This window comes from Diadema setosum, chromosome 7, assembly GCF_964275005.1.
Source record: "Diadema setosum chromosome 7, eeDiaSeto1, whole genome shotgun sequence".
Taxonomy (NCBI): domain Eukaryota; kingdom Metazoa; phylum Echinodermata; class Echinoidea; order Diadematoida; family Diadematidae; genus Diadema; species Diadema setosum.
This window is the reverse complement of record NC_092691.1, coordinates 12,281,156-12,425,334: the sequence shown is the minus strand read 5'-3', so window position 1 is coordinate 12,425,334 and position 144,179 is coordinate 12,281,156. Positions and strand designations below refer to the sequence as shown.

At 38.8% G+C, this 144,179-nt stretch overlaps 2 protein-coding genes across 2 annotated transcripts; both read right to left on the bottom strand.

The window, feature by feature from the left end:
• Positions 1-4,066: 4,066 nt before the first annotated feature.
• Positions 4,067-5,499, bottom strand: LOC140231059 (putative nuclease HARBI1). Its single transcript, XM_072311212.1, has 2 exons — positions 5,219-5,499; positions 4,067-4,601 (listed from the first exon to the last, which is right to left on the bottom strand). The coding sequence occupies exons 1-2, from the start codon at positions 5,497-5,499 to the stop codon at positions 4,067-4,069; spliced, it is 816 nt and encodes a 271-aa protein (XP_072167313.1).
• Positions 5,500-43,228: 37,729 nt separating this feature from the next.
• LOC140231030 (G-protein coupled receptor 54-like) lies at positions 43,229-139,313 on the bottom strand. Its single transcript, XM_072311183.1, has 3 exons — positions 138,945-139,313; positions 44,780-44,915; positions 43,229-43,842 (listed from the first exon to the last, which is right to left on the bottom strand). The coding sequence occupies exons 1-3, from the start codon at positions 139,311-139,313 to the stop codon at positions 43,229-43,231; spliced, it is 1,119 nt and encodes a 372-aa protein (XP_072167284.1).
• Between the last annotated feature and the right edge of the window lie 4,866 nt (positions 139,314-144,179).

Here is a 144,179-nt window from a genome sequence, read left to right as displayed (position 1 = left end):
CTCTTTGGTTTGAAGGTAAGATTTAAACACCTTTTCAACTTTTCTTTGCCTTTTTTTTTTTGACGGGTATACCGCACCTTTTGGTCATGTACATTATCATCTATACGATGTATATATTTTTCAAGGTTTCATTTCATTCTCCATACAGCCGAGATTGCCGACAAGCTATACAAGCATTTTCGAAACATCAGGACTGACTACCAGAAGCTCAGTGAGAGGGAGGCTAAGGGCAAGTGCGATTCTGGTGCCTTCAAACCCTTCACCCCTCTCCAACTGTGGAAGCTGAAGAGATACGCGTTCCTCCAGCCGTTTTACCGTGGCAACATGAAGCTGACTTCTTCTAAGGTCCTGGGTTCGGTAAGCATTTTCAAGGATTGATCATTCGCCATACCTTATCTTTTTTTTTGCTTTTTCCGTCTTGCCGTGCAATCTTAGATAGATAGAGAGAGAGAGAGATAGATAGATATAGATTTATTTCATCAAAAGGAAAGTACATAGCAGCCATGAGGCTGAATTACGTGTTTTTGTTGAAAATGTGCACACAATACAATACAACACAATACAATAATTATTCACATAAAACAAATAAAAACTGAAACTCATTGCATGTACTACAAATACAATTTCTCTTTCAAAATAAAATTTACACATTAGTAATTACAACTGAAAATTAAATCAACTGATTCAGAATATAAAGGAGCACAAAAACCCACAGTTGTATGTGCATATATACATAATATACATCATCTGGTAATCATGATAATAACATACAACATTTCCGATCAAATGCAAAAAAAAAAAAGCTTTATGAATTAACAATATATTCATGTAAGTTTTGCTGAAAAAAAAAGTTTTGCACGTCAAGGAAAACGAAATACTAATTCTTGAAACTGCTTTAAAAAATAAAAAATAAGGCGGAGTCCGTAAAGTCAGACAGCAGTTTGTAAAATCTTCACCAAAGGAGAAAACAAAAAACAAAATAGGAGAAATTTCCTGCCATCATGGCACCACATCGTCCACCAATGACAAAAGACAAAGAACTGACACAAGACAAAGCCCATCGACACACTACAGTGTTGCCTTTTGGTTATGCAATCATTTTGCTGTATTTAAAGTGTATATTTATAATTATTTTGAGCCAGTTCTTGCATGTATATTATGCTTCATGTTCAGCAGCCAGAGACTTCAGATGACCAGACCTCAGACGTGGATACTTTGACCAGGCAGCATGACAGTGACTCGGCGCCCCCCTCCCCCAAGATGAAGCCATCCAAGAAGGCCAAGAAGGCCCCTGAGAAAGACAGGAACTTGACAGAAGTTCTTGTAAACCTAGTGACAGAGAGTAAGCAAGAACTAAAGGAATCCCAGGCTGCTGTATCTCAGGTGTGTACTTTGTGCAATATTTATTGCTCTCCAAAATAGTTTTGCATGCATACTACTATAGAGCTATTGTTACTTGTTTTTCATCACGTCTCATTACAAGACATTATTATGTGTATGTTGTTGTTGTTTCTTTGTGTGTGTGTGTGTGTGTGTGTGTGTGATTTAGGCAAGCTCCGCATCCCGACCAACGATCCCCGCCATAAACGAACGAGACGCATGGACGCAGTGGATGGCTAGCGTCCACCAAAACATCCCCAGACAAGTGTGGCAACAGTACCAGGCTGAAGCTTTTGCGCTGATCATAAAAGATATGGCGCCTTCTCCCGCACCTGCTCAGCAACAACAGCCTCACCAGGTCTACGTGCAGCAGTCCCAGCCCCAGAACTACACACCTCGGCAGTCCGTCCATCAGCAGTTCTACCCTGTGCAACAGCCACAGCAACAACAGTTCTACCCCCATGCACACCAGCCCGTCCCGCGGCCAGCAGCAGCGGCCAGTAAGTAAACTTCTACGTACCAAATCTGACACACAATTCCTGTTGTCATTTGTTAACTTTTCAATTTTGTTTTTCGTATTGCCAGATCTTTACTTCCACCCCTTTTCTCTCTGTTTGTTACAGACTCTACACCGTGTTCACTCGGCCCCTTCCGGCACGTGGCAGGATACTACGTCGAATGAGATCCTTCCGGGGGACATGGTCACCCTCCAAAGAGGTTCCACCTCCTCCCCGATGTCGTTGAACTTCAGCGGCATGGCTGGTGGCGGTCTTTCAGATCTCCTGGATAACAGCAGACAACAAATAGGAGACTACCAGACCATCATTATCATCGAGCAACTCAACACACCAAAGACCACGAAGCCCGAGGCGCAGGAGGACAGAGCTCTTAACTCCACTTCTGAGTAGCGAATATGGAACCTGTAACCCGTTTTGTAGTCAGATGGACTCTACAGTGTGTGAAAAAAAATCTTACTTTAGGGGTTTACTGCAGTATATTTTGATTTTCATAATTTTCAACCATGAAGAGTGCAATATTGGTTGTGAGGTAAGGAATACTCCTCTTCTTTCCTTCGGTGGTAACTAGTTGACTATGCCATGTATTACATAATTATGCCCTCCATAGTTCACCTTTTTGTACTGTAGTTTGGGACATTTCTTCTAATAAAGTCAGGTGGACTGTGGTTTGTATTTATTTTTGTAAGAAGTGTTGACTTTACTTTACATTTTTCTTCAGTCACATGGACTGTACTTTATGTTTGTTTGTTCAATAAGATGGACTTGTACTCCATGGTAATACTGCAGTAGTATTTTGTGGTCTTGTTTTGGCAGTCATATGGAACGTTTCCAAGCGATGGCATGATGTTTAAGATGAACAATAAACGTCTGGGCTGTTATGTTCACTAAGCATATGGTACGTGGAGTTATTCATTTGCTTGTGTTTTAGAAAAATCCGCAATAAATGGAAACAAAATATGCATAATGGCACCATTTAATTTCATTTCTTTTATTTATTCTCATTCAAACGAAAACACAGGTGTAGAAAACGTAACGTTAAAGAACAAAACATATCTTACAGATAAAATGACATGCACATTGTGAATATGTCAAAATACACACAATATGTTACGGTGTAGATGCACAATGTTTCAGAAAATAATTGAAAATATGGGAAAGTTAAAGAGTACGACTTGTAATATACGTTCCCTTCAAAGCAGCATTAAACAGAAAATGTTGGCTCCAGAGATACGTATACTGTACACATATCAACAAAACATCGGACATGAGTTAAAGACAACAGCCCTTAAAAAGGCCATGTTGTATAAGAATAAATAGGAAATAAAAAATCGCACATAAAGTAAGAAAAGACAGATATTTGAAATATTTTAGTCTTGAAGGAATTAAATACTTGTTTTTCTCACCATTGGTTTCTACTTCCCTCCTATTTGATTTCCCGTTACTTTCAATTTGTAACATAATTTTTTTTTTCTCTCTCTCTTTCGATTTTTGTTTTTACTGTGGATGAAAGTCTGTTTTGAAAAAATATAAGTCATAGAGAAATTCCTCTGTGAATATAACTTAATACTTTCAGACTTCATTCACTTGACACATCATTATGTTTTTCTCACCCGACAAATTATACAATACAATACAGAAATTCATCACACACTCACAAAGTGATATGATAACACGTTTGATGATAATGATTGGCCTAATAGTTTATCATCACAAAAGTCTACTTAAATCCAAGAATTCGAAGTTGCCAAGGAACACTTCCTGCATCAGAGTTGAAATACGCCTTGAAGGTTGAGCGTAGGGCTTGGCCGGCTGCGTTTACGCGTGGTACACGGGCTTGGTCCTCCACTTCCCTCATGACAGCATCTGTCCTTCAGGCCCCAGGCACCAGCTGGTTCTGATCATCTTCTTCGTCAGCTTCACATGGAGCAAGACCGTAACGGGCTTTCAGGAGATTGTGCAATGTAAGGCAGGCATTACTGATGGTCGTGGCTCGGTCGGGATCTACGTCCAGCGTTGTCAGCAGGCAACGGAAGCGCTTAGCCATGATGCCAAAAAGGTTCTCCACCACTCTCCTGGCCCTAGACGTCCTGTAGTTGCACACCATCTCCTCACGGTTGAGATAACGATGGGAGAAAGGCTTGAGCATGTACTCCCGAAGGGGAAACGCATCATCCCCCAGAAGAAAATACCCTGTATCCGTCGTCGTTGGGCAGGGGCTCGGGAGGCGGGAAGCCAATGGCACCACTAGTCAGAGAGCGGAGGAGCCCGGACCTGTTGAAAATACCGCAGTCGGACTGGGAACCAGGTGAACCGACGTCAGCCCAGAGAGCATTGTATTCCCTGTCGGAGAGTACCAGCATGACAATGCTGTAATAGCCCTTGTAGTTGTAGTATATACTACCACTATGGGCTGGCTTTCGGATGGCCACGTGCTTACCATCAAGCGCTCCGCAGGCATGGGGAAAGTTCCAGCGATCCTGGAAGACCTTGGCCTTGCGCCGCCACTCATCAGGGGTGGATTGGGTATCGAAAACTTCCTGCCTGTATTCTTCAACAATGGCCTGGCACACCTCGGGGATGAAAATAGAGATTGTATTGTGTGCCACCCGAAAGCTGAACCCTAGAGACCGAAAAGAGTTACCGGTGGCTAGGAAGCGCAGGGTGATTGCGAGCTTCAGGCCAGGCTGCAATGGAGCTCTGCCTCTACAAAAAGAGAAACAAAATGTGAAATGATAATAAGAAAAGGCACGTTTCACTCACGATCCACCAGTATTAATAAACACATTGATATGATATGGAATTTAATAGACACCAAGACTGACGAATTGAATTCCAAGGGCGCAACTTTTTTTTTCTTTAAGTACATTGTATGTTTGTACCAGGGAAAAGAATAAAGTGAAATAGGACTATAAATACATGATAATAATAACAGTTGTCAAGTATTGTAGGTCAGGTTCAGCAATATCTCTTGAGATTATGTTATAATACTTTTAGCAAAACTGATTTCTTTATCAGTTGAGTGAGTAAATACGGTAAAAAAAAAAGACGTGACAAATGTTGCCCCCGAACCTCTGTGTAAAATCTAGTGATACCTGTGTACTCTTTCATCTCTCACGTAAGCAAGGCTCGAGAGATAAATTTCATGGATTTAAATTATCTGCAGCGTAACATATTACTTAAGAATTCAGCTATTAATAATGCAGAAAAAGGTGATACGATTAAACAATATGACTTATCTAATTATTTAACTTTAAAGCTACATTTCATGATATTATCCGGAAACATGTTTCATTTGAACTTGAAATTCCTAAACTACTTACTTTGCACTCTTCTCAATCCGTGGACCAACTTGCCGTACCAGCTCGAAGAAAAGATCTGGCTCTACCCGCAGGAAGGACTTGAGGTCTGCAGGATTTTCTTTTCTGAGCTCCTCCATGAGCTGCTCGTACTGGCCATAAATTGGTCTCCGGGCAATCCACGGCCTCACCCACCATCTTCTCCTTCTTCTCCTTCGCAGGAACTCCTCACGTCTTTCTTCATCTGTCACCAGGGCGGCGAGAGCTGCGAGCACAAGATTATAATAGTAACGGGCGTGCGCCATCCTCTCCCTCAGCCGAGCAAGGTGCTGGACTTGTGGATCTCGTTGTTGAAGCAGTCACCGAGCGATGCCCCATCGGCAACTGGACGATCTCCCACCGGCCACCGGCCGATTTTACGAAATTGTTCGGCGACCGACGGGTGATAGATGGGTCATCTACCGTTGTCCCGTAGACGTACCGGCGGCCGCCCGCCGGTCTCTGCCGGAAATTTCTCACGAGCTATAACCTCTGCTTATTCATGTAGGACCTACCTATGTGATTTGTGATGTGATAATTATTCAATTGATTAATTAGTTAAGATAAAACTCGAGGCAAAAGATTTAAGAGTTAAACTACCAACTACCAAACTTCAGCTACGTATGTGAAACCACAGATAACTAGAAATTAGGAAATCAATCAAAAGGGAGGAAAACCCAAGATGGAACAAAAATTAGAATACATTAGAATTTTCCAAAATATCTTTGTTTGCTTCTATTATTTTACACTATTTTTCTATTCCTATTTAATTTCATATTTTCATTTCCCCATCTCTTGCTATTCATTACTTTTTCATTCAATAGGCAGTTAATAAAATAATGATAAGATAACCAAAGCATAATTATATAACTAAGTCTACAATTATCAACACACACTGTTTCATCTCAATTGCCCCATAGTGGTTGTCCCTGTCTTCCACGTCCCTCATGTTGGTTGCCGAGATGTTGAGATGCTGAGATGTTGGTGGGGTTTCCTTGCCTCTATCCCTCCCCCTGCTTTATCCACATTGCCCTGAATTCGCTTACCCATCTAGTCCCTGGTTTCCTTCAGCTGAACCGTTCAGTGCTTCTGCATGTCATTTTCATCTTTATTATTTTTAGTCCCTAAATCGCTCGACGGCGACCACTCGATTAGGTCAATGCCTAGGCGGTTGCCGATAGGACACCAACCGTATTTTGGGAAGCGAGTGAAAACTGGTCTGTCGCCGCTGAAATTTTAACTCCGCATTAAAACCTCAGCGGTGACCGACCGACCGATGCCCTAAGAATCAGTGGTGCCTGGTCGGTCACTGGTCTATCACCGGTCGATGTCCGACCCAAATTGGCTAAAAACTCGCCGACCGGTCGCCGAGCAGGCTGATTGTGGGGGTTGTGACCGTAGCCAAATAGAGGAGGAGTCATCGCTGCGATGCATAAACATATGTATAGTTTTCATCAGTTGAGTTAGTTACAGTTAGTTAGTTAGTTACAGAGACGAATTGGTACTCTAAGACTTCTTAACAGTCGGCTAGGATATCTTATACTCAACTAGTGAAGTGAGGAAGAAAGGGGACAAATCTTACATCTTGCCCATTTGTTTAGTGTCGATCTCGTGGCCTGTATGACGAATGCATGGGCTGTATGACTTGTAGGCAACATAACTCGTGGTCTGTATGACTTGTGGGTGTCGGTCTCGTAACGTGAAGCCATTCTCCGTCCCAGCAGATCTAAAGGGGCCTTCGCATTGACTCAATCGGCTACGGCTACCTAGCTTTTCGCTGTCAGTGCTGTCAGCATGTTAGAGTCTTGGAAGAAGGCTAAATCAAATGTACCAAAGAAGGCAATGCTTTTGTATTATTTGTTTATTTATTTTTTTTCAAGGCTTGACTCGCTGGCATTGACCAACAGAGGGAGAACACACGCGGATCATTATGGTTTCTAGGACCTTTCAAAGTAAAAGAAAGGATAGAATAGCAACAACAGCAACAACAACAGCAGCAGCAGCAGCAGCGGCAGGAAACTGCAACATAAAGACGATAAACGTATACAAACGTCATTTAGTCAGCAACTGACCTTTAATAACGTAAAGAGTAATATAGATCCTCCAAATGATCTTGGAATCACCAGAAATGATCACAATAAAATAAAAACATATCGTGTGTTGTTCGTTCTTTTGTATTGTAATGCACTTTTGATTTTATTAGGGATAATGACTCTGATAACCTCGCAAAACATGAAGCTCTTTTTTTTTTTCTCCGTAAGTGCCCTGGTAATACGCAGATTAATATTCATTCCGCTCCAAAATGCAACCCGAATGATGCCTCTAGGAATAGCACTCAGACATTTATGAAAACTAGAATGACCATTGTATGCTTACTTGACAAACAAAGTTGATTGTCGTTTTTCCCAACATGCACCATTTTACCATTAATGCATTGCAATCTATAAATCCATCGTCTGCTAAAACAAGAGTCTCATTTGGGAATACATCATGGCGGGTCAGGGTCGTATAGAAATCTAACCTGGTTACCTTTCTGTAGTGGACAAGCACCATTTTCTCTCATCTCAAAATCTTACCATAACACTTACATTTTGGAAAATGTGTAGACATTTCGTAGGTGACTGTAAGCCCCTTTAAAGGGGAAATCCAGTCCAAATATGAGTTAGTCTGATAAGAAAGAGTAAAATATTTCGAGTTCAACCGTAGAATTTTGATTGAAATCGGGTGAAAAATAAGGAAGTTATGACATTTTGAAGTTTCGCTCATTTTTCAGGAAACAATTCTTGAACGGTCAATATGAATATACAAATGGCAAAGTGAGCATGTCATCCCCTCACAACTTGCCATATAGTTTGTACATATAATTTTGAAATTTCCAGTTTTTCATTCAAATGCAATTATGCCCAGTGCTCAAATCCTGATATATTTAACTGATCACTATTCTGAAGTTATTCAACCAGGAATAACATAATGTTTTAGACTTCAGTGACAGAAACATTGAAACATTTTCGTGTTTTTTTTTTTTTTGTACACGATCAATGTAAAATTGTGAGGCTATGACATGGTCATGGCAATCACCTCACTCATTTGCATATTCATTTCCACTGCATGTACAAGATCTGTTTTGCAGAAATAAGCAAAACTTCAAAATTTCATAACTTCCTTATTTTTCATCCGATTTCAGTCAAATTTTTACTATTCAAGTCGTCAGATTTTACTCCTTTTTATCAGACTAACTTATTTTTGGACTTTAGCACTCAGCATTTAAACGGCAAAACACACACACAAAAAAATCCTAACTGCCAGACTTTTTATTATTATTATTATTTTTTTTTTGGTCAGCTCTTCGGGTAATAACGATGAACTTTGACTCGTGATTTGGTTTCGCCGACTGCCGAGGCACTGTTTAACGCTATGGTAGCTTAATTACAGATATTGTCAAAATTATTTGACCGAGTTATTTAATGATTTTCAAACACGCGGGATTTATTAAACTCATGTCACGAGATCTATGAATGAATTGTATCACTTCGCAAACGAAACTTAAGGATGGTAGTTCTACAACGTATTATTTATAGGTGATGTTGATTGTGGCGTTCTTTGAACTTTTCATTTTTTTTTCCCCAGATTTAAAGAAAAAAAAAGTGCAAATACTTCCCCTAAATAAATCCATAAAAAAAGTTTGGATATCTGAGTTTGATCAATCATTTCTCATTTTTTCTTAGAAATAATTTATTTGTGGTTAGTACCACACAAAGATTATTTAATTCTCTTTAAAATGATACCATACTTGTTATGATTATCGTATACATGGAGGTGCAGTGCTTACAAATATGAGGTAAAGTCAGAATTTAAAAGCTGCAAAATGGCCCAATTTTTGACGTCCCTAATGGAGTTTCCTCGTTTTGAGTGAGTTCCCCATTGTTTCTTTGGTGTTCATTTACTGTAACATCAGCATTTTTATGGAGTGAAACATGTATGCGTTCAACCAAACAGATAAACACACACACACACACACACACACACACACAAACACAAACGATCATGACTCAGACCATTTTATCTCACAGAACCTCGCCACATTACCCACGACAAAGACCTAAAGAAGTGAAATGGCGTGGTCTTGATTTTATTGGAGTTTCATCTTTATTTCGTCTTTATTTTGTCGTTATTTTGTCTTTACCTTATCTTTACTTTGTCTTTATAATGTCAATGAACATGATCGGGGCTCAGTATCTTGTGGACGACCCAAGTGCTTGTACCACCGCCTGGCACCGTGTCCTCATGCTGTTGATTAGCTTCGTGATTCGCTGCTGAGGAATGGCGTTCCACTCGTCAACCAGTGACTGACGGAGTCCTGCCAATGTCGTTGTATTTGTGACCCTCTTCCCCACAGCTCAGCCAAGCTGATCCCAAAGATGTTCTATGGGGTTGAGATCGCGGCTGCACGCAGGCCAGTCCATTTCTAGTGATGCCCTCTCTCTCCAGAAAGTTGGGCACAAGTCTCTCTCTACTGTGGTCTTGCGTTGTCATCTTGTTGAAGCATCTCAGCTTCAATTAGCCCTAGTATGGCGCGGGCTTTTTGTGAACATTGCTTACACGCGGCATGATGTACAACCATGAAACTTGATGAGCTATCAAACTTGTCTGGCATGGCACCACTGAAAGCTTGAATGTGAAGTTAAGATGTCTAGTTGGGAACAAAAAAAAAATAACACAAACAAACATGTTCTCTATTTTACTCTTCACGACCATTCTCATTCATAAGGACCGTTCTTATTCATTTTGCAACTTTTCAATGCAGACCTTATCAGACACTTTTGAGTACAGCCCTTTACTTGATAGCATAATCATAATAAGTAGGATATCATCTTAAAGAAAATTTAATAACCTTTCCATTGATATTAAGCATGTATTGTATAGTGCTTACAAACTGGAGAAATTTACAACTGAAGTCAGATTTCCAAACTTTTTTGAGGAGTTTAGTTTCAACCCGCTTTATGTTGTATCTCAGTTCTTTTTCTTACAAATGTCTATATATATATATATATATAGGAACGTGTGCATAAAGTCAAAGAGTTGAAAGGTTGGTCCGTCGGGTATTAGAGCTTGGGTCTGCCTGAACCCCTATGACGTCTCCGTGGCCGAGCGGTTAAGGCGTTGGCGTTCCATGCCAAAGACCCGGGTTCGAGTCCCGGCGGAGACCAATTTTTCAACTCTTGCGCTTTTCCGAAAAGGAGGAACAGTAAGAGGAATAATAATGTCAAAGCTACGCACCGATTTTCTCCTTCCTTTCTCATATCTCACGTATATATATATATATATATATATATATATATATATATATATAATCTTTACTTTTATCTGTATTGGTAAACAAACACACACACAAAAGAACATGTTAAGATATATCCCAAGTCCATGGTCTTATCTATTCCTGACACACGATAGGTAATGACACACTTAATACCAATGGTGAACAAGTTATAAAATAGTAATATGTATAGGGCTGTGAGTTGGCTCAGACGGTAGCACGTCTGCCTCACGATCCTAAGGACCCGGGTTCAAACCGAGTCTGGACTGGGGAATGTTGTGTGTAAACATACCGTCTCCTCTAGCAAGAGACAAAATACTCTGTTCCTCGGATAGGACATAAAATGGAGGTCCCGTGTATGAGAGAGCCACAGCTCATGCACGTAAAAGATCCCGCTTCATTCATTCATCGCAAAGAGCAGGGTGTTTAACCCGGTGAAGTGGTCCCACCTCACATCCAACTGGACCCCATGGAAGACCAGCCTAGCATAGCTGAATATGGGCTATCCAGCCATCTTCTCAGATGGAAATGAACAAACAAGCAAACGCCAAATTTTGGTGATTGACAGAACTATCAGACAACAATCTAATTAATCAATCATGAGAATAATTATGATATATGAATGTATATAATCATATATACATACAGTGTGTTATATTTCTCATGATCACAGTCTGCTTGAACCATCAACATGTTGTTCAATCTGATCAATATTGTTTCTATTCAACAATTATCTGTCAGGAAACAAGTTTTACTTCAGATGGGTTTATGTAACGTAGTTTTTTCTGGTGGTCCGAAAGACATACAGAGAGAGAGAGAGAGAGGGGGGGGGGGGGAGGGAGATATCTCCTATTGCCCTATAAAGACTGACAGGATATGCGTCTCGTCGATTCTTTTAAATAGTCTGATTATTAGCACGGTCTCATTAAACTCCCCCCAGAGAAAAATATCACAAAAAAGAAACAGTTTCGCGAAATTAACAAGTCGTTCGATACACAAATTGTCCAATTAAAACTCGTCCCCTCTTATGTTTAAGAATTTTGCCGGGTTTTAGACGTTTTCTGAAAAGCCACAGTACTATAAAACTGTATATTCTAACTCTCTTCTTTTTCCATCCATGTTGTCTTATGTTTCTTAGATTTCTTCATTTTCTTCTTGTCTGTCTTTATTAACCTTAACAGGTCCACACGTCAACGCAATCGCTAGGAAGGCGATAGGTAATTATCGATCGATACTCGGGCGATTGTATCTATCGCACTAAACTAGAGTGAGGGGAGGTTTCATTACTTAACCAGCGTCTGAGATCGATGTGATGTGTATATATACACTTGATATATTTGCGGCAAACAGTTTATACGAGGTCGGCTTTTCGAGAAAGAAATACTTGCAAACAAAACAAAGGAAAATAAAGAAAATAAACATGATGCATAGCGAAATAAAGTCAGAGTGATCCTTGGAAGGGTGAAACAAGGAGATAGTTTAAAAAACCCGAAAATCATTGAGAGGTGAATGTTAGTCAAGCCGCACCAAGGAGGTGTAAACATGCAAGCTCCCTCTCTCTCCCTCCACCCCCCCCCCCCCCTCTCTCTCTCTCTGAGATGAGTGTATCTAGACCTGAATTGAACTTAAACCAAAAGCTTGAGGTCTAGAATCGGTGAATTGATACATCGACAGAAACCAAGTAGCCCATGCTTTTTTAGATACGTGTAACTACCATTTAGTTCTGCGTGACGACACTATATGATTCGCTATCATTAGCGCGGGCGTATGAATGTATGTATGTGCTTGTATCAGCCACACAAAAGTCATATCTGTAATAGTGGAATTTTGAAGAATACGGATTATCACATGTAAATGCGGCAGGTTGCTATCACATAAATGTGAACGAAAGCATTTTTTTTTTGCAAGGAACCGTAATGATTCAAATCAAAGCGCACGATATGATAAAGATTGGCATGTCACAATGATACTGATGATAATGATAACATTTATATGAATAACGATAATGATCTTAATGATAATAACGGCGATGAAATTAATGATTACAAGGAAATAACAGTATTGAATACAATGCTGATTACAGTAACAATCTTTCAATATCGAAATGATGAGTGCACATATTTTTTCCTTTGTCATTCTTTTAAAGATTTAAAGGGGATGGCTAGTAACTGATCAGTGGGAATCAGTGGGAATGCTGGGGGATGATTGTTCCAATTCTTGTGGGATTCATTTAAAAGTACATTATATATCTATTGTTGTGTGAAAATTATTTGCTTCAGATCGGTCTCATATTCAAGTAATGCGCAGTTTAATGCCCCGTCACTGTACAGGCATGCTAACCTGTCGATAAAACGCACAAAAACATGCATCAAATTGCACCATTTACAACATCAAAATGCAAAAAGTTCTTACCGTGGCAGGGGGACACCCCCCTCCCACACCCTCCCCCCCCCCCCCCTCGCTCACTCCGCTCACTCGGGCTCGGTCGCTTCGCTCCCTCGCAGACTAACCGCCCCCCCCCCCCCCCAAGATGAAATCCTGGCTACGCCGTTGCATGGGGAGACTATGGGCGGTGAGTTGGCTCAGTCGGCAGCGCGTCTGCCTCACGATCCTGAGGGCCCGGGTTCGAACCCGAGTCTGGACTGAGCGTTGTTGTGTGTACACATACCGTCCCCTCTAGCAAGAGGCAAAACACTCTGTCCCTCGGATAGGACATAAAATGGAGGCCTCGTGTATGAGAGAGTCACAACTCATGCACGTAAAAGATCCCGCTTCATTCATTCATCGCAAAGAGCAGGATGTTTAACCCGGTGAAGTGGTCTCACCTCACATCCAACTGGACCCCATGGAAGACCAGCCTAGCATAGCTGAATATGGGCTATCCAGCCATCTTCTCAGATGGAAAGGAACAAACAAACAAACAAACGCCAAATTTTGGTGATTGACAGAACTATCAGACAACAATCCTAATTAATCAATCATGAGAATATGATATATGAATGTATATAATCATATATACATACAGTATATATATTTTTTTGTCATTCTTTTGTCTTTCTTTTTGTCATTCTTTTAAAGATTTAAAGGGGATGGCTAGTAACTGATCAGTGGGAATCAGTGGGAATGCTGGGGGATGATTGTTCCAATTCTTGTGGGATTCATTTAAAAGTACATTATATATCTATTGTTGTGTGAAAATTATTTGCTTCAGATCGGTCTCATATTCAAGGAATGTGCAGTTTAATGCCCCGTCACTGTACAGGCATGCTAATCTGGGAAACATTAAACTGCGCATTACTTTAATATGAGACCATTCTGAAGCAAACAATTTTCACACAACAATAGATATACAATGTACTCTTCAATGAATCCCACAAGGATTGGAACAATCATCCCCCAGCATTCCCACTGATTCCCACTGATCAGTTACTAGCCATCCCCTTAGATTGTATCACACTATTGCGGCAATAAGCTACTTGACAAAAAACTTATCAAAAGAACAAGAGAAACCGTAGCTTATTTTCAAAGATGAAGCTGGATTTAATTGAATCAATGATGTGCTTGCAATATGTGAAAATTGTTCATTGATTAACACGACCCTTGTTTTCTTAATTGAAATCCCATGTGAAACCCAACGCTGACTCACAGGCTGATAGCACAGAGAACCAGGTTCAATTTGATATAAACAGTTTTGCAGTAGAGAAAGACTGCAGCTTTTTCAAGAGAAGACAATTACTTAAAGTAATTATCGAAGATCGACCTGCTTCGTTGTGCTAATATTCTAATTTAGTAATAATTATAACATTTGAAGGGGGATGGATGTGGTTCAGGAATTAGCTAAGAAAGAGGTGTAAACCTCACAGTGTCGACTGCATTCGCCATATATTTCGCGAGTCTAAATTTTCGCGAATCGGGAATTCCCGACGATTTCGCGAGTGGTTGAATTCGCGATCGTGGAGTCCTGTACCGAACGGAGAAATGCACACGCGTACATCACATCCACATCGGGAGCAGAGTTAATATTTTCGCGTGTCTTTAATTTCGCGAATAGCACCTGACTCGCGAAATTCGCGAAAATAAAAACCTCGCGAAATTATGCAGGAAGAGAAAGGTGAGGGATGCTATTGGTAGGAAGGAGAAGGGCAGAGAAATACATGAATAATGATTTGGAGAGACAAAAAAAAAAAGATAGAGGTAGGCGAAAAAGAAGAAACAAGAAGTGGAAAGGGGTGAGAAGAACAAAAGCAAATGAGGAGAAAAAGTGTAAAGAAGGAGAAGACTGGAGGTAGAAGAGAAGCAAATGGAAGGAAAGATATCGAATGATAGAAACAAACCAGAAAAGGAGACAAAGAAAGAGGATTACCTTCTCCTCCTCCAATTCCTCTTTCTTTGTCTCCTTTTCTGATTTGTTTCTATCGACAGTGCTGGAGGAGAAAACACTAGAGAAGTTTAGCAAAAGAAGAGCAAAACCATGGAGGAATGAAGGAGAAGAAATGGGACACTAAAGGCAGCGGGAAGATGAGGATTATTTTCAGGAGTGAGTGAAGGAGGAAAGAAGAGTTTGGTTGTTTCAGCTTTACTTTACCCTCATGTCTTGCCGAAATGCGCGCGGTTAGCCATGTCACGGCGTTCAAGTGGATGAATTGATAGGTGCAAGACTTATTGATTCGCGTTGTTGAATCGCGGGGCTGCGATACTTTCCCGACTTAATTAAGTTGTATGGAACATTCCCCTATTTCGCTCAGGCGTAAGAAGGAGGAAAGAAAATAAAGGACAAAAGATAAGGAGGGCAAGGGCTGTTTAGAGAGGACCTTTTGTTTTAGGCTGAACTTTGACCTTTGCGAAAGAACCCTGCGTCTAGACATTGTCGATAGTACATTTTCCACATTTTCCCCTTATTTCAATTCGTGGGATGTAACCTACCCGCGTCTGCGAAAATCGACACACGGTTCCAAAGGGTTTCCTTTTGCTTGGGCTCTATTTTTGTTCTTTTTCTTGAGTAGAGGAAAAGTGGACGCGAGTATGCAAGAAAGCAAAGATCTGATGTAGGAGTTTTCAATTGCTTTAACAACACTGTCCCTCATGACATAATATTCAGAAAACATTGACGTTGTATATATTTTTTCGTAAATAAGAGAGAAAAACAATAGAGGAAACTGCCATCAGGAGAAGAGCTCGACTAGGACGAGGCCCCATTTTATACATTTGCACTACTTTACACTAACATTTAAATTCACGCTACCACACCGAACAAATTCCTGAGAAAAAGGCAAACGATGTTGTGGGACGATTTCTTGTTTACGTGTGTGCGCATGTTTACGCATGTTGGCGCATGTTGGTTTTAGGTGTGCGGTCTTAGATAGTTGAAGTCGCTGTATCTTTTTTTTTTTAACAGTTATGAAATACGTAGTAATACCAAGTCATGCAAATTACCGCTGTACATGTATATGTATGATATAGATATACAGGCGTATAGGCATTATAGGTCTATTTCATTATCATATTTATAAAATATTTATAAAATACACAGTAAGATAATCTATGTAGAGATCCTACACGTATGATATGATGAACATTTTGGCGATATCATCCGCATTAGAAAATTGATGCACATAATACCGTCTGATACATGCTTGTTACTGCGATGAAAGTTTGTTTCCAATAAGAATAGAAATAGCTGACGAAAACAAGTGTGGAAATGAAAAGCAAATGAAAAGAAATGTGTACAATATTTCTTCTAAAATTGCTTTATTCTATACAGTCTTCTCGCAAAGCAATAGTTGTTAGAATTATAAACTCAGCAAAAGCAAAAGAAAGACAAAAAGTAAACATTTTTTGAGTTCACAATTTTCATAGAAGATTTTTACTGAAAATCAGTGTATTGCATATCATATCAAAGGTAATTTAATTGGTTGTCAACGTGGTAGGTCAATATAACGAGAAACATTAGGCGTGATCGAGTGAGCACATTTGGTTGTTTTTTTTCCTCCAAGGCACAAAAGTAAAAGTTGCAAGAATTGACATATTGCCTTTTATTTGTAAATGCCCTTTTAGATGATAATGGTAACAAAAGACCAGTTTAGCATAATGAGAGACATGAATAAAATAGCAAAAAAATAAGTTTTCGTTCTCTCTATCTCTTTATAACCTCAAACAAAATCAAAGTGGGAAACTTAAGGGGGTAAAATAGGAATTTTCTGCCAACTCAATCTTCAATGACATAAGGAGTAAGGGTACAAAGATGATTAAATGAACAGAATATCTTTATTTCATTCATTCAGTTTAGTAATTGAAGAATTCATGAGACAAATTCAAGAACCAAATATAATATACAATTTTCCTAATTCGAAAAGTCAATTCAAAATCCTATCATGTTTGTTGATATTGCTTCTTCTCTCATTTCATTTGAATTTGAATTTGACAGAAAATTCTTTATTTTCCTCCATTATTTTTAGCCTTTATTGATCTTTGGGCTTTAAAGATGTTATAGAGATCATAGGTATATTTTTGCAACTGAATTCATGTTTTTTTTTTATTGTGTTAAATTTGTATTTTGTTCTTATTATTACATGGAAGAGCATTTACGCATGAATGACAACTTGTTTATTTTTACAATTTTTTACTTTTGTGCCTTGGAAGAGAAAATAAGGGTGCTCACTCATGCGTTTAAGGTTTTCCTTTTTATTGACTTACCAATTTGATAGCCAATTAAATAATCTTTTATACGGTATATAATACATTAACATGTAGCCTAAAACTCTATGAGACATATAAACTTAAAATAGCGTTTACTTTTTTTTTTGCTGAGTGTATAATATGTATTTTTTTTCACGATTGTCGATGTAGAAAAAAAAACAACAACAACCTGCAGATTTTTGCAGAAACAGCTACGTAGCTCGTGCGAACGATGATACACCATAGTACATGGGGATAATTGTATTAGTACGATCTCAAGTAGACAAGTTATTACATGTATAGCAAATATGAATGTTATTTCCATACTGTGTTATATAAGATAAAATCATTCGGCAGGAAGATGTAATGCTACATAATATCATTAGCCTTTTAATAACTCTACATGGACAGAGTTATTAGATGACTTCCCTTCACATGAATTTACTTTTCAAGAGTAAACAATCTCGATACCTGTATTCTTGTATAGCTATCATACAGTACAGCTCTCTCATATTACAACAAAAAAAAAAAAGCCAAACTACAACCACCGACTCTCCCAAATCCATTGGTATGCAAAACTAATGTTCGGTGCCTCTGTCTGTCCGACCACTTAAATCATAATGGTCTGACCTAATTGACCGGTCTAGAGACTTTCTCCGACGCGCACTGACATATTTGTTATACGGAACGCGACTCTAAGCACTGAACTTAGAGAGAATAGTCTCCTAAATAGGCCTCAGATGGTCCGGTTTAAGGGACTTATGCAACGTGAAATTGATTGTGTTTGGAAATGATGATCTGACCTCGATCTAACTGCAGGAAAGTGCAATGCCAATTTCCTTACTAAATTTCTTTCTATTTCCCCCTTCCGGTTATTACAAACTGACAGTATTCATTACCGTCTCTTCTATACTCTGCATGGTTTTCAGGAGTGTATTCTAACGACATATACCCTGATACCCTGACCATCCCCTCCATTTATATACGATAATTTCTTCAAACAAAACGAAACGAAATTTATCTCCGATTATAAGGAAAGGAAAGTTTACTAGTTAACCATGTATAGCAGTTCGAAGGATTTTAACATACTCAGAGAAAAACGAAACACGCACGCACGCACACACACACACACACACACAAGCACAACCGTTTTTTAAATAATTTTCATTTCTAATGCCATATGATACCAATGAAAATCTATACAATCACTTTGAATGCGTTGAACAAGTATATGGATTCTTTATATGCAAATAAAGTTATCATAATATTGGAATATAACTGGAAACATTTCACATGACTTTGATACTAAATTATTGCACACACACACGCACAAATGAGAGAAAGAACAGTGGTATATTGTCTCCCAGCCGAAAAAAAAAATGACTAAGGAACGCAGAGTGAAGCAATGACGTATTTGACAGACAGATTATGTAATATCGATTAACATCTATTGGTATAGGTATCATTATCAGTGTAATACAGTGTCTGCATATAGACACACAGAGAGATAGAAAAGAAATGATAGTTATATGTACACACACACACACACACATACACACACACACATTTTTACAAATATGTTCGTCTATTATCAAAAATGTATGATAGAATCTAAATAATCTTTCGACATCGTATTGCAGTATATGTCATCTTTCTACAATGAGAGGTTAATTTAGTAGTTCTTAAGCAAAGAGAATTTTCTTCTTTTTTGACAGCAAAGTTCTCAAGGTTTCTTTATCACTCAGTTTTTTCACCATTGTGAAAATCTGCACTATTCAGGTTAAGTGTCGATCTAACAGCGCCTGATGCAACCCATATCAGCCAGTTCTACCATTCTTGAGCACGCATTTGCCCCACCTGTCTGGTAACCATAGAAACGGTTGGAACAGTTCCGGAACCTGCTAACACTGTTCGCAACGAGCAAGAGTTATATTCGAAACCCGCCACAACCATTGGCTTCATACAATGTACGTGCATTGGGCATGTATACCATAGCATTTTAAAGTACAGGTCCCGAGCGGTTAAGCGATGCGATTAGTTCATCTTCCATTCTAAACTTGGTGTCCGGTGGTGAGACTAACACGCGTTTCCTCCCTTGTCTCATCGGACACTGATGCAATGGGGTCGAAGAGTAATTTGCCAGAGCGACCAGATCTTGTGGGAAAGGTTATGAGATTATACGATGTATTTTGGTAAACAAGGGAGGAAAAAAGAAGGTGGACTGGGAGAAGGAGGAGGAAGAGGATAGACGAAAGACTACCTTTAATAGCCATATCGGCAGATGAGAGTTTCAACAGAGCAGAGGAAAGAGTAGATATCGCGAAAATGTGCACAAACATAAGAAGAGACCAATATTCAGATGATTGATATAGCCCTTTATGTGACCATGCATCATCAAATCAACAAAAAAATTGTGTGAGGACTCACAGTAGGTGAAACGGGTCAACCTAATCAATTCCAAAGTTTCATATGTATTTTTTTCTGAAAGAACATTACTTCTTTTACATTGTTGTAAAATTTTGGATCATAAAAGAAATAGAAAATTGTGTTTTTAGCAGTTTTTCTGGAACACTTTTGTGATTAGGTGTGTATTAGATTCCCTTTTTATTTCTTAAAAATCCTTTACAAAAAAAAACGCAACCTTTTACACATTTTTTTTTTAAACTTTCAACTCTAATAACTTTTGAAAAGATAATGCTACTACTTTGTAAATTTCAATTAATCATGGATAGAATGTGTTGATAAAGCATGATTAATTCTAGCTTAATTTGATAATCCCTTAGTCGTTGTTGCTATGAAGTTTTACATCCTATTTTTGTCCCATTCATTGCGCAGAGTAAAGCTCCTCAAGATCAAGTGCTTGAATAGATTCTATACTTTAGAACCTCTTTTCTCGACACACACTTTTATAGAATGTGCGCTCTCTTCAGAATATTTAGATAGGTTATGAGAGTTCATTTGAATTAAGTTATATAATCAAAATCCATGTCTGGCGACTTTTTGTTGGTTTTGTTATGCAGAGTTACATAATTAAACGTATATTTTATATATGTATGAATAGAACTCCAGAAATGGGAATACATCATGCTGTCAAATCCAATAGTTTATTTGAATGGATTCGTTGCACCACCGACCGACAGTATATGGCTTAAAGGATATCATTTGTCGTTAATATTCGCAATTAGTCACTTGCCATCCGATTATGTCGAAAAGGCGATTTTCTTACGAGATACTTTCAGAACCAAATCTCCGGGGGAAAAAAAAAAACTCTAAAAAGGAAGAGAGAGAGAGAGAGAGAGAGAGAGAAAGCTGGAGATGGAAAGAGGTTTGTCGCTTCCTGCGCCAAACACTTTTTGCTTTTGTTATTGCCATCTACGGAGTGAGAATGTCTCACCCTGAGGACTGGGAATTCACCGAATATCGCCTGGTAAATCCCACCGGAGCTATCCTCACAGCGCTTTGATGCAATCATCAGCGAGTGCTGGAAGGCGGTGTATTCTATCTCCTTCAGTTTCGATGATGCTTTTTTCGGCATCACATTTTGTGAGAGTAACATTTCTCGACCGACCCCCACAAATGTAGAGCGAATGTTATCCCGACGTTCTTGCCTCATGTTGGACCTACAGAGGAGGTAAAGAGGCGTAGGTGTGATGGTGATGATGAGTGTGTGTGCGTGTATGTGTGTTTGTGTGTGCGTTGGGACGGGGATGAACTTTTTATTTTGATGAAAGACTTAATATATCTCATTCTAATAACCTCTATTAAAAAGAAAATGTGTTGAATCGTATATTCTTAGTATGTCGTACTGTTTAGACAATAATTTCTGAGGCCATTATCCTCTTCAATCGTGTTCTTATGATGATGGTCTCCTGTATTTCTGTTGTATCTAGAGTTGCTTAATTTGTCTTTTGAACGGCAGGTACACGGGATCCTATGTTTGCATATCATTATATGCTCGTTTTCATTTTGCATTGTGATAGAATAATGTTGGATATCTGAATAAATCATTCATCTGTTCCAACTGTCAGATTCAAATAATACTGTGCTCAATTAGTTCGTTCAATTGATTTTGTTCTACATTTCTGTATAAAAAAGAAATTCAGAAATCAAATCAAATCAAATCAAATCAAATCAAATCAAATCAAATCAAATCAAAATGTTTTTATTCGGTATCTTTACTGAAATGCGTATCACATTTTCTAGTTGTGTACTGGTGATAAGAGACACTGGTGATTGTTTCTTGGTCAGCCTTTCTCCTTTATAACGCTATACATTGTATGTTTCTTGACATGAGTCCATTTGGTGAATATAAATTACATTAACCTTTTTTTTAAAAAAAATCATTGTCACCCTCTGTACAAATTCATTAATTTGTAAGATCGCAACTGCTGGTCTGTATTTTAACAAACATGTCTGGAAAAGGGAACGAGTGGGAATCGAACCTATCATCTGCTGCTTTCTCGGCAGCGACACTAACAACCGGGCTTTCCCTGGTTGCGGACAGTTACACAATGAACTTGAGCAAAAACCAAGGCTCCCAAATTCCGCATCGTCAGTGTTTGATAATCCAAGGCGGACATGACTTACTGAATGAAAGAAAAAGAGAAGCAATGCAGAGTGTTATGTAATCATCAACAATTCCTTGCGTATCACTCAGACACAAAGGGAGGGAAAAAGAGATATAATTATTTTAGGTAAAGATTACAAAAGTAACAAGGAAGAAATCAAAATACTATCATGACAATTATTTGACCCACATTGTCAATTAAAACTAAAGGAGAACAAACCAAAACAAATTGTTTCATGACTTGTGCATGAAAATTCCTTTCCTTGTTAGCAATACGTTCGTTGTAGAAATTAAAAATGATGAAAACAAGCTACAAATGCATAGCACACAAACACTAACATTGCCAATGGTATGACCTCTGGTTAACATCATTATATTTTCGTCATAGGGGTGTCATTTCAAATTTAGAGGCATGTGAAGTAAAAAAAAAAAAGCATTCGAAGTGAAAGTAATAATAATAAAAAAAAAAAACACCTGGGCACTATGGACAAATCACAGTTTGTGACTTCTACCATTTCATTGATTTATTACTCCTATTTGCTTTTAACACGATGTTCTTTGATATGTTATACAGAATGATTTAATGAAAAAGTTCGTGCAAATGTAAATCTAATAGGGCTATGCTATGGAAATCTATAAAATAGGGCTATGCTATGGTTATGCTTAGTTACAAGATACGGTATGTGATACTTAGTAAACCGTCGCTGTCCAAAATGATAGAAAAACCTGCAGTCTTATCAACAATCTCGAATTGGGAAAATATAAAATTGTCTTTTATTTAAAAACATAAATTTCTCAATTCTGAAATATATCTAGATACTAATCACTGCTTAGATGTGATTACAAAGTTTCATTTCATGACAAAATCCACCCTCTTGGGGACTGATGGATGTTATTGCTTCACAATGAAGACAAACGATGATTTTTTTTTTTTTATTCAAAGCAGGATCATGGAAAACGTGGATGTCTTACACTCACAAAACACCTTTGAGTAAAGTTTGGGCGTGTAATAGCTACTTGCGAAATATATGAAACAAGTTGATTCTGATATATATGTATATATATATGTATATATACATAATGAGATTATGATTCTGATTCTGATACATATATATGATTCTGATATATATATATATATATATATATATATATATATATATATATATATATATATATATATATATATATATATATAGTAGTGGGGGCGCTGTGGCATAGTGGATAAGACTCTCGAATCCCGCCCAGTGCTTACGTCCTTGGACAAGATGATTTTACCCACCGTGTCCCTCTCGACCCAGGTGTATAAATGGGTACCTGGCAACGCTAGGGTAGTAGAGCAGTGGCAACACTGAAGACGCTACCTTGGGTTAATAAGACCTTATTATTATTATTATCATTATTATTATCATTATTATTATTATTATATACGTGTGTGTGTGTGTGGTATGTGTCTATGTGTTCTACTGTTCTCTGCTTTCCGTTCTATTCAATCTTCAAAGCACATCTAATTAGGGATATAAACACAGGTGTGAGACAAGATCACCAAATCAGCCCCTTGAGCTATGGCTCAGACTGCAAACGAATAACAAAGTTTCTAAACTATGAGATTGAGTCCAAAACGGACGTGTAATAGTCTCGCGTGAAAATGCCATTGAAGACAATACCAAACTTTAAACAGAAAAGAACTAAGCAGAATAAAACAAACCAAAACAATCGAATAGATAAAACCAAACTACGTGCATGAGCTTGCCCTTTTATGGCGTGGGAAGCAATGCTGAGGAGATATGCTCGCACGGATAATGCCTGTATGTCACCGTCGTGCCTTTGTCAGTGAACCTGTAACCAAGTCATATTAAGGGAGGCAGCTGAGGGCTTCTGGGGATAAATTGGGACATTATTGATGTCGGTGGAGGGATAATGATGATATATTACCTCAGTTTCACATGGGCCGATGGGTTGTATACCGTCAGATTCTTTGTTCTTCAAAGGCTGACTCACTGCTTTGTATGATGCACTGCAACTTTTGTATTTTACGTGCCGAGTTGCTATTCCAAAACTGGCTCCTAGGAAATTACGATGCCTTTGCTGCATTCCCATGACACTTTCACATTACCCATTACGTACATGAAATGCGATGAAAGAGTATGGTTGATCTATGAAGAAAAGCTTCGGCTTCAAAATTTGTTTTGGTTCCCTAGGATCATGCCTCAAAACACCATCTGGCATCTATGTCTATTTACATGAACAGTGTAATATAGTTCAGACGTTGAAATGATATGATTGTGTTATACTAGAGCATGATGAGCGTAAACTGTTGGTTATTCTTTCATGCGGGTACTTATCACTCAATCAATCAGATCCTAGCATGTGACATGCATGGCCCCAACTGTTAATATTAAACTTGTCTATCATGATCTTCGAAAATAATTACTCTTTCTTATTCAACCATTAAATATACTTCTCCTATACGTATTTTGTCAGTAGCTAATCAACACTGTTATTAGCGCTGTTACATAAAAATGAACATTATCTGTGTACAATGCCATGGAACCCTTCATTTTGTACAATCGTTCAAAGCATTTGTATTGCTTGAAATGAGCAAGTAGACCAAACACTCAGTGCTTTTTCTAACTTGTTCTTGATTATTCTTTATGTTGAGAAGACGTACTCTCGGCAAGTCGCAGTATATCACTTTTCTTTAATATCCTTCACCGATCCGCCCTAATATTTCCATCGTCTGTAACATGTCAAATTAGCTCAAAGGGACACCACGGAGATTACCTGTCAGGCTACTGAACTCTTCCCCAAGATTAACCAATTCCTATCCGTGTAAACAGCCCCAGGGCCATAGATGGCATTTCAGATTGTGGAGCATTAACATGATATCCGTTGCACTTTTTCTATCCATTCTTTCTTTCTTTCTTTCTGGTTTTATTTCTGTACGCTTGCAGAAATGGAAAAACACCTTTGCTTTGCAACTTCTCAGATAAATCGCCCGAACGGAGAAAGCTTTTACACGATTGCAGTACGAAGAGCTGCCCACGCCGTCGTTATCGACATAATGGAACTATGCCTTCGTCAACGCGCGTTCGCCCCTGGTGTATTTATTCTTGACAGTTTTCAACACAGTAGCCTTCATGCGCGTCTGGTCACTTCTTTTTTTCCACACTATCTTCTCGCGAATCCGTAATCTGATCAAACTTTCTGGGATGTCTGCAGCAGCGCCGTTTTCGCAGATTTATCTGACATTTCGTTCGTTCTGTCTCGTGTAAATTTGGGTTAAACTGTAACATCATATTTGTCGCTATCACATTTTGCACACTTTGAGAATCGGTGTCCCTCGCCGATGTACACAAGAGATAACAACCGGCAAGGATCTGTATTTTCCCTATAAGAAACTGTGATTTGTGTGCTTTGTGAATTCAAGAAGAAATTACACTCGAAATATATTTATGAGTATCGTAAGTACGGTCATAGGTATTATGATTAATATGTTGTGTAAGAATATAAAATATATGATTATCTGCACTGTGTTTACCTATGTATTTTCTCAGACATTAAGCGTACATCTTCCAAATTTGTAAACGTTTGAAAAATGCGACTGTAGCTCTCTTTCTATAATATCTATTTAATTCAACGATTTGGCGCTCTTCTTCAGGATCGGTTTTGCCATAACTTTAAGGAAGTTATGACATTTTAAAGTTTTGTTATTTTTGGGGAAGACAGTTCTTGAACAGTCAATATGAATATGCGAATAATAATGGCAGAGTTAGCATGTCATCCCCTCACGTCTTGCCATATAGTTTGTACACAAAATTTCGAAATTTCTAATTTTTCATTCAAACGCAATTATGCCCGAGGCTCAAATCCTCATATATCTAACTGATCACTATTCTGAAGTTATTCAATCAGGAATAACATCATGTTTCAGACTTTAATGACAGAAACATTGAATTTTCATCATCTTTTTTTTGTACACAATTAATGGAAAATTGTGAAGGTATGACATGGTTAGCTCACTCATTTATATACATTTGTATTCATATCCCTGTACAAGAATATTCTATTTGCTATTTATGAACGTCCGTTGCTATTGGATAATGAAAAGGGAAATCACGAGATTACTTATATCTACACCGGCAATGAGATGTAAACTGTTATTACGTCGATATCTACATCCTTATATGAGATACAAACATCCACCGATTGTTCTCGAGAACGGGATCCCACGTCAATGCAAATGGGCTGACATTGGTATAATGCATCATTCGGCGTCAGCTTTGACCGACTTACCGTTTCTAAACGAAGGATGCAGAACGCTATTAACCAACAAAATTAATAAACTTGGATTAGCTGTATTATGCCCGGTTCGTGAAAGGAATAAGCGGGGTTTCGTATGTCAATTGAATACGGCTTCGGAATTGTCCAATTAATCAACTATGATAAGCGTTTTTTCCCCTTTTTTAAACACACTATGCCCCGCGAGTAATTCGTGATATCCTGACCTAATCCTTCGGCAATATCCCTATGCACAGGTATGATTGATAGACTACCATGTCATACTTGTTAAAGAAATATGTATCCGTGTCCTCGACCGATCAGTCTGAAAAAAGGCCTTGCATCACAAAAGCACCTAAAGGTCTCCGCATAATAATTTCTTTTTGAGTTTATGTCAGATTCTGAAAGTGGAAATTCTCAATCTCAACATAATATGTAACGCATAATTCGATGCTCCTTACCAACCAAAGTAATAAATGATAAAACGTCGAATATGCAGGGGGGGGGGTTTCAGGAAAAGTTTTTTTTTTTTTTTTTTTTTCAAGTTAACGGTCTATTCCAGCGCACTGTCGTATAACTGTGCAATGTGTATCAAAGAAAGGGGACTTTAAAGTCCATGGTGTGCACTATGGAAGAATATCATGAAGTTCATCTCAGAATTGGTGTACTCATTGACGAAATTCTGTTTGTTACAATCATGTCGAAATAGCAAACCTGTTGTTTTGAAATCTTTGAAAACTTCAACAGGGTTTTTTTTTTTCGTTTGTTTTTATATACAATTTTTTTTTTCACATACTCCATGGATGTAAAAAAATTAAAAACCTTCAGAAAAGGTATGAGACAAAAGAGCACGGGTCTACAGTAACTCTTCCGAGCGCTACTTTAACTTAAATTAGAGCTTTCAAACTCTGAATTTGGATAGGAAAATTATAATTCTGCCAGAAAACATCGAATGCACAAAATCAGCCGAGTCAACGGTAAAGCATATGCTCAGGGCAATTGGAAAACAAGTCCCGAGCGTGCCCTTTCGATATTGAGTAACAGAGAATATCATTTTCAAGGCAAAGATTCTCAGAGGTTACAATGGGGTATCTAGAAATCTGCGTCCAACGTGCAGTGTGAGAATTCCCATGTTACGGCTTTTACCAAAAAAATGATTTTTCTTTTTCTCTTCAGGTATCTACACCTTTAGAATTCACGACGGAAAATTTGAAGGCTTTATTTCTTTAATCATATTTGTGAAAAAAAAAGGACAAAAACACCCGAATGCTTGAATTTTTATAACGCAAGATGAGCACTAACTCATCTTTGACTTTTTTGTAGGAAGTCAAACTGAAGTATGAAGTGAGATAAAGCATCCTGTGCCACTCGCACATATCATTAATAGTGGTCATATAAAAACAGGCCAAAAATAAAATGAATAAGTATACTGGTTGTTGAAAACGAATTCGTGTTCTTAAAGTGTCTTTCACTTCTGTATTATTGAACGAAGCCATTGCTTAGAAATACATACCGACCCTTTTTGAGGCAGGTACACATCACACAGTCACGTGATGAAAAATGAAGGTATGCTGAATGTAAACCAACTAACCTGTTACGTTTGTCGATTTCCGAGACTGGATTATTGAAACCACGACAATGACGCTGCGTGCTAATTTTTAGGAAGAGAGCACGTATGAAAATCTTGAAAGGATGTGACACAGGTCGCTTAGGAAGAATCAGAATGATGCGATTCTATAACTGTTTAAGGATCGCACTGCAGGAATTTTGAGGGAGCATACAAACACGCCCCTACATCACTTTTCATTGTAACGTACTTACCACACCTAACCACTGTATCCCTTGTAGTCCGCCGTAGCCAAAGGGTGCGTTCGAGCGCTCTAAAGCGAACCAAAGCGAACTGAACTAAAGCGTACCGTACCGTACCATGCCAATTTTGGAGCGTTCGAGCGCTCTGTGGAGAAAGCGTACTCACGAGTTATTTTTAGAAAGGTCACGCTTGTTTGTAGCAAGAATGTCATTCACCCCTGGCGCTTGAACTACTTACAGCTGTCCAGAACAAAGAGAATGATGTTTTTGCATTGTGACGTATGCGCATGATACGCGCATGCTTTACAACGAACTTTTGGTACGCTTTGGTACGCTTTTGGAGCACATCGGGAAGTGGTCCACTTTTAGCTCGGTACAGTACGGTACGGTACACTTTAGGAGCGTTCGAATGCTCCTCTGGCGCGGGTACGGTACGGTACAGTTCGCTTTAGGAGAGCGTTCGAACGCACCCCTAGTCGTTGGTCGCTTGCATTAGCAGCATTGCTAGTAGCGGTCCAGACCCAGTGACAGCATGAGTGTGAAGTCATATGCGAGAATCAGCATTTCCAAGTTTCACTCCGTTGCTTTGGTTGCGAAATTGTAGGGTCGAAGTGGCCGGTTCTTTGTCACTTTCAAAAATTCACACAAGTAAGATGTTCCGGTTCGCAAAACAAATATTTGAATTCCTATTTCCGAGATATTCAAATACTGGACACGCAAAAAAACAAACAAACCGCAAGCAAAACAAAACAAAACCGAAAAAGAGAGAGCCAAAGAAAAGCAAAAGACAACGGACTGTCGAATCAAGTCTCACGTAGGATCTACACCCTACACACATGCCTAACATCAAGCAGCTTTAAGGCCCTGTCACACCTTTCCGGGTAAGCTACTCGGGTTTGTTGCGGGAAGGGATTTTCCAGCACGTAGGAGAATTTTCTGCGGGCGGACAAGGATGTTTGCGAGTTTCGCACTTCTGTCTTACCTGCTAGACGCTTGCTACTTACCTGCTACTTGCGTGTAACTGAGCTTTGAAACTGATCCGTTTTCAGCTACGAGCGACATACGGGGACTGCGAAGTACCGGTGCTACAGCTGAAGAGTACCTGCGTGGGAGTTGCCTGCGAGGTGCTGCCGCTAAGGGCCTCCTACTGGTGTTCAGCGTGTACCTCTGCGGGCAAACCCCCGCGACTCACTCGGAACAAGTTTTGAGCATGCTGAAGGCCTTGTCAAACTGTGTCTGGGGAAGCCTTGTGGGTTGACTTCCGGGAAAAAAATGCTACCCAGAGCTCTCCGCAGTTGGCCCGCACCTGACAGTACTTACCACGTATCTCGCCCGTAGTTGCCCGGAGGTGTGCACGCAAGTCCAATTTACCCGCAGCCAAGTTTTGAGCATGACCAAAACTTTTTCAGGTTGAGTTGCGGGGATTGCCCGCAGAGGTCCTCACAAAACACAAGTAGGACGCCCTTAGCTGCCGCAAGTCACAAGCAGTTGACCCGCTTGAATTACGTAATTTGCCCGTGGATCTATGCCTGTGCGCCGGAAGCTCGTGTCATCTGCGGGCACTCTACGAGCATAATACAGGTGTTTTACTGGGCTAGAACGGTGTCGAAACTGCCAATATCCATGTAGCTTGTCAATTCTGCGGACGTGGAGCGAGTTTATACGAGCAAATTGCGTGCATGCTGAGAATCAGTTTCTGCCTCTCTGCTGAGAGGCGGCTGCGGCCAAGATAATGCCATTCTGTGGGACTTCTGCCATATCAAATTCCTTCAGAGGGATTCCTTAACCGAGTTGTCAGGCCTCACTCGCCACCCACACGCCTGACAAGCACATCACATGGAATGCACGCAGGTAGAACGGAAGTAGCACGGGTCCAGCAGGAAGGACGCACGCAAAGCTCGCCCAAATCCTTGTCCGCCCACAGGTATTAAACAAGCCTGCGTAGCTTGCCCGGAAAGGTGTGACAGGGCCTAAACATGCATGCGGGTAATTAAGACTTGCATGTCCAACTTCCGGTAACTACGGGCGAGATACGTGCTAGGTACTGTCATGTGCGGGTCATCTGCGTGGACCTTTGGGTAGCAAAAATCGTTCTTCGCAAGTCGCAAGCAAGGCTTGCCCGGAAAAGGTGTGACAGGGCCTTTAATATGTAATACAGTAGGTTTGGAAGATCTTTGTCGCCGGTTTAAGTGTTTAAAACTGCTTGATATTTCATACAAACAACACCGAATTAAAACAGCAATCATAACAAGATAATGATTTGAGTGTAACAATGTACTGTATTATTACCAATTATAAAGTAGTTTTGTATTTATTTTGTAGTTGGTATTTTGATTGGTCGGGAAACCACCAGTTTCCAGCGGGCAATATTAGTGGGTATCATCCTCCTTCCGGGTTTACATGTACACAACGAGAAATGAAAGTTTTTCGCGGAGAGGTTTCGCGATGAAGGGCAAATTTCCGTACGTCAGCACGTAAAAAAAAAAAGAGGACGACTGTGTGAGCGCGCCGCGTACCTGAATTGTGCATAGGGGTTGTGTGCAATCATGTGGGTGCAGTGCGCGCAGTGGTGCAGAATTCGACCTGACGCCAAGTGGATTTTATTGCTGTAAATCGGGAAGTTTACATTGCACTGATTTAAGGTACTGCTCGAAGATGCCTGAAATGCCTGAAATGGGTAATAATAATAATGATAACAATGATAATGATAATAATAATAACAATAACAATAGTAATAATAATAATATGGACTGTCTACCTTTCGGGGGATACGTCATTGATTGCCCTCACTAGAATAATATTGCTCTCGTCTTCGACTCGGGCAATAAATGTTTTATCCCCCTCGAGGCCAGTCCATATTATATTAATATTTTCTATTTCCATTTACCCAAAACAAAACCAAAGCTTTGCGTAATAATACCAAATGATATCAAGGAAGCAGCACTTGCGGAGCCAAGTGTGGTTGACTTCAACTTCCGACTAACTGATTTCTACAGTCTTAGGTATGATATTACGGACTGGCCTTAACGGGGGATACGAAATGTTAATGCCTTGGGTATTAAATCGATATCGTATTGCCCGAGTCCAAAACGATGGCAATACAATTCTAGTGAGGTAATTAATGTCGGACCCCCCGAAAGTAGCAAGCCCATTGATAATAATATCAACAAAATCTGACATCTATAATAGCAAATGTCTAGCGTGAACTTGAAAATATCGACAATTAATGTAAACAGACATCTTATATTACTATCAAAAAGAGAAAGCAAAAAAAAAAACAACAACAACAACAACACAAATAAATGAAAAATAGACTACAGGGCAATTTACCAGCATAACAATACATAACAATATAAAACACCTGTCTACTGCCCTCTGTCACGAAACGTTTTGCCCGCTATTTTACACCCAAAATCCCATTTACAAATGTCGGCCAGTAATTTTATTGGCTCATGAAAATTGGGGATAAAGTGTGATAGATACATTACTCATATGTCTGATATATTTGATGATACCGAATGTAGTATTCACGACTGTTCATGGTAAAGTGAGGAAAAACGGAATAGTCTGGAACATATTCTATCTGCCTTGAATCAGAGCAAAAATATTTATGTTGCTTTAGTACTCTAAAACTGAAAACAACGGATCGTTTTTGAGGTGATGCTTGTTATTTTGAAGGCTTGTTATTACAAAAATGAAATTGTTTGTTCTTCTGAAGATTCGTTACTCTGAAACACACAAATCCCTATACCTATAGATATGTTCGTTAATCGAACATGTTAAGGGCGGTGTTTAACCCGGTGAAGTGGTCCCACCTCACATTCAACTGGACCCCATGGAAGACCAGCTTAACGTAGCTGAATATGGGCTATCCAGCCATCTTCTCAGATGGAAAATGAACAAACAAACAAACAAACAAACAAAAAACAAATCCGAAAATGTAATAAGATTCTTTGAATCCAAAAATGAAATGAGGGCCCGTACAACGAACCTTCTGAAATATCAACCTTATTACCTTTTCGGATTAACGAACCCTGGGAATAACTGACCTTATTTTCATTTTGGGATTAACGAACCTTCAAAATAGTGAACTGCACACTTTTCTAATAGGGACAAAGGTAATAACCCCCAGATTTTTGATTTTTTTTTTTTTTTTTTTAGCAGAGGCCAACAAGCCCAGTCCTAGAAAAAAAAATTCCACAAACTATATCTTTTTCCATGTGATATCATAAGCGATTTTTTTTTTATAAGAGCAGCCAATAAACTTGTAAGTTATGATGTTTTTAGCAAGAATGAGATGACTCATGAGAAAAGAACATTGATTTCCAATGTGCTTAAAGTTAATCAAAACCATTTGTTGTTCAGACTGCCTATTATCTTTTTTTAATGAATATCTAGTAGTGACGTATTTTCCATGATATGTTCTCTGACAAAAGTGATTTATCATACCTATCATTGTCTATTATGTTATTGCTTTAGCCGTCTCCAGGAATGGGATGAACATACATTGAATACTGATAATGGCACTCATGCTGCAAAAAACCTTATGGCATTGATTTTCTTCTAGATAATAACATCTCTTCAGAGAAGCATATAATTGTGTGCTATCGAGAAGTATAATGCGCATAATTTCAGCGATAAATATTGGCTGTGAAGAGATAGCCTTCTGTACAGTAGCATCAAATTATAACTATAAATCCCCCTCTTGCAGGAGACAATGGACATTTTGCGTTTCTAGCACGTTTTATGTAAAATTTACCAGATTTTTATCAACAATCTTTTATTAATAATCTTTTCTATGAAAAAGCAATTCACCATTACAATATAAGCACAAATAAAGAATGTTGTGACAGGGGTGTTCAAGAAAGTGTACGGTAGACCTCTTAGTAATTTGTACCCTATATACACACATTCCTTCCTTCATGCCGTAAGTGGTTATCCTTTTATTTTCCATTAAATGCCATATTCCTTATAAATGGAAGATAATTCTTATCTAAGTGACACATTTCATAAATAATTAAGACAGAATCAGCACAGCTAAAGGACACGCCGATTTCTTAACAGTGGAAGAATACAAATAAGAAATTATTTAATGAATAGTGCCATCAACTTTATCCTTATTAGTCTTATTATCTTTTCAAAGCGTCTTTTCTTCCTCTCGCTTCCCATCGATATCAACTGTAATTTCTTCCAATAAACTTCCTAGAGGCTACACCGTAGCTTGTCACAAGGGATAACTTTCATTAACTCTGAACTGTTGGTAGAGGCGATGATTTGGGGGTAATTAGGTTAATCGACATAGCAGCAGTATAGATGAAAGAGACAAAAAAAGAAACATAAACACACACAAATAAATTTGTAGAGTCATCGGTCTTTCCTCTCGGCATTTTTAACTTGGTTTACCTAAGCGTTTTCTTATGATTCCAAGTGAATTTACACATCATCGTTTTTATAACTTAGTTATTTTGGATCCGTCTCAATACACTTTGTACTAGGCAAAATATGATTGATTTAGTTTGATTTTTTTTTTACCCTTTGTCCTGATGTTGGATGGAATGAATGAACTTCTTTATGTATAATAGGCACATATATTAATACCAAGCTGTTAGGACGAAATCATAAGGTGATTTTTCAGACAAGACAAGACACACTCAGTATCTTGTCTTTAGTGTGGTTGTGTAGCGTGTGTATGTGTGCTAGACTTATGTGATATGAATTTAATGCCGGCATTTTGTTATATCAATAAACACTGCTTGTTTACTAAACGCTCCAACAAGATAAAAGGAGAAATGACCTTTACTCAACAATGCAATGAAAAATATTATAAAATAAAAACAGGAAGACAGGATTTAATTCAAGCCAGCAAATATAAAGGAGCAAAGGAACATTTTTGACAGTGGCGATATCATTCTGAAAGATGTGGTTATTTTTAATGAAACCAAGGTTTGTTAAACTGAAAACTAGAGGGATGAAGGTGCGTTATTCCCTAGGTTCGTCAATCTGAAAAAAAAAGTGAGTGATTCCCAAGATTCCTTGATCTAAAAACAAAGAAAGTTCGTTATTCCGAAGGTTCGTTACTACGCAGCTTTTAGTTTACATTTTTCGGATTAACGAACCTTCGGACTAAGTACCATCACTCACGTTGTATAGCTGAGTAGAAGCTGCATGCATTATTGTTCATCTTTTTTTTTGGGGGGGGGGAGCAAAAAGTATGACCCCTGTATATCGAGAAAGAAAAGGAGGGAAAGAAAGAAAAGAGGAGGGATAATCCGACAAGGGAGCGAGACGGGTTCACTTGGTAGGCATGTAATCCCGTCAAACCAGATAAACTGACGGAATTAGGGTAACAGTTGTCTACGGTGTCACAAACTCTATCGTAAACTTGGGTCCGGTATCATCCCATTTCCCCCCTCAATCTTAGAGTGTACACTAACAGCTCTCACCGGTCACCTGCCCATGATTTCAACTCGTTTGTTCCTTGAGATGCCTGTCGTATCCCTTAATTCTCAGCGGGAATCCAAAACAAGCGCCAGTCGTCAGTTACGCCTATATATGGTAACTATGCGATCGCAAAGTTTTCATTGCTATATAGCTCAATGATATCGCGTGTAGAAATGAAGCAAGGTGAAGTTATGAAACGCCACACTTATTCCTACATGATTACGGAAAATAGAATGTTTAATTTTTCAGGACTCTGGGTTTCCTCTGCCCCCCCCCCCCCCCGAAAAAATGATAATGATACTCTCTGGTTAGCAATTTATGTTCCTCGGGAGAGACACCGATACCAAGGCAGCTTACGTCATTGCCAGAGAAACAGCGACAATTCTACTTTCTCATTCTACACCACTTCTTTGGACTATGATTTTTTTTTTCCTACAAGCTTATCCCCATCCAAAATTCAAAAAAAAAAAAAAATACCCTGAAACAGGTTTTAAAAATCCACCTAATCAAAAACATCACAGTTAAGTAAGGTATCATCATAACAGCAATAAATGCCGACGTAACCATCTCAGACCATTTGTGTGTGTATGTGTGGGGGGGGGGGGATGGGGAGGGAGGACATCGTCTCCTTGTTTGGTAATATGCGTTTATGATTTTTTATTTAGGATATTTTTGAGAGGCGCTTTTCTCACCTCTGGCAAGTCAGCGTCAGACCATGATGTAGCTCCATGATTAGGCCATGTCGTGCTTAAGGGTATTGTTTCTGTTGCTTTTTTTTTCCGATTAGGCCTACTTCTTTCCAAGTGATTGCAGAGAGTAATAGGGATCGTGTACGGAGACTATAGCAACCTAATATAGAGGCTTGAAGATGCACAGACTTATCCGGGTGTAAGTCGGATAAAGTCTCGCGGATTCGGCAAATCACGTCACTGAAGTGGGTAATGACATGGGAACGGCAACTGTGACATACTGACGTGGAAAGTCGCACAGCTGATACACGCTCCACTACAGTTTACGATGGTAAAAAGGGGCGACATCAAAACAAAATATAAAAGCACCTTTAGTACGATTTTCTTTTGCTGTACAGACACAGCAAGAGAAAATACATAATTTTTGTTCTTGTTGAAACTTTGAGCGTCATTACGCTCTTAGAAGCGTTTGAAGTGTGAGACGTTTCTAAAAACAACAGAAAGTTCCTTTGTTGTATACTATAGTAAATGTTCGAGAAAAGTTTATGAAACAAACAAACCTTAATCTTCTGAGATCTAGCACCTCTCAGGATTCTAGTGACTGGCTGCTTAAAGAGTGTGGCTATTTTTCGCTCAGTGGGAAAGATGGATTGGTGTGCATACCTCTGTTCTCGCGTGAGTAAAAAGAATTCCCATCGATAAATTTTCAGTTGAAGGACCCATCTCCAGATATTGGTAGCCGCTCTATCCGTTTGATGAACAGAATATTATTTATGACAGCCTTATTAGCGTAACGAGCACGTTCCATATACTCCGTTCGTTTCAGAAGCGGGTCGAATTAAAATTGATTTGTACATTGTGGATACTTGTCATTCCATGAGTGCATAATACATTTTGCTTAATGAAAATTTACATAAAATTTTCGATTTTTTTTTTCAAGATATTACTGAAAACAATTGCACACTATCTGCAGCCTTTAATGTTCAACTGTGTAACAAATTGTGCATTATTTGTTTAATACTTTGCACCGACTACTAAGAAGTGTACCGATACGTTAAGATGCATGTGAATCCCAAGTGAAATGCGATTTATGAGAACAGAAACCATTTTCAGGAGGAGGAGATATTTGAAATAAAAGTTAGAAGTGAGTAAGAATAGAGTAAGAATATGCCCGAATTATCATAATCATGCACTGCTGTCGTCTCTTAAGGGAAATAATGGCTGCTCTGAATGACGTGGCGGAGAAGGAATGTGTTTCATTCATCTGTGATAATCCCACGCCTGTGCCGCAGACTAAAGGGCTTTTTACACTTGTGTTTCTTAACCCCGGACTTTCTCTGACCCAGGACTATCGTTAGTCCCGTACCAATTTTTTCAGCTTTTTACACTCGCCAATTAGTCCCGTACTATCTCTTGTCCGGGGCTAAGGAGAAAACTGACCTTTTTACACTCGTCTTTCTTAGCCCCGGACTTTCCAAACCACATGAATAATCATAATTACGCTGTGTACTGTACACGTACACGCACGCACCGGCAGCACTTGATTACCTCGTTTCTGATTGGTCAGTGAGGGTCGCACTTCGTCTCCGTCGCTTAGCCCAGGATTATTTTTTCGTTCTGTTTACACTCACTTGCTTGGCACCGCAATTGCGGTGCTAGCACCGCAATTGCGGTGCTAACCCCTGCTATTTTGCAGGGCCAGATAGTACCGTACTATCGGTGGGGCTAGCCCACTTTGGCAAAAACGAGTGTAAACAGAAAGTGGGCTAAGGATAGTCCCGTACTATCGGTGGGGCTAAGGCCCCCCCTTAGCCCCACCGATAGTCCGGGGCTAAGCAAAAATTTACAAGTGTAAAAAGCCCTTAATGGTCAACTGGAGTTGTAAATGGAAGTGATTTGCACGTCAATGTCCCCACTTCTCAGTCTCATAAAAATCACGCGTAGTGTCATTTCCTTCCAGTGCGCTTTGCTGGGTTGTCGAAATGTTTACAAACATGGACATAACAGGGGGTAAAAATACATCAGTAACAGTAGGATTAAACCGTCATTTGCCAAAATCGAAATTTGTTACAGATAGGTCTTTCACCACTCTAAATTTACTTGTGGGTGTCACAAGTAGTGAGCCCGTGTTATCCTGACTTTCATCGAATAGCAAATGATATCGTTCATTACGGGACCCTATATGGTTGTATATCCTTTCGTAGATCATTCCAAACGAATCTATTAAACCATACAGGTAAGTTCAAGAACTATGCATTGACAGCGATTGATAAAGTTATTTTCAACCTAAATACAAATGATAGAAGTATGGGGTAATGAAACAACGAGAAACGAGCTACAAAAACAAAAAATAAACTTTAAATAATGACACAATATTTTTATTTCTTACTTTCATTTTCTCTTCACTTTTTTTTTTTGGCCAGATTTGGCTTCTACTCTTCAAAATTGATTTCTTGTCTAAAAATTCAGTTATGCATTTGGAGAATAAATTGTTCGCCCCATTGGGATTTTATGCATTAATACTCAGTGACTGACACTAAAGTTTTATCATAACATCCAAAGGTAGTCCTCCTCCCCACTCCCCTCTGTTTCGTTTTTAGCATGCGATGGCAGATGATGTCATAAAAGTTATGTATTCGCCGAAATACGCAAAAAAAAAAAAATCATTGGAAACATTTTTGAATCTCATGTGATTATTTTGCAGACTGTTTTGAGGTGTGGCGTATTCTATTCACGTTATGATTTTGGTGTTCAATTATTCTTTCAATGTTGATTTCCTTCAGATGAGCTTTTATTCGTTTTCAGACTGTGTGTTTGTTGTATGATACGATATGTTTCATTACCGGACTCTCTATGATCTTTATTTCATAACCAACCAACCGATCAACCAACCAACCAACCAAATAGACATACAAACGAAAACAAACAAACAAACAAACAAACAAGCACACCAACAAACTAATAACAACTATTGTGATGGTGTTTTATAACTTTGTTGTTACCGTTCTCTCACTGACGATGCTTCACAACTAGCCATTTATTTTCGATTGGTTGACTAACATTAATAGTAAAGAAAATGATACACCTAGAAAACACCACAACGTCCATGTCGGGAAAAGTTTCTTCTTTTTTTTTCGCTTCGTTACCGTAAGGGATTTTATTTTATTTCACGTTCCAACACACAAACCACAACATCCATATATACAGAGACAAGCAAAGCTGATAATACATACGGAAAAACTGTTGTTGACGATAATTATGTCCCGTCACTATGGCAACCTGATGACGTCGGAACTTATGGATTTCTGATTTGTGTATATTATTTACATTCTCTAGCTCTAACCTTCGCAATGAAAAGCAATTTCTCCCATTTTATCCCCAAGAACCTCACAAGGATGATACAAGGAAGCCTGTCACCGAATAGACGCAATTTCTTTAATATCGACAAAGAAATCTAGACAGCCAAATTTGGACAATGATAAGTATTATCTATTGAAATGAATATCATGTTTCAGATAACCCCTGATATTCTGGAATTCACATGAAGTCCGAAATGTTTAAATTCGGATATGCAGAAATGAAATATACCGTATTACACATGCTAGTATCGAATAGTATAACATTGCGTCATTATATACCTCTAGCATTTGGGAAGGCAGGGGAACGAGGAAAATAAATCCGTTTGACATTTTGTTTGTTAGGTATGGTTTGAATGAACATGTGTGGTTATTTCTTCTAAGTACATGGAGTACCAAAGGAAAACGAAGAAATGTTGTTGACATCAGTGGATGTCATTCTTTCAGAACCATTGAGTAATGACTTTTTAAAAATGATACAAACGGCAGGGGAAAGATTTTACTCTTTTTAGTAAACTGTATTCGAGAGATAATGGAAACGCGAGCATGGGACAATTGAGTAGCAAAGTATGCAACGTTAATAGCAAGATTATAATATTTATCGGTCTGACGGTATTGTGTGCCTGACCCCCCCCCCCTCAAAAAAAAAAAAAAATGAACAATGTAAAGTGGTGAAGCGTTGGAAAAACAAACACATGAAATAAGGTGTCAATTTAAAGCGCAGAGATATCATCACTATATTCAATTTTCCAACCTTTTCATACATCACAGAAAAATATATTGACAGATATATACATGCTCTACAAACATTTTCATCTCGTACGTCACTGTACATTGCAATACACGATCTGCATACTTACATGGTTTATAGGTTCACCTTAAGCAGGTCAAGTACTTTTACTTCTCAGCATTAGAACAATCGAATCTGCAAATGAAATAGATACTACTGATAATTCATCACCCATACACTATTTCCAGGGTTGATGAACATCCTTCTATTTGAAATTCTAGGATGGACTGGTGTTTTTAACGTATCACGGCTTTAAAGGGGAATTCCCTCCCAGTTATATAAAAAAAAACTTAGTCTAAAAATAAAATGTAAAACTTTTACAAGCACAACAGTTAAACTTTATATCAAAATCGATTAAAAATTAGTTAAGTTAAGAAATTGTAAAGTTTTGCTAACTTTCAGCCAGAGGTTTTTGAACAGTTGATATGAATAAATTGAACAAGTCTACTGATTTTCCATAGACCTTCTGAACTACAATTTAATTCTTCTGCTATAAACAATGTAAAACACGATGGCCGCTGAACATTAAAAAAAAGTGTTTTTGTATAATTTGGTCAAAGGGATCAGAGGTCAAAGGCCATTCCTCCTAACCCCTCCCCCTTTCGATGAATTTCAAAGCTTTTTTTTTTTTTTTGCTGATGACACGACCATATTTCTTTTACACAAGCATATAATTAGAATTACAAATTATCTTGAACCACGATTTTAATCTGATGACAAAGTGTCTTTTTTTTTCTCCAAATAAATATACAATAAATGTTCAGAAAACTGATTTTATGCTATTCACCAAGAGAATTTCTCTGTTAGTATTTGTGCGTGTCAGATAAAACGTGTATCGGTTTTAGAGTTCTTTAATAGGATTAGTGCTTGATGAGAAGGTTGCCTGGAATGATCATGTAAAGAATCTCTGTAACATGTTGGCTGAGAATATTGGTGTATATGCCTAAATTGAAGTCAATGCCTAAAGTACCTTTGAAAATGATTTGTAATACAATTGTTAAACCACATTTGGCATAAACGGGATAATTATTTGGGGCAATACATAAAAAAAAACCAGTTAAACAGAGTTTGTGTGTTACAAAAACGTGCAATATCTATCGTAGACCATAATCCATATCTTGCCCATTCCAAACCAATTTTTGTCCTGTATAGAATGCTGCAATTTCATGTTTTTTCTTTTACTGTTAGGTATATTCATGTATTTATGTTACAAGAACTTGCTTCGAGAATCACGTTTAGACTCTTTTTTTTTTTAACCGTGTTATTCGTAATTATTAAACTAGAAATTTAGCAAACTATCTTCTACATCATATGCACACCTCATTCTTTCAAAATTTAATTACAATTAGTATTCATAAGGGTCCTTCTACATTAATTTAATTTCATCCTTAGAGAAATTAAAGCGTTAAAAAGCATAGATAAAATCAAAATCAATGTATATAAACGATTCCTTTTAGAAAATTATATACATTGTGAATTAAGGTATTTTTCCGTTTTTTTCGCATTTTTCCCCTATTGTTATCGTTCATACGTTCGTAGTTTGTTTTGTAATGTTTGTATTGTTTTGAATCTCCCTGTTTGCCAACCTAACTAACATTTCATATTCTCTTAAAGGTATGCATGTTAAAGAGCATGGGCCAGCTACTCACAAGGGCTTTTTCCTCTCTCGTTGTTTCCTCACCAATTTCATTGTCTTTGTTCGTACCGCCACATTATTTCAAACTGTATGTTGCATTATTTATGAACTTTATTTATGAACTTCATGTATTTGTATTCCATCTTGTATCTGTTTGTTTTTATGTATGGTGTGTATATTTTTTATGCTTTTAATGCAAATAAACGAAACTAAAAGTTGGGAATATGCTCTGCCGAGTTTCTACGGGGTCTCAAACCAGGAATTAAACTCTGATTCCGCCGCGAGAACAGGCAGGGGCTCTGAAATGTGGATGAGAAGCAAAATGACATAACCATGCTTTCCTCGTGCTCCGTCACGTGTCAATGTGCTACAGTATGTCCCTGGCAATGCTAAGCTTAATGATGACAGGGTTCGCTGCATGGGCTCGATACTGGTACCGCAGAAGGTAATTCAGGGTTTAAGACCAGACCACCATGTGTAGCTCGAAAGGATTTGGTGCATGTCATGAAAACGCTTGCTATTAAAACAGTGATAATGAGATATTAACACATATGACTCTCTTTTTTAGTGAGGGTGGGATGGGGTGGGGTAGGGGCTAAAAGAGAAAAATGAACTATAGGGTTCAGTGACGTTGGCATATCATTTGTGATACGCTCAGGAGTCCTGTTTATGTTACTCTGCACTCGAATTTCAACATTGTCTGCTTGTGCAGACAGAAAAAAAAGAGGGAAAATGTCTAACTACACAGTTATAATAGACAAGAACGTTCCTACCTCACAGTCTGGCACGGTAGTTTTACACCGAGACTATGAAATCATTATGCGAGTCAATTTCTTAGATGCATAACAAAACATAGCAGGGCAGAAAGAAAACGAAACAACACAGGACGAACCTGCAGACAACAAACCGTCCCTGCATCCTTAAAAATAGAAACACAACATCAGAAAACCCGCTCCGGGAAAGATGCAAGAATACGATATCATCGCATTTCAAATCGAAAACATCACACAGCAATAGGGTGAACCTGGGTTCCCACTATGCATATATCTGCGCCGACACGTCAGTCCAACCATTAGCCATTAGGCCGAGTCGTTTCTCTAAGCGCCATCAGTGGCATTAGAGGCGACGAGGTGGAAATATACAGCTTTGACCGCGACGCCTTTGGAGACCATTTTATCAGTGATATCCGATCCAAATTACCGAGCACCCTCCGGGATTGCAGGGGGAATTTGAGCACCAGGAGATCACCTGACAGCACGGCAGAGAAGTAGGCGGGTGATCAGGGAGACGCGTCATGGCAATGTACCCATGCATCGGTATAGGTTTTAATGATGAAATACACGAGACGCCAGTCCACATACTTTTCATCACGTCTCCTCTATTGATTCCTTTATTTTAACAGCTGTATTTGCTCTGCAGACGAACTTTGGCTGACTTCTATGCAAATTCGCTTATTCTCAGGACGGAGTGCAGGTTGCGCGTGTGTCTTCAAAAGTAGCGATGTATGGCAGGTGGAACACAGATATAGATACATTCACAGATCATGGGTTGAACAATTCTCTTCAAATGCGACACGCTTTCTCTTCCTTGCCTTAGGTTCAGTCCTTTGCCACCATCGTCCTCGATCTGCATAAGACAGAAGCGCGAATTCCTCCCGATGTCTCCGCACAGTTACTCCTGTCTCTTCTTTTCAACGACAGGAAACAACGGATGGGATCGAGGCAATCAGCACTCTTGGTCTTCAAAACGATCTTGAGACAGCGGCCGACATTTGAGAGCGGATTTCCCGCGTCTCTCCTTTATACTAGGAAATGTCCAATGTCACAAGAAATGTCCACCGTCGTATCGCACTGGGGTCTTGGGTTGACGTCCAAGTGTTCTTTACTCGCCCCATTTTAAAGACACTTTCATCGGCCAACCGTCCTATCCTGATTTCCAATGAGTTTTCGTTTGAGCGAAGTCAGATCTGAAATAAACAAGACGGGTGAGACAATACTTAGCTCACGTAAGTACCATGGCAATCAAGACAGCACCACTGTATAGGAGAGGACAACGGATGAGCTGATACCATCGTATCACGAGCCGGCAACGTCTTCTTAATCGTTTTCGATATGAGCATGTATATCCGTCTATCACATGGGGCCACAGCCAAGACCCGACGGTGCTTTGTCATGGTGATGCAACATAGTATTATTTCACCGTACGGTACTTCTACGATTTTCAAGAGCCACATATCAAAAGCAGAGCCACTGCTCGTCTAGATCACATCCTGCGCCTTTCTTCCTGCGTCATACTATCATTGAATCTGGCTGCGGTTTTACTTAATCTGCTAGTTTCATGCATGCAGAGAATTGGTTTCTCGCACTACATGTTGCATCTTTGTCAGTTTCTTTTTTTTTTTCTTGCACAATTCCTCATGGCTATGGACAATACGTGAGGCTCACAGTTTGGTATCGCACGTGTTCACTGACGAGTACTCATTAAGGTACTTGCCTGCTTTCCTATAACCAGCGTTTCCGGTTGGCTTTTCATCTGCACTCTCCTCAGGCTCCACGCAGAAGGCAAAGACTCGCTTGAAATGCTTCTTGAAACTAGCTGTGGTGAATGCATATATAAAAGGGTTTACACACGAGTTTGCGTAGCTGAGGCTGAGAGCAAAGAACTGTATGCCTCCAATGGTGACGAGGTCCTGCGACCTGCCGAGGCTACTACTGAAATTGTTCCACATCAGCAGGCATTGTATGGGAAGCCAGCACACAGCGAAGAGCAGGACCACGATGAAAACCATGCGCGTAATCTTGCGTTTCTGGCGTATGGAGCGCTCGTGAGCGGCCGCGCTCTCCGTGCCAGCGCTCGACTTTCTCCAGACCATGAAAAGGATGTTGGCGTAACACGCGAGGATGATGATCAGCGGAAGGATGTACATGGAAATAAAGGAGAACAGATAGTAGTACTTTTCGTGGTGTCCTTGGGGTCCCATGGCCATCTTACAGATCTTGGTTTTTTGATCGAGAGTCTGGTATATTGCCACCGGTAGATGAACCGCGAAGGAAACTATGGAAGACCAACCAAACAAATTAGAAAGATTAAGGTCCGTTGCATAAATATATATATATATTAACTTCACAATAAATGGTAAATCTGCAATCAATGGTGACTACAATAACAACATCATTCCACAGCCAATCAAAGCCAAGAAATCCCTGATGGTTGCCACTGACTGTAGAGTTACCATTACTTGTAAAGTTACTATACAGGGCGTAGATAATAAGCAATTAACTTTAGGTAATTTATTTCTACCACAAAGCTGTGAAAATACAGTGTCCCGAAAAAAAAAAAAGTCTTACTGTAAATCGACTGGAGGTCAATATTCACAAGAAATATAGGCCTTCCCGAGGAGCAGTCAAAAGGGTTGCCAAATACACACACACACACACACACAAACAAACAAACAGACAACCAACAAACATCCAGTTTATACGAAGTCAGTTCTGAAAATGAGGTCATATTTTAATCCCTCACAAGAAAGAGAAAACTGTATTATTTTGAAAGATTTTGAAAGTATTGAAATATTAAACAACAACCGAGTCTAGCCAGCCGGTTTGTACTCTAAAGTACAGTAGAAGTAAACATCTACACTCGGTAACTGTTCTCTCATAATATCTTTAACTTTTTCTTGAACTGAATCTCAATTTTTACTACAAATCTGCAAGTGTCAGAAGGACGTAACGACGTGGAAATATGCTGTTCTTAGTGCATGTTTGTTGAGGGGTTTCTTAAAAAGAAATGAGGAAGAAATTTGGTGGTAGATGTCAAAGGCAATGCAGAAAGAAATCTTGTTTGGAATTGCAGAAAAGAAAAGAAATCTTGTTTTGAATTGGAGCCATTGGCCATTGCCCGGTTTGACCCCAGTGCAGTTCGGTTGTAGTGGTATAGGTTATCATTTCTTAAAATCAAAGATAATTATGCTTGGCATGTTTTAGCGCCTTACCTAACCAAATGGAGACGTTGATGATTACTGCTTTATTTGTCGTCCTCGTGGTTCGCGACTTGACGGCATGAACGATGAGGATGTACCGATCAACAGACATGGCAGTAAGAGTTACACAGGTTGCCTGGACAGTGACCTGGAAAGATACAAAGGTGGCAGGAGAAAAAAGAAAGAAAAAAGGTCACACTCCCTTCAAGCACATCATATGAATAATTAATAAGACACATAGAGTGGGAGGGGGAGGGGTGGTGGGAAGAAAGCCCCATTATTAACAATGCGAAATCTTTCAAATCTTGTGGATTCGCCGGCAGTCAGAAAGAAAAGGGCCTTTCGACGGAGAGCTCCGACGGAGGAGAAACCCGAGCCGAAATAAGAAGCCGCGCTGAAACGACAGGAAATGAAATGCACATAGAATTTCCGGACTGAGAGATGGACAAATAAAATCCGTGCATCGGCTGAGCCAGTATTTATTTGCCCAACTACCCAGCTAAATGAACATGCAGTGGCGTACAACCTACCACTTTTGCAACTTCTCGTGCGCGTGTTGCTTATGATATGTCGCAGTGTCTCACCTTTCAATACAAAGATTCAGTGACGTTGTCGAATTGATTAATATTTAACCGTTCTATAGACCTACTGACAAACTTTTCTCAGAACCTTTACCTTACCAAAATACAATGCAATTCATAGTTGTTGGGAAAATAGAAAAACGCTGGAGTTGCCATGAACAACTTTGGTTGTTGTTTTTTTTTGGCGAAAAAAAAAAACAAAAAAAAACAAACAAACAAAACAGTGCATAGTATTATAACAATCGAATATGTTATTACACCAATTATTACTTTTCTTCTTCTACGCTTCCCCAGTCTTGCATTACAATACGTATTGATATTGCTTGAAAAAAAATCAAATCTTCCTAGCTTGGAAGCGCAGAAACTGACTTCCATATACGTATCAAGTTTTATAGATATCATTTCCTGAGGCTCTAGTAAATATCGATTCTGGGCACTACTGTTTCTGGTAAGGGCAATCCGATAAAGTCTTATGACCATAGTCAGATAATTCGATTTTGAGTTCGTTTTTGAGATGCCAAACAACCTCTGGCAAGCTTTGTTATGAATTTGAATTATGTTATTGCATTGAACTTTGATATGCTGTAACGCATATAATGTCCGTCGTGATGTCTGACATCGTTAAGGGCTTGGTTTGCCTCGTACTAGCATTTTTTTCTTTGAATCTTTATCTAAAAATTCACAAACAAGTTTAACAGTTAAAATGAATTTGGTTTAAAAGCTACCTTTAAGCTTTGAAATTATAAAATTGAAAAATTGAAATTATATAAATTGGACCATCCTAATTCATTCAATAGGTTACTGAAATGAGAAAGAATTAGGAGGTGCAGTTCTATAGAAAAAGTTAGAAAGAGGATTTAAAGGTTATGGTCACTCAGGTGTGCTGTGCAGATTTATTCTACTCCACAGTGAAAGCACGAAAAAAAAAAAAAGGTTCAGAAAGAACTACGATGACTTCGGCTTTGTTTTAAGTCGCCAAGTTTCTACAGTTCGTAGAGAACAGATTACTCTCCTAGTTAAGACGAAATTAATTAATTAAAGTCAGTCTGTCAACCAAAATGACATGATTATTTTTGTCTATCAGCCTACTACAGAAAATCCCAATCTGGGCGGTGACCTGTGTTCTGTCAACTGAAAGAGGAATTAAAACAGATTCCTAATTCCTTCGGCAAAGCGAAAATGAATTTGAGATGCTCATCTAAAAATAAAGTACAGAGAGATTGTTAAAGAGAGGGGGGGGGGAGGAGAGAAGGGAATTGAGTGGGGTTGAGGGGAACAGGGGACGGTAGGATAGAGGCAGCTGCCTTCATGTCGTCTGAGCGAGTACCGTTACGTTGTCTTCGTGACGGGTGATATTGATTGAATCATTTCAGGCAGTATACTACCCTCGTCGCGTGCAACATACAGGAAGCAGGAAACCGTGGGCGCTGCGGCTTGCTGGCCTTACGGCAAGAAACTTTTTTTTTTTTTCAGTGATCATCAGATGGTCATTGCGATACACCTTTGGAATATGCGATAATTTTAGAGTAGGTAACATCATAATTGTCACGCACTGATACTGATTCTATAACGTGAATCAATGAAAACATGCAAGAAACAAGCAAAAAGTAACAACCAACTACCAAGCAACAACAAAAACAATTACAACAACAACAAGATATGATACACTTCCATTTTGATTTTGTAATTATTTTCTGTACTATTGTCATTCTATTTGTTAGGTTGAAAATGAAATCTGTGTCTCAGTATCTACGTTTGGTAAACGTTTGGTAAAGGAATTATTCTTTTCAACTGACTGCCAATTTGCCTACATTGACGTAAATAAGCACTGAATTGATCAGTGTTTTAGTAGTACCCATGATAGAAAATCATAGGCGTACATACTCGAGCAGGATTCGAACCTACGACCTCCTGATCACCGGACAGGCGTCATCTCCTCTAGACCACCGAGCTTTCGCCCGACAGCAAGTGTTCTAATCTTTATAGCATGCAGCGGGTACTGCGTAATTATTCAAATTCATAAAATACTTCCATCAAGGTGTACGCCCATGAGTTTCTATCATGGCTACTACTAAAACACTGATCAATTCAGTGCTTATTTACGTCGATGTAGGTAAATTGGCAATCAGTTACAATCAAAACACCTCGACGGAAGAATTTCATGAATTTGAAGGAATTATTCTGTTACGTCGTACAGTATTAAATATACGAGAGTGAATTGATGTGAATTGAGTAATGTGTAGTTTAATGTTTCCAGGTTAGCATGCCTGTACAGTGACGGGGCATTAAACTGCACAATACTTGAATATGAGACCGTTCTGAAGCAAATGATTTTCACACAACGATAGATATATGATGTACTCTTAAATGAATCCCACAAGAATTGGAACAATCATCCCCCAGCGTTCCCACTGATTCCCACTGATCAGTTACTAGCCATCCCCTTTAAAATATTGGTATTATCTAAAAAATATAATTGTTCTTGATTTTTCCATAAGCTATTGCATTATTTCTTATAGCTTGATGATACACGCGTAATAACCCAAGTCAAGTTTTCTCTGCAGAGTTAAATGTGTCAGTCATGAAAAGAAATTTGATTAAAAAGAGTAATAATGATAATTATGATATAAGTGATACTACTTATAATCTTTACGATGATCAATTGTTATCGGTATAGTGATTTTTCCTAGCAATGCTTTCGGTATTTTTCCTCACCTTTATTAGTATCATCGTTCTGCCTGCAAACAGCTGGCATTTCTGCGAGCAGACATACGAGTAATTCAACGCGTACAGAGTTTAGCATCATCTGTTAAAATGATGAACGCTGGCAAACTAACGAGAAAATCGACCAGCATTTGAGGGGCTTTCCTTTCGTCAGACTTCGTCACAGAACGCGGCAAAAATCACACCGACACACACTATACATGGTAATACAAGACGTCGCATTGGCATCACAACCATATACCATTTCGCCGACAGAGTACGCGAATCTAACACAGAAATTGAACTACCGGTGCATGTGATCTATCCGTGCTATATAGGGACATCAATATTTTAGATTTGATCATTCGCCACCGATCCTCGTACTTCTTTCACCTGTGAAAGTAGAAGCTACGACCTTACAAAATGTCTCCCAGTAAGTCAATACAAGCCCTTAAAAAGAAGGGTATCAACAAGAGGAGAAGTAGAACAAGAGGATCACATAGAAAGACCAGGTCTGTCCTTACTCCCCATATCTGTGTGTCAGCTGCAAGAAAGTGTGCATCTTCGCAAAATATCGCAAGAGTGCAAACTTTGTTCAACTACAGTAACGAGAGACATTATTTTTTGTTGTTGGTATAACTGCAAATTTGTCCATTATGCTTTCGTGTAAATGCCCTTTGTGGATTCATGGGGGGGGGGGGGGGGGTTAGGTTCTCACTATTAATTTCCCCGCAATGAAATAGCAACACGTTAGACATGAAAATTCATCGGCCTAGAAATCTATCAAACTCCGTTTTTCCCGTTGGGTTAAACGTCTCTTAAGTAATAGTAATGACAATAATTACAATGATGATGATGGTCATGATGATAATAATGATGATGATAGCAATGATACTAATAATGATAATTGAAATAACAATGTGTGCCAGGGCGAATACCTACACCACTCTCATTTCGAATGGTATTTCAGAGAAACTAATGGCGTCAAGATTCCATTTTCTGACAGGGTTCCTTTTGTTCCAGGGTTGTGAATCATGATTTTTTTTTTTCTGCTGTCTGAGATGAGAACAAAAAAGTCGTCATTTTGCGAAGTATTTTTGAAAATTTCCCTGTTGATATTTGTTTTTTATTCTTAAGTGAAGAAAAGGTGACGTCAGTTTGGGCTTACTCACAAATTCATGAGGATATCCAAAATGTTATTCTTATTATCATCTCTAATTATGCACACGTCAAGACAGACGCGGTGACGTGTTTCAGTTCTAGGATTTCTTAAATCGTTCTTCCACGGAACCCGCAATTAGTGGAAATTATTCAAGTCTTCTTCAATGTGTGGACATAATGGAAAACGATGCTTCTTCCTCCCTTTCCTTATGTGTCTTCCGGCGTCCTCACAGCTATTCACCATTCACCAATTTAATCACGTATAAAGTCATGGGTCGTAACTTTGTTCTTATCCTAAGATCGTCTAAAGCTGGACATCTTGAGTTCTGATTAATTAAGTTGACATTCTGTTCGTCGTGTGCAACTCTGCATCCATGACACCTCCCACGACGTATATGTGCATTCTACACAAACTGACTAGATAATAAGTTCGCATCTGACTCTGATAGCCGAATGATTTTTCGTATAGATACTTTGAGAGATTTTTGCAGTGAATTCGAAACAAAAGAAAAAAGGATGGCCGAATGGCAAAGGTTGTAATGTTGAGCTTTTGAATGCTATTCTACTTTCCGCGGTTATACCTCTTGGATTTTGGCTTGTCAATTGTTTTTCACTTGTTTCAAACAGAATCTAATCTATTTCGTATTTTCATTTGATAATTCCGTAATACCCTTTTGCCGCACTTTCACCTCTTGGCCAAATCAAGCTCAATCATCAGGAAGATAACCATCATTTAATGCTGAGAGTTATGATGTTGGTTTATTTTTGAAAGAAAAAGTATTCCACGTAACTGCAGTTTTCAATTTAAATTTCAAGTTCAGTCATTTTCATATTGGTATGGAATGTCATAAAAGCATTACAATGTTATTATACAAAAAAAAAAAAAACACGGACGAAGTAGGTGAAAAGAGTCACTTGAATGGAAAACTGTTAAGATATGAAAATTAGCGTAAATTAGTGTAAAGGCCTGTTTACAGTACAGTCAAATCTGCCCCGGCGGCTATTGAGCACCCGCACCCCCCTCCAACTCCGAGAATAATCCCCTTGTAAGACCCTGAGCATAGCGGTCACCTGTGTACCGGGACCAGCGCCCACCAGTTACGTTTGCGGCAGTAGATTTTACCCTGCATAAGGCGACCACTGACCATACGAAGCTGCAGGAGAGCCGTTAATTCAGAATGTTTTATATGCGTTGCAGCATGGCGAACAGTTCAATGATTGCCATCGCTGTATTCATCGGCCATTCAGGCATAGTAGTCTTGTTTGCTGTATGCACGCTTGCGTGCGATATAACGCGATCAATTACGGCATCGTTCAGAGCATGAAACAGGGGCATAGGTGTAACATCTGCACAAAGTAAAAAAGATGCATACAATGGTGTACATGTACCTGTGTGCGATACATACGAGATGTCGATCACCTGTTTATAGCGGTCACCCGTCTATAAACGGCCTCTCTTTTCGTTTCACTTGAGTAGTCGCTTTAGCTGTAGAAAGGTTTGACTGAATGAAGAGATCGTGAGTATGATCTTGCAAATTAAGAGAAATAGAATGGGGCTTCAGAAAAATTTTAAGCTTGTTATTACAGTGCCTGTTGACAGAATGAAATCACGAGTAAGGAAAAATGGAGCACTAACATATGTTTAGAACAAGCAATTGAGGAAAAAAAAAATATCACTAAAAACAGTAACTGATGTTTCTACAGGAAATGAGGCTCAGAGAAGCCACATGATGCAGCATAAAGTAATGCATTACTGACAAGCGAAGACATTGAAGGAAACAACAACCGAGATAAGGCAATTCAAATGGGAATGGGCGCTGTTTGCTTTAATGTGTCAGGGTGGCATATAATGCATAACTTAGAAGGTGGGATAGTGAGAAATTTATCCGACACGTAAACATGACACGCAAGAAGAATGCAGCGCAGAAGCCGCTATCCAGCAGGGGCCCCCGAACCAATTAGTGCGGTAAGCATGGTAAGCATGTGGGCTACGTGAGAAATTATATGACGAATTACTAGCTATTCCTGCAATATTTGTATCTGGAGATGTTGTTTCTCTTTTTTTTTATTGTAGCACACTTCTCCTTTTTTTTCTATCTGTGACAAGTTTTAAGAACCGCAGTTCCGACTTTACGAAGCAGGAACATTTCTAAATCTTAATGAATCAAACTTCATCCGGTTAATTACAGGTAATCAGAGACGTCTACAAATAGAGCCTTCCCCAGCGGAGTAGGAAGAAAAACAGATTAACGGAATATTTCATCGCAGTTCCGTCGTAACATAATGTCATTTTGTATGATAGTGATTCCTTATGCTTCTCGAGTCATCAATGTTATTCAATCACTGCAGGGATACGCGGCAAACCTGATTGGGTTATCTCTCTGAAAGCAACTCAAATAGGCATTTTCACGGATGATGGATTGAATAAAAAAAAAAGGAAAACAAAAACGAACTGGAATAAAATCGTGGGAAGACGGCAACAAAAAAGAGATAAGAAGACATCTCAAAGGAGCGATGCAGTGTACATGCATGCTGAGCTGTGTTGATTCATGATACCCTCAACATCACTGTTGTTGCGTGTTTCCGTGTTACTAATGTCATTAACAAAAGTCATTGAAGGGAAACAAGCAAGTTATACTCATCTAGGGGATGATGCATTCCAACGTCTTTTATTAATCGTATTAGTGATGATGATGTCATTGAAAGAATTTTGGTTTAGATTTTTTTTTGATGGGCATATCCAAATATGATTAGGAGAAAAAAAGTAGAACAAATTTGTCATGAAAAATATAAGACGCATATTTAGATTTTCATCTGAGCACATTATGTAATGATCAGGGTATTATCCTCAGCGCAATTCAACATACATTTGCACTGCATAGTTCCTTTAAATGAATACTTGATGCCATTGGCTAAGACTGATCAGGTATTATCTTAACCCAAATCTTAAGCATAACAATATCAATATCAATAGAGACCTAATTACTTTATCTATTTACACTGTACTGAATCATCTTCGACATCATTTCGGACTGTGACATTGTTACGGTTATTTTGGCTCTCCAACTTTACATTCAATCATGCTAGGTTAAACTATATTATGCTCATCCTCATAATGATATTCATATGCTATTATCTATCTATCTATCTATCTATCTGTCTATCTATTTATATATGTATGTATATATGTATGTATGTATGTATGTATGTATGTATGCATGTATGTATGTATGTATGTATCTATCTGTCTATCTATCTATCTATCTGTCTATCTATCTATCTATCTATCTATCTGTCTGTCTATCTATCTATCTATCTATCTGTCTATCTATCTATCTATCTATCTATCTATCTATCTATCTATCTATCTATCTATCTATCTATCTATCTATCTATCTATCTATCTATATCTATCCGTCCATCTATCTGTCTATCTGCATAACCGTTCATTAAATCATACATATTTTGACTCAAGGCGGCGATAAACGAAATTTATTTTGGTCTTTATGCTGTGTGATGGAAGTTTCGAATAATCTGCAGGATTTAATAATCGGATTACTTCGGGGATATTGCTTGTTGCAAAGCGGAGTAAAAGAGTGAAGCTGCGTTTATCTCGGGGCAGGTGGTTTAACGCCCGTCGCGGTTTTTTTTCTTCCCTGTATGCTAAAACTGTCTCATTAACTTCATTGTTTACCCCCCAATGTTAATCGGTGATGATGTGGTCGATGGTCTTAAAGGTCATGCTTGTTATACTGTCTCTCTCTTCATTTCAATTCACGACGAAAGGCGCAGCTAACATTTTTAAAGAAGTCCCCTCTTCTTCACGGCCATTTCCTCCTCTCAATATCAGTCTCCGGCTGAAAAGGTCACCATGACTCGCCAGGATCGGGCGCAAAGGGAAAAGGGAAGAGGGAGGGGGGAGCAATAAGTTTGTCCTCGGTCAGTGCTCTATGGACTCTGCTCCTGCTCCCCTTCACTCTCTAATGGCCACCCCTCTTCTCCTCTCCCCTCTCCCCTCCCCCTCTCCCGTATTCTCTGCTCGTTCGCCGGGTCAAACCTCCCTCCAGCGCGGCCGGGAGATGGCGTGACGCGTTTCCTGCAATTCGCCGACGCGTCTCCTATTAACAAGCACCTCGCTCGCTGCCTGCTCGCCCAGTGGATTTGCTGTGATAGGCATGGAGGGAGCCTTCGAGCTGCAACTAAATCACTGAAAAAAAAAATGTCCTGCGAGGCAGATGGGACACTCATAAGCCCTAATAACAGATGACACTAGTCATCAGCCCGCTCATGAATAAAATGGTATGATATGCCGTAAATATGGAATGATTCTGAGAAGAACAAAGTTAAACTGACATGATGAGATATTACATGACTGGAAAAAACGAGGCCGAAAGGGACGAAGAAAACAAGAAGAATGAGTCAAAATTTGAGGCAAAGAAGATGAAGGAAATATTACGAGACAAAATCAGGAAGGAGAAATGGGGGATTGATGACGGCCTCCATCGTCCTCCCACCCTTCCCCCGATAAGGCAAAGAATAAGAATAACAAACAACTAGTATTACTTAGTATTCGGGAACGTACCCAACACTCCCCAGCAGCTACTACTGCAACGCACTCAGCAAAAAAAAAATAATAATAATAATAATTATCCGCGCCAAAGGATGTACGAGAATACATTCATACAGTTCTGTCGGTTGAAATTTCGCGATTCGAACTGAGCCACAGCACAAACTCGCTCTTTGTCTTTTCAGGCAACACCACCCCGTAGCGATACTCTTTCATGTGTGAATTCTTTCATGATAGACTTTCATAACGTACAATTGGAGCGATAACGATGATTATAACAACAACAACAATAGCGACGACGACGACGACAACAACAACAATAACATACTCGATCAGCTACTAGATCTTGGATGGACCTCTTGGCTCATGTGATGTCTTCTCTATGGGAGAGTGACTAAACCTGTTAACCACCCGCCTATAAAAGAGATTATGGTGGTACAGTGTAATGGCCATGATAATGTTCATCACTATCTTACACAAAACTGGAAATGCTTAATGTACATACGGTTATTACATTGACCAGTTGATAAGTAGAAAACATCCAAACCCGGCGGGCCGGTCGTCAATTTGTTGGAACATACCCAGGGTAGGGTTTGACTCAGAAGAGTCAAAGAGATAACAGACATTCAATAGATATAGTTAAACAGAGATATTGGTTCTTATGATGGCACCAAGGTCTCAAATTTGATGTTTCAAAAACAAACAAACAAACAAACAAACAAACAAACAAACAAACAAACAAATCAGATAAATATCAATCTAATAGAGTATAATGTCTTCACACAGGTGGGGAAGTTTCAGGTAATTAGACAATATTATGAGAAAAAAAAAACCAGGTAAAATGACCTTGGCACCAATATCAACCAATGGAAGTTTCAGGGCACACAGACGGAACGATTCCTCATGCCCAAATACGCACACGCAATACTCTCAAATATCATCAAGTCATTTGAATCTATTTGAAGCCCTTTACTCTCACCGCCCCGAAAATATAATCACTCACGCAATGTTTATTCGTTTGTTAGTAGCGGAAACTGTCAATACAGTTCATCGAGAAAGAATATCGAAGGTTTGTGAACATCGAAGTTATTTACTTGTCATCATACAACTGCAGCAGTATTGATCTCTCAAGATTCAAAGGTAAGAGGGAGTAGACCTACAGAATTTGTCATATTTCACCGATGAAAAGGATATATAACGTGCAGGGTAGAAAATGAGAAGGAATCCAGGCAGTATAACACAATCATCGCCTGTGGTGTACACAATGTCAACGACTCCGTACGCACTTTTCTCGGTCACGTGACCATGACGTAAAAAAAAAACAGATTATACTTTCATTTTTTTTTTTTTTTGTACACGTTGACACTATTCATGCAACTTTTATATCATGAAGAGATCAGACGCCTTCATTGTATAGAGGATGTGGCAGTACGCATATCTGACTGATGCATTAAACAGAGGAAATAAGAGGCCTACGAATAATTGATTGGTGAAATGACTGAAAATTACGAGCACTAATGCATTATTTAGTACAGTATTAGGGGATCGATTCATAGGTTATTAAAATTGACTCTGTGGATGACTCGTTCATAAGCGGCTATGAAATCTATTTAGCTTTATCAAGTCTATTGTGATGATAAACATTGTAAATACGACTTACACTGTAGTTGAAGCATTTACCATTCTGTTGCTAGTAATACTTTTCTTGTATACCAGCGTTGTACCTCGAATGGAGAGAGTTAGGAGAGAAAGGAGCGTGAAAAATAACGAAGAACCCTATCACATTACATATGCTGAGGTGATGCAATACCTCATCACCAGTGAGGCCAGCTGCTCCTGCTTGCTAAAGGGGAAAGAGTCGAATCATCATCACTGTGGGTTTTTTTTTCTTTTTTTTTTTCTCTTCCGTCCACACAAGTCGACTATTAAAGGGATTGTACAGTACTGGTTGAGGTGAGGATTCAGGTTTATAAAATTTTTCATTTGTGAGATAATGAGAAACCTCGTATGAAATATGAAAGAGCATGTAATTTCAAGAAGGATTCAACGTTTATTTGATGAAAATTGATCTTGAAATGGCTGAGATATCCAAAAAAAAAAAAAAAGCGATCCTAATAGAATTGACAGGCCACAACTTTTGTTAGGATCTTTTTTGTTTTGCTTTGTTTTTATATATCTCAGTCACTTCAAGACCGATTTTCGTCAAATAAATTTTTCGTTAAATAACATTTCATAGAGTGGTTTCTAAATATCTCGCAAAACGTTACAGGCTGTATCCTCACCTCAACCAGTATACTGTACAGTCCCTTTAAAATAATTCTTGGGCTGCATATTGCTACATATTACAAGCGTGGGGAGGGGGTGGTAGATGTCAGGAGGGGCGGGTGATGTGCTGAATAGGTTCTCATGAGTGTGTGGGCGTGGGTATCTTTATTTATCAATGGTGGGTCAACGGCCTTCTGCAGACTCCATTTTCCAATTTCTTCTCATTTACTCATTTTCATGATCAATACCGTACCCTCTCGTCTTTAACTTCTTACCCGCGCATACCACTTCACAGGACGCTTGCTTGACAACGTAATGTCAAATTCACAAGCCCAGAAATCTGGAATGAGTTGCCACTCCTCTAAAAAAAAAAAAAAAGTTCCACCTTCCTTTTAACAATTTCAGAATCGTTCATGATCACATGATAACGTTACTATGACAACACTTATGGTGTGCTGAATGGGCATATGTTTTACTTTCTTCTCACTAGCACTCTATAGCTTCATGCAATGTTTCACTGCCTGATGACTGTTTTTTCATTCTTTGTCTCCTCCCCCTGTTCTGCACATCTGCTATGTCCCATGATTCTTTGTCATTGCTATAAAGTCATCATGTTCACGCCCTCGTAAATTATTGTCAATGTCTCTAATGTATTTCTGTGCCTCCGTCACTGCCTGTCTGTCTGTCTGTCTGTCTGTCTGTCTCTCTCTCTCTCTCTCTCTCTCTGTTCTTCTCCTTGTCCCTATCTATGTTTGTATCTCCATCTATCATGACTTAGTTTATATATTACTCTATATTGTTTTCATTTATGTTACAAAATGAACTCGCAACGCATTTTTTTTTTTTTTTTAAGGGGGAGGTTGTTGTTATTGTTATTTGCTTTTACTTCTGGAGATGTGCCCCCAGCATTTTCAAAAAATGATAGAAATTGTTATTTGAACTTATGTATATTGTTTGCGAGAAATAAATGTCATTGAACTGCAGAAAAGTTGTGTGTGTGTGTGTGTGTGTGTGTGTGTCCATGCGTATGTGTTTGCACGTGTTTCGCTCTGAATAATTTATTCTGCGGCGTATGGATGGATTACATAGCCGTGCATCTCGACATAATTTTCCCGTGGGGCGGTTCTGTTCCGTTGTTTACCGCAGCGCCGCATGATTTAATCCTCTCAATTCTTCAAGCGCAACAACAGTCAATGTAGCTTAAAACGGCCTGACTGGTAGAAATAACGAACGTTAAGACACTGCGGGGGAAAACTTATCATGGGGAGAGAAAATAGTCCACATAACAGATTTATAGCTATCACACACACACAAAAAAAATGAGTACAAAGTGAAAATAAAATAGGATAAAAAAATCTCCGTTAGCTCTCCGTTAACCCCTTCGATGCCAGGGACATTCAGCAGTGCGTAAGCGTACAGCATGAGTCAATTAGCACTGAAGGTACACAAAGGGTTAACGAAACGAAACGAAACAACGAAAACAAAATCCTCACTGTAAACTCTAGAACATATTTGATAGTCAGCAACCAAAGAAAAGGTCAGAATATGGATGAATTAGATATTGCCTTTGCAAACATTATTAGAGAAAACGTCAACACAAAAGAAAACAAAGAATAGAATTACAATACTTGTCTATCAGAAAACAGATAAATTCTCTCTCCCCTCTCTGCCTCCCCCACACTCTCTCTCTGTAGCCTGTGTGAAAGCAATTCAACATTACAATTCTGCATGTGTTTACCTATATATCATAGATTAGACACAAATACAAACATATACACCTCATTTTATCATAATATGAACATACAATAATATGTTAACGAGCTTTTCTGCATTTTTGTAATTCTAATAAATGAATAACATGATATCACACAGTAGCACATCAGAGAGAAAGGGGAAGAGAGATAAACCAATTCTTGTGGGGACTTCATTGGTATTCCAGTGTGAGAGAGCGGATACATTCGTACACAACCACTTATCAATGCACTACTTGACGGTGCATCAAGCGAATTTTGTCATCAGAATTTTACCTGGGTCCCTTGGGATGACTGTTTATGAAGTGGCTTAATGAATGCCAATTAAGTAACCATTTTGACCTCTTTTATTGCACGACTGAACCCTCCCAATAGGATAGGAAAGAGATGAAAAAAATAAGCACATATTCTATGTGAATGGAAATTCCTTTTTGTGACAAACTACCTTCCTCCAAAGTTGATCAGGTTTCATTTTCTTTCTTCATATTTATTTGTTGTGATCGATAATGCCAAGGAAAAATGTTCGAATATGATGTATATCATAACGCTATAGGATAACATGGGCATGATAATGTGACGGTCTTTCTTTTCCTATCCATTTGGATAGGAATCCATTATTTTCCAAGGCTTGATATTATTTAGAAAATCATCTAGCATTATTATCATTCATAATCTGCTAACACTTTTCAGGGATCTTAACCAAGTGAAGTCTTCCACCCAAAATACTCACAACTGTACCAACAGAAGACCATCTGGTAGTATGGGCTATCCAGCTATTTTTCCAGATGGAAAATGAACAAATAAAAACAAAACAAAACACTGACATCCATTTATCTCACTTAAATAATATTAGTAATCTCTTGACTACTAGTGGGCAGAAAATTATGAGAGCAAATGCTTTTCCGTATATGTTGAAATTTGTTTTGACACTATAGAAGTATATACTTTAAAATCTGCAATCAGCAAGAGCAGAGTTTTTTTTTTTTTTTTGTGGACGAGTAATTTGACGATTGTCCACTTTTGCTTTATTCCAATGTTTCCGATGTGTTTGCGGGTAAATCGTGATATCGCATCAATCTAGTGAGCACTTTGATCAATGGCATAAGGAATCAGTTAGGATAGCGCTCGTTCAACAAATGAAATATACTCGAAATGATTGTAGCTTTAGGCTAGGATCAAGGCATCTTTAATCAATTCTCTTTATGATGTATGTATTCACCAGAAATCAATTCCTTAACCTAACTGGGAGCACAGGAAGGTATATATTGTTACTGGCATGGGTCAAGGCAACGATAGAAACAACAATAACGACGAAACACATAATCATTTCGTGTAGGTGTTCATCGAAACTGCAAGTGCTAACTTTTAACAGTAATTCTAAAGGTGGGGTATACACCCTAATGGTAGTAAATCCTGATCACTATGATCTAAGGCATAAGAAGAAACTTTAACCCATAAAGAAATCACTGCGCAACTGTGCTTTTCTGCTAGGCGCTATTCGCAAAACAAACAAACAAACAAAACAAGGAATAAAGTGCAACAAAAACTTAAATACAAGCCATGAGGGCATAGAATATTCCTACACCATCAAAGTCTATAGAGGAAGAAAAACACACGGGTGTGAGATTGCGCCAAAACCTCACACAACCACAACCAGATGCAATGCTGCTACAAGTAATATAACTGACACGCCGGTATATTCAGAAAGGCAAAAAAGAAAACAAAAAGAAAACAAAAAGAAAACAAAAAGAGACGGGTCGAGACAGCGCCGACCGCTTGCCCGATCAGAGCGAGAAACTGACACTTTCACCCGGTATTCATCCAACACAAGGGAAATGCTGACATTTCGTTTTGCAGTCTCATCACTTGCAAAGAGGATTTTAGTGGGATGTGAGTAGATACTGTAGGTGTGTGAATTTGCAACACCTAGACGAGAGGGCTTTTCTTGACTCGTGTATATATATGGTTGCTGTTACTTTCTTTCCTGCAGGCGGGATTTATCCAATAGGATGGGTTCGGAAGACCAAGCCCCGTGTCATGGCTAAGAGCTTTGTCAGTCTGTTTGTTTTAGATCCCCCCCCCCCGTCCCTTTCCCTAGCAGTCACAGCAAATCGACAATGTCAATAAAATGTGTGTAATACATACACTGTCTGTATATGCCACTCTGTAACAATATAAGCAAAGAACAGCTAAAAACTTATTCCTAGAGTTAGTACCACTCCTATATTACTATCAACAGTTTCAAGGGTTGCCTATTTTTGATATGTGCATTATAAGTACTAGAGCAGAACATTAAATAACGGTCTATTCAAATTGACATCATATCAGAATTATAGACCAATCTAACACTATTTAGGTCGATCTAAACCAAGGAAGTACCCCTTGTGTAAACAAAACTTCACACAAAAACACAGAAATCAGGATAGCCCACCACTTCTGCCAGCTAAAGAAAAAGGAGAAGAAGAACAGACTAGTCTCATCTCCTCTTTACCCTCTCCTCCTCCTTTCCCTCATCTCGGGATTCTCCCCTCCCCTCTCCCGTCCCACTCCCTCCTCCAGTGCAGTGCAGCCTTTTGCCCATGTTAGGGAAGGCGATCGATTAGCCATGTTTCATGTTCTTCTATCGAACATTTACACGTCTGGTATAATGTTAGTGCAGCACGACATGGTACATATCATTACTTTCGTATATTAATGCGGTTCTTTTCTATTTCTATTGTGACGTTTTGCTTTCTCCTGCCGGAAGTCTTTTAAATATGGTGATCTTTGCTACCGCCGGATATCCCACGCACTCACCGACAGACAAAATAGATCGAACATATGTCCTTGAATGAAGGAAGCCTCTTTCATCTCCTTCATTCGGAACTGTTCCTCTACGTGATGTGTAAAAAGAGTATGTTCTTTGAACCAATCGGGGAAAGCCAACGTGCCTTATAATGGACGTTTCTAGGTTATCCAAACACCCCGGACTCTTGGGATACAGTAAATGGTAGAAGAGGTGAGCCTCGGGAGAAACAGACAAAGTTGCCTCATTGCGGACATTAAAGATTGACCACAATAAGGCAAAGCACAAAACAGACACACATAGGCACAAAACAAACAAACATTCGGAAAATGTTTTAAGATTTGTTACTGCGGGTAATTATTTCTCCATCTTATCTGTCCAAGAGGGGGCTTAGAACGCTCGTTATTTTATCGCCAACAGACACGCTGCGCAGAAGGCTTCGATTGAATTCAAGTTTAAGGAGATAAATTTGAAGACTGGAAACAGAACGATTCTTTTCTTGAAGTAAAAAAGATGTTGTGTGTGTGTGTGTGTGTGTATATGTGCGTGTGTGTGTTTGTTTGTGTGTGTGTGTGTGTGTGTTTATTTTATAATATTGGTGAATTTCGACCAACCAGTCAATCAGCGAGTTATATTATTGCACACGAATGAATTTGAAGAATAGGATGTGGTTCCTACGATACACTAGCATAACCATGAACGAACAAAGTCTGGTCACAAATTGACACATAGTATGTTTTTTATGAGAAAAAAAAAACAAACGTCCGTATAGCGCATGATCATTACATTTATATAACGCATTAGTCTGTCCTGCTCATTCAGGCCCGTGTCAAAAGTCATGCTGTAGAAGCCAGAAGAATACTGCATAACTTGTATTCCGTGACAAAGCACCCCAGGGGTTGCGACTAGCCGTAATCTTTGGTTCAACAAATGGCTCGCCATTTTGTCACGATGAAAATAAAATCCTGAAACCCTATACTGGGTCAGTTTCCGTGTAATGATGCGCTATTATTGTAATGCTGTAGTGGGAATCGCTTTATATTTAGACTGTCTGCACAGACTTTGTTTTGCTCTCCGTATAAAGCCGTCTGCATGTAATTCATTCATGGGGTCCTCTGTCGCCTGCTCCAATCAACATGGGGTAAGTATGGGAAACAAGAAACGCACATGATAGACCATACTTTTCTCATGTGTCATTAGAATAACCCTTTCACCCCGTTAGTATACGCTTGCATTATCCTCATTCCGATCGTTTAATCTCTGTGACGCACTACCCGAGCCTTCAACGTGAGTTTTTAAATCATTTATATCATCCCTAATGGCAACCCTTTTTGTACAGGAGGGTGATTTGATGCAGACTCCAAAGCTAGTTCAAAGCTGCTTCAGTAGTCATTAGGGAGCTTTAGATTTTAGACGCGCAGACGTTCAAAGAGAAAAAAACATGATCTGAGCGTGCGCAGTAGCGCGGATCAAGTTTCTGCGCACGCTCAGATCATGTTTTTTTTTTTTTTCTCTTTGAACGTCCGCGCGTCTAAAATCTAAAGCTCCCTATTGTCTATCCGCGGGAGACTGTTTTCAACGAAAGGAGGCAAGTCCGAAAGGTCCCTATACACAGTTAAGCAAACAAATTACCTATCAGAATCTTATGCTTACGTGCAAATTCGAAGAGGTTGTCAGATATACATATACGCACACACACCCACATACGAACACACACAAACACACACATACATAAATAATGTGCAAATTCATTTGAATGATCATGAGTGTCACTTATCTAAATGTCAAGAAAATCCAGATTTGTTCGGGTTTTTTTTCCCTACATGCATGCCGATTTAAGGTATAGTGGTGACACCTATAGATGGAACCTCAGCAGTCTATTTCCTTGAACCCATGTTTGATGAGGCCACCGAAATTATAAATATCATATGATTTGAAGTACGTGCCAAACTATATCTGTCTTACAAACAAGAGGACAATATTAGTGTATGTCTCAATGCATAATAACCAGCCATTCTCTGCGGAAGATATTATGTCCGTATGATGGTGGTAATTGTTTTCCGCCATCCCTACTCACAAGATAGAATGAGCGATACATAATGGTAAAGACAAGGTAATACAAACTGCACAGAAATTGATGGAATAAAATCAAGATTATTCGACTGGGCATGTGCGGACATTGATCTGACATTTTAAAGAACTATATTTGAAGATCAGATACCATATCAGTTTGTTTTGTTTCTTTTATCTTTTGTTGGAATCAAGAGGATCCAAAGTGACGAAATCGGCTTTCCATGAGGTCACAACATGAAGCTCCTTTTTATGATTTTGCACATATTTTTGGAGTTTTCTTGACCCTTTTGTCTGTTTTATCGTTAGGTGGAGTGTAAATTGCTTGACTGAATGGGTAGAGAAAATATATCCGACATTATGTTAGCGTTGAAATGAATCTACAAATTGCTTAAAGAGATGGCGGTTTCAAACCCTGATCATCAAAGGCACACATATTGATGCACTTGTGGAATTCTTTTGTCCCCTCCATAGAAAACTTGCAACTGTTTTAATAATTTCATTCAGTTGGAACTCAAGCACTTCCATCTCCTTGGTGATACCCTTGTAAGAGTCCTCTGGAATGTAACGTCACAATGCATGGTTATATAACGGGATTCCATCATAGATATTGATAACTTGCCGTTGATTTCGTCAGTTCGATCCCATCCCGATCCTGTATCTCTACTTCATACCCACGTTCTACTCCTCCACCGATGCCTATAGCCTAAAGAAATATGCCGTTGTCCTCTGTTCTTCCAAGCAAGGTGCTAGATGAGAATTATTTGATAACCCTCTCTTTCTTAACTCTCTGGTGACCGGGCATATCGAGTAACCTCTGATTGATTGCCACAGTATTATGGGAAAAATACGCCATTCGCCCCCCTCCCCTCCTACCCCAACATAGACACATAGAAACACAGATAACCACACACATGCACACACACACGCACGCACACTCTCACACATACACACACACGCACGCACACATGCAACCACACTCTCTCACACACACACACACACACACACACACACACACACGCCCACACACGCACGCACACGCCAGTGAGTCTATGAGAGTCTAACCCTTCCTGCGAAACTGACCCAGGACTTACTGTATTCGATCACTTTCCGTATTCCACTTTGACGAATCTGAAGCAGCATTATTCACCTTTTTTTTTTTTTCATTATTTTCTCCACCTCTATCCCTATGATGCTTACAAATATTCACCACAGGTAGCCGTCGAGCACTCACGTCACCGCTTTACCCCCTGATCAGAGGATCCATACTCGCTGCCCCCTCCATCAGCTATTAGTTATCTCTTTAGTCGAGTGGCGGGCTAAGGTGCTTAGAAGTGTCAGACAGATTTTTAACAGTAATGATTTCTAGTGGTTGCGATCGATGATGAATACACCACGTGACCACGGTGGAGAGTTTGCCCATATCAGGAATCGTCCGTTCGACGTCCAAAAAAGCGACCTCCTCGGCGAGAGTAGGAGATAGGGGGCGTCACGCTATACTGGGTTTGTGAGTTGGAAGCCGAGAGATTGGAGTATAATACGATCATTATGAGATATGGTTAGATAGGGGCAAAGACAGAGAGAAAGAGGGAGTGGGAGGGGGAGAGGGAGCAAGAAAAAAAATAAAAAAGAGAGAGAAACAGTGTGAAAGTTAGAGATGGAAATCCGACCACAGAAAAAAAAAAAGATCAATGGGTAGCTATGCCGACTAGGGGAAAAGCCTGAAAATTCAAACGTGCCATTTTATAGTGTCAAACAATTATCAGTTGATTACTGTGAGATTGCATTTACTTTGATTAATTTTTCATTACTGCTTTTCCTTTACCTGATACTGCTCTTGACCCAAGTTCTATCAAGACTTATTTGATTTGATTTGATTGCATTCTCTTTATGAGGGAACCAACTTACGCATTTTTTAAGTTTAAAAACATTATTCCACTGAAAACCACGCTATGTTTTTAATTTTTCACGTTTCATAAGTTATTGTACTTTCTTCCGAGCGAATGGTATTGCCTTTTTTGCACTGTAGTGAGAAAAATACAAATGCGAAAACACTATAAACCAAGAATAAAAAAGTATAGCGAGATATCTATGAAAAGACCTATGATAAAAACAAAGACATTCTGTAGTATGCATTGGATTGTGAAGTAAATTAGTAAGTTAGTAAGTTAGTAAGTAAGGTAGATGACGTAGGTTCTGGAAAACAAAAATTGAACTTATTGGCCCGAATTCACGAAGGTGGTACAAATGAAACCATGGTTTAAACCATGGACAAAATCTATGGAGCGCCAAGTGTCGCATGGAATATTTCTTTACGAAATCAGTCATTTCGTCAATGAAATGATTATTTTGTAACGAAATGACGTTTGGTAACTAAATGAACACTTCGTCCACGAAATGATAATTTCGTTAACGAAACGGTCATTTTGTCGACGAAATGACCAATTTCGTAACGAAATATACCGTGCGATACTTGGCACTCCACAGTTTTTGTCCATGGTTTAAACCATGGTTTCATTTGTACCACCTTCGTGAATTCGGGCCATTATGTCTAACTTACTTCAAAGAGTACCAGCTGAGCTAATGATGTTACCTTTTTTTTTCAAGAGTATAATATTTTAGCAGAGTGCAGTGATACAAGTGTTTCGCAGTGATTTTAGGTATTGATTGTTAAATATAGCGGTTGCTTTTTACAAGCCCATCCCTCAAACACTTATAAGCCTCTTCCGCGTTGTCACATGCCCTACCGGAGGGAACCCTTTACTCTAGCGTTGCCAGGTATCTATTCACGCACCTCGGTCGAGAGGGACGGGACGGGTAAAAACATCTCGTCCAAGGACGAAGTCAATAAATTGACAAGATTCGAACTTGGGACCTCCGATTGAAAATCAAGAGTGTTATTCACTATGCTACAGTGCGACCACTGTTGGATGAAAAAAAACGAAAATGGTAATAATGTAGCTCAAAGCTTCTTGCTTGGAATCAAGGAAGTCGCTTGCTCACGGCAGATATTGGAATCTAATTGCGTATAGGCAAATCCGACATATTGCTGAGGCAGTACTCGGGTTATCATCCTTTTCTCGTCTGCAGGTTGTGGTCGATAGCGGTCATTACATGTCCAGAAATAGATCGCGGATATACTCTTCCAAGATCTGTACCATGTTTGCGACTTGTAAGATAAATGACACACAAATCACGCGAATGGTTTCAATTAGAACAATATATCACATAATTATTATGTAGACTTATATTCTATTCGTACGGATAAGAAAGCAACATTAATATTTGTGTAGCATACTTTTCTTTCTTTTTTCATTATGAATTTGTGGCTACTAGATAACATCAATCTATGTGTGCACGTGAGGTTGTGGCTGTTAAAGCTCATAGACACCAATGTGTCAATATAAATTATTTTCATGGGGGAGTAAACAAAGAAAAAAACACACCTGTATTCATCCCTCCTTTTTTTCGTTTCAGTATTTTCGCTCACAAAAATTTATTGGAACAAGTAGTATAGGTTCTATATAACATTTCAATAGTGTGGTGACTGCAATAAAAACGCTGGAGTCAAGCAAACAAAAGCCTAGTTACCGATTTATTAAAGTCAACAACGGTTGAGAGAGTATTCAAATTCTATAAATTTGCGTGTTTTCGTGGAACAGAAAGAAAAACAACAACAGACAAACACAAACACAAATGCACGCAGAAGCAGATGCCCGATACTGACTGAAGGTGGGAATCGCCATGCGATAGGAAAGTAAGACATCGCATGCAGAGAAGGACGACGTAACAACTGACTAACACAAACGACTCACTTTCTTGTACCTAACATCTATAAGATACTGGTAAAGTACATCAAACTATAAAGGTGTGCTCCGATGAGCAGTTCCCCCGGCGTGATTTGCTTGGATTGATACCGCGACAGAGAAGAACCAGGGAGTGACGTGGAAGCGGAAAGCAATGTGTGCGGAAGGCGAAGACGGAGTGGCAGTGGTTATAAGGAAAAGAACGATGTCAAGATAATGCCACACTTAGCTGACACTGAAGACACTGCTTGACTTACCGTGTGCAATCCTTTTGGAGCTAACCCAAACTGTCAGAATCTTCTCATCTGTTAGGTTACTAGTGTATACCAGTGTATTCACATCAGGTGTAGACAACAAATGACATTGGATGATGCTTTACTTGTTGTTTTGTTGTTTCAGAGCGTATTTATCGTAGCCTACTGGCTCGATATGCCTCCAGATTATGAAAGAAAAAGACGTCGGTGGAAGTAATACAGATAATAATACGTAAACCTCACGCGGATACGTACGCATGGGCCAATGGCTGCTGTAAAGCATGACAAAACATGATACTGTAAATGACAAGAGCGCAAGCGATAGAAAAAAGGAGACAAAGATAGAGAGATGGGTGAAAGAAGATGAAAGAAAGAAAGTCATGAAGAAAGAAAAATAGAGGAAAATAATAGTAAAAAAAAAAGTTATTGCAATTAGATGTTGCTGGAGAGATTTTTTCTTCCTAATCTCACAGTCCAAGCAAATACCCTGTGAAGGATAACGCCGAAATACCCTATAGAGGATAACACGGGAGGACCGTGCGAGCTCGCCGAACTTGGCTCAGTGCCAAGCGAATCGCCTTCACGTGTAAAGTCTATGGGAACCGACAAAACCGCTTCGACATGCGTGTGTTTAAACACACACGGTGTATTTTGCTCACCGCGGATTGGGCTCGTTTTCCCTCAGAGTGAAGATTATTAGTCTTTCCTTTCATAGACCCTTTTGCAGGATACTCCGCGGTGAGCAAAATTCACACGCTCTCTGTCATAGCACAACATGTTCGAAAATTTTGTCCACTTAGCCTCATTCAATATGGCCTGAATTTGTCAGGCTATCGCTACTGAAACAGAGAAAAACGCGCACACACCGCGTGCCTCCGTGCAGTTAGCCCACGTGGAATGGTGATCGTATTGCTCTCTGGCTCGCCTTGCTTGCTTGGTTGCCGCTTTCGTGGGCTAATGTTCGCTGCTGTATGAAGGAACCTCACTCATCTCACATTTGATATAATGTACATGTGATCACAACTGTAAATTTTGGAAATACATTATGTAGGATGAAATCGTTGCTTACATCTTTATAGTATGATCTTCAGGGGACATTAAAAGAAGGTATCAATGCAGTTTGTCAGAAAAATCAAATGTGCATTGATCACGTCCCTGCGTCGATCTTGGGAAAGTGCTGTGACATTGAAAAGGCAGTCTCGCTCGGCAGAGTGTCTGCTGTGGAAAATCACTGTGAAACACATACACATACCATCCAGGGTTCTTCGGTGGGGGTAGGGGAGTGATGTTCTTTTTGTGTTTTTATCTTAAAGATAATATAAAGTTTTGGTATTACCTCAAAAGTTTCCCTGAATTTCCTTGTCTTAGTTTGTGTTTCAGGTTAAAGTACCTTTCATATAACTAACACTGTGAGACTTACTCGCCCCAAAGTGCTCTCATGTCTTAGTAATCATGCAATAATGGTTTCGTGCCAGAGCCGCCGCCGTACGGCGGCGAGGTAGTACACGTATTGCACGAAACCATTATTGCATGATAACTGCGACCAGCAGCGTGCAGCCCCATACGCATACTGAGTAGCTAACTGCGACCAGCAGCCCCATACGCATAGCTAAATGGGGCTTCGCACTGTAGCTTACAGGATCATGACAGATTTAGTATCGCGGGAAAATATCAACTTAAAATCCAATAAAATTCTTCAATTTGAAGACTTACCAATTAAGTTCAGAATTCGAACTGATTTGCATATTCAAGGAGCAGAAAGCTTATTTATTGAAACTTTAAATGACAATGAGCAAAATGTTATAGTTGGTACCATTTACCGTCCTCCGCAAAATGATATTCAATCTTTTTTTTGACAATTTCGATCAGTGTGCTAATGAAATTCTTGGAGAGAGAAAATTAATTTTTTTGATGGGAGATTACAATATAGATTTATTACAACCCACCCATTTTCATGACATATTACTTTCCAACTCACTGCATCCCCACATCAATAAACCCACCAGAATAAACAATAACACCCATAGTAAAACATCGATAGATAATATACTGTCTAATGTCATTACTGAAACCTGCACGAACGGCATTCTTTATTCAGACATATCTGATCATCTACCGATTTTTATGATTAAAGACAAATCTGTAACAACCCCAATACGCCGCCAACCCAGACAATACTTGAAAATGTATAGAAATGAAACACCACAAAATATTGATTCATTGAATCAAGATTTATTTGAAGAACAATGGGATGACGTCTTTGAACTCCAAGACGTTGATTCTTCTTATGAAATTTTTTTACAAAAATTATTAGATTATTATGACAAACATATTCCTTTAACTACCAAGAGAAATGGAAGGAAAAGAGCCCGGCAACCCTGGATTACTCAAGGTCTTATACATTCCATTCTTACTCGAAACCGTCTCTATAAGATATCTCTGAGAAAACCCACTCCTGAAAATGTGAAAAGGTATAAAATATATAGAAATAAATTAACTACTTTCATTCGAGTTTCACGTAAATCATATATTTCAAATAAACTCAAATCTAACAAGGATGATAAAAGTGCTCTTTGGCGGACTGTTAATGAAATACTCAAAAAGAAACCTATGGAATGTCCTGATAGTATTACTCATAATGATAATGTTATCACTAATCCTGACCAAATTGCAAATATTTGTAATAATTTTTTTTGTTAATGTTGGTCCTTCTTTAGCAGCATCTATTCCCATAAATGATATCAAAAATAATAAAGAATATTTACCTGAAAATAATCAAAATTCTTTGTTTTTCACTCCAATTAATGAATCTGAAATTATTGATATTGTTCGATTTTTGAAATGTAGTAAATCCTGTGGGCCCGATAATTTGAAGGTGAATTTGTTGAAAAAGATAATTTACCCCCAGCAGCCCCTCTCACCCATATATTCAATTTATCCCTCCTTAATGGCAAGTATCCAGACTCTTTTAAAATCGCCAAAGTTATCCCCATCTATAAAAGAGAAAATCCATTAATGGTGAAAAATTATAGACCCATCTCATTGTTGCCTGTTTTATCGAAATCTTAGAAAAAGTAGTTTACAAGCGTCTTTACTCGTTTATGATTGAAAATGATATATTGAATACGAATCAGTTTGGTTTCAGGAAAGGATTTTCTACCGATTATGCTATAATCAAATCTGTCGATAATATTGTTGATGCGCTTACTAAAAAAGAACATATAATTGGAGTGTTTATGGATCTTAGTAAGGCATTTGACACTATTGATCATGACATTTTACTTGGAAAATTACAGAATTATGGCGCGAGAGGGATTACTTTGTCATGGTTCAGAAGTTATCTAAGTCATCGCAAACAATATGTTGCATTTAAATCTAGTCACTCATTATACTCTAACGTGTCATGTGGTGTCCCTCAGGGATCTATCCTCGGGCCCCTACTTTTTTTGATTTACATTAATGACATCACCAATTGCTCCCCTCGTTTGAACTTCATCTTATTTGCAGACGACACTAACGTTTTTTACTCTCATAAGGATATTGCAACACTGATTGATACACTTAATATGGAATTAGGTAATATTTTGAAATGGTTTAGAAGTAACAAGCTTTCATTGAATATTGATAAAACATGTTTTATACATTTCCATACTCTTCAATCCCAACCCACCCTTCCTAAAAGTATTTATATTGATGGTATAAACATTGCTGAGAAACATTCAACCAAGTTTCTAGGAGTGACCCTAGATAGCAATTTAACTTGGAATACTCATGTGCAGAATATTACTACAGCAATATCTAAAACAACTGGTGTTTTAAGGAGAATAAAGTATTTGATTAATGATCAAACTTTAATCATGTTATATAACACTTTATTTTTACCATATGTAATGTATTGCAATATTGTATGGGGCAACTGTAGCAAAAGTAAATTAAATATCATTTTTATTCTTCAGAAAAAGGCTCTTCGTATATGCACACACTCAAATTTTTTGTCTCACACCGATCCTATATTTCATCGCCTAAAAACTTTAAAAGCCCATGACATACATATATATCTAACTGCTATATTTATGTATAAACACACTCGAAATTTATTACCATTTTTTCATAATGTATTCATTCATACCCAACCCGTCGTTCCCATGATTTTCATTTAAGTAATCCAAAGCTTTTACTTGCTCAAAAATCGATTAGACATCACGGTCCGGATACATGGAACACTCTTCCTGAGGAGTACGTTGAAACACACCAAAAAAAGAAAAAAAAAAAGAAAAAAAATGGGGGGGGGGGGCATTGGAACGAGCAACTGATCCCCTTGACTTATAGGGTAATACTGCTGGAAAAAAAAAGAATATCTTCAGTACTTTCCACTATAATAATATTATGAAAAAATAGTTTTCTTTCCATTTTAAGAGATGAAAACAAATATATGTTTTCTCATATGCGCTGATAAGCTCAACAATTTTGCTCACATTATTACCAGAAACACCTGCCCTCATCATGAGCCCACTCCCTAGAATCTCACTTCCCCTTTGGCTCTTCAGGGGATCTTCCCCGGTTCCGCAGGCAATATTTAACGGAGATCTTGGTTGCATCACTTTCTTCATACGCCAGAGATGAAGGGATGGCGGTTGTGTTAAAATGCATTAACAACACGACTCGCATAAAGGTTAATGTTGAAAGAAAGATAACGCCATAGTCTTACTGTCATTGACACCGCCCTACTTCTATGTACAATGTAGTTGCCACGACGTATTCAAGCAGCTATCCAGGAAAAATTAGTAGAAAATCGGAAGATTAAAAAAAAGATAAGAAGAATCTAAGTGATGGTAAGATAAGAACAATCTAAGCGATGCATTTCTTCATTAAAGCATGTTTATTGTCTCATTGCAAACAAATGACGTGCACTTAAATCTCATTTGGATATGTAAATTTAACATTGAACTTTACTTTGTTTATATGCAATGTATATTGTAAACTTTCGTCGGAAATGAAATAAAATGAAATGAATGAATGATGACAATTCTGTTGCCACAGCTAAATCTTTGAATGAACATCTAAAAGTTGTAATGGACAAATGATCGTTATTATTATCGGTATTATTCATATAAAAAAATCAATTCTTCTTTCGATCGAGATATTCACAATAAATATGTTCACATCATACATGTTCATGCGTTCATAATCGTATAACAACTCGGACTTTGCATTAGAGAAATGTGTCTACATGTAAGCTTAATACCAAGTTTTCCACCATTTTTGTATGTATAGTAAATATATATATATATATATATATATATATATATATATATATATATATTCGTTTTAATTATGTCACCAAAGTAATTGAAGTAATGCCACTTCTAGAATAAAAAGTGCAACCTCTGTGCATTGTTTCCTTTTGTTTTGTCTGTTTGTGTGCTTCTTTGAATAACCTTTCATTCGTTGTTATCTGTTTATTGCCCACAACGTGTTTGAACAAAGATGTTTTACAACTTAGAAAACACCCCCCCCCCCCACACACACACACACACGCACACGAAGTCAAATCAGACTCTAGTCAACACCTTGCTATGCAGAATTACACTAAAACTTTGTAATCCTCTCACGTACGAGAAATTCAAATATTGAAAAAAAAAAAACGAGTAGCAATCGTATTCTCTCTCTTCAGTTTTAATCAGTCCTTATACCCTCTCGGTTCCTCGGGCAGACACCGAAATGTGTGTTTTTTTTTTTTTTTTTTTTTTTTTTTTTTTTTTTTATAGCCATGAATAGGCAAGAATAATCTTCACATTATCTTATATTGCCACTGACGAGACATACATTTTGGGGACCAGAACGAATCACATCTTTTTCTACAACTTTGTCACGACTTACAATTATTGGTCAACGGTGTACTGATTTTACAATCAGCCAGAGACGTGGGAAAACGGTCGAAAACAAATCAATATATTGATATGGGGCAAGAGCACAGGTATGAATGGAATGAAGCATATTGATTCTTTTTTCAGATGTTTAGTCTGTTTTATTGTTTTTTTTTTTTTGTCCTGTCTTCAGGATTCCTCATTTCATTTCTAAAAGACATTTTGTTCCTTTCTTTTTTCCTAATCTGCGGATCGACAGAAGGGTGCATACAAAGATTAACGACTCGAACTGCATATTGATTGCCAAACACCTGTTTGACTAACACTAACAACTCACTTTCTTGTACGCAAAATCTATAAGATTTCACGCATGGGACTAAACATGGTGCTAATGAAAATCAATCCAATGTTCATTGTTGAAAATAAGTATCATCTCACTTGCATTTGGACATTGAATCATATATTCTATTTCTTTTCTCTTTTTTTTTTGGGGGGGGGGGGTAATTCAATATGCATGTTCCACATTTCAGAACAGAACTCGACAGAAACCAAGAATTTGTATGATCATATGGCAAAAAAAAATCACCTTTCTTACCAACCTGCAATACATCTAGTTGTTCATCAGATATGAAAAACTATGCCAGACACGAATCGATTCCACTTCGAATTTGTTATGCTAGTTTTTTTTTTTCTATGTATTTGAATTTACATATTATGATTGCCGCTAATGCTAAAAGCTTCATACTCTCCACTTAGCAATACAAACTAGCGCAAATCGCTGTACACTGCACAGGAAGGACAACATATTTTTCTTCTCTGTAAGTTGCCGTACACGTTCGTGAGTGATTTCCATTTCAAAAGCAGACGAGTGATGGAACTTTTGAAGCGAATTCCCTGGCAGCTGTAATTTCTTTTTGATTGATTGTTCTGCGGCAATTATCACTGGAGGCAAACAAGATATTATTCTGACCTGGATTGGGCCATGTATATTTCTTTGTGTGCTATTTGATGAAAGCCTATGAGTTCTGTTTATTATACCCATGAACAATAAAGGTGTCAGGATGCGCGCTAGCAGAAAAAAAAAATCGTGTTTGGTCAAGCATCGATCTGTTGATTACGCCTGTTATGTTGATTCAAATCCGTGATTGTGATCATTCCAGGAGAAATACATTGCCCTGGACTGAGTGCTCCTTCTTTGGGTATTCATTAGCAGGATTGCATCTCAAACGTAATGGATATTTGGCACTGCTACGGTGCATGGTACGTCGATGTAAACTCCCATTGCATCTCATCGGCATGCGGCCAACTCCCTGATCTATGTACATGCCGTGTGCGTGGCGTGCAAGTCGGATTCGGCGGGTTTGGGCAAATGAAGGCCGGGGAAGTTGACTGATGTATTAGTTCCCTCCATTATGAAATTGCCCAATCCGTTTAAGAATTCAATTATTCTATCCAGACGTTGGGAGGGGGCGTAGAAGCGGTCAGGATCCAAAGCAGCTACAGCAGAAATATGGATAAGCTAAAGTAAAGTCCTCTTTTCCATCTTCAAACATGCACAGCATGTGCCATATGCTATTCTTGCCGTCATACCACGCCTCAACCTTTTCTCTCTTTTTAAGCAAATCATGGAAAGCTAATTTACATTCTTACGGTAACTGCAGAAATGCGCGCTGCACCTGTAATTTGGGAAAAATAACAACGTTGTAGTGACAATTATAAATAGATTAACATATCATAGACAGGTAAACAACTGGAAACAGAACAGAACAGAACAGAACATAATACAAAGGTAACACGCAGAAACCCCACCCCCACAATATTATGTGCGCTTTTGTGGAGCACGTAATATCGACGGTTTGGTGTAACATCTCTCAGACCCTACGGATCCGATATTGGGGTAGCTGGGTGCCAATTATGTTCATTCCCGGGCAGTGAACCTCCTCTTGTTATTCTGTTCACATGCTTTACTTCCCAACTACACTTCCATCACCTCTGTTACGATGCTTGATGCGAATAATTCTCGGCATCATTTGCCTATAAGGTAAAAGCGGCCACAAATTTATTAAATGACCGCCCGCCTGGGTCTTACAATACAAACAACAATCGGAACTATAGTCACGTATCCAACACTACATATTTTCAGAAAGCCATGTAATTTTTTTTTTCAGTCCCGTTCGTCAGCATGTAATGGTGAAATTCTGTATCAAAGTTCAATAGCCTCAACCCCACAATCACCTCCCTTATTGGCAATGCCTCGAGAGGTGGCATTTCACATGAGAAATTACGCACGTTAAGGCTCAAATTCCTCACCAGCGTGGCAGCGAGAAACGACAGCGTTAGACCAAGCGGTAAACGCCTTAATCACCGCAGTGCCTTGCAGTGGCGGGTGTTTATAGGAAAGCGAAATTTCCTAGATCACCGTTAAATTATAATGTTGCATGGGATATAATAATCACCTGTTTATCGCGTGTGGAAGGTGGCATTAAAATCAGCCGGACCTCAATACTACGAACTACAAATTTACGAATAGAAGTCACTATAAATTAGGACAAACATACAGTCTTAGAATTTATGATGGAAGTGTCAATGGGATTAAAAAAAAAATATTGGAATGCATACGTTTATGTTGAAAGAGTTCTCATTGAAAAAAAAAACCAACAACTAAATAATCATCATCAATCTCATAAAGTCACTCTTTCGTTAGAGTATGACCCCTTAAACCAAACCAAACATGTCTAGCTATGTGTATTTCCTGTTGTTCTCTTCTCTACGACCATTGATGCAGTACGTTGTCTGAATACTGACGCATAGTTAACCAGCACTTGATAATCCGACACTTAAGCTTAATATACTGAAAGGCATCGAGACGATACATTCAATGTATGTAGTTGGAACTTGGGGGAAAATACGGCAGCATTAGCCAGGTAAGTAATTCTTCGCAGTTTTGTGTCTTGTCGTTAATATACTGTCACCATTTCTTTTTCCCTTTGATTTATGATGTAATCATCTTTGGTGTTTGATAATTGTGATAGTGTTCTGCAGTATTTCTTCATATTCGTTCAATCTACCGAATAGAAAAAAAAAGTGGAATTAGTATCGTATTAAGCTGACAAATTGAGAAAAGACAGCAAATCGGAAGCCTTGTTCCTCATCCTTCATCGGTCCAAAGAGCGACAATATTGGCGTGCCTTCGCGTCAGTGAATGTGCTCGCTCAATGCGGACGAGATTGCGTATCGGATGCTCGGAGTGGAAGAAAAAGCGCGGGAAAATTGATGGCGCAAACATTGGAAGTGAATAAAGTCCGTGTGATGGATGCTGTGCAAAGACGCCATTGATCATGTCTCATTATCTAGTCTGTGTTGACTGCTTTATGCCCACAACCGTACATCAAAAGGCGGGTAATAGGTCTGCAGCTTGTCAAGAAATGGGAGCTGTTGCGGCGAATACAATGATTTTTCTCTCCGCCAGTTTAAGAGCGTACAGCGAGAAGGGGGGGGGGGCAATTCACATCCATTGAAGAATTACAAACATTGGATCCCCTCAATCTGTTTCCTTCGTGTTAATGTGTACCGTACCCATAGTAATTTATCCCCCTTTAAAGGATGTTCGTGCTTGCCGCATGCTATTGATCCACCTTTTAAACAACAAGAAGAAGAGCAACGGCGCACTCTGAACATCCACAGACAGGTGGACTGATCAAGATAAATCGCAACCTATTTATCCAGCATGGATACTCATTCCCACTCGAACTCACCATCATACCCAGCTATTAATTCATTCACCTGTCGGTTATCCATTCGGACAGACGACAGGATGACGTCGTGCGTCGTCCTGAGACGGAGATTCTGAAGCGTGGCTCGGCTGTGTGTGAATGTTTGGAAGAGAGAGAGTGAGTCACAGGTCTAGGGAGAACATTCTCTCAGACGGTCCCATGGCAGCTTCTCCTCTCTTCCCTCTCTTCATTGCTCTCGGCGGACCTCATCATTTCTTGTATCTCCTCTTTCGTGCCCCTCCCTCCCTCCCTCCCTCCCCCTCCCTCCCTCCCTCCCCTCTTTCTTTCTCCAAGTCTGTCCGTTTCTGTCTATCCCTCTATACACACAGACAATAGTCGTTGCACAGTATGTACAACATGCATGTAATACGGACAGGATATGTACTTGTTAAAGCCTCAAGACGTCAAACGAATGAAACATGGATTCGTCTGGCGCACATCCACTGCTTTCCAAAGTAACGCCTTCACATGAAATAACTACCAAAAAAAAAAAAATTGTAAAGAACAAACTAGATTATTACAACTGTACACATTCATTATCTTTGTGCGTTGGTTGGGCAAGGACATGTCTGTGACACTCACTCTTCATTCCTTGGGAAGGGTTTGATACTAAAATAAGAGAGGAATGTCGCGCGTCACTCTAAAGTGTTTGTTTTGCTTTTACTCCCTCTCTTCCTTCGACTTCCAGATTGTTTAGACATAGAAATACTTGTTAGAAGCACTTCAAAAGGAGCACTCTCGTCAAACAACCTGTTTGTGGAATCATGTTTACTTTCAAAACTTTTTTAGACTCTACTTAGACGATTTTCTTCCCCTACATCTCCGACTTGGCTAATACCCCACGTGGCCATTGGTGGCTATCCGTCTTGTCTCAAGGACAATGGAGCGCCTCAGAACTACGTCATTAATAGTGCTACGTCATTGTACTGGCGTAACTGTAAACCATGGAATCGAGCTTTGAAAGCCAAAGTGACCAGAGGAACATTTGGGATTTGTTCCTGCGCCTCGGGCCTCAACGGTACACGCGGAGTTCCTCGTGCGCATCGAATTTTGATTCGGTGTGAGGTTATGTAAAGATGTTTGCCAACACTTTACTCACTCTTCACCAATGACAATTTACCAATCAAGCTATTATCAGATCCCAAGGAAATCTCAAACGTAATCTATAACATATAGCACAACAATAAGGAATCACTCACGCGACACAAAACAGACCTATACTCACGCACAACAAACGGTTAGAACGAACATTAACATTTACATACCCATTAACACACACGCACTTACACAAAAAGGTCTCATCTTTATTTTTTTTCCAGGAAGGACTTTATTTCTGCACTTTCTGCTAATGATAATATTTAACAACAGAACTTTGACATGAAGGTCAGCAGGAAGCAACAAATGTAATTTAGTACAGAAATAACAAAAATACTCAAAACAAAAAGATATACAATTATTTCATGTTGATCTTGTATTATGAGAAAACCTGAATGTCGATACATATAACAGCAACAGATAGCCGCCATGTTTATCAAAGCTTGTAGAGATGGACGTCCTTTTTGATAGTGGCGTACAAGAGGATACAAGAGGTTCTAGAGTTTAGGAAAGTGCATGTGGAGCTAGTGCGTGCACGTGCTAGCGAGGCTGCACTCGGGCATACACAACAAGGTTTATAAGAATGTATGACCAGCATTAGTCATACAAAATTAGCCAATCAAATTATATTGCCACATAATACTCTTCTTTATGATTGGATAAAATGACAATAAAGAGATACAAAAGATTATATACTTGGGGAGGGCATTCCACATATCTGGACCATTATGTCGAATTGCATTCAAATCTAATACGACCTTTGAAATGCTAAAATGAATATCATGGGAATGAAGAGTTGGATATGGATGAATATCGAGGTACATTGAAAAAAAAGGGTAAATTATTAATGTGTTTATGCATACATTGATATATCCGTTTGGTACAAGTGAGTGTCATGAGCCTTTAGAGTTTGAGTTCATGAAACAAAATAACTTAATGATCAGTGTGAACAAAAAAGGAGGATTGAGTGCATAGCATTGATGAAAATGATAAAACAATATATTTTTCCTCAATATTCTTAAACATCGTTTATCTATCAAGTCCTTCATTCGCCGAAGAACCCTAGTTGCTCTGATATCAATGAATGTTTGACGTTATATTCGACCAACTGACAACTGATAATTGCTATAGGAACAAATTAAGCAGTGGAAAAAAGAAGAGAAGATGGCAAATGATGGTAAAAACAAAAATAAGCACAGATCAGATTTGAAAAGTTTGATAATAATTAGTTCGTTTTAGCTAGGAACAGATTTGGTTTAATAGGGTGGTTATTGAGAGAGAGAGATAAGTGGATGAACCGCCAAAGTATTGTGAAGGAAAACTTATGAATAAATAAAATGTATGATGAAAAATGGAAGACGAGTGATGAAGAAACAAGCATCAAAAGGTGGCATCAACATAACCCTTTCCCCAGACTCCCAGCCTCGCAAGCCGACGGATTTCGCTACATTCAAAAGGATGGGGGGGGGGGGGGGGTGGGGTGGGGATGTTCGATGAGTAATGTCTAGATGCGTTGCTGAACCGTTTGTATCTATGATACGGCTGATCGAGAACATTGTCTTTTGCGTGAATTTACCTGTGGAACATTCAACATGTCAGCGTCTAGGTAAAGCAAACTCTTGTTCTGTTCAAGGAAATTTGAACGATGGTAAGGGGGGGGGGGAGGGCTATTGGTCTGAAGACATAATCACTACCTTCTTCCTTCGCAGCTAGACATATCTGGTCTCTTCATTCAGAATAGGACATTTCAAATGCCATAATTAGAAGCTCAACACTTAAAGCAGAATTGAATAAATGATAAATGCTTATACCAGTATAACTGATTCCAAGAGCAAAATTAAAAACTAATGTTAGGAACAATATAAAATCGTTTCAAACTCGTATCAAGCACAGCCTATAAGCTATGCTCAAGTTAACGTTGTTGTTGTCAGAGGTTTTACGAAAAAATAACAACTTCAAGACATTTTTCCGCTTGAATCTTGAGAAAGTATCAATATCAAAAATAAACACAAAACCATGCCAGTTTGTTTAGATACTTCATACAGGACTTACTTTCCCCACTGTACTAATGTAAAGGTCTTTTGTTCGTGATATTTAGCCAGTGTAACCGGATCTGGGAGAGAATGATTGCTTGAAGACAGCAAGCGTATGATTTTCCCTCTAGACCCTGGAATACAATGCGATTTTCCACAAAACCAAACCAAAGATACAAGTTTTTTTTTTTTTTTTTTATTTCATCCTGTATTGATGGTGAATCGGATTCATTCGTCATTGCCTCCTGCTCTGGAGGATATTGCCTGCAGGTGGCGCGTAGCATCAATACTTCTTCGTATTTCGGGAATAGCTCATGCTGTATTCAGAAATATTCAAGTACGCTTTGTGTTGCGAGCAAAGAAACTTTCCTTCCCATTGAATGTTGCCGATGCCCCAGGAACTTTTCCGATTTCATTGGAGGCTGCTATGGGCATTACGGATTGGCATGGGACGGTCATAATCTCCCCTGAAACCGTAAAGTAGAAACATCTCGGTGATATATCTGGTTAGTAAGAAAGAAAGAAAAACCATGAAAACGAGTGCAAGTTTCATGTTATCTTTCTTGGAATTCCCCAAGGGGAGCTGAGAATAGAAGAGCGAGGATTATTAATTGGCAGGTTAGAAAAGCGGTACATGTACCAGAGGATTTGTTGATAATAGGTTTTATGACGAATATGACGTCTGCAAATTTAAAGGTCACTGAAATGCCGCATTGTCTTGAATTTTTTTCATCATCAGATGATCTGTGTCTTGAAAACGAAGGGAAACAAAGAAAAAGATGTCAAAAACTAAGCTACAACAGTTGCACTGTCTCGTGTTTTTCAAATACATTATATCATTGTCAAATGAGAGATATCTGTCCATGGACATTAGGTTTGGTCGTAATGAGAGAGTGGAAGTGAAAAGCTATACTTTCACCTCTGCACTCGTAATATTATTGTGGTTGACCTGTGAAATATTTTGCTAACAGTCAATATCAAAAATTTTGTTTTCTTTACTCCAATATTGGGATGATCTTAAAATAAATATTAAAACATACACATACCCACACACATGTGAACCTTTTCTAAATTGGTATGCATACTCACACACTATATACACACACACACACACAAAATACACGTCTGAGTAGCAATTAATGTTTACAGCACATGAATAAGGAAGAAGTAAACAATACGAGCAAGAATTAAAAAGGATAACAATCAAGAGATCTGTATTTCTGGTGTCATGGGTCTGACAATGCATTGCAGGTAAATGAGGTTAGGAAATCAGTAGGAAGTATAATTCATGAAAACATTTTTTCTTTCGCCTTTTGGCATAAGGATTGGAACTGGCCCCTGTTAGAATGAAAGATGTCATGTCAAAGAATGACTGTCTTGGAATACATTATCGTATCGACATTCGTAGTTTCTAAGCTCCTGTATTTGGATGGCCTAACTTGGAGGCCGGTCCCCTTTACCCTTTCTTCTCATCTTCCGTCTTTGTTGGCCTTGATTTTTTTTTTTTCAAAACCTTATGTAGAGTACATGTCTTAGAGGATAGAACTTCAGCGTCAGGTGAAAATAAGTGAGTGGTTTGGGATTGCTGGTGCGCCTTGACCTCTAAGAATGGACCCCTGGTGATTTTCAGTTCAGCGTGGATGCTGCTAAATCTCAACCAATTCGTGCTTGATCACTGTATAACAGTGAGTGCAACATATGACCCCAGAAAAACCGAAACAGACAAACGAACTGCCAAACAAAAATAGAAACGTTGTGTCTGTGTCTCATCTCTGATACGCGGGGAAGATCATGTGGTAGTTGAATATGAAATTGAAATTATGTACACGTGTGTGTTGTGTGTATCTGCGTTTGAACATGACCGCTGACGTGATCAAGGTAGCACTTAAAAGCTTATGAGCAAGCTACCACGTAGGACTAGGCAATGTGGGTGAGTGTTCTGCCTGTTTGGAGGCACAGCCGCTTCTACCGGGGGCTGTCGAACCAGGAACCTCGTGAGTCCTTGGTTTTTAATATCCGCTAAGCCAAATGGACATTGAAGTAATTTCTGTGACGTTGCTATTCATCGAGCTGGCAGAAGATGGATGCAAACAAAAATAGTTTGAATATTGACTGTTTGAAATTATCAATATCAAAACGCTAGAGAGATAGAATAAAAACCTAGAATTTTACATTGTTGTCATCCCCTCTTTTTTACTAGGTTTTCACGTCATTCAAGACTACTAAAACATTCTCGTTCGAGTTTTTGCGAGACACTTGTTGCAAAAACAAACCCAACAACATTATTTTCTCATGTTTCCCTGTCTCATTTCTGCATGCATGCCGCATGTAGGCCTTTTTCGGATGTGATGTTTTCTTATCGAGAGAGATACATTTATATGTCAGAAGATTGTATTCCCAAGATATTTTTTTTTTTGAACGTCTACTTGAGTGGACGGTGAATCTTGCAAAATCGGACATCCCTCAACCTGGGCGAAGTGGGAATGTTTGCACAAACACTTCTTGTCACGCATCGATATTCTCAGGCGTCAAATCTTGATAAAATATCTCTCTGCTGCCGATTTTTTCAAAATGTGTCCTCCTGCTCAGCATAATCTTCTACGTGTATATATCGCGCCCTCATTTGGAGATTTCCCGCGCGTACATCAGAGTAAATTTAGCAACGTAAGTATTTATTTGGGACTGTCCCATGTATACGCAAGGGGAACACTGGAGACGACAAGGAACGTGATTGGAAACATGTGATGTCTCGTCTTTGATCTACAGGACTATTTTCGTTACTGCAGATCCTCGTGCTCTCTCCTGAGTATAATTGCTTCCCCTCCACCCCTTTTAATCATGGAATATCTTTCCATTCTGGTTTCATTCTCTTTTCCTTTTCATTTTTTTCTTTGTACCGTTCTTGTATAAGCCTTGTTAAACTGGAAGTAACTAATACATTGACTTATCTTTCTGTTACGCTACAGAGTCCGAGATTTTTTTCTTTATCATTGTCATTATAATTAACACTAACATAAGTATTCAACTGCCGCCATTTATACATTTATATATTCATATATTATTCCGAGTTCGCATTGCTGAGCATAATGAAAAGTACACAGAGACAATTACAAAACAAGATCATATTATTATCAAAATTTGTATGTTCAGTCGTAATACCAACACGCTAAGGTCTAGACATCTAAACGTTTACCTGTTGATTTTAATACCCTGACCCCCTCTACAAATGAAGAAAAACGAAATGAAATGTATACCAAGTTGCAATGATTTGATGTTCAGGCACCCGCGACAGAAAGGATGTTTCAAACGAGGAAAATCCGAAATACTCACTACATTCAGTGCCAATCATCCTTTGACCTGGAGTCAACGTTGTAAACCAACTACATAATGAAGCGGTAAGAAAATCTTATCTGTGATCCAAACCATTTGTCTAAGAAGCTGCAAGCGGCAAGCCGTGCTGTATAGTTTTAGTTCATTAATATAATCGACTCTTATCATACATAATGTACATGTTTAAAGGTGAAAAGATAACAAAACAAAGTATTGTTGCAATGAAAATTAAAAATCTATGATATGAATTGCAAATCCCAGTGACAAAAAACAAACAAACAAACAAACTAAAAAATCCAATAGATTTTTATGAAAACATGCAAATATCATTTTGAATATTCTGAATTTAACTTTGAACAGCATCGACGCAGTTTCTAAACACAAGCACATTTGATTCATTAAAAAATTTTCTTATATCTAATCAAAAAATATCAAAGAGTGACAAAAACTGATACTTCAAAATGAAAATCAATTAATTAAAAAAGTAATACATTTACCAATCTGTTCCTTCAAAGAGATAAGAACACAAATATTTTGCCACCAAGATTATTGACTGGTGGTAATGAATGGGAACGCTCGAAATAGCTATGTCTAATAAATTCATGACATCCGATCACAGAGAAAAAAGAAACAAAATCCACTGAAATATTATATTTTGCCAAGTTACACAGCCAGAAGGCCCTGAGCACTAAACACAGATGTGGCGAAATTCTTGTAAAAAAAAAAGAGAAGCTGCAAAAGCTTTGAGCGCTAGAATAAAAAAAAAAGTATGCCAAACTTGGAAAAGCAAGCTTATTATCACTTACCGTGGGCAAGGCTGCAAGACATGTTACAATGTATTTCGTTGTTTTATTTGGAATGAAAACTGATTGTAGGGGTTTGGGAAACTTGACAGAACAGGCTCATAGATACACACTCACACAAACATGGACAAACGCCCACACACACATACATAAGGAATGTGGTTCTGAAAAGAATCTCCAATAATTCGTCAACTTCATCGCCATGGTAGCAAGCCCTCGTGAAGCACCGAGAATCAAAGCGTTCGACATTGACAGCTGTTTTCACTTCTTTCCTACAATTATGCTCCAGGATTTTGTAATGAAATCACGTAATTTTTACATTTTGTTTTCCCGGTAGAGAAGTCTGGCTGCTAACTTGAGCTCCCTGACTTCTTGCTTATCAATGAAAACGTGCCTGAAGTCAGATGTCGCGGTATTTTCCTCCCTCACTCAGGTTCAGCACCTCGGACGATTAAACTCTTATTAGGCTCCCCGCTGGCTCTTGCACTGTTTTGTAACCCAAGTCTACATTCAAAACGGGGTTACATTCATTTCGTCTTTAGCGCCGTGACTCGTGGCGCCACATGCAATTACTCTCGTGTTGCTCCATTAAATATTATTTGATTTGTGGCTGGACGGGATTTCTTTGAATATCTCGAGCCAGTGGGAGAAACGCGTCGGCACTCGCTTTGCGACAACTGTAAGCTCTGAATACATTTTTTTTTACTCCAAAAGTAGAAGGGGAAAAGCAAACACATCCCACAAGGTAGAGGGAAAAATTAGCTGTAATGAATTTCCTATTTCAAAGGCTTATTGCTTTATTCAGATTGTAATGAAGATGCTTTCAGTAAAGAAAACACCGCTGATCAGAATTCGCAAATGGAATCACTTTGACGAAAGTTAGAATTAGTAATGATGACTTTCTGCGGCTTCATCAATAGAGCTAGGCCTGAAGGAATGAAACCATATCATGCAAATGGACTTTTCACTGATTCGGTTGTGATTTTGTTCTACATGCTCATATGCTGTTCTAGCTATTCCAATTTGCTGCCAGTTCATTTCTGTTACTGAACTAGAAATTTCATGAATGTAATGTTTGTTTATCCGGAAGAATTTTCTTCGTTTATTTGTCTCTGGTATTTTTCTCCGCAATCAAAGGATTTGAGTAGTGAGTTAGAATACAATAAAACAAGTCAATAAATTTGTAACTTGGGATTCCGTTTGTGGCACCTCAGCTATTGCAATGCAATGATGTCAAATCTTATCTTTCTTTGCAGCAACCTTGTTTTACGCTGGAAAGAGTTTGTCTGTTTGTCTGTTTGTCAGGGAGGCGTGGTCTATTCTTAACGTAGAAACCTTGCTCAAGAGAATGCGGTGTGACAGTGTTGGCGTTGTGATGTATCACAGTGACAACCTTAGCCGAGAAACGGTGGCTGTAAACACTAGTATCGCCTCCTTTTGCGTCCAACCATCCAATTCAACAAAGTCCGTTCCAGCCAAAACAAGGCTTCACGTGACGAATACAATATTCCGCAGGGACCGGTCTAGATGCACTTGAGCCAAATACCCCATTCCCTCTGTCACCTCTACCCTCTCTTTCTCTCCTTTCTTTTTCCACCAGGGCTTTCTCATCATGCTCGAGCTCATTCGATCTTTCAAGGGCTCACCCCATCTCCTCTCTATCTCTCTCTCTTCACATGCTACTCTTTCTCTCTTCCTTCATCTCTCTTTCTGATTATTCTTCTCTCTCGCTCTTTTTCATAACACAAGAATGCCGCCCAACGCTAATACCATTTTTATTATAAAGCGAGGTGACATAACATGTCAGATACCTTTGAAAAATCAGCAGTGTCACCTGGTCCTCGGGTGGTAATAAAGATACTCGGTGTTTTTACCTGCCACATTTCTGACATTTTGCCAATGTGTTGGAAAGCGTCTGATATGTTAAAAGGCGTAAACATTCTGTGTAAATCTATAACATTAGGCGTTTAACACTGTGTGTGTGTCCTTTGAGTGTAGATCGACACAGAACGCCCCATAGCATTGCACACACAGTCCAACGTCCTCTGCATAGTAATGGTTTAAACATTATTTCTACGCCGAAAATGAAGGGGACCTCTGAATACGCCCCTAATTCAACAGATTTGTAGCTCATATAGGAGAATTTGTGCCGACACCTTTCTCCCACGACGCACGAGAATAATGTGGCCTACGCTGCCTTTGTGCCTGCACGAAACTGACTTGCAGATCCATCGACTAGTTGCTATGACAACCAACCAGTCAGCTTCCTAGCTTTCTGCTCACGTACCCGTAACTTATCGAACCGAGGGGTTGCAATTAGCCTCGGGCAAACAGTGTTACCTCAGCAAGATGCTGTGTCAATGTATAAAACGTTCACATCTGACCGAGATAGCCCCTACAATTTGCCCCATCCATCTGCATAGGTTCAACGAACGAAGACTCGAACCTGTCCAGTCTAGGATAATAGAAGACAAAGTAGACTAATACGGAGCCTTAACACTGAGTGTGTCGCATGCACGGTTTTGCTTTGTTGTCGTTAATAACCCATTGCTGAACACCCCCAAAGGAATGACTTTATAAGGAGGTCAGCGTTTCTTACGTAGCATTTTCCAACTTACAACTTGTATATTATAGGAAGTACCGAAAGTTGAACACCACATTGAGAATATATATATTTTTTTTTTTGCGATTTGATCGAGGAAGGAGGTATAAAAAGAAAACAAAAAGAACGCACTTTGAACGCCCTTCGAAATTCTCCAAAAACTTGCTGAACCATATTACGTGTTTCCCAGTGACATCACCATGTGAAGGAGCTCCAAACCTATAAGCGCTTATACAGTGTTAGCGTGGTGTGCAATCTGTGTAGATTTACGCTAGTTTTTCGATCGAGTCCCAAAATTTACAATTTTCAACAGCATGATTCTTGAATTTAATTAGATGAATTCAAGATTTTTTTTTTTTATTTAATAGGTCAATTACTTTTTTATGAGACAGAAGTATTCTGAAAGGTAAAAAAAGCAGATAATGCACAATCATTTTTACCCATTTGTCTTTACCACCCAACCACACGCATGTTGTTTCACCAACTGCCTATCGGGAGCTGAGTAGATGGATACAGCCATATCAACTCACAATTTACACCACACACCAACATCACGGAAAAATACAATATCTTAATTTTTCTTACATTCTAAACTTTAATCTTTAACATTTAAAAGTCTCCGTAATTATCATTCACACCATCTTTCATATTTGCATTTCTAGTGTCGTCACAAACTTTCGTCATTTTAACTGCAAAATTTCCTCTAGTTTCCATCCTAGGCCTATAGCGCTAGTTTGTTGGTTTGTCCTTATTATAGTTAATGATCAATGGCAGGTGGCTTACTCATGTAATGTTTGCTATACGTGTACCTGGCTAGGTTAGCTTTCAAAGAATATACAATTACACACCGTGACACTTTGATATGCACATATTTAGCATTAACTGGCTGCGTGTTTTTATACCTGTATAATCCGATATGAGACATGCCATGGCTGTCAAATAAACATGTCCATGTTTTAAAACAAAATCGCACCATGAAATTTTCGCGAATTGCCACTGGCTTTCAATTGATATATTGTATAGACAAGAACTTTCGCGTGCATTTTGATTTCGCGAATCTTGGCTCTCGTGAAATTCGTGACATTAAAATGCACGCAAAAGTGTTTGGGTTCACAGTATCTTTTGATGAACTGATGATTTGAATGCGCTAACGTTGTGCTGCGTCCGTACGTGCGTGGAATTTTCATGTGCATTAGATATTCGAGTGCTTCGAGATACGGCTATTGATCGAAAAAAGTTATAATCAAAACATTCACACTCGAGCCTCTCAATTTAGGAAGTCAACCGTCTTGAGTATTTGCTGTCATTTTACATTTTGTTTTCGAAAAAAAAAAGTAAAGCAATAAAAATCCATCACCTATCAATTGTATATGTAACCTTGAACTATGTTGTTGTTGTTATCTTAATTACACGGCGTTACTAGAAAACCAGCAAAACAGTCGCACGCCAAGACTTTACGTGAGGACTCAGTATGTGTGAAATGGGTGAACCTGGTCAGTTTTTAGTCTTTGGCATTTTCTGAACATTCGATCCTTCTCCTTTTTCATAAAACGAATCGGAAGTTGTATTTTGTTTGCAGTTCTTCCAGAACCCTATTTTTTTGAAGAAGTGTGATTTACATATGTCTCAGAAGCTCAGTTTCATTTCTTAGAAATTCTTTACAAGCTCTTCACTTCCAAATCTAATAACTTATGAAACGATGATGCTACGTGCTTTGAAAGTTTACACACAAACCTCTCGTGGGGACATGTGCAAAGTATTGTTTCTGTATATGAAGCAGGTTTATGTATACATACAATGTTGTTGGGAACCTTTAAAAAGCAGAGCTTGTTGAACAAGGTCCTAAAAATTACAGAATACTATATTATGCAGATGAGTAAAATTGATATTTTCCAGAAAGAAGGGCTGAGATGAGAAACTGAAGAGAGAGAAAGATTTAGGAAGGATGAAAAATCGGAGGGATTTGTGACATAGGATGTAATATGATATTAAGTCCTAGAGGACCACGCAAGCTTGGCATTATTGAGATGCTACACATTTTACTATAGCATATAAGGAACAACATTATAATTTGTGGGTACAAAAACACACATATTTATTTAAAGGTGTCATAATCATCATCAACCAATATAAGACGCGAGGACTGTTTTTTGTTGTTGTTGTAGTATTTGTTTTAAGTCTTTGGTTGAAAACAGATAAACTGGGGCATATTTGACGTCAGTTGGCAAATTATTCCAAAGCTTGGGACAAGAATAAACAACAGTGTTATGTGCAAAGTTGGTGCGTGTACGAGATATAGGCCTATGAAACAAATTTTACTGACGAGTGGAGTAATTATGAACATGACTGTTCTTCTTATATAAAAATGAAAGGGCAGTAAATAGGAGATTCATTCACATAGGTTTGAAACATCAATGTTCCAAGATGTAGAAAATGCAAGTTATATATTTCCAATGATTTTCTTTTTTAAATTGAAGTGTGTGAACGGAAGTCCTGATTAAAGACAGTTCGAAGAGCCCTCTTTTTTGTTTTTAAATAATAATAACTTTACCAAGGTATCTGTATGTGTCTTCCAGGACAAATTCGAATAAATCATTATTCCAGGAATTTGGTAGACTCAATCATGGTTTGTTCAGTCCCATCAATACTTTCAGGAGAAGGTAATTGATGCTGCATTTACTGATGAAACACATAATTACACTTGAACATATTTAGTGACATTTTATGTGCTTTTACCCATTTCAGAACACTTGTCCATTCAGAATTCAAAGTATTCAAGAGTACAGTACAGTTCTGATGAGAATGAAATACACTTGCGTCATCACCAAAAAGAGTGAAGAAAAGTAAATTACTTGATGTCGGCAAATAATTTTCTGGCGACTTATTTTTGTTCTTGTTTTTGTTTTCGTTTTTAATGAAGGGTCACATTATCAAAATATCTTTTTGTACAGTTTGCCAAAAGCTAGGAATATGTCAACTGACCAATGACAGACAATTTTCCTTTAATATCTTTATGCCACGCGTCATAAATTGCAGGGTTAATTTGACCAAAAAAAAAAAAAAAAAAAAAAAAATGGCGACCGGCTGGTACTGCATTGCGCGTTAGGGAGCCTCGGTGTAATTTCTCAGCTTTATATGATATTCCTTATTGAAACTACTGCCTGTGGGGATATCTGGGTGGACCATAAGTGGATCTGTACGAACAGTCTCCTTTGTTTCACGAATTTTAATCTCATTTCATTTGATTTACACACAATTACATAGCAACGCATGAAAAGAGTTTAATGGTAAACTCACAAACACAAATGTTTTGGGAATATTGCCAAAATTTATTAGTGTTGTTTGTGTAGCAGATGTCAGCATATCAATGGTCGACAAGATGGACCCTAAAACTTATCTCAATGCAACTGCAAAGTAGAATTTTAAGTGTTTTTCATCTAATAACCATCTGTGTTTTCATTGATTTTGTCCAACGATAAAACCCAGCAACTTTAAATCATACTGTGTGTCCTCATATCCATTTTGATTACATTTTTAGGACTTGCTTATTTGATATCCGATTTAAGACCACGTCAACGTCCCATTCTTTTAATATTGTATTCTTTCCAAATGTAACTGCGAGGACGTGGACGGTTAGCTATAACCTATTGAAACTGTACTTACAAATATTATTCTTTTTTGTTGCTTATTAGCTATCATTAGCCATGGTGGAATGATTCTAGTTGTTGCTTGCAATAGATTGTGGACTTGCCATATGGACCAAGTAAACCGGGTATTCCTGTTTAAGATGTTGGTTGATGTGAACAAAGATGAGGAAATGAGGGTGTGTGCTCGCACCTGTTATGTCAGTTAATGCTCATCATCCATCTCTCTGATGATATTACGACCTGAGACTGTAATTCACGCCTCTCTAACTCGTTTAACTGATTTATGCTGAACAGTAACAAGCGTTTGATCATTTTAGGAACGGTACATTCCATAGCAGCTGTAGAATCCATTGACATGGAGGTACTGATGAAATTTTGCCGCCGTGCAAAATGGCTGAATCCAGGCATGTTCCGCGGCACGGCAGCTTACCACGCGTAATGCATACTCAGACAATCTTTTTTTTTCCTGTATGCAAGCAACTAAATAAGGGGGATAAAACAAATATTGGTCGTGTATAGTCCTCCATTCTTTCCAGTTGATGCCAACGATCAAATGAATCCATTAAGTGATATATTAAGCGGAAAACAAAGATGAAGCTTATGACAGAAGTATGATATCTATCCATCCAGTTGAAAACGATGCCTGTCTATAATTTTAGTACGAAAACTTGTATCTTTTGTGGGGAGTAAGGTTTATTGATTCACTCAGGAGAAATTACAGGAGAAATGTCTCAATCCGAGGCCACCACTGTGTACACACTGTGTGTGTCTTTAAGAAGCCTGGCAAACAAGATCCCCCTCTTCATCCACTCTCTATGGGTTTTTTTTTTCTGTTATCATCTAAATCTCTCAATAACTCCGCATCTCACTCCCCATAAGTAGGTTATTTAGTAATAAAAAGAAGAATAGGGGCGATACACTGTATTACTCTGTAAGCAAGCTGTACAATTACAATGGTAATTGGAAAGGAAAAAACATCATAACTAACTGGAAGCATGTTACTTGTATCTCTCTCGACGGGACTATAGACATGTGAATTCATCCTAGCCGCACGTGTATGTAATCTACATAGCTTTCGATGAGATCTAAAAACTTAAGAAACAAGAGATCTCGGTTAGACAGTGGATATCCTATACAAAGGTGTTTTTCTTTTCCCCAGCAATGTTCCGATTAATGAGATCTAGCTGCAATGTTCTCTGTGAAGACGACTACTACATTAAAAACTGCATATTATACACAACTGCACGCCATTTTTCTGTATTGCAATGCAAATATCAGCAGATGCTATTTTGCGATTGATTTAATACAGGAATCGTTTATAAACAAGATAAACATCCATTCAATATACAATGGTATACGTATCTAACAACTGGGTGTGTTCGAGGATACAAAACAACATGCACTATTTCGAGCCTCTAGTTAAAAAGCATGAATTCCACGGTGACAGAACTTGCCCTGTTTTCTTCAGGGCTGCGCCAGTATAGTACTATTCCTGTCACTTCGGAATCCATAATTTCAACTATCGGCTCTTAGTGCACGGTGTATTTGTTTACTATATCCCTCTCATTATCTTACCATCTCCGTGTTACTATCTGTTACTGCGATCTTACTCCTTTTCTGAAGACGTCACATATACACCTCCTACATCACGGAAGAAGGATGTCTAATAATGGCAGTTTAGCCAGTAGAGCATTTGGAAGTTAGCCATTTACATCGAGCATACGGCAATGCCATGGATAGTAATGGCCCTTCAGTATACTAAATGCACTTTATGCTCCTTCAAATCCAGGGCGGCAATAGCCTGTTTCACGTTTCTAGGAGGAATAATATTATTACACACGCTACATGCTATATTTAAAGGACATTCGTTTTAATCCTAGTTATAAACATGACGTTTCACGGAAAAAAAAAAAGAATCTTATCTGATAACAAAGATATACGCTTCTGAAAATTTTGCAATCGGCCAAAAGTAATGTCCTCTTACTACCTCGTTTTTACCCAGCCTCCTCCCCAAATAAACACACCTCAAAATTAAAAGTCTTCCGAAAGGCTCAAAAAGAGACTATAGGGGTTACTACCTCGATTGCAGTTTTACACTTTATAAAGTTCTTGACCTTCACTTACAAGTTGAGGTTTGTTGGTAAACTGATTCCGTTAGCAAAACGTTAGCAGGACATGGGGATTGTTCACCTAATATTGATATCGGCCTTATGACGCTTTTTTTAAATACAGAATTCTGATGTCCACCTATCAGCGCATTTGGAGAAAAATATACCACAATCCATATACTGTATATAAGTCATATGCGGCTGCATAAGCCACATGTTTAGCCAAATAACGATGTACAGGAACCGTCTATTGAAAAAATTGTCTTAGTCATGCACAATGTCATCTGGAGTTGAAAAGAAAAGAATTCTCCAACATCGTCTCACAGGTTGCAAAGAGTATTTCAAACAAAAAAGTACTTAGCGATAAGATGTTTGCGCAATATATTTTTCGTCGGCTACGTTTTTGTGTCTCGATATCCACACCATGGAAACTAGCCATTATAAAAAAGTTAAAGTCAACTCATGATGCATCGACTTTTAATGTGATTCCTTACGGAGTGTTTCTTACCCAGAATTCTTTGCGGGAGGGAGGTGATTGCCCTGTGTGGCAGTATACTCTAAGGATGATAGTCTCCTAAGTCAATTATGCAAGTTAATTATCTTCGAGAAAGTATCACGGGAGTTGCATTTATAGCCCCTGTTTATAGCTTACTATGAAGCAGAAAATGTTCGTCACTGTATTTGATGGGTAGATTTTTTTTTTTCAAAGAAGTACGTTTCCCCCTATTCGTTGTCTTGTCGTAGGCATCTTCCGTTGGAACACATGAAGACATCCCCTCCCACCGCCCACACACTGTCAAATTGGCATCGAACACTTACAGACATCCAGACAAAAAAAAAGAAAAAAAAAGAAGAATTTTACTTCCCTCCTTTATGCAAATGCCTTTTCCTTGAAAATTCCGCTGCGCTATAAATTTGAAAAGCAGTCACTTTGGATAGCTGCGGGTAACGTCAAATCTATGATAGTACGCAGCTTTTACATTGTTATAGTGACCATTTTATATGTGATTTGAATTATTTGAATCAACCTACTATAGATAGTAATTGTGTCGATGTATTTCCACAATATTTCTGGCAAACCTCTTTCGATTCCTTAGGCAACCTTCAGCGACCCACTTTCCATGAGATCACCTGCTATTGATGTCAAATCAAAATTCTTGTATCGAGACATTTTTTTTTTTTGAAGGGAATTTCAGATTTCTTTATATTTATCGGTGCAAACTAATCTCTCGCGTGCTTGTAATTCCCTTTTATTTCTTTTTACGTGTGTAATCTTTTCTTCTTTTCAGAAGCATATCCCAATTTATGAATTTCTTGGTGTTTGCGTGATTCTAAAGATGAAGCCGTTTGCAAGGTCAACACAGCGATCAGAGAGCACAACCGAGGCAGTAGGAACGATAGCTTCACAGTTGAAGCAGGGCATGAGATTCTCAGAGCAGATAAAGAAAAGCGCGAGCAAGTAATTTTCATTTTCCCCAAGTCTCTGGTTTGTTCCAGAGCAAGGGAATACGTTATTGCAATACCCAATCATTGCGGAAAAGATTTGATTTTATGAAACCAAGTCAATCATATATTTCTTTTTCTTTGATCTTGACTCGTGATTTGTTTTTTCATCTTTTGGTTGCAAAATGAAATGTTTTTTTTTTATTTTTGTTAGCCAGGATATGATACCTCATTCGTGCAGGGTCATCAAACTTCGATAATTCGACAATTTTCATGGCATGCAAGGGTAATGTCGAAAGAACATTGCTTTTTTTAAGCATTCGAAGGAAATGTATGGAAAGGCAAGCAGGCATTTCATTATTCGCCGCTAAATAGTTTGATTCCGACTCGCTCGATTGAAATTCGAAAATATATCTTTCTATAGAGATGTAATTGGAATCCAGAGAGCTGGGCAATGGAATTCATACCATTCTTCTGTAACATCTGTAGGCACAGCTACTTTGTAAAACCATGTGAAAGCTATAGTTATTATGATGACTAGCGTTCATACGGCTTAGTTATGAAAAATGAAATGCTCTTTTCCTCTGAGTATGCAAATGTCTTTTACACATTTTTTTTTCTATCTAAAGAGGAGAGAGAGAGAGAGAGAGAGGGAGAGATGAGGGAGGAACCAATATTTAATTTATGTAAATATGCATATTCTAATTTTTCAACCTCATCTGTGAAATATTCTGATTAATTCTTCATGAGGCCAATGATGGGGGGGGGGGGGGGGGAGGAGGGAATCACAGTCAGCCATAGCAGGATAACGAAAAATACTATTAAAAAAAAAAAACCTTTAAGAAAAAGACAAGACCAAACACACACATTTAGTCTATTTCCGTTGGCCAGTGTGGGAAACGTGCTAATAAAAAGGGCGTAAAATGCAAAGAATAGCCATGACTGGCACGAACATGTCAACTAGAGTAAAGAAACTCGATGGAGAAAGTCGCGCGTGACAATCCATACAATGAAGGTTTTCTCTTTCTTCTTCCCATCTTCTTTTATTGTTATCCTTCTCCCTCCCTCTTCTGCTTCTTCTCGTTTTTTCAATCAAAGCGAACCTGAGACGACACGCTAGTTTCATTAATTTCGCGCGTTGAAATACGGTGAAACACCATTCTAGCAAACAGTGTGGAAAGGCGGATGATCACACGAGGAAATAAACCAGCAAACTGTGTGCTCCCTGTTGGGGGGCGACTTCTTGTCGAATTATTGCATGTGTTATTGAGTTGAGAATACACCGTGCTACTGCAAACTCGAGTGGGAACCTCACCTGAATGAATGCTGAATGCATCTGCTGGTGTTTTAGCAATCAGTGCTTGCTGTAGTACAATATAAGTTGACAGCGTTTAATCTACTCATAGTAAAATCACCTGTTATTACGATTTTCCATACTAAGGACTTTCTGGTGCGTGATCCTGGTTGTTTGATACTCCATCAACAAATAATTACTGTCTAGCTACCGTTAAGTTAATTCTACTATTCTCATGGGGAAAAAAAAAAGAAGAAGAGGAAGAAGATAGGCAGCATTAATAATAATGGAAGAACAGGCAAAATGAAATATTTGAGTGTAAGTGTGTGTGTGTGTGTGTGTGTGTGTGTTTGTGTGTGCACGCTCATGTTATCAAAATCGCACACGAGATTAGAAGAAATATGATGGATCTCTCAGTATCCATGACAACCAAAATATGTACTTGCGTCATACTAATATTGTTTCTCTTTGTTATCCACATTCTGACTGCCTGTTTTTGTCGTTGTTTTATTTAATTTCGTCAAAGGTAGAATTCGTTCTTCACGGTAACCCCCCCTTTTTTCTGACTTCATCTTATCTCATATGCATGTCTTGCAACTATCTTGCACTGGATCTACATGTAGGAGCAGCTTCAATTCGTTACGAGGTTTACTATACGGTATGCGTCGAGAATGTGGAGATATACCTTCTACTTCTTTTTCTTTCTCTCTTACCCCTTTATTGCATCTTCGACATTTCTGTCTTTCACTCTACAATGCGGTGCCCTGCAGCGTCAGAGTTTTGGGTGCGCAGGCGTTCGTGATTGAAGGTCCAAGACAACCCCGTGCGATTATAATCAAGTTACATCTGAACTTTTCCTCAAGTGATTACCACCGTGGTATTCGATGAACGGGGGGTTCGTTCCGCCCAACAGCTGCCCAGAGGGTATCCGGCTACTTCTGGCTGGAACAAATATGGCAGGCTTGCTTGGAATAAGCCTAATCAGGAAGCTTTTAACCAGCGTTGTCCAGTGTAACTCAGTATAGGCTGCCTGCACTAGAATTCAACAGCTGCTGCAGGAATTCTAGTATGGACAGGGCACTGTTGGAGAAATCATCGAGACCTATGCACTTTAATGTTAGTCACGTTAGTAGGTAAAGAAAAGGACAACATAGCACCAGAGAATGGTTATTTCCGTGGTTTTCTTTTGTTTACAACAATTCAAACCTGATTGAAAGATTATTTCAAAGGATTTTAAATTACAGTATTTTACCTCCTCGTAGTGTAATATTGGAAGATGCTGAGGTTTATGTCATCAAGATGCTTACAACAGGTGGCTGTTGAAAGAGAAATGTCAGGTGAGCGGGATATTTTAGCAACGACATCCATACCGGTTCACTGGATCTTGGTCTGCAAGCAACACTCGTGGAATGTTGCAAACTGTCTATACCTTCCAGAGTAAAATATTGTAAGATATGTGACCGTGCACCTCAAAACGAACATAAAGTCGCACACACTGATTTTGCGTGAGGACTGAAAATAAGTGAAATGGGTCAACCTAGCCGAACTTGACTTTTTCATATTTTCTGAAAGAGCGGGTCTTCTTTTACATTATGCTAAAATTTGGTATCATAAAACGGGCAGGAAAGTGTGTTTTTTAGCAGTTTATCTCGAACATTTTTGGTAGAATAGTGTGATTAGGTGTGTCTTTAGAATCTCTTTTTCATTTCTGAAAAACCTTGTCCACACTCTTCACTTTTAACTCTAATAACTTTTGAAAAGATAGTGCTACTGCTTTGAAAGTTGGCATTAATTATGGACAGAATTTGTTAATGAGGCATGCTTAATTTCAGTTTAATCTGATAATCCCTTCATTGTTTTTACTCTGGTGGTTTACTTCCTGTTTGTTTTTGTTTTTCTGTCCCATTCATCGCACAGCCAGCACGGTTTGGTAAAGAATAAGCGCTTGAATAGACACTGTACTTCAGAGCCTCTTTTCTCAGTTCACACTTTTCCTGAGTTTGTGCTTTCTTTCCAATATTTAGATAGGTTAGGAGAGTCCATTTGATTTGAGCTATACATCATTTTAAAGCTTAAAGTGTACTCTTTCAGAATATGGTCTTAACTAAAAATTCATGTCTGGCGACTTTTTGTTTTGAGGTGCAGGGTCACATATGTTCACAGGGCTTGAAGTTGAGGTCTGCCTGGAATTCACACATGTGACATTCCTTTCAGCATCACTTAATTAGCAAAATCAAAATTACTCTATATGCGGCTGTGGTGTGTCCTATGCATGGTAAATATGCATTTCCTTTAAAACATGAAGATTATGTCTTTGAATATTGCTTTTGTTTTTGTGGCCTATAGCAATGATGTTTCCAACGTGTGCTTGTTTTCTAGCCCCTCTGTTTCTCTCTCTCTCTGTCTCTTCCTTCTTATTTATGTGAGAGTTTATTTGCATATATCCATCCATTTCTCTAACTTTGTCTTGACTGTCACTAACATTAAACATCTTCATATATATATATATATATATATATATATATATATATGTATAAACTCATTCTTATTGGCGAAATAAGGCATTACTAGTTTATTTCTTGATTCTTCGTTATATTGGAGCCAATACGTGAATTCGCAACATATATGTATATATATATATATATATATATATATATAATGGTATTATTATCCGCGTGTTGGAATAAGAGCATGAAGACGATGAAGACAAACAAGTTGACATAATGCATTAGAATCCAACTTCATTTATTTGTAAACCAAATTTTCGACCCTTGCACGGATCTTCCTCAGGGTAACATATATATATATATATATATATATATATATATATATATATATATATATATATATATATATATATATATTATATATATATATATATATATATATATATATATATATATATATATATATATATATATATATATATATATATATATACAAATATATATATGTATATATTGAGTGATCATTTCTGTATAACTGTTTGTGATGGCCGAGAAGTTCTCGTTGAAAAAAACAAAAAGAAATGCAACGTAACGCAGAGAGCTAATACAATTTTCTCTCATATCGTATGGTTCATATACAATAAACAAAAAAGAAAAAAAAAGAAAATAGAAAAAAGAGGCAGTGTAGACTTCTATTGCTTCACACGTCTCGGCGACTCCTCTACGGCTGCTGGTGTGCTTTTAGGTCGCTCCTTACCACTTTCCCGCGGGACGCTACAAAGTGATACATTTTGTCGGCATCTCCCTTTGTTGTTTCATACACTAAATATAGATATCTGTATCGGCAGGCCGCGTTGTCCACGACAATCTACAGGCTAAAAGATATCACTCGTTAAATTTTCCCGTTTGCAGCAGCGGTTTTTGTTTGTAGTTGCACCTCGTTTTCTTCCTGTATATATTCTAAATTAGTCGTCCGGCTCGGCTTGAACCAATGTGCATTTTTACTCTGTACGAGATTTTTTATGCCAATATGAGGGGCATTCTGGACTCTCGATTTACAAGGCACGGCGGATCAGATCAGCATCATTCTGTATTCCTGTGGGTATCCAGCAGTCGATTACGAATAAGGAGAATCAGTGGATAACTGGCTTTCGGAATGATGATGAAGTCATGACGTACTTCACTAATTCTCATTACGCATTTTCAGGACACATGACGCGGAGGGAGATACGTTGTGTTGAATGGAAATGACTGTCATGTTTAGCCACAGAAAAATAACGAACAACACTCCAAATACATGAAACAGATACAAGTCTGCTAAACGAAACTATGAAAAATGGCAATATCTCGCAGGAAAAGGTTAAATGAAAATCGTAGGTCTTCGGGATTCAAGATGGTCTCTGAGAAAAAAAAAATCAAGCTTATTAATTTCTTGGTTGAATTAACGGTCCTTAATGGCCATTGGCGGTAGGAAAAGATAATTACAGTGTTTGACATCTACCCTTTCCAAGTACACCAACAATCTTCTGGCGGAAGATGCCAAAATATTTACAGAGAATAAGCATTCCATCACCATTCTGGAGCTAGCTTTTATAGATGCTAAAGGTTTCATTAACGAAGACCTAACGTAAGAAAGTAAAGAGTATTACAGTCTTTTTTTCTTTCACTGATTTATCGAGAACCACTTACCCGAACTGATAACGTCATTCATGAAATCATAGAAACAAATCCTTGTGCATAAACTGAAAGGTGATGCTGATTGGAATATAACAGAGGGTTTTTTTTTTGTGTGTTTTTTTTTTATAATGTACGCCGTCGGCTACAAAGTAATGTATAGCCGTTTTCCCCCTTCTAGTGTATTTTCAACTTTACCCTCATTTCAGATTAAGGCGCCAGGCGGAGCACCACGTTGTTAATAAATACAGTGTCCTCCTCCTATTAATTGCGTTATGCGTAAGGAGAGGTGAAAGCTTGCCCCGCTTCCCGATCTTAATGCCTCCCCGTCCTCCCGTGTAGGCGATCGAATTTCGAGTCAAGTGCAGCGATGCGTCGGGTCTCTGTCGAAGATATCTCACACACCCGAGTAAACGGAGATCTCATCCCGAGCCTTATCGCTGAAATCTCTGCAACGTCTCCAGACAATAGTAAGAGGTGAAGTCGCCACCGTCATCCATCTTAATATTGATGGCAAAGATTCCCCCGTTTGATACTAACCAAACTCATGATCGCTTCCAATTTCTGCCTTCGTTTTTGTTGCTGTTTCTTTCTCAAAACTCTGGTGATTTTGGGTGTAGAGAGCAGCGTGTAACGCAGAGAGCAAGATAGGAAGCTGAGAGAGTAGAGATAATAGGGCGCGCAGCATGATATAACCGCCTACACAGTGAGCGATCTTATTTGTTGCCCGTCCGTTCATACCTGATTTGGTTTGTGGATTTAATCGCCAGAAGATCGATAGCAGTCGCAAGCCGGAGAATTGGGCGGAAGACGAAAATCCCCGCGAATAATCTGCGTGAAATTGAGCCAATGTCATGTCACCTCCGTCTACATGGCACGCGGAGTTCTCGGAAGGGCTATCTCCTTGAACAGAGGTGAAGGATGGTGGTTTAACTCCCCTCAGATTGGAGTATATACGTTGAGAAAAGGTTAACTTGTTCAACCCTTCTCAGAGCTCTGCGAGCGAACGCACTCACATAAGTTGCTGCGTTCCGCATGCGCTAACTACGTAAGCGGTAGACCACATTCGCGCGACATTTGACGCAGTAAAAGTGTAAGGCGTGAATTCTGTGACAAGTTGAATTATATCTTAGAACTTACTTTCCTTTTCTTCGTCAACCTCTACAGATGATGCGTCAAATTACAGGTATAATGGAACAAACATGCACGAGGTCAAAACGATATTGCCTACTATAAGGTTTCTTAATCGAAATCTCATCGTTTTGATGAATATTTGCGAAACCTAATTCTTCTCTCCGTCCTCTTCCGCGAGGTGACGTACTTAGAATCAGACGCAATGCGCAGTGAGCTCTCCTGTGTAGATTTTTCCTGATTTTCTTTGGAAGCGGAAGGCCCCTGTAGGACAGATTTTCTGCCGTTGGGCCCGGTTATAACTGTTTACTCCGGATATACTTTCTGATTGATGGCTTCCAAACCGGGTAGGTAAATCTGTTATCTCCCCAAAGAGCACCATGCCAGATTGCTGGATTTTCTTCCGCAGACACAATCGCATGGCCAGTTTGATGGAAGGGAGTGTATTTCGTAGACGTTCGCTGTAACAGGTTGACGTGTGAACCAAAATGACAGAAAGAGGTTTTTCCGGGCAGCGGATCCAGCACTGTTGTCTAGAGTGTAACTTTCTTATTAGCCAAAATTCCAGCATCAACTGCAGATGAAGTCAGATGATAGACCAACAATGGCGATGTTAAGTGCAAGTGAATAGCGTAGTAAACCCGCATTTGCTTTGCCAAAACAATGTACCTGTACCGCCAAATTTTCAAACTCATTTCTCTTTGTAGATGATGTTTTTTCTCTCTCCCTCTCCTTTGTTGTTGTTGTTGGTATTCTGCTGATCAACTACGGCTAGACAAGAAAGCATCTACCGATTACCGCGCAAACCTGCTGTAGAAGGCGTGCGGGGTACTGAATGTATGCTTGACCTGCGGGCATGCTTTTGCAGCTGTTCCTTTTTTCTAATAATTAAACATGAATGTGGCACAGTTTTTCAGGAGGAGTGTAGCGAGATGTGAGGGAAGATGACAGGGCTGAGATGAATGCACGTGAGTACCTCGAGCATTCTTATGCCGTCATTCTTCCCGATTCTGGCCCCGCGTACGCTGCCTTCTCACTAGCGGCCTTAATCCCAGCAAGATTGAATGCGCACCTGGAAAAATCGAGTCGACACTTTTTTAGCATTTTTTATCCCATATGATATGACGCAAACCTCTTTTATTCCTTCTATATTGCACTTTGCATTCCTTTTTATGTCATTTCTAATAAACATGGAGGTGTGAGTCTTCATATTCGTTGTTGTTGTGCGGTACTCTCTATTACTCAATGTCAGGTCAATTTTTATCCTTTACGGCATTTTTACGTTTTATCCCCTAAACTTTTACCATTATCATTATTATTATTCTAATTATCGCAGCAGTGTCATTATCATTATTATATTTTAACAACTACCATTCTAACTGCATTAATTGTCAAGGCATGTCTTTCAGGCGTTTGTTCCAATTACAGAATTTTGCTGTTGCTGTTATTCTTTATGTCCAACTTGATTGCATGAGTGCCACTTCTGCCACGTAGCCTTACAGCCGTATTTTGTATAACTTTTATCTGGAATTGGAATATTAAAGGCACGTACATGTCTGTGTACGCTCGTGTATAGCCATTGTACACTGTAGTATCTGCAGACATATAATTTGTAATGGCTATAATAATGTGATATCACGCTGATATAGGCCTTCGTGTCTGTGCGCAAAGTGTCTGTACTTGAATTTCAAAATAATATTTTTCGTAGATATCTTTTTCACTTGTATAATACCTTCTTAATCTGTAAACAAAACAAAATAGAAAATAAGTGTGAATGAAATACTAGAACACGTCTAAAACTCATGTTAAATCCCTTAATGACTTTATTTTGGTGTCTCTGTCCACATGTACTAGAATACTTGAAACTGGCAATTGACTAGTGTCGTAACCACCAATCACGTTCTTGTCATCGAAGTTGAGAATTGGTGTGGTGCATAATTTCGAACCATTCTGAGTCTGATTATAGTATGCAGGGCCGAAGCCGAATTTCAGAGCAGCCACAATCTAAGGCTCATCAGATGCTATTAAAACGTATATGACTTCATTGGGGGGCCGGTGTCTGGTCGATGTAATTACACGCTCGTGTGAGGGCTATCACGATGAGAGAATGAAAAGGAAGAAGGGATGGAGGAGGAGGAGGAGGAGAAGGAGGAGGAGGATAAAGAGGAGGAAGGAAAATGGATGGGGGGGGGGGGTGAGTAATGGGGCGCATTTTGGTCAACATACCGATCGGTCAACCCGAAACGGAATGAAGGCGGTGAGAACCATTTATACCGGATGGTCGCGTTCTCTCAGCCCGTGGCGGTGAGACGGCAGGCAAGCACCTGTCATACCCACGTACATACATTAAATTCATATCTACTTAAGATAACAGACCCAGAAAGAATCTCGTCCCCCCCCCCCACACACTCTATATGAATTGACAGACAAGTGAAAGACGAAAATGGTCTGTTTAAAGGAAAAAAAGATGAGAGTTAAAGTCGCCGACACCTTTCTCAGTCTGTCACGCTTGCCGTATTTTCGTCTGATCTCTCATCTCTCCGTCTTTCGAAGTAATTAGGTGGCCTCTTTCCGCCTGCTCGGTTTCTGGTTGGGTGTTGAGCCAAGCCGGAAGAAGAGCTGGCGAACGAATTTACTAAGAATAGACGATGCTTCTCGTTATCAGCTTCCTAATCTATTTACATTCTTATCCGAGCAATTTCATCGTTTTTGGTATTTTTTCCGCGCCCGGAGATGCTGTACTTACACACGGAAAAAAGGGAAAATATCAAATCGAAGGATTTTTTCCTTCTGTGATTCTAATCATGTTACTCATGTAATGATTTATTTTTTTGACATGGAATAAAATGTTTGTCTCATACCAACTTCACAATTGTGAAGTATTGATATGAGTAGCATCCATTTTAAAGTTATGAATTCTATACAAAAGTGTGTGTGTGTGTGTGTGTGTGTGTTTGTGTTTGTGTGTAATATGGTGTTTTGCGTTTATGCGTGTTGACCGATGTTACCGCAGCGTATCACTCACACTGATTTACAATCATAGGCTTTTGAGAGACGAGACAAGGTAACAACCACAACAGAATCAGAAGCAGAAACACGATTCTCACATGTAGGGACTCAAGGGAGATCTACTACACCTAACAAACACATCTCTGGCTCTGAGCATCCTCTGAAACACTACAGGTCATCCGCATTGCATGCGGCATTGTTGAATGCAACTCAGGAACAACAAACTCCTCGGATATACGTCCATATTGTGCTCCAGAAGTGTTACTCCTACTACAAATGAGGAGATTTGTGTCTCGAACTTTGAACTTTGAAATCCTCCTCTCTCCTACTTAGCGACCGATGAAAACGATTCCTTTCATAAATGTTTCATACACAACATTATTCATTACGACAGGGTTGATCCAGAAACTTGCCGACCCACGCGACAGTTCAGTAATGCAGTCTTTCAATTGTAACCCTCCGGGTACTATCAACCCACATCGACTGAAGATCCTTTGGGAACTAGTCTCACATGTATCAGTACCCCTGTGAGAGTTGGTCTCTAAAAAGAAATAGAAAAGAAAAACAGAACAGCAAACTAAGTGCAATAAAGAAACGTCAACAAAAAAAAACATCTCGTAGAGACCGAGGTAAATGCAAAATAATTGGGTTGTGCTTCGGTCTGTGTACACGGACAAGCATTTACTGATTTCTTTCATAAACATTGCCCCTTCACTGTGAATTCATATCCTACAATAATGAATTCACTCTGCTGTCGCTAGCATGGCTAGATGGAGTCTAACAGAACAGGCTATGCGTGGCGAAATTTCGTTAGATAGCCCTAGCACGTGGCTTGTTCGTAGGCTCTCACTCTTGCCGGTCTCCCTCTTTTTTTTCTTGCTAATAAACGTGTTAAGAGCAATATGATTAGACCTTGCTGGGAGGTGGAGAATCGCAAGAACGACCATTTTGGAGAAAAACAACACCGAATTCTACCAGGAAAACAACAAAAAAGTACGATCGACGTCTTAAGTAAACACTTATTTTGGCGCCCTTATTTAGCGCGTAACTCGATCATTTCCTCGCATATCTCCCGTCCTTTCAGCAGTTTGGTAATGAGATTTGTTTAAAGGTTACCCATGGTAAGTCCAACATTTCTTCACCCATGTGCATGTACAATAATGAAGTGGACATTAAGAGGGGAAAGAAGGAAGTGAATATCCCACTGACGGATAAGATCGGGGTCTGCAGTCCACCGCAATCAAATTTGATGATAATTAACATTGATAGGTTATCTAATTATATTGGTGGGGTGCACTAGCTTGTACTCAAGTCACAGTCCTGTAGAAACAGTCGCGTCATTACAACCTCTTTAGGGTTAGCGCTAAAATCGTTAAAAAAAAACACACACACACGAGCATTGGCATTTATAATAAAACGTAGTAAAAGTATAAAAGTATTACAGGATGCTTGCAAGCGTTTCCATGCATCGTTGCAAATTTAACATTAAAGTAGTATTTTGTTGCATATTACAATTGTGCGTAATAGTGATGAAAGCGATTTTTTGCTATCTCAATCTCAAGTGTTGATGGGCTCAAGTTTCAGTTCAAATAACAACGTAAATCAAAAGCGCTCTTTACATCTGAAAACGGTTTGATGAATGACAACATTAGCGGAACAAATACTGAATAAAACCAAAGTTGACCTTAAAGGTCCGTTGCTGCGGGTGTTTATCCGTCGTGCGTGATTTTATGTTGACTTAGGACGATGAAAACTCGTTTTGAAATTGAGGACCGTCCTTTTTTATTGAACTATAAGAAGAGCATTGTTATGTATATAAGGTAATCTACTTTACGAGTAGGGGAATACGAAGATTTGATATAGATTTAGATATGGATTTAGATATGGATGATGGACGTTTGTTTTTTCGATGTTGCTAATCTGAGATTGGGGTCCAAAGTACATCATTCTTCATATGTGCCTATATCGTAAGATCTTCCAAGAAGCAATAACAAAAATAATCTTGCATAAAATCTTTGTTATTCTTATATTCTGATGGACACCAGTTGCTATGTGCTTATCTCGCTGATCAAGACTTTTGCGTGGATTTAGAGTGATGGAAATTGTGGCCCAAAAAAAGTGAGAAATTTCCCTGTATTACACTGACTCAGTGTAAGAGCCTTGAATATCTCTGCAAATTGGGTCTGGATTTCTCGAAGAAAGCAGCGGGATTATGGGATCTGGTATCACCAGGGTCCATCACTCTTGTCCTACATTGTGACAATTTATTTAAATTGCTAATTCTTTCTCCCAGTGCACACACCAATCAACATGTAACCAAGACACTAATCCCAGAAACGACAGGCCATTCAAAAAAGTATATCGGCGCAGATTCTCCGGATCTGGTAATGCAATATGAAAATAATGTATATAGTCATACGATACTTCTCGCAGTAATGATATAATCAAAATCAGCAATTTGTGTCACAGACAACGGCAAAATTATAATGACAGTAATGGTGGAAAGGATCGATGCCGCGTGAATAAAATTATTTTGTTTCATCCCCCTCTGGTATAGCTTATTTACCATTTTAAATAATTGCAATTTTCATTATTTATACAGACGTAACGACTAGGGTTAGAAACATTCCCGCAAAGTTCGTGTTAGCCCGTCTTTGATTTAAACACGGGGCTAAAAAAGAGCTGCGAAGCAGTTGCAATGTAATTTCGGCATTCATGTGATATTCTATGGACAAGGTAGAGCAATTGAGAAATATACAAGAATAACTTAGCGGCTGACTTTGTTTTTTTTTTTTTTTTGTTTCCCTGTACATCGTACTCCTTATGTCGCCCGCCACGGCTCCAAACGTCAACGGTCCGTCATAATCGCCTTAGCAGCGTCTCCTCAGATTGCAGATAAGCGCCGCTTTTCGAAGGGAGCTAAAGGCGGCTCCCATGCGCCAGGTCAGGGCGGAATGTTTGGGGATCTTCATGGCTATTGTAGCAGACATCGCGCGAGTTAGCCGTGTGCGTTAGTTCACATGCCTATCTAAGACTAAGCCGTCTGTCTAAGAATTATAAATATTTATTTGCTTCGCTCGGTCGGTGAAAGCGACGAGAAGATAGATAGATAGATAGATAGAAAGAGAGCGGGAAAGAAAGAGAGATGGACAGAAAGAGAGACCGAGTTATGAGGAAAAACAGAAATAGGATAGCTTGGTCAATTTGGGGAATAGAAATAAAAACACAGATGGGACAGTGCATTAGTAAAGGGAAGGAGGGATTCACCTTTTTCCCTCCAACTTTCATTCGCACTAAAACTGTAATTACAATTATTACTAAACTCTTTTCAGTTTGTCGCTGTTGTTCGGTCCCTGTTTTATTCAATGAAAATTGTTCTTGGACCTCAGGTATACCTGTTGGTTGAATTCAAACAAGAAAAGAAGTCCTTATCATTTTTTTTTTTGTTCACTGCTATGTTTCGTTTGATGTAATCTACCATTTGCGTAATACTTCCTCACCGATTTTCACCACGTGCTCATGTCGATCAAAAATGTTTCCCCAACAGGAAATATAGATACATTGCTTTGGATATGACTGTGCAGACTGTAACCATGGTGATGCTAGTAGGCCTATTATAACTCTACGTCTGCGATCCATCCCAGTCCCGCTTTTCAAAGCTTTTTTCCGAAAGTGAGGCATCCATCATGTCTGACTTCTACCCTCTATCTGAATGATGGGGGTCGCTGTGTAAGAAGTATGATGCGTCTGCACCCCTTCCTGAGTCTCTGAAAACGTGACCACCTTCGAATGCTTTCCAAAACATCATATTTTTGTTAACCCGTCTGACATCCACTGCGAGTCCCAATGCTGCATGATAGCTGAATAGATAGTAAGAAAGCTATTGAGAAAAGCCCAAAAGCTAGTTGTCAAGTACACACATAAAACTCATCACATTTTTCAGATTGCACAAAATAGATATTCATTGAAATAATGATAACAGTACCATACATGTTACCTGGACGTTAAAATGAAATACGCACAGTATGAAATGAAAAGAAATACAATGTAGTTACAAGTTTACCTTGATGCACACAACAATTGTCTTTCACGTCTGTAATGATACGCAAAATTTTATAAAGAATAAACGATAAATCAGATTTTTCCCTATCAAAATAAGGCAAGTAATGCAAAATACATACGCTAACGCGTAATAAAAGCTTTGATTTTTATCAATCAGTAACAAAACATGTATTTGTTCAACACTGATCTAGATTATTATTATGATATTAAGGATTTCATTGTAAAAGAAAAATCCGAGTTTTCTATGTCAAAACTTTGGACGCAAAGTAATAATGCACCATTAACATGAAATCAATTTTGCTGAATTCTGAAAGAATATTTCTCTCCGTATTACTCTGCAAGAAGAAAGAACAATATAATATAAAAAATATATAATTGCTTCACAACATGGAGTATGTAACAATAAAGTGCATTCAAATTCAATGGTATAAATTTCTTAGTTTTCTTGTATCACCGTCCCTTGTTTCTGAACATTATGTATTAAAATGTTATGCTAAACTCACTGTTGATGATAAAAGGATAGATACTTTAAAATCCGCAGTTTTTATAATCCATAGTCCTTCTCATTCATAGTCTTTACAAACCACAGTCTTTATAATCCAAAGTCTTTAAAATCCATATTCTTCAAAATCCATAGTCCTTATAATCCATTTGGTCTTTCCAGTCCATGACATTTTATAAAACATAGTGTCTATACAACCTAGTCTTTTTAATCCACAGTCTTAGTCTTCAGAGTCTCCACGGAATAAGGCTCATGAATGTTTTGAAGACATGTCAGTCACATTATAAGAACTCTTACATAGATCTCTCCATATATAATACCACTTCGGTGATGATGAGGATTTTGTATGTGGGACTTTGCGTGTTCATTATCAATGTGTCATTGGAACACAAAAAGAATGAAGCTCCTAACAAATGTTTCGGTGCCTTGAAAGACATGCAAACGAACGTTCCCTCAATTTCACGCGTGTTCTGGAAGGCGTCAGCAGCACGTGTATATGTGTGTATGTTAATACAATTCAGTGGTACTAGAAAAGCTGGAAACTGACATAAGACTTCGCGCTTCAAGCTCTCTGTGTCTTCGCTTTTGACAGAAGGGGGAAAAATACGGCTTTATTTTTGTGAGAAGACATTTGGGGAAACAGCTTCTAGAATTAAAAAAAAGTGATTTTTCATGTTTTTCGTGTGGGCGATGAAGAAGATTCATCGTGACATTTCTGTGCAATATCTATTTTCCAAAGTGCGTCCGTATAGTCAAAATATTTGATTCAACTCGCTCGAGGCAAATCAAAAATGAAGGCAGGTGTAACCACATATACGACAGAACGTCCCTAGCAAACTCAATCGAAACTGATATTCTGAACACGCTTCGAGGCACGTAAGACAAGCTAACAGAAAAAAAAAATATCGGTTATTGAGCCAAATTATGCAACGTTCATTGTCTCGCCTTACCACTTATTGCATATGTTGCTATTTGTTTACAACAACATCGCATTTGATTTGTCATGCACTATTGTTCGCGAAAGCTATATCAAGTTAGAAAAGAAGAGAAAAAAAAAAAGAGACGGTGACCTTATCATGTCTCTATCACTCTATTCTGACCCTTTCTGCGCCAATACATAATGTGCACAAATTTCACATACATACCCATGGTTAGATAATTATTATGGCACCCATGGGGTTTAAAGTGAAAAGCGAACATTGATTACACTGATACGAGGAAGACAATAATAAGGATTGTTATCATTTACTTGTTTTCATTATTAATGAGATATGAACTTGGTTTTGTTAAAGAAGTAAATGAAAATACCAATTTGATTTGAAAACAACACACAAACACGCATACACACAGCACCACACACAAAACTACACACAAGTTCCTTTGATTTGCCGCATTAACAACGAGCCCTCTAGAATTTGTGAGCATGATTAACTTCTCTTTCTAGTCGGGGGATTTCCCCCTTTTTTCTCTCTCTCTCTTTATTGTTCACATAAATTAAAATCATCGTTATTTTTTTTTTCAGTTCATAGACATAACCTATCGTGACCATAGCTTAGACAACTCGAGCACGTGGATATAGGTTGACTATACTATCTAGACCTCATAAGGCACACACAAAGCCAGTGTTATCCTTTGACAATAATATCATAGGTCAGTTCCAAACTCATTGACTGAAACGAAATGTAACGAACGGCCTCGACGTTGGCAACAACCGTACAATTCAGATGGATACTAAGTAAACGAAAAGCTCACGGTCTTTAATATGTTTTCGATAGAGAAGGAATGAGCGATTGGAATAGCAATTCTGGTATGTTTGTTATTTTTCCTTCCTCTTCCTTGAATTAGATACTTTCATGGAAATGTTATTCACGTCAGTGCTATTTGTTGTCCCTACCATGCGAATGTTTCGACAGGGCTTGGCGCCAGTTTTTAAGAGAAACACGTTCGACCGCAAGATCAAAGGCATAAAGACATCCGCACTGTCAGCAGCCGACAAGCGGCAATCTAGACGTAATCTAAGAAAGCCAAGGTAGTGATATCCACTCTCGAGGAGGACCGAGGGGCGCATGGCGCATGACTTGAGCAGCGGTTTGCCTATTTCTAGTCTGGTCAACTAAAGTTCGGCTTAACCCATAAAGCAGTGGGACCGGATGGGTCATGAATTAGTCCTCTAGGGAAGAACTGAATCTCGGAGGGGATGGGGTTAAAGCTGTTGTTTTTCTCCAAAGAACAGTAGGAATCTCTCACTATCAAATACAACGACTATACAACTTCATGAATACTTTTGGTAGATGCAACATGGGGTAATCTTCCATCATATAGCTGCAGGAGGCAGAAAATTAGGCTTATTTGTTTTTGCAGTCGATGCCTCTGCAATATCCGATCTCCAGCAACACAATCCGGAAGGAAAAATATCCGGCTAGGGGAGACAATCTTGAAGGCACTCAATTGCGATGCTTGCACGATTGGTTGCCAGAATCGATCGAGAGGCAGGAATTGGGAAATGAAAACACAGTCTCCTATATCTACTCAACGCACTTGGCTTACAAGTGGCTTGAAAAATCCATAACCTGCGAAAACAACGACCAAATACTGGTCATCGTATTACCAATATCGTTTTATTGACATTTTTTTTACCTGCATTATTATATCAGTTGCCAACCCTTGATACATATAAACAGGTGTAAGTGAAAACATGTTAGCATGGGATGTTCTACAAGTGCAATGGTGAGTCAAAAGTGCTATATACGCAAGAAAAGCTCTTGGTATAATGATGACACAACAGTCGTTGAAGTTGGCAAATACTTTAAAAATCTGTGCAGTAACAAGACGAGATATGGGGATGAATTGACGTGAGGAGGGGGTATTAAACTCGGGTGCTATTCGTTATTCCGAAGGTTCGCTATTCCGAAGGTTCGTTATTCCGAAGGGTCGTTAATCCGAAACACCCAAATTCCCTATACCTAGAGGTTCATTAATCCGAAAATGAAAAAGGGTTCGTTAATCCGAAAATTTGTGGCGTTATTCCGAAGGTTCGTTACTCCGAAGATTGGTTAATCTGAAAATGAAATTCGGAACAATGAACCTTCGGAATAACGAATCTTAGGAATAAAGAGCCTTCGGAATAACGAACCTTCGGAATAACGAGCTGTAACCTTAAACTCAATGTGCGTATCAGGTTCAAACAATGTAGCATTTTCTTTCTAGTTTGCTTTCGGAGAAGCTACTTACAAGCCCTAGGTTTCTTTTCTGTAGGTTCCTCGGAAATGAAAGAAGATAAAGAAGATAAAGAAGATAAAGAAGAAAACAAAAAGAACTGAGATTGCAATATATAGTAAACATACATCTGTATAGTCCTCATGAACAGCATAAATTATATCAACAAACAAAAAAAGAATACAAACACATGCAACATGTTCAATGTACATTTATTCAGCGACAGGGAACGCCCACGTACCTGCCTACAGGCACTTCGCAGATGTAATCCGTCGTCATTGTAGTGTCTTCACCTGACAGTGGTTGTGAGTATCATACCTGCTATGACAAACCCGCTTAGACAATTCAGCTAGCATCACCATTACATGCACACGCAATTGGGCGCTTCAGTGGGAAACGCATTTGACAACTGCTCAAGAACTATACAGTTTCGTAGTCTCTGATTTCAAAAGGCATTACGTTGTTGTTGCCATGATCGGTTATTATGCTTTTGTCATGTGTGTTCAAGCGCGACACAAGTTTCCATGATAAGTTGAAATGCTGACATCTTCTACTTCTATCTTAATGAAATTTGATTAAAGGCATATCCACCTATACCATGCATATTGATTCCGACTTACTAGAGAAGTGCGCGTTTGATTTTTCAGCGTATATGACACTTGGTCTATGTGGTGGCTTTGGCATTTCAGAAAGCTTTTGCAGCTGACAATATTGCACGTAGAAAAATAAGTTGGACTCGCATGAAGTCTGAAGTACCAAGCAAATCGACCGATCAATCTCTACGCGTCAATACTGTGCCTCCGGCGATTTCTGGAAAGTCGACTGATCATTCTACGTCTCTTAAGCCACCTTCAGATGTTGGCAAGATAGTTTGGGTGAATGCGGAAGTCAACATGCATGTGCCTTCATCTGGCAGAGCAAGTGTGTTGACCATAAAATACACACTCACATACACACATAAGGAACATGAAGGAGGCTTATTGAAGATGCTGATGCGATATGGATTACAACTCGAACACTACGGGCATTTTGGTGCTATGCAGTTCTTTTACAGAAAGGTCCGCATGGTAGATATGCAGCCTCAAGTCCAATTCGTCTTTAGTTGTCGTTCAGTCATTATGCAATCGTTTGATAATGTTTACTTTTAGTTAACTTGAAGTCAGAATCAGTTCCCGATACTCTTATTTTTTTAGAAAATCGTCGTTAAGGGAATATTCACTAACTCGTGTTAGCGTGGAGTAACATGATCGAGTGTGATGCAACTGGTAACACTATTCTTTTATGGTGAAGGGGCGTTGTTTGCGCCAACGCCACCTGCTCTTCTCACATGAGCGATACACTTGATCATACTCCAGGGGGGTGCACGCGTGAGAGGGAAAACACTTTAAAGTAAGCTACTAAAGCATGCGAAAACTGTGAATCCTAGAAACACAAAATTATACAAGGAAACTGGAGTTGTGAGGATTGTTATGTTCACAAACTTTTGCAACGGAGTGAGAATACAGGGATGTCATCACCTGTAAGGCACTCTTCTAGTGGTATCCTATTCCGCGGATTCTCAAAAGGTGAAAGATGTACTCGTTGCTGAAAGAAAATCAAATTTCCAGGAATGGAATTGGATTAGGGGCTTCTGTTAAGCTACTCTCATGGACTGGCCATGCTCTCATCACCTACACTAGAATTGCCCTGCAGCATTTCATATGCAGGCGTTTTGATGCTAAATCCCAGTGGTAATAAAAGCAAAACAGAAAAAGAAAAGCAGTGTGTAGCAGTTTGTCCTTTACAGCTCTTGTGTTGATTAGGATGATTGAATCAGATCTTATAAGAAGCAATTGTTCTCTTTGATACTTTGTCTACACGGTACACTACCGTTAGGGGAATATCACTATATTTACCACGCAGCTCGTTTTTTATTTTTATTTTTTCAGTCGACATTATTTTAGAAGGTTTCAGGTATTTCATTATTATGATGATGCAAGGCTCAGCCAGCTAGAAATGAAAACTTTGGGAGTGCGGCATTTCAAACAGGACTTGCATCCCGTTATGTCCTAACAATACTTTGAGGTATTCACAAGCATATCAGTCGTGAACACTGTCCTCCTGAAATTGATAAATCTTTGGCTTTGCGGAGCTTGTAACTATAACCTTATAGATAGAGAATTGCCTAAAGCCTGGCATGCTTGACTGTATGACAATAAACATCGAAACCGATTATTTTGTTTTGTTTTTGTTTTTGTTTTTCTCAAATAACGTTGGCATGGTGGCCGGACAATATCTGTTCTTTCCTGATAGGCTTCTGAAGATAGCAAGAGGCAAGTGTATTATAGTTGGGCTGCTGGGGTCTGGAAAATACCTTCATCACATAATAATAAAAAAAAATCGCTGATGGATGGCTTTAACATGTTTCTATGGTAACCAGTCACAGTTGAAGTGTCATGGCCGGCCTATGGCTGTTCTTAAAAGGAAGCGGAGTGGCAAATGTGAAATTTTCACATCATCAGTTCGAATAGGGAAATTGGTTTCGCCTCAAGAGTAGACTGCTCCCGTCATCCTTGTATTTCTTCTCCAATCAGCTGTAATGACATGAAGAATATCAAACTAGGGCATTGCTGCTAGACCTTTCAAAAAAAATAGCAAACAGAAAAAAAAAAGAAATGCAGGCGGATTCTAAAGCGCCACTGATATGACTGCTATCAATCCAAACAGAGAAGGGGGAAAATGAAACCGCTTGGTGCAAATTAGGATGTGATTGTTCGAAATACTAAGATTTCAGGCCTTGATATTTGATACGAAGTTCTGGAAGTTCTTTGCTATCAAAGTGGGGTGCTTTCTTACCGTTCCTGACACTTCTCGATCAAACGGTTATTTATTAGGGTTAGCGTTATATTGTCGCCATTTGTAATTCAGTCAAAATGGCGTCACAGCCGACTCAATGCAAAGGTGAGCGTTTTTAAACGTTGTTTCTTATAAGTCTTGAAGAAAACTGTTCATGTTGTCGGTGTTTTGCATTTCTATTTGTGATTTTTACAATGATTCTCTCTCAATATAATAGGACCTCTCTCTCTCTCTCTCTCTCTCTTATATACATACAATAATGTGCGTGTGTACGTGTGTGTGTGTATGTGTGTGTGTTGGAAGCTTGTTGTTAGAACATAAAGAAATAAAAGAAAAGACTATGAGTCATGAATTTCATGAAATGCATCATGTATGGACTAAAAACAACTTTATGTGGTAATGACGTTACAATGCATGTGAATTTTCATTAGGCGACTCGAACACAGACAACACAAGCTGATAAGACATATTGTTTAAAGCCGAGACGTAGAGACACCAATTCGATACCCAGCTGCGCTTGTTGACTAACTCACACTAAACAGGCAATTCACTCCTGTCCTGTTCACCCATGCATCTAACATCCCAAATGGGACGCCAAAGGGTCCTTGTTAAAAGGAACCAAATTCGACACCGACGAAACGGGGTTAAACGTAAGAGGGCCACTGGGTGTGATTGCCCGAGAAGAGCTGTGAGGGTCTCCCGCTACCTGTCAACACCAGTATACTATCGCTAGAACCGTGCTGCGCATAAAATGAACGTCAATCTCTGCGCTACGTATTTTGGCGCTCTTTGCGCATTTTGTTTGGTTTTTGTTTTTCCTTTTCTTTTCCCTTTTCCACACAATTACCCGAGGGCCTTTGGGACCCGTAACCCAATACATTACTACATATCCAACTAAGCGAAAGCGCTCGCTCTGTCCGCCTCCTCTTTCTTAATTCTATGCGATTACTCCGGCGAGAATTCGTCCGAAATTTGTCAGAATGTCCCCTACAAGACTGAGGGAAACAAAAAAATAAAGAAAGCAATGCCTCCTCAGCACTGTGTGCCTATTTTCAGAGCGACGTATTGAAAAAGGGGGCCGAAAGAGCCAAAGTGAACGCATTGCCGTCTGTAATAATGTCTTACAATTCACTCGCCTCTGTCTCTGTCTCTCTCTTTCATGGAATCATGCATTATCATTTATCATTCACAGTATGATGATGATTTTAGTCCACGTGCTACTTCCAGTACACAAAAGATGAAAGGAAGCGATTGTAATGCATTGTTGGCTTCCAACAATTCCTTTTAAATGGTTGCACCACATTTTCAACCCTGGAGTCCGAAATCCTAAAGAATACGCGCGACGCTTTGAAAATTTGACGCAACCATTAAACGTTGAGAATGCTTGTAATGTATTACAAACATTGTATTTGCAATATGATTGTTGTATGCATGCTTTGTATTCTGTTTGACTTGTTTGTTGGATGGAAAATAAATTGAATCGAATCGAAAATCGAATCGAATCGAAAATGTCTCCCTTTCATCTTCAGCCCGAGTAGTGCATGTTCATGAGTTAGTTGGTGCTGGCGCGTGATGGTGCATGTACCAGCTTTCGTGCAGGAAAAACAAAACAGAACAACACAAAACCCCTAAAAAGCAACAACAACAAGGAAGATTGTTTGCCAGTTGACAAACTGTCAACATGTAATGACTACTGAAACCATTCATTATACACATGCACACGTATTGCCTTATTTGGGCATTGCTTGTTGTGACAGCTAGATCACTGCATAGCAGTGGTTATGTGCCACAACAAAAGCAACAGCAACAATAGGTGGAATAGTCTTTATTGGCTTGGCGCTATGAAAGATTCCAAGAGCTGAACAAGCTGATATTCGTTTTTATTTTCTAATGAACGGATGAACTCAGGTCTATATGATTTAATCAGATTTAATAATTATGTTGCAAAATTTGGGTAAATGCTGTTTAAAGTCTTTGAGGCAATGATGTCCCAGCACTAAGAACAACAATCAATTCTTTAAATTCACATAACGCCATAATCACAGAGATGTGTATACACTTAGACGCTCATTGTTTACTCACCACTATCACGTATAGCAGTTATTATTTCAACAATATTGCAGTAAATAAATGCACATTGCATAATATCACGTGTAAAAAGCCTCTTTTGTAACTTCCGTTCCTTTTACGTTTACCAAATTCTTTCATTCTTTTTTCTTTTGTCTTGTTTTCCTGTCCATTCAGCCATTCAAAATCTATTTATCCACGGTTTGATTGAAGGATAAAACATGTCCAAAATTTGCTCCGAGGCAGCAGTAAGAAAATCCAAATGAAAAAAAAAAGGGAAGTCCATGTGCTCTGAGTCTTTCAAGAAGAAATAACTTAAGAGTAATGATGCAAGATGATTCTCTTTTTAACTGAAGACAAGACATGGCGCCGCATAGTGTGAAGAAAAGTCACGCAGTCGAGTCAGGAAGGGGTGGAAATGAGAAAGAAAGTAAAGAAAGAAAGAGAGAGAGAAGGAGAGAGAGGGAGGGGGACGGAAAGGGAGGGAGAAAGAAAAAAGGGTGAAATCTCTCTCAATCGGTTCTACGATTCCCGGGCTATCGTTCATCGATCGCAGTCCGTCGGGACAGGTGCATATCGATAATCGCTGTAGAATTCTCGAACTTCGGCTGACTTTCTCTGAACAGTATAGGAATGATATAGGTCTAGGTTTTCAAAGAAAAAACAATTGGACATTTACTAACCATCTGCACTCAAAAATGCTTTTCTAATGCCGGCACAAAAACAGAATGTGATGATAATTATCTGCCCGACATCCAATTAATTGCGCAAACATAATTAGCATGTATCAAGGGTGCACGTATTTACGAACTCGACATCCACGAGTCATACAGCTCATGACTCATTCAAACCACGAGTCGTACAGCCCATGAGTTTGATATGCAGGCCATAAGTTATACAGTCCACGAGTCATACAACTCACGAGCCAGACAATAAGTGAACAAGACCCATGACCTCATTACTATATGCTAGCTAGGCCCACAAGGCATGACTGGGCCTAATGTACACAGGGTTGAGCTCGTGGGCTTTCTCTTTCTTTCTTCTTCTTTTTTTTTTTTTGGCCTAGTGTCAAGCTTATGGGCTTTATTTGCCTATAATCTAGTGTCGCGCTGGTGGGCCTTTTCTTTTTGTCCTGTTTGAGCGCGAGGTCTGTATGACTCGTGGGCTGTATGGCTCATGGACCTTTTGTAAATGTCGAGCTCGTGGGTCGTTTTACTTGTGAGTGTCGAACTCGTGGGATGACCCCGTCTATAAGACCAACCGATTACGGTAGTATTTGAAGACATCATGCAAACATCCCGTTATGTTGCCAAGGGTATAGTGTATGTTCAGTACGATTCGAGGTCCTTGATGCGCCTGTTACAAACTTCCCATTATTGTGCACGTGATATGTTTGTTTTGTTTCCTTTTTTTCTGTGTAAAGCTGTACTTCCAGCTTATCAAATGATTCCGGGTCTTCGTTTGCATTCTTCGGTCGACAAGGGATTATCGCATACTGGTATAAGCCAGTTCAGAGTTCCACTTTGCGCATGAGCAGAAAAATGGACATTCGAACCAACAGACATGCTGTTTTTAAATTTACTGGGATAAGCACCTGTGATGTAATAACTATTCATTTAATCCTTATAAATGATGCTTGCCAGCACATCAACCTGACAGAAAAAAGAAGGTAATATTTGGCAAAATCAATAGATTTCTTTTTTTAATACATTCAATGCAAAATAATGAAATGGATGCTTTCCCAAGTGTTGATTGACGGATCATTATGACCATCTGGTCTACGCAAGTTCATTCCTTGTTTGAACAGGATTGATGTATCCCATAAATTGTTACGTAACGCGTTTGCATTATGTTGCTCTGAATACCAAAGGGGTAACATAGGAAGGGATAAAATCTGATATTGGAGAAATAAAATGGAAAGATGTTTAAGTTTGCGTACAAAGCATCCAACAAGCCATGACACACAAGCACACATACAACATACACAACATACAATCACATACACTCATACGCTTCACATACACTTACATCCACAAGCAAAGAAAAAAAAAATAATGTGTGATAACATATCTGAATCCAGGCAATGACGTCTGTTACCAAGTTTACGCTGAATACCTATATTTAGTAGGGATCGCAGTTATGTCAAGAATTTCTCGTCTGATTCCCGCGCCTTTCAATACGCCGAAAGATAATTACATTCTCACATATCGCTGTCACCTGCAGGCCTGTCTGCTGCCTGCATGTAAGGAAACAAATCCCCGTCTACAGATGTCGCTAAACGATGAGGACCTGTTTTAAGGAGCCAACTGCGAAACACGCAGCAACGCGCGACATTGGACTTGTAGACAGTGGTTTTCAGCTACCGTCTTGCAGCTGCCGCCATTTTATCGCGCTTACGTAGTCATGTTTGTTGCTGTCTACTTGTAGATCCCACACGCAAGTGATGGAGAATAAAAGGATGAAATGCAATGTCATCTCCATGCGAAGCCGATTCAGTATCCCAGCATGCGTGTGCATGCTTTTATTAAAGTTGGACTGTTTTACAAATCAAGAAAGGCTACTTCGTACAGAATAGATAGTATGCCATTCCGGCCCTCACACTCCTTGTCTCTTGTGTGCTCGTGTGGTGGCGTGTTGTGGCGCGTTTGCTGTGATGCATTGCGTGACAGTGTACTTATATGTCCATGAGTGTTATGCAATAGGGCTGGCACTTTGATGGTATATAATTCATGAATTAATTTCCCCTGAGCCACATTACGGGGTCATTCAATTCAACTATTCTGTGCAATCAAATGCTGGTACTGTAGTACTTGGAATCCGGTCTGTCTGCGTGAGCTGTTGCTTCTTTGGACAAACCTCGTGCAAGGTAGGCATACTTTTTGCTAGAAACATTTTTTTTTTTTTTTATGTTAGTGACACTGATGCTTTTTTGGGCAAACAAACGAGCAAAAACTGTGATGATCAGCATGATCCTATGAAAGGTATGTCCACACAACTACTGCAAACTCATTCAAAAAAAAAAAAAAAAAGATGATGAGTGATTGCATAGTCCGATAACATGATTAAAGTGAAGCACTAATCAACATTTAAGTGGAATTATTGACAGAATGTGGGATAATCAAGCTTTGCATTTTTTTTCCATATTTTGCGAGGGAGAAAAATAAAACGATGCACGCTCGCACGCTACAACATAAGATTGATATCGATTTCATTGACATTCATGTAAAGTTGATGAGATGATGACGTCAACACCTCCTTATACCTCCCACTGGTTTGTCCATAAAGGAAATAAAAATCATATTTGCCGATATGTAGAATCTTCCACCCCTTTGCCTCAGTTGTCAGTGTTCAGAATTGGGCTACGACTTATCTGATAACTAAGCAGCGAAGACTAAGATCACCAAAGAATGTAATTGACTCTCTAAAAATCTCATGCGGCATAGATTCAGCAAATATATAAATACATATATATAGTAGCATCTATGATGATAATAATACATAACAATAAAGCTGACGAAGACCTTATTTCGAAAGCCTCTACCACCAGCCGGCATCGCGCGATATCTACTGTCTTCACTGTCTCAATTATATAATTCTTCCCAAGATGACAGAAGCGTTCCGTAAAAATATCAACATCATCCCACTTAATGTATGTATACGCATATATATATATATATATATATATATATATATATATATATATATATACATGTATATACATAATGACCGTATAACTGGAAACTTTTGAGGCGACGGCAACAGCATCTTAACTAACATATTTCATATCATACTGATGTGACCAATAACTTGTTTTTTTCTATTCAACCTGTGAAATTTTCAAACCTTAATACCTTTTCCTAACGTCATATTCGATGGGTGCTGTTCGTTATTCCGAAGGTTCGCTATTCCGAAGGTTTGTTATTTAGAAGGTTCGTTAATCGGAAACATACAAATTCCCTATTCCTAGAGGTTCGTTAATCCGAAAATGAAAAAGGGTTCGTTAATCCGAACATTTGTGGCATTATTCCGAAGATTCGTTATTCCGAAGATTTGTTAATCCGAAAATGAAATTCGGAATAACGAACCTTCGGAATAACGAATCTTCGGACTAAAGAGCCTTCGGAATAACGAACCTTCAGAATAACGAGCTGTAATCATATTCGATGTACATGTTAACCCACTCTTTTGTATTCTTCAATTACAGTTAACTTAAATAATATTATGTGTTTGGGGTAATTCTTAAAGAATAGGTTTAAAAGGATGGTACAGTTTCGGTTGAGGTGGGGGTTCAGATTTTTAACTTTTTCGATGATTTTTTCAAATAATAATTAGGAACCTCTCATGAAATTTTAAAGAGCATATAATCGGAAGAAAAATTCAAAGTTTATTTGATGAAAATTGGTTTTTCAAATGGCCGAGATATCCAAAATATAAAAGGTGACACTCACCTTTTATCAAGATTGCTTTGTTTTAATTTGTTTTGGGATATCTCAGCCCTTTCAAAACCGATTTTCATCAAACAAACTTTGAATTCATTTTAGAATTGCATGCCCTTGAGCATTTCCTGGAGCGGTTTATAAGTATCTCGCAAAAAGTTAAAAACTGAATTGTCACTTCAACCAATACTATGCCATCCCTTTAAGTGTCTGGTATAAATCTCACTATTTAGGTTTAAAATTTCATGGAAATGATATGAAATGCGTCACAGATGATAGTGAAATCCCGTCCACGCAACAACAGAGTAGTGGGGGGGGGGTGATAATCACCACTGACGTACTGCGGGGAAAAAAAAAAACCACGGAAATCCTTTGATAATGAAACGTAATAAGTAATGCAAATAAAAGTAATTCCAGTTAGCCACAAGCAAGTAATTCTCTGGACTTTGGCGTGCCGCAAGTTACATTCGCGCTGTTAAGAACCAGACGTAATTAGGCCTATCTAGCAAATCACTTTGCCTGTTCAATCACATCAACAAACGGAATAAAACCTAATCGTTCTGTCTGGTCTCAAGTGGCCTGCTTCTATTTTTTTTTGTCTCATTTTCTGAATCATGAATTTGGTCGCAATGTTTACATTTTGCAACCATAAAAGCAACAAGACAACCAGCATATTAGGATAACCATCGCCGAGTTTGTTTCAGAATGGGCGGACGTCCGTATCCGCTTGATGTTTGATCATGGCTGCACGGTTGTACTGGCGCGCGCCGGTTGCATGTTAGTTCAGCTGGAAGAGGCATGGCGCGTGAGGGCACAAGTCCACGCCTCGAACACCAAAGATGTACCACAAAGACGCCCACAAACCAATAGTCTAGAGTGCTACGCAGTGTTGTTGTATCAAGTGGCGTAAAAAGTTCAGCTTACATCAGCATGATCCTGATGGTTATTGTTGGGATCTATATACCATGTGTTTGAAAATTAATATATCTGTATTTCGTTTGGTCCCTACAGCCTTGGCATTTCCAAGCCAAAAAAAGTTACCTCTTAAACACAATGAAAATTACTAATCTGCTGTATTACAGTTACAGCTCAACGTCCTAAAGTCAAAGTCCATTCGCTACCGAAATAGTCAGCGAATACCCTTTTCCCTCATTCATCACCGCTAATCTCTCTAAAGTGTATTGCATTTTTTATAAGGCAGCAATCAATTATCCAGCACCTGCTTAAGACGGCCGACTCCTGTATTTTCCCTTTCTCAGAATGAAAGTTAAAGGTATTGTTTACCATTGGAAGCAGTGATTTAAAAATGTTCGAGATATCACATTTGATGCATATAGGTCAGTTTTATCACAAAACCTCCAACTATTATATAGTAGGATGTATTATTCTATATTATAGAATGTTTGCAATAAATATAGCCTAAAATATAAGGAAATATCACTATTTTTCTCATTAAACCATAACTGTAGACGGTTTAATCTGGAAATATTTTTATTATATCTATTGTTTACATTTTGTATATTTAACAATACTTAACATCGATTATACTAATTCAAATTTTTACATCGGTTGTTTATATCCCTAATTCAGATTTTAGAACTATTTTGAAGCACTAAATCTGGGTTTTCGTTTCATCTGCAAAATGAATAATGCCTATAGTTACTATATTTTCGTTATCTGATGTGATTTCTACGTTTCTATTCAAGTATTTTGAAAAGCATTGTGACTTATATACAGCATATTGTTTGTTGAAATGCACACTATTGCATTTTCATCCTTGATTTTCATGGGGAAAAAATCCAAAACTAAAATCAAGCAGAGAAGACGTCCGGTATGGAATAAGTACAGTATCATCTTGTTGAAGCGTTTGCATGCGCATGATAAACTGTAATGTCGACCATGTCGACGCCTGCCTTGACGGAGTCATGATTTAGATGTTTATACTGAAGGACTTAGCATTGATAACAAAGAGAGGTCATAACAAAGAATCTTACCCGTGCTGACAGAAAATAATAACTACCCCCTCCCCCCCCCCCCCAGGAGGGGAAAAGACTAGAATCCCATAATCTTTCTGCAAAACAAGTTGTTCAAAATGTTTGATGTGTCTTTTTTGACAAATGCTTCGAATGAAATAGATTTACATGATAAACTGTGATCGAAAATAAACGACAACAGTTGGGAAAATTATGAGGATTGAATTCCCGCTGACTCCATGTCGACGGGTAGTCAATCATCTTTTATCTTTAAATGCATTTGGCGAGCTTGCCGACATAAAATCCTATGATTAGAAGCCGTGCAGGCACTCCACAGCCGAGTTTGATTGGTTTCTCGGCTTACAAAGCACGCACTTGAAGAGCCACAGACGAGAACATATTTTTAGAACTCAACAAGATTTCTGAGTGACGTCGCTTATTGATGACGAGCGTTGATATTTGCACGGTGATACTCCACAAAGCTGAAGGTTCCGTCGATCGCAGATAATTTAGTGGTCGATATATCCGCCCAGCAGCTCTACGAACTCGATTCTCCCATTTGGATCCTAATTGCTCAACGGAGCTGTCATTAACATATTTTCTCCTTAAGCGTATCCGGTATAATGTATCCCTTTCCCGACCCTTCGTATTTTATCGCGAGAGATGAAAGCGACATTTTCGTCGTAGAAGATTACGATTGCACGGAAGGAGTATTGACCGCTCTTGAGACGAAAAGAGAGTAATGCCTCCCCGGGTCAATCTCTCCGCTGATCGGGTCCAGCTACGAGCTGGTCTAGGACAGAAACGGACGAAATATATCCGGAAATCATATCCGGAAATCATGCGTGAAGATACTTCGGGAAAAAAATTGATGGCGTAACACTTGAATACTAATAACAATGTCACTTGGAAATTTTCTGACACTCCTGACTAGCTGTTAGATTAAAATGGAAAAAAAAGAAGTTGTGTCGTCATACCTATGTTTCCCCCAAATCGACAATGATACCCGTCACATCTATTAGTCGACCATGAACGAAGCATAATGTCATCCATTTTGTTGACTGTACCACTCCACTATGGCCCTCTGCAAAATACTACATGTATGATACTGTAAACTAGTTGGTCACAACGTAGATAGTGAGAAACTCTCCCATCAACATCTTGGTCTTCCTGTTGTTGTTGTTTTTTTTTTTGCGACATGTAATCGATTGCTGACTTCCCTCTCGTTACGTTCACTATAGGTCACGCGCGCGTGCGTTTTGCAACATTGCGTTCCATCTAAATTTATTAATCACCAGCTTCCTGCGGATACACACGTTGCGAGCCTTTAAGGTGGGGTTTCGCTGATTTGACATGAGCGCTGTCCTCCATGGGGGTATGTTTGGTGTCTACGGATATTAATTAGATTGGGTATGGAACACGATCTGTCATTGAAACTTGTTACGACGATGTGACTCGTATAATCGAAGCGACAACTCTTTTATTACAAGGCGATGCCTCAAACAGCTGATGGAAAATCACACTCACCCAAGGACGACTTGAGACCAGCCTGCAAATATATACACAACAAAGGCACACACATACTTGCGCATACACATCCATCAAAGCATGACGCTCTTTCTCTTTCTCTTTTTTGTCTATTCCTTCTTCTCCCCTATTCCACATGTATTATCTTGCTGTTATATATACCGATATTGATGGGTTGTTGTTGTTGTTTTTTTACCATAAAGCAACACCAGTTCAGGTTTATCTATATGCACTGTATTTTTTGTTTGAGTTGATTTAGATTTATTGTCATGTATGTACTCAGTACAAATTATTTTCCCATCCTGCTGTTCATTGATTTGACGAGAACATTCTGTCATAACAGGTCAAGTTGTCGGCATCCTTCCGTCTTCGTGAGACGATGGAGTAGTTCCGTACAGGTCAAGTTATATAATGCATAAAGTGCGAAAATACGGACCTTCCCTGAATGAAGGCAGCAAAGACTCAGACACACAACACACGCACACATTATACACACACATTCACATCTTTTGGGATTTATTATAGGGAAGATTTGCTCTTCTCTGTTCATGAGCCCTGTATGATATTTTCCAGACACTTTTTTTAAAAGGTCTTGTTTGTAACGTATTGAAATGTGCGCTTTCCCCCATATTAAAGGAAACCAAAGCTCAAAATGTGGATTGAGTAAAAGTAGCAATACTATATAGTAGAACACATCAGTGAAAGTGTGAGGAAAATCGAAAAATCGATTTAAAAGTTATGAATTTTTAAAATTTCGGTAGATAAAGAGACGACTCGACTACACGACATTACATGGACAACAATATAACGAAAATATCGAGAAAACTGTATGTGACTGTTTACATTTTTCTTGCATAGATAAAGACCACTTGACTTACCTTCTTCAAAGAGCAGAGGGAATGATATTACCCTTAAAATAAGTCAGTAAAAATTCGATGGAATTTGTACTTTTCATGAAAAATGAATTTTGTTGGAATGCTCCTTAAATTTTGTTTATATTGTTGTCCAAAATGACAATCCACCTTTGTATTTGGGCTTTGGTTTCCTTTAAGGACTTAATGAATGAACTTTTTCCTTCTCCTTGGCCCACTCAGCGCATTCAAATACGTATCATCGACGTAGTATGCATTAGCTGTTGTTTCATTGTGCAAGGCCTGCATGGCTAATACCTTCTGACACATTACATGCATTATGCAAGCAGTTCACTTTCTTAACACATCAAGTACCAAAAACCGAAATGTTTTTTTTTTTTTTATAGTTTGATGCTGTATATTCTAATATTGATCTTTGTAAATATCAATTGTTATTGCTTCATAGAGTATATACAAAAGCCCCTTTTCATTTCCAACCTGTGTTGCTCACTTGCAGAGTCGCTTAAATTAGCACATCTACAAAAGAATCTTACGTAGCAACAACCTTTCGTAGTTTCCATTTGCTTGTTTCTCTCTAGAATGGGAAAACGTGATTTGATGTATTTAATGAGTTAGTCAGTTCCGTCAAATCTCTTTCTCTTTAGTCCGATGCAATTATTACTAAATTCAGCGGTGCCAATATAATGACACGATGACAATTTCTGCTGCAAAATTCTTTACGACGTGATGATTAAAAAAAAACGATATTTGTATTATTCTTTATTACAGATTCAATCTTTAAAAAAAAAAAAAAAAAACAGCAGAGGATACGCTATTCTTCCATAGCAGCCGTTTGCAGCCAGTTTTCGTTTGAAGATCTTCAGCCGTATAAAGTGGGTAGATTTCAGAGTGCCGGATGGTTATAAACCTACTTGTTGGGCCGGAGGAAAAATCCAATATCGCGGCGTATTCTGTGCTTGACCTAGCTCTGGGGAGACTCGGCAATGAAAGGAACCGCCACATCTCACGCGCGTTTTGGCATCAATTAGATTCCACACTTTAAGATTTCGGTGTGTGTGTGTATGTAACATGGAACTCATATTGAATGAAATTCAAATAAAGAATATCGTAAAACAAAACAGTGTGTGTGTGTGTGTGTGTGTGTGTCTGTCTGTCTGTCTGTAAATTCCCCGAATCTAACAAATCCGACTATGGGGATATATCTTTTAATCTGATGAAAGGAATTTCATGACCATTATTTGATCCTTAGAAAGGGAGAAAAAAAGTTCAAAAAACCAAAGAAAGACGAGGTGCACAAAAATTACATTCGATCCCTGGATTTCATAGAGTTTGGAAAAGAATTGCATGTTCGGGGAATGTTTAATCCATTTTCTACCCCCCCCCCCTCCCTTCTCTGTCAGATCTTCGAGGCATCATTATATCAGATAATGTAACTCCTTTCTCCTATTTTTACCTGGATATCTTCATAAAAACGAAACAAAACAAAACAAAAACGAAAAAAGAAAACAAGTCATCCCCTCCAAAGAAAGAGTGGTATGAAAAATGTGTATGAAATTTCTTTTAATCCTGGTAATCACAATCTGACCCGGCACTCACCTGCAGACTCGGCTACATGACGTGTAGTTCCCTTTAGCTATTAGCGTTAACAAAACAGTCTCCAGCATTAACACGAAATATCACCTTTCTGACAAAATTGATGCGCACTCGATGTACATGACAGGACTCCGTGTTTAATATTCTAATGGGAATTTGTTTCTGCCCTGGCGAAGAGCTCCAGAAAATTCTGAGGTTCAAATCCGAGCCAGAGAATGTTATTCAGCTTTTGTTAACTTATATACGACAAAATTAATGACCTTTGCCAAAAGGCTTATAAGCGACGAACGTAGAAGTAGATATAGTTAAATTCAGTAGTAACTATCATTCTGGTTTTTTTTTTCCTTAGAGGCATGAGGAGGCACTCATGATATTTCTATGTTTATGAATGTTTTATCGAGGGTTCTACGACTGAACGCTTATCCTCTTGGGAATGAGCTGTCTTGTAAAAACTGAAAGTGACACAATAGATTGAAAATGAGGGTTCCAACAGCTGACAAGTTTCCCATCAAATTTGTGTCTGAACTTGTCAGTCTGCAACCTAATCCGCATAGATATTTGTAAAATTGCCAAATTGCACAAACGTAGTAGTAAACCGAAATAAAATATCACTACAAAATAATAAGCTGAACAGACAACTCACTCTCTAACACCGTCACCAAACAGCCCCCCGTATCTATAAGCACACGAAAAAAAAAAAAGAAATCCTGTAGCTTCGAAAGTAATCAATCAAATGCGATTATAATTTTTTCTATTTTCCTGATTGCCCACTCTACATTCATTGATCGGGATGTGCATAATCGGTTGCTTTGCACATAAAACTGAAAACATGAATGCTGACAGTTTCTAGACAATAACTGCGCTTTATCAAGTCACAATAATTATGATCGCAATCATCAACAATCAGTTTGCATCTGCAAGCCAGCAGGCGGTTCACAACAGTCCATGCGAAATGAGCAGACAGTGCAATTACGGCTCGAACAGCAGACCGGACTAATAAAGTCAACTGTGTGGAAGCAAGCAGGCACGATTTGACATTTCACGACGGCGCCAGAGCGAGACCGATTCAGTCAAAATAGAAGAATCTACACCGGTTTAACGGCATTTTTCAGTTTGAAGTCCGCGTAATGCGTGAATTTTATTCCACACACGATGCTCACCTCTTTCATGCAAACTGGGTGTAGTAGGCAAACGGATTAATATCATCGCTTCTACTGCCCCTGATTCTCCAGGCAAAGCTTTTTTTTTTTCTTTTTTTTTTTAGCGAGCATCAGAATTATAAAATCATTTTGTATTTTGTTGTATCGTGCTTATAATATCTTCCCTTTTGCAGCAGAAGGAATTATCGAGGTTTCTTGTCTGCGATGTATAGTGCCAAAAAGTTGTGATCTTGCCAAATCAAATCACATTGTACATGTACATATTACAATTGCATGTGTTATGTATATAGCAGGCCCGTAATCTTGGTAACCAGGAGATTTCTGTAGGGGGGGGGGTGTGAAAATTAGAAACAGTGCACCTTTCTGAAGCGACGGAGCAGAATAGTGTCTGGGAGAGGCACAGCTCTAGGGAAGATTTGTTTCTTCCTCTTCATTGTTGTTTTTTTTTTGTGTGTGTGTTTTTATGGGGGTGAAGGTTTGGGGGCAAATTCGAAGACAAGGGAGCGCAGCAACCAACCGAGCGGGGGAGGGTGTGGGAGGGGGATGTCCCCTCTCCCGCACGAGGGAACTCTTGTTTTATTTATAATTTGGATTGAATGATCTGCATGGCGATTGCTTTGAGTAGGAAATCATTGGGCAATTTTCTAACAACAATAATAACAACAACAACAACAAAACTAAGACTATACGTTGATTATTGATTAAGGTTACAAAACAATAACCACCAAAAAGAATAATTTGTTAACTGCTGAGTGATTTTCTCAATTACTGATCAAATAGTTAAAAAAATCTAACACCTAGGCGCAGCGATCGATTATAGGTGCAAAACAAACAATAGTCATTTTCCTCTATTGTCTGTGTGAATTCAACCATGATAGAAAATAGTGAGTATTTGAATTGCAAGAGAGGATGACTGAAGCATCTGAGTTATAAAAAGCGAGAAAAAGGTGAATCTTGTTTTTCATTTTAAGTTACCTCCCCTACTTCTCTTGAGTAGATGAGTTTCTGCGTGTTTTTCTGTAAGTGTTGTCTGACTGTTCGTTTGTGGGGGCCATCTCACTTGCCGTTCATTTTATTCATGTGCATAACTGTGACAAATTTGACTCACAAAATGTCATCTCTGATTTTTTTTTCTTTTTAGTGGAAAGGGTTCTTTTCATGTTGTCCTTGGTTTTTCATTCTCTAAGGCAGATATTATAAAAAGAAGTAAAATTTCCTGATCATTAATCATCCAAATCGTTCTGAATTGACACTGATTGATTATGGTTAAGAAGCAAGCGAGAAAAGCAACAAGCGTGCCTAAATATAGACTTAGGAGGGTAATCGAATACGCACGCATACGCATGCAAACGGGCAGACAGGCAGATGCACAAGAGGGGAACAGGTGTGGAGGTTGGCCTACATGTATTTTCAATATAACGTGTTCAGCAATTTTAAACTTCTTTTACTGTTCTTCGCTTTGTGACTTTGAGGTTTTGATTTTGTTTCTTCATTTAAAAATAAAAGGCATACAAAGAAACAAGCACACGAACATACAAAATGTCTTTGTCACACAGAAACACACGCACACACACACAATCATACACACACACACACACACACACGCATACTATCCCACTCTCCTTTTGTAGTTTTATAGTCATTTCTAACACCCAACTAAAATCAATCACTCCAGAAAGTTTAAACGCTGGCATTTATCTCTTTCTAATCAGCAGTGGGATGAATCGGTTTTGGCTCCAATAAAAGATGACAGCGTCAATCGCAGCTCAAATTGCATTTCCCGACCATCATTACGAACAATATATTGGAGGGATGCCACTGTCAGGTCTGCAACGGCAGGCTGGCGATATTTCGAAGGCTTCCCGGTAATCGCCAGGAGAAGATGGCAGAGAATGAGGAGGACGGGAAGAAGAACAAAATATGCACCTCAATATCACCGAAGCGATGATTTGCGGAGCGTATACCTCGTTGATGTGCAAAACAGAAGCACCCTATTATGCATATCAGCCTTTCGCACACACCTGCGTTATGTGTTTAAAGCTAATGGCTCAGTTACTGTAAGGATTTGTCGCTCGAAGGATTACTGTACATTGTAGGAGTAGGCTAGTAACCCATGACAATCAAAACATTTATTAACTTCCAGATCACAAAATCAAACGGAACATAGTATATTTACAAATCTATATAGATTTACGCTGACGTGCTGGACATAAAAAGAACATAATCACACACATACAGTTTCTGTCGTCTGAGCGAAAAAATATAGACTTGTAACATGAACTACGTCAGAATACATTTCCACTGACTGCTAGAGTGAAGTTTTTCCCTCTCTCTTTTTGCTTTCCTCTCTCTTACTCGCCTGACTTTAAAGGTTCCCTGAAAATGCATGTTGATTTGTGTTGATTTATGATACCCTCAACATCAGTTTTGCGGTGAAACGAATTATTATCTAGAAACATTCCAAATTTTTTAAACTACTTTTTCTTCAGATTCCTTGGATACGCAAAAAAAAAAAAAAAATCCTTCCAAACCAATATTCCTGTTGTGACCTCATCTGTCAATCATTGCTAAAGTACTGATATGTTTAACAAAAGACATTGGAATGCACCTTCCCCTCGACTCAGCGTAACTTGCATGTTCCCTCGCCATGTCTTTTGTTAGTCACATTAATATCACACAAACATGCCAAGTTATGCTGAGTCGAGGGGAAGGTGCATTGTAATGTCTTTTGTTAAACATATCAGTACTTTAGCAATATTGACAAATGAGGTCACAGCAGGAATATTGGCTTGAAGGATTTTTTTTTGTGGGCATATCCAAGTAATGTGAAGAAAGAATAAAGAAAGAAGAAATAAAGAAATAAAATAAAGAAATAAAGAAAGAAGAAAGAATAAAAGAAGAATTAGTTAGAAATATAAGGAATGTTTCTAGATATTCGTTTCACCGCAAAAGTGATGTTGAGGGTATCATGAATCGACACCAATCAACATGCATTTGTATTTCAAGGAACCTTTAATGTTCGAGAGTTAAATTGTAGCATGCTGAGCCAAGGCACATTAGTGCGTCATTAAATGTGCCATCTCAATATTTTCGTGACTTGCTTGCATCGGCGTGAGGCCAAGTCACGTTATGAACTTAGCAATTACAAGGCACTTAAACGATGCTGATCTACTCACTGTCACAAGTCACGAGCTTGCACGTTATTATTCACTGTGGGTATAAAGTTAAAATTGTGAATAGATAAGCAGAATGCTTACATACGGCGTCTGATTTACATCATAAACTTGGCGCATACTTCCCTCCAGCAGAATATTGTGTATGAAGAAAAAACAAAAATATAAAAAGAAAACATTAAAAATGGAAGGGAGGAAAGAAATAGCAGGAATGTGTGGGGATTATTTGGTTGGGCACCTTTCGTTGAAACTCTAAAATAGAATAGGTAGGGTGTGATGTAGGCACTTAAGCATGCTTGGGCTTAATACAGTGTTTGACATTTCCTAAATGGTACTACCGACTACTGGCTGCTCTAGCAATTTACCAACACATTAAAATTGCCAGCTAACAATGCAAAGTGAAATATTAATATTGTAATATCTACGTATGAACCTTATTCTGTCTTGTGTATTGCATCTTAAAAAGAGATTTAGACATACTGACAAAGATGATCTATTTTGTGACTGTCGAAAGTAGCTACAAAAAGGGGAGAAAAAGACATGTATTGACACACATAATCAACGTGCACCCTAGATCATGATCAATAAGGGATTATATTTTTGACGTTAATCCCATAGATAAGGACGCATCTTAATTTCTTCTTCAAGTGGAACACATTAGGCGCGACGAAATCGGATTATATTTTGAAAATATGCTCATAATGTGCAATATGACAAGTATTGAAAACTCTTATCCATACGTTCGCAAGGCTGCTTTTAATATAAAGCCTTACACTTCTTTACATAACAACACGGGCATTTTAGCATCGACGGACCGACACGCGCATATCTACTCGTCGCTTTGACTGTTTAGTCGCAAGGTAATGAATTATGCTCCGTTCAGTGCTTGTGCGAGGTGATTTGTATATTACTTTGCATGAATAAAGGATGAAAAGATGTTAACCGGACAGTGAGCTATGCATAAAGAAGACAAAAGCTATATAAGCAGACAAGATCACTGTTGCTGTGAACGTATGGAGGCAATTAAATGCAATTTGATTTATTCTTACGAGGTAAAAAAAAAACGGTGACGAAGTAAACGGTGTAGAAATAAAGATCTTGATTTTTTTTCCCTAGAGAATGCGACGCTGATATAAGAACAGAAGTAATCAAATCCAATTCATGTATGTACGCTTTTTAATGCAATAAGATGAATTAATCCAATAATTGACTTCTTACTTTGAAAGGATTGTTTGGAATGCGAAAGATCGCTTTGTTAATCATTTATTCTTTTCCTGTTCATCATAACGACTAAAATCAATTACTCCCATCCAGATCATAATGTGTAATCAAGGATATGCATTCATGGCCAGTTACAAGCAATGCGACAGCATGCAGGGCTCGACATTTATTAAGCTGCCACCGGATGGCCAGGGACCACAAGATATATCGGACCACCAAACTTCAGAAAAGGTTATCTTTTGGGAAACGATCGGGCAGCTAGTATTCAAAATGATTTTTTAAACCACCTTTTGTTTCGGGCCACTGCGTTTCTTATCAGGCCATCAAAATTAGATTAAAAGGTATATTCGTGGCCCGAGCTGGACACCACAGAAAAAAAAAAGTTAGTGTTGAGGCCTGCCATATTGATATGCATATTCGTATTGAATGTTATAAGATCTCAAAACGCTGTTTCATGCTAACGTACCATCTCGAAAATAATATGTAAAAAACAAAACAAAAACAAAAACAAAAACACAACCAAATAATGTACCTGTTCTTTCTCTCTAAAAAGAAAAGGATAAAGATAGAGAAAGAAAAGCGATTTTTTTTTTCTGATCATTCGATGTCTGATATTTGCTTGCATATACGCTGGCAAATATTAACGAAAGCAATGCGATGCACTTCACGTTTTCCATTTTTTTTTTCTTGTTGTTGTTCTCGGCAAGTAGCCCGAGGAAAAGTCAACTGGGAAAAAAACCCCCAAGAAAATCACTCTTAGCTTCTACTGTCATTCTGAACCGAGCACAACATTTTACAGCCCCAGCCCCCCCCCCCCTCCGCCCAGTTCTTTCGCCGACTAGTTTTTGTAAACACCACTACTTTATTCTGCTGATTCGTAAGCTGATAGTCAGGATTCTTCCAAGTCAACTCCCATACTTGTAGATTCTTTTCTTGTGTGCAAGATACAAACACAAAATATCTTGCCACGCTTATCAGGGGCCATTGAAAATCTTGAAAAAACAAACAAACAAACAACAAACAAATCGGAAAGTTAGTTACAAAATTAAAACAAACCCCGTCTGATTCTCACAGGGTTCGGAAATTATGCCTGTCGAAGCAAGGGGTATAGGCCTACCATTGCCCGTTGACCCCCTCCCCCTCTCCGATACCAACACACATAAGAAAAACAAAAGTACCACTGTTCCTGCTTATGGCATCTCGATTGTCGTGTCATGTTGTCATGTCAACATGGTCCTTCAATAGTAATCATAATTCACCACTGTTGTTTACTGATTGGAATTGCTATCTTTGGTCTTAATTCAACATTCTGTATGATTTTGGCCAATATGCGACAACTGTGGACACTACAGAACGTGTAAAACTTCAATTTTTAATAGTTCCGGAGATGAAGGGGGGGGGGGGGAGGGAGGGGTGGTTTCTTTCAGTACTTCATAATATCTACCACTTTAGCCATTAAAAATATAACATTATGTAGTTTTGTTCGTGTTGCTTGTATTTAGATGTGATGTCTGTGTGTGTGCCTGTGGGTTTTGATTAGTGCTGATCTTAAAAAAAAACAAAAACCTGAAATATATACAAACACTAAAAATACGAAAACAGAACATACAATGGATAACAGAAGTAGGTTATGGACATTTGTGCGTAAGATTCTTACGGCTGTACGTCGTTTCATTTTCAGTCAAATTTGATTACGTCATATTAGGTCGATCTAGTAGGATGGAAATGAAATGAATGCTGAACGCGCTTGAAATGGAAAGAGTAAAATTGCCTGTATCTGATGACGGAGGTTGGGCGCATTTCTTATTCTAATATGGCTTATGTCGCAGAAGTTTCTTGATTACTTCGGATAATATGAAAGCTGCCTGTTTGTTTCACGTCTACAACAAAAGCTGCCATTTCCAGCGAAGGAACGCGCCGAAGGGAGCAGCCATGATTATAAATTGATAAAACGGTCTGACGGTTCACCGTGATTAACTTCCGTAGCGATTCGTTAAGGAGAGAGGATTCCTACGTTGACTATCGTCAGCGTGTTGTTTTTACGTACAGAATGCTGGGTGATTCCTCGGGAGGTCTGCTATCAATTTCACCTGTGGAACTACTCCACATGAGCGATGTACGGGGAGCGACCATGATACGGACGCTATTCGTCAATTCTAGCAGTCTAAATCGTATGGGGACTACTTTACTGCACACTAGGATTGATAGTATTATGGGAATGTTTTTTTCCCTTCCTTAATATTGCTACTTTGTTTTCTAGAGAACAAACAAACAAACGTACACACACACACACACACACACACACACACACACGCTCGCGCGCCCGCACACACAGAGCTTTAAAATTTCTCTCACGGCGTTGGTAACATTGAACTATGTTTGAGAACATTCATAATATTTGAACATTTTAAACGTTAATGCGGTATGGACGTTGACTCCCACCCCCTAAAAAAAAAAAAATCATCGTGCTCGTAAAGGAATGATGTATAATTTGCTAAGGCGAAGATTTAGCTCTTAATTTTTATTCTTTTTTTGCGAGATACGTCGAAGACACAACTCTATGAAATACTACTGAGCATAAATTTCTAAGAGATATCCCAAGCTTATTTGGTGAAAACCGGTTTAAAAATGGCTGACATATTCAAAAACAAAGTAAAACTAAGCAATCCTAATAAGAAGTGGTTCCCAAGCTTTATCAGGATCGCTTTGTTTGGATATCTCAGCCATTTCAAAGCCGTTTTTTTTTTTTTCAAATAAACTTTAAATTCCTCGTAGAATTGTATACAGTAATCGTTTTTCATATGATTACTCTCATTATCTTACAAAAAAAGTTCAAAACCTGAACCCTCATCTGAACCAGACTCATACCATCCATTGAACTTAACAGTCAGAACGCAAATGTAAGGAGTTGCTTTTTTTTTTCTACCACGGTATGCCCATAGTATGTGTGTGTGTGTGTGTGTGTGTGTGCGTGTCTGTCTTTTCGTCTGTCTCTGTGTGAGTGTTTTATAATGTGTCCTTCACGAGGTATTGCTGTACAGCGTTGCCATGTAACATCTTAGTCCGATTTTTCTTTGCTTGTTTTTGTTGAAACGTCAAGCAAGAATTTCGAGTTGTTTTCCATAAGAAATAAGACTAACTTATCGTACGTAAATGTCTGTAAATGACAGTGAGACTAGAGATGTAATAATGATTGCATGAAATCAAACAAATCCGATTAAAGAACGCCAGCAAGGCAGAAACCCCATGGGATACCACGGTATTGCGAAACAGCAATCTTTTACTTGATGTTGTTGTTTTTGTTGTTTTTCAGTTTAACACACTCAAAATTATTGTGCAAAAAAGTAGCTTACAAAGAAAAGTACTGATAGATGACGATAAAAGCATCTATGTAAAAGCATTTTGGTATTAAAGCTGGATGAGGCAATGCACTTTCATACACAAGGACCAAGTCCTACCACTATCTGCTGGTGACGAGGCGTTTTCCCCACGATGTCCCTCTCTCCCGGAGTCATGGAAGCGTATCAGACACCACTCGGGTGATGATGGCAGGGCCCTTTGGAGGAGATATTCTAACACTGAAGAGGCTACCCTGGGCAAAGATTTCATTTGAATGATTAAAACCGCATCATTATCATTACTCTGGCATTGAAGATGATTTGCCTTCTGGGAGCTATTCATTTCCCAAACCGATTTCTGTTTTTGTTTTGTTTTACGAAAAGGAATGACGGGAATCATGGGGATCTTTTTATTTCCTTAAGTATGCTAGGCTTCTCATAAGTTGTGTATGAGATATGAGATAAGTGTAATATTTAAAATAAAGTACCCGTTAGCAGGTAAATGCAATATAATGCCAAGGGAGTTATATAGGGACGTGGTTATAGCCTCCCTATATCTGGTGTGTGTCGTCATTTTCCTACAGCTTACGTACTTGTTGACCTCCTTCTCTCTTTCCCTTATAGACGAGAGGCTCTCGTCCTAGAACGTCAAGCTGCGTTTGGATGTCTCTTGTCGGACACGTGCATATGGCCCTGTCTGTGCGAAAAAATATCTCACCCCTGCTGCCTGCGGTCGATCCGATCGTGTCGTGTTAATGTATATGGATAGGAGAGCTGCTATGTCAGTAACTGGCCTAGTTCCAGCATGGAGAGGTGACAGAGAGGTCCAATAAAATTGATGCTCAGGATATATGTCTCGCTAAATCACCCAGTTGCGAACTAACATTTCACAGAGATAAGTCGATAGTCGGAGGAGAAAGATTACCACTATTTAAGAGATTAGATAATGTCCTCTACAGCACTGCAGCCTGTCTCATTTTAACACAACAAGATAAAGTCAAAGAAAGAGGTGCTGATTGCATAATGCCGTATGGATTTCTGCTGCCAACTATTAGCAGCAAACACTATTTTGATAACTTTTACATGTGGTTAATGTACTATCTCCGCATTGCAATTTGTATGAGTTAAATTAGCATTCGTGAATGATGATTATTAGTAGCTGATTTCTCTGCAAGGAATAGGACAAACAAGTAAAACAAACGTTTTGTTTTGAATGAAAAAGAAACTAATTATTCAGGTGGTATGATTATCAGCCCTCTATAGGTACTGAAGAAATGTACCCAGAATTATAAGAGGATCTATTCTTGAGTCTCTAAACACACAAGTTTTGTTGGGAAAGTCATTTTCATTTTCGAAACATGTATAAGTGCACACGTACAGATCATTGCACAGTCATACAAATATATGCACGAAGTTCTTTTTCTTTCTTTTTTTATCTCCGTGCTTGAAACAATACAATACAATACAATACAATACAATACAATACAATACAATACAATACAATACAATACAATATGATACACACACAATACACACACACACACACGTACACACACACACACACACTAGCAAACTGTACATATAATCCACGAATAAGATGAAAAGCTGACTGCTCGCAAGCCTGCACAAATACAAACAGACAGATCAATCAGCAAAAATTGATTCCGAGGCTTGATATCTCCGCCGCACCTTTAGATTCAACGAAAAGTGGCTGACACCGGAGAAACGCGGAACACCACACTGTCTGATGAATAGGGGTAATGAAATATCGACTTTGATATTCCATTACAACAGAAACAATACTCTAAGAAACCAGCGGCCATGTCAATGTAAAGGGACATGGAGAAAAACAAAACAAAACAAAAGCAGTTAAATCCGGATATGAATGCGCCGTTGGACGGCTGGTATTGTGAAACTTTTAATGGAAATACTTTCGGCAGTGATTAACTCAGACCTTTAGAATTTGCTGTGGGCAGTAGGGCAAATAACAGGAAATATGTGAGAAATTGATCATCTACCGTAGATGTGAAATTAGAGGCGATTGGCCGAAATTTTGCTTATCATATGAATTGATCTACGGGTATCACAAGACTTTAAGTGAAAACACAACAAGCATTTTCTTCCACATCTTTCGCTTGGTGTTTGAAACAGAATGTGTTGTTAAGTATATCAGCGAGGGTTAAATTATCAAGGCAGATTAGTTTATACATTATCTCGATTCCTTTTTTTTTTCTTTCGAATTTAGCCCCCTGCTGGGCTGGTTTGTCGTCATACTCAAGAAGTAACCACATTTCTACCCGAGGGTGATTATGTTGACGGTGCTTCTTGGATTGTGCAACATTGCGGAGATCAATGTGATGAAGTCGACAAGAGAGAAAAAGGGGGAAAAAAGAAGAGAGAATGGATATGGTTGGATGGCGCAGACCTATCAGGCAGATTGAATGACAGAAGGAGGACAACGTTTAAGGTTGCTAAGGAGCATCGGCCGAGTGGTATCGATTTGAACTAAACGTCAGGTGTATATTGACACTTCGCTGTGCAAATTTACTCTTCCCCCACAAACCCGTCAGAAAATAAAGATTCCCTAGGTTTCTTTTATATGGCAGTCTAGGAAGAGGTATATGACATTTTTATACACTTCATTCTGTTATGCTTTGAAAATAATATAATTTTCATTTGTGACATAATCACAAAACATACGCACTAGCAAGCTGTTTACTCCAATGATAAGTGGATTATGTAGTATAGAGCATGAGGAGAATTTTGAGAGATTCGGGTTTTTTTTGTGTTTTTTTTTTTTTTGTTGTTGTCTTCTTTGCGATCGCCAGCTGTCGTCGCGACGTAAATCATAGGAAAAAAAAATAATAAAGTGTGTTCCCAGCCTCTTCACGTACGTCATTGTAGCAGGGTGATATTCGTGCATGTGTATATTTTGTGTTAAGATTTTAAGGTCAAGAAGAAAACGAAAGAAAATGAATTCCCGAACGGTAAATCTTCTTTAAAATGTGAAGAGGACCAAAAATAGCTCAATAGATTTGACGGGATTTTTGCTTTATCGCGTTCTGTTCTGTTTTTTTTTTCTCTCATTTTTAGTCCCCTAGGAAGGGTAGTTTACGCAGACGATACTAGTACTTTACCCTCGTAGGATCCCCACTTTAAATCACATTGTCAGTCCAAACAGACGCTGTCCATGTTTCCCTCAATTACCCATCTTTGCATGGGTTTCATGCTTCTTTCACGGTAAGATATGTCTATTAGATGATACTTACTGAAAAGAGTTACCGTTGTGTCGCCTGAGGAGATGTAATCACTGTGCATTTGCATGTTAATAAATCTGAATGTGTTTAAGTCATCTCTAATGCAGCGTGTCGATGACTAATACAGCTTGATTCTTTGTTTCTTCATCAGACCATGTTCGTTTTGATGTTTATTTATCTCAAGCGGCGCCTTTGGGCTATGCACTCATCACGTTTAATTCGTTAAAGACAATTTCCTCCAATCGAGCTTGCCAGAGTGCAAATTTGCACAAATACAAACAGACAAATCAATCAGCAAAAATTGATTCCGAGGTTTGATGTCGCCGCTGCACCTCAGATTTAAGGAAAAGTAGCTGATCGAACCGCGGAATATATTACACATCTCATCGTTAGAGGTAATAACGTATCGACTTAGAAACTCCATTACAACAAGAACACTATTCTAAGAAACCAGCGACTAGGATAATGTATAAAGGGGTTTGGAGAAAAAAAAATGCTAAGAAGCAGGCGCTAAACATAGATGAGGGTGAAGGCGAGAAGACAGGTACACTATGCATATATACGGTACTTTCAATGGAAATTCTTCCTAATTAACGCAGGCCTTCGAATTTGTTATGTACACTTTCACGGGAAAAAAAAGGAGACTTTGACCATCTAACGCAGATGCTGAAATAGGAGTAAGAAGGCTACACACTAAAAATAACACGTGGGAGGCGAGTAATGAATCGAATTTTGCAGGTACTTACGAATTGCATGTAGCTGACGCCTTTACACATGGCATCACTCATGGGTAAAATCCCGGCTATATTGGCCGCAGTGGGGATGGTGCACATGGTGAGCAGGGCAATATCGGTCACGGCGAGGTTGGCGATGAAGAAATTTGTGATATTTTGCATCTCCCGGTGTCGGATAATGATGTACAGCACAATGGAGTTTCCAGATATTCCAATAACGGTAATAATAGCCATAATGAGCGGTACCAAAACCTGAGAAACTTGGTGGAAGCGCTTGACGTAGCCCGATTGGTTGGGATCGGCGGCCACGTCGTCCACCGTGACGGACCAGGACGTGTCCACGGCCGCCAGAGTGGTGATGAAGGTTGTCAGATCCGCCATGGCTTAAGCAATGGAAACAGCGGAGAGCATGTGCAGCTATACCGACAGCTTTCAGCACCTGAACTGGAAAACCGAGTGAATTGGAGGAGAGTGTGCAGTAAGCACATCTGAGCGGGACATCGTGTACCTCTCTGTAATTTCCCTCCTTGGGCATGTGTGTGCGTGTTTGTGTATGTGATCGTAAGGCTGTGTGTGTGTGTGTGTGTGTGTGTGTGCGTGTGCGTGTGCGATTTTGTGTGTGTCCGTGTGGAAGAGTGTACGAGTTTTAATATACTTGTGCACATGCGCATAAGCCTGTTCTGGTCTCTCTCCATCTCTCTTATCGTCTACTCCACTCTCTTGTTTGGTTGGTCCTACCCCCATCTTACTTTGCTCTTCACATACTTTGCCCTCATAACGAGATCGATGATTATCCATCATTTTTCAACCTTTCCCCCACCTTCACCGGAGTCTTCCCGTCCACGTACTCGGACTCCATCCAGGCTTTGCGGCTACCCAGTGCACGATGTCGTTAGCGTTTGATACGGGACGACGCCTTCGAACAAAACAAAACGAGACAAAAAGAAAAAAAAAAAAACACGAAAGGAAGCATAGAGCGACACAACGGTAATTTATCATTCATCACCCCCAAAAGTCCAAAAGGCCAAAATAAAGGGTAATAATATACACCCCTCCGTCTTTGAGGCAGATATCAAGCGTGGAATAGATTTAATTGCATATAATATGATCGTGATTACACGCCTGCGTCATTTTATAACCCTCTGCAAACTCTCTCCCAGGTGACCCGGGGCAGGCTTCATTATTTATCGCTGCGGTAGCTTGTTACACTACGTGCGGACACTTTGTCGTGATGCTAGCACAGCGCAGCGTGCTCAGCTCTTAAAACGGAGCTACTGACTTCTGGAATGAGCCTCCAAGGGGCTCGATATCAGTACACAGGCTTACCGAGTTGCAGTTTCTAGGTAGCATTTAAATGCAAACTGTGATGATGCCATTTCAGACTAGTTTGTTCCTTTCTTTTCCTTCTTCTTCTTCTTATTTTTTTTTTTTTTTTTGTAGTTGAAACGAATATTCAGGAATGACCATGGTTTTGAGGTTTCCATCATAAGCCATCGTGCACACTCGCTATTTTTTTTTTTGTTATTAATTTTCATCCGTCCTCCGTCCAAAATTGTACAATCGTTGAAAATAATCTGAAAATGGTAAGGCGGAATGGAAGACTAAAACAATGCAACTTTAGCTATAACTTGACTTAATAATATACAGGTTTATTGGCGCATCTTGGGTAACTGAACCTTATATATAGGTGAAATACATATTTTTCTTAACTTATAATATATACAAGACCGTTTGGAATGGTCTGCGTACCGAGGACGTCCTCGGTTCTCTGTGTGTCCTCGGTTTAAAATTAAATGTAAAGTTCGTATTTGTGTCCCCGTTTTACACCATGGGTAAGTGCACACACTCTCTCACACACACTCACACACACACTATCACACTCATACTCATAATTATGATTATTGTAATTATATATATCACAGCAAAGGGTTTCTGCTTGGAGTATATAAGACATGGGTTCACATCTTTTAATTAAGGAAACTATATCTGTAGGATAATACATCAAATTAACAACTGTGAAACGGAGCAAAGTCGAGCTGATCGAAACCTAATACAGCCTACACAAATTGTTGTTGTTGTTTTTTTTTACGGTGTTATAGAATTCTGACTGATAGAAAAACTGCTCTGAGATGATTATCAAAGTCAGGTGACTGTCGTGATATGCGTTCAGAACTTTAATTTTCACCATAATCATTTTAGCATGATCTGCATGTTCATTTGGTTTCTTGTTACTATTTAGGATTACCTATTAGTGGGAAAATGAGCAAAGAAAACGTGATTCCATCGGGATTCGAGCCCGAGACCTCCGGAGCTAGCCCGGTGCCCGACCGACTGAGTTATAGAAAACCCTAGTACAGTGTTTATCCCAGAAATCTAAATGCTCAATGCTCGAAAGGTCAGAGGCCATAGGAGTGTGTATGTGTGTGACACTTACGCACACTCTTAAACCTGACATAAACCCAAGGATAATTCATCCTGGGGATAAATGCGAGGGATCACCGAAGTGATGCAGCGTTTCGAGTTGGTATTTAACAAAAAATGCAAACAGAAGGAAACTGACCAGAAATGACTTTAATTTATCATTGGAAAATTGAGCAAAGAAAATGCAATTTCATTGAGATCAGAATTTCTGCTGATAATTGATAACAATACTACACAAGGCAAGACAAGGGGTAAACAACGAAGTGAAATGTTGGTAGAACAGTTCGATGATTTAAATAGTTATAGGACAACTGACAATGAGGGCGCAATTGTGATCAAGCGACAGGCGGGGCCGGGACAGAATTGATCTCCACTTTATAGAGATCAGTATAAAGTGAGAAATAAAGCCTCCCTCGCTCGTCACACCTCAAAATGCTTATCCATTGTACCTACAAATGTATGGACACTGGTTATGCAGTACTCTGATTTACGTATTGATTATATTCCACCATGTGGATACCCCCAAACGATAAGAAAGGAACTGATAGACTGATTTGATGATATCCACATTTATAAACCCCCTGAGAACTTCATTAAGAGCTATTCAACTTGCCTCTTTCTACTGCATGCTTTTCAGTACTCTGCATTAAGTCAGCATGGATTAGTAGTTACCTTCTCGCGAGAATCTCGAGGTTTTCTCATTTCCATGAATAAACAATTGTCATATTACCATATGTGTGATATTCAAATGAATTGTGGAGACGTAAATACGCAGGATTGAGCAACTGAAAGGACTTGATTCTGACAAAATTATGGCAAAGTATTTGTTTATCATTTTATTCCCTGTCTGAGGTGATGAAATTCAAATGCATAGGTAGTTTCATCTACAGTCTATACCTTCTATTCAGGGAATTTGGTTGTTGTCACAAGAGCCTGGTGAACAGAGAAAAAAAAAAGCGCAAAGGCAAATTGAAGTTCTTCAAAACCGAAGTGTAAGCTTAGTGTTTGTGTTGGTTTTGCTCTGCTTTTATCATCAATCATACGTCTCCTAAAAAGCAAAACAAAATCCGGGCATATGCAAATACTCGTAACACACAACTAGAGTATTAGAGGCGTTGAGGTCTAATGCAGATAATATATGCCTTCTTTACAGCATGTGTTAACTTCAAGGAAAATAGGATACAAGAGGCAAATGTGTATCAATTCATAAATAATTCAACCAGCTACAAATCTGCGAATGATAAAGGAGTATTTACGTTCTTTGAAGGGGAAATCTTGGGATTAGGAAACAAACCGGCAGAAATCTCAAAGTTATTTCAAAGTACTCTCAGGGCATTATGGTGTAGAGCATGGGATTCATGTTTGCGTTTACTGTTCTTGTCAGTTTGGTACTAATAACTTTTTCAATGCCTGAAGCTGCCTAATGGCATATTAATGTGACCTATAACTCTATTTCAAAGACGTTCAACTGAGATGGTAATAAAGCCAGCGTCCAGGCAAACACAATGCTAACAGAAAGAAAAAAAAAATCGTTTGGAAGTTTCAAGATGAAGACGAAGGAGGTGGAAAGTTGACATGGACTACATGTGCTACAGATCTATTTGCAATGCAATGATGGTATTAATAGCTAAAGCACAGTTTGAATTTCAGAATATTGTTTTACTTTTCTAGAAAGGCAAAAGATAAAAGATAGTGGTTTCTACATTACAAAAAAAAAATGGTAAGAAATGTATGTTTTCATTGAAGGTTTTTTTTTTTATTATCATTTCAACGGTTTGACTTTCATTTCATGCAATGTTTATCAAAGTAGTGGCTGTGTTTGAAAGGTGACGTGGACCTACAGCTCTGATAACACACTAGCACACATACGTATACAAGGTAGGCCTACACGCGCATTTACGGTCATTACTTTCATATACACTATACAGCATTTCGTCCTTTTTGAGGTAGCTTTTGTTTGTCCGGTGTCTTTGATTAAACTAGGTTATGATGAATGGCTACCTTTATGCAGATGAAGATGTGAACACAGCTTACCTGTAACCGATGTACGCTATCTCCCCGACCCCGCACTTCATTGTTCTACATGTAATTGTGTCACATGCAGGATATGGCGGACTTCATCTTCACTTTAAACGTGTGAGTTTTGCTCAGGAGCAGGTTTTCAATGATTCACATTATTTTTCTCTGCCAATGTCTTAGAAATATCAATGCTTTCCAACTCTCGAAGTGAAAGACATTTTATATGCAGTTATCACGATTCTGTCATGTCATCACGTCTAGATGCTATGGTGGAGGCCCTCTCAGTTGTTGAAATATGCACACGTTGCAGAGATTTTCCCAGTACTTTTTTAATTATCTAATTATAATGTATTGTACATCACGATAATATATAATTACTTTCATTTCCAATGTTTGACATAAATTGCAGAGTACTTATGTGTGCGTCATCCTTCCATCCTGCAGGTGGGGCTGTTCAGGAGTAATATTTATTACCATTGGCATTGTTGTTACTCATTGGCATTGTTGTCATTGCAGTTGTCACACGAAGCCAATAATACTCCTGCACAAACAGGCGAAATACCACGGCGGTGGGAGCTCATTAAACGTCCATGGCGCTGGATAGACCATCACTTAATGCGGTCGATGAACACGTGTTACACGCTATCTCCAGTGACAGAAACAAGGGGAACTATACCCTGTTTCCCCGTCTCATTTCAGATACAATCCCCGTTTATAGTCGTTTCACCTTCCTTACATGCCTCGCTTCTGGCAGGATCAACTCATGGAGAGCTATGGCAAACATGCCACGGCTTGTTTCCACTTGTG

Bases quoted from the DNA above. Each gene is read 5' to 3' on its own strand.
- LOC140231059 (XM_072311212.1), bottom strand. From the start codon at position 5,499: ATGGCGCACGCCCGTTACTATTATAATCTTGTGCTCGCAGCTCTCGCC. The intron at 4,602-5,218 runs GTAAGTAGTTTA...CTCTTTTTGTAG, and splicing joins CGGATTGAGAAGAGTGCAAA to AGGCAGAGCTCCATTGCAGC.
- LOC140231030 (XM_072311183.1), bottom strand. From the start codon at position 139,313: ATGGCGGATCTGACAACCTTCATCACCACTCTGGCGGCCGTGGACACG. The intron at 44,916-138,944 runs GTAAGTACCTGC...GTATCTTTCCAG, and splicing joins GCGTCAGCTACATGCAATTC to GTCACTGTCCAGGCAACCTG. The intron at 43,843-44,779 runs GTAAGGCGCTAA...GGTCTTCCATAG, and splicing joins CAACGTCTCCATTTGGTTAG to TTTCCTTCGCGGTTCATCTA.